Genomic DNA, 144,179 nt, shown 5'->3' on the forward strand with positions numbered 1-144,179 from the left:
TGTCCCTCGAGAATATCTGTGTACCGCTCACTGTTCATATTCCCTTCAAATACACAGAGGGGCGTTTCCCCGAACACAGATATGCCCCCACCACCCACACACGTTAAATTTCGGACTGTACTTTGGGCGCTGATACAAAGGTTTTTCAGTTTGTTTGGTCCAGAATTTCAGTGTGTTAGGAAACAGCCACACAGAACTTTCATCTGAGAAAATCACATTGTCCCAGTTTAAATTTCTATGCTGTAAGCACCTTCGCTCCTTTTGTTCAGGTTTCATGATCGGTGATGGAATTGCTCAACTTTTCTGCCAACCCATTGCATGCAGCTCAGTTCTAATTGTCTCCTTACAAACAGCCACAGTTCCTCTATCAATCATATCCAGCCTTAAGTTTTCTAAACTCCTTCGTTTGTTTTTAGAAACAAGAATACCAAGCTGCCTCCTGTCACCGACAGTCAATTTTCTGTGCCTACCTGCGCCTCCCTGGTGCTCAATGCCATATCCATTTGCAATATATTTCAAAACACGATAAACAGTTGACAAAGGGATGCCTGTTCTACTTGAAATCACTTAAGCTGATCTGATGTCCTTGTTATAATACTCTAAAATCAACTTCCTCTTCTCTAAATCATCCATACTGAGGATCACTGAAAATGTCGTCTGCTAGCAAGTAAACAAAGGGGGATAACTCTTCACAAACTAATGAAAAAGGATTAACGGAGTTGTCTCTCTTGAATGAAGCTGGTCAAGGTTGTTTATACTAGAAATCCAATTAAACATATTCCTAAAATTCTCAATAATTTCTGGTCATACTATATCAGTTGCGCTGTACTTACAGACTGTTCATCGTTACCATAACTTGAAACATTTGTCTTTCAGTGGAATAGCATTCCATTTCCGGTAAAACTTAACACTGATGCTGCTTGTTTGTGAGTAACAAAACTCTGTCTTTGAGTATGTATCCTTTAACGCTGCTGCTCAATGTATATGGAGTCCACAAGACTACATGGACATTATTATCATTCATTTCCCACACAATCACACTATTTCTTCTCTTACCTGCTAAGAAGAGGGCTACGATCAGGACAGGCAACATGTCCAGTCTTGGATCCTCTCCCTTGTGGTTGACCCAAAATAACTTACGGTTGATTATGATGCTCTTTTATACCTGTATAATCATGTGAAAAAGACTTCTGTTTGATAAGAAACCATGGGATTGAGTGTGGTTGTTGTCCTTGATTATAATAGAACCGAGTGTCCTTGAATTTTATCTGTACTTTGGATTTCCATGTTTGTTAATGGACATGCACTTTGTAACAGAGGGATGTTTCTAAAATGTTGGCCCCTCTGATTCAATTTTATATTCATTTATTTCAAATCTGTTAAAATCCTGTGAAGTGTGCAATAAATATTCTTACAGTTACAATTTACATAATGGTCTATATTCATATTAAAATATTCATTATTTAATTTATGTATACACGCAGAAACAAGCCCCATATTTTCCATAGCATCAATATGTTGCGAGTAACTATAAAAAAAGAAATGATCCAAACCTCAATTTAACTTAATGTCTGGATAAATTGACCCCCAAGGAATAATCATATCAAGTCAAAACATTGCTTACACAACAGTCTCGTTTCCTGTTGACTGGGTTCCGTCCTATTGCGCAACTTAGTACAATAACCAGTCGAGAAGTTTTAGACTAATTCATTTAACTGGATACATAAATATTAATCAGTAGTATTTGATACATCTAACTAAGCACTTGTATATTGAAACACCACGCGCCATCTAATCCTTGCAAACACGTCGTACACCGAGCTCTGACAAACGGAAATCTGGAAATCATGGTAATCTCAAAACGAGGCTCTGCCGCAAGAAATGTTTGGCGGTCTGGTACGGAATTGATATTATATCAATCACATTGTGTGATACAGAACTACTCTGAATAAGCGCACAAAACACATAACAGGTGTAACCAGTGAGCCAGATGCATTGTGAATCATTTTACGACCTCATCAAACAGGGGCAGTCTGTGACGTCTTAGTTAAGGTCATGCTGCCTACACCTCGCCATAAAATATAGAAATACGATGTTAATAAATACCATTTTCTTATGAAACAAGGAATTGGAATTCAGTGTAACCATAGTTGTTTGTGATGTCTATTTTCTCTTTCACACGAGAAAATTCGGATCGGCTGAAAAGTAGGTCATTGTCTGAATAGGTTAATGAGACTCATATTTCGGTTTGAACGCACAAGACACTGAAGCTTATTCAGAGAACCGAAAATAGCAAAAGAAATGTAGTGCTGATAATTATTGTCGTGTGACGTTAACAAGTGCGATGCAATTTCAAGATTCCAGCATACAATATTCAAGAAATCACGTAAGTATCAACTCCCGAACCCAATGTCAATATCTGGTGTAACCGTCAACGTCAATACCATCTCTGACCCTCTTTAACATTCACTGTATCTGTCGTTGAATGTGACGTTGAGGTATTGCGTTCCATACTTGAAGGAGAAGTTCCTATACATCAATAGTTTCTACTGGAGGATCTCTCTGGCGTATTCTGTAACCCGTACTGTCCCAAACGTGCTCTATAGGGTTAAGATCTGGACATCTGGCGGGCTTCTATTTAAGAAATCGGCACGGCTCGTGCTCGATGTGACCTAGCATTGTCGTCCATGGAGTGTCCTTGTGTTCAGAGGATGGCCATTGAAATGTAGTACAGCAACCCTGTCTGTGATGTTAGTCATATACCGTTGTCCTTTCAGATTTTGTCCGATCGTCACAAGTTCATATTTACCGTCATGTGAAAGCTAGTCGTGCTGGTTTGTGCTCCATGGATAATAACGGACGTCTGAGATCTGGCCGAATTTAGGACAAACACCGACGTGTGTAGCGACCAGAACTAGGAAAACTACCACGGAGAATGATACGTGGACGTGCACGCCACTCCACTTGATATGAAATGATGAAGCCTTGTGATTGTACTAATCCACGGAGTTGCCACTCGTGACCGATCTGAACGATGACTTTATTTAATGTCATTAGTTTGCTGATGTTTTCTGACCAATCGGCTTATCAATACCGGACTAAATTGATTTACATACTTATGGAGATGTAAGTTGTCTAAATCTTGATAATGGCTTAATGACGGGTAGACTATTGCACGCGATGCTCGCCTTTGATCGTAGCACGTTCATAGCTTAAGTCGATTCACGGTGCGCCCGAATTGTCAAAATATCATACACACGAACATGATTTTTATATGAATATATATGGCTATATGGGGTTACAAATCACAGGTATTGCAATACTTTCTAGAAGGCTGGTTGAGTTAAATAACATGTACTTTAGAGGTCACATACCCGTCAATCGTTGTTTTGACATGATGGAACTAAGAGATTATCAGTGTTTTGTAACATTACAGTCAGTTGTATGTGTTTTAATAATACGCTGTTCAATAACTGTTCGTACCCTAAATATTGCAGTGACACCATGTGACAAAAGGAATTTACACTATCACTCGCTTAAAACAATGTTGTTTCGAATTCATGATATTGCACTTCTCTAAATACTAATTTACAGCTATGTCTATTGCGGGCTATATTCATTGAGATCCATGTGCTATTCACGCTCACTGTAAAAAAACAGTTGGTAATTGTTGACTGATAAAACGCATTGTTTGACAGTGAGATGATAGTTGTCGAGTGTTCAAGTAAACCCGATATGACAACATCTAAGAAATCGCATGTGATATCTCATTTTGTATGTACACAAAAACATTTAGGTAAAAGTGATCATCTTTTATGTGTTAAAAAGACCATTGACGTCTCCTTGAATTCTATATCACGAATTGATTTCCATATTGTACGATCGACAGATGAAACTTATGGAGGAGGTTTCATGTTTTTCGGGTTCAAGTTAAGGCTAATGTTTTCTGCATTGCTTCGCCAATTCTGTTTTCAAATCTTTTGGGTGGAACTGTCTTGAACTGTTTCATCCTATTTGCAGCTGTGAGAGGTTAGATCGAGGTGAGTGTACTGCCGATTCTCACTGTGATCGGAGGCCATCTTACAAAACGACATCTTACGGCAGCAGCACGTGGTGTTTGGCTCGTCAGCGAAACACAACAGCGAAACTGCAGATCAAAAATATCTGATTCACGGGTCTCCTCTGTGAATAAATTGCAGCTTCCTCCCGAAAGAAATTGTTACTCAACTGAACTGAACGAGGTTGTTTTCTTTGTGTTCCTGACAGAAGCTTTTAAGCTGTCCTATGATTGGCATCAAACAACACATGTTATGGCTGGACGTTAACGCTTGGATTGGTTTGGTCCTTGTTTAACGCCGCACTCAGCAATATTCCATCTTTGGCGGCGGTCTGTAAATAGTCGCGAGTCTGGACCATACAATCCAGTGATCAACATCATGAGCATCGATCGACGCAATTTGGATACTATGACATGTGTCAACCAAGTCAGAGAGCCTGACCGCACGATCCCGTTAGTCGCCTCAAACGGTAATCGCTTGGAAGGAAGATGACAATTAGGAAAATATTAAGGAAAATTGTAGGGAAATTGCTCTGATTATTATCCTTTTTGTAGAAATTGAGTTGACGTGAATTTCGGCTTATGTAATAATTAATTGAATTATAATATGAATCACTGTTAAACGACGACCGTGTTCAGCTTGCCTTGGTGGTCAAACACAGGCAACGTAAAATATCTGTCCCCAATCCTATCAGTTGTTAATGTGGGAAAAGAGTTGAAGGTGAAAGTAAATGCCATCTGGCCCATGGTGCGTCTAAAATAGGTCTCTACGCACAGCGTACAGATATGCCGCTGTTTTTAAGGTGAAGGACTTTCCGCCACCTCAACATTATTAAAATGTCATGTTAATGCTTGAAAATAGTCCCTTGTAATTACCTTGTTTTCAAAAAACATTTCGCTTTCACTCCCTTCATTGCCAATCTGTACATATTAAAACGAACAATTCGTGTGAAAAATGAACCCGTTAATTCAACACATTATAAGATTTATTAACCAATGATTTGTCCAGGCCCGAAATTGTCTGTGTGTAAGAATGGGGGAGCCGGAAGTGACGTTTCCCTCCCATATATGGCGCACTTCTTGTAGTCACAGGGACTCTCTCTCCAGGCGTACCTCACACCCACGACCTTGTGGCTACAAGATCGTGTGGACAGAATCACCTCGTTGTCTTGGTGGGACTGGATCGGTGCGGCCACCCATGTATCTTGAGGACCACACTTTGCAGCAGCTGAGCAGCACACCTGTCATTTCACGGGAGTTTGTAACTATAACGAACTTTGCATAACCTTAAAACGTGGATGCATACACGTAGATGGTGTGTTATTGTTTGTATTGCAGCCCTTGACAGTACATGGACTATTTTTTCAATAAGCTTGTTTTCAGTATCTGTTTGTTGTTTTACGCCGCACGCAATGCAGGTATTTGACTAGGTCTGGACCAGACATTCCAGTGATGATGTTGTGAGCACATTGTGAGTTGTGATTCATGATTCATCGATGAACCGGAACACATGTTATAAGTAGGGTGTAAAATGCTCTGATAAATGATACTTCATTCAATTTGTTATTCCGTGGCATTCATTGGCTAAAACATTAGCGCACAATTTGTGTAATTACCGCTACGCTACGCGGATGTAGGCCTACACCGTATGCAGATGCTATTTCCGTTTACACCCTCATAAACCCCAAACAATTTTCGAACCAATTCTTAAATACTGTGAGTTTGAGTGGAGCTGATTGTAGCTTCATGTGTTCATATGGCACTGAGTGTTTACTTGTTAGAGGAGACCATCCCGACTTCTAAGTAGATCAGGTACACATATTATATCTGATCCAAGCACCAAAGGACCAAAGGAGCTCGAGCTATTCTAAAATTACTGTATCCACATTTTAGAGGTCTATGCTGACGCTGTCAATCACTGGATTGTGTACATGAAGCTGGAATATTGTTAAGAGCGGCGTTAAACACAAAACAAACATAACATATAATAATTTAATGTCCCCATCTTATCATATTGCATCATTGTATCATGATGTACTCTCATTTGTGTTAAAGATTATGTTAAAGAGGAGATCTGTGTTGAAGCGCTCAGAACCTACCTCAAATCCACTGTTTGAGTTAACCGTTATGGGGCCGTAGTTGTAGATGATATTCATTGTGTGTTGTGGTCCATTTTCTGTTACAGTTTTGGGAAAAGGACCCTGGTACAACACCCCTTGTTCATTGTAAGCAACTCCTCGAGCAGATTGAACCAGTCGCCTAGCAACATCTTGCTTGTATCGGGGATGGATGCTGACAGAAATAAAACCCTTAAATGGCTGTACAGACAAAGGGAACCAAATGCACAGTATGGTACTTATAATTTTCTAAAACAGAGATGTATCAGTGAATTATATGACTGTGAACATTATACATATTCTACATGTCAAATAGCTGAATGATTTGACTCTATCGTTTTCAATTGTTTTAGCGATATGTTCAAAACAGTCAGGACTCTTGCTCCCTTGGGATTGCATCAACAATGAATAATGAATAATGAATAATACTGTTACATGCTATATGGCGACTTGTAGTCAGGTAGATCCATAGCGACCGCCATGAAGACATTCTTCAGATCCTGATTAGGAACAGTGCCATGGTTCGCTGTTTGGGCCCATCTCAGTCCAGGAAACCCCCCGATCATTGTAGCGCTCTGACGATAGCCTGCCAACTAGAACACAATAACTCATGTCATTCTTCCTTCACATTTGTTTCAATTCAGTCCGTTTTCGACCCAGTTGTAAAACCATATTGAAGTTGTGCAGCTGTGTATCATGAGTGAGTAAGTGAATTTAGTTTTACGCCGCACTCAGCAATATTCCAGCTGTATTGCGGCGGTCTGTAAATAATTGAGTCTGGATCCAGTGACCAACAGCACGAGCATCGTTCTACGCAATTGGGATACGATGACATGTGTCAACCAAGTCAGCGAGCCTGACTACCGTAAGTCGCCTCTTACGACAAGCATGGGTTACTGAAGATCAATTCTCACCCGGATCTGCACGGGTCCTGTGTAGCATGACATTGCTGATTACTGATAGTTCCCAAGCATTCCTCACCTGTGGTTCCTTTACTCAAAATGCACAGAATATCATTCAATTTATCTTACTGAAGGTAACGTGTTGTGGTCACGGAGAATAGATGTGGATTTGGTAGTACATAGATAATGCAGGAAATATAAAATATTCATTGAGATTGAGGGATGTTTTTACTCAAGATTGGTTTACTTCTATTTCTGCTTCATCTAATTTAACAACGTATTGTACATTTAAATCTCAACTGCAACCTGAAAAAAATATTTGATCTCTATTCAACCATCAAAATATAAGAAGGGCTTTAACGAAGTTTAGATGCTCAAATGATTTCAAAATCAGTAGAACTGGATTATCAAATGGGTCTGATTTTATTGACGCTTCTAGGAATTTTGAATGGAAGGTGAAGAAGATAAAAACCATGTACTGCTATGTCCATCTTATAAACAACCTTGTATAAGGTATTTATCTACATATTATTACAACTGCCCATCAATGTATAAGTTTATATTCGTAATTACTACACATAATGATGAATTGTTAATTAAGCTAGCCCTTTCTTGTGAAAAAATGTTTAAGTTTAGAAATGTGTAAACCACTAAGCACTCTGTTAATATACTCTGTTCTGTTCTGAAATTCGAAAGGAATAACATTACTCCTCAAAACAACACACCTGGACGAAACCAAATGGGAAGGTATCGCTCGTTTCTCCCAACGAAGCCTTGTGAAACTTCTGTCGCCAGTCGCTGATCATAGCAGGGAACTGACATGAATATAGATCAGCATAATCACGGTTTCCCTCACCTGGGACGAAAATGTCGACAAGCACACCATACAGTAAAAATAGATAGATCCTAAATTAGAAGAATACATTAGTCATATTATTGTGAAATATGGTTACGGTCTGTAAGATATAGACGGATCTTCAAAATATAATTAACTATTATGGTAGTCATCAAATCAGAAAGGATATATTCAATTGTGTATTGATGTCATGTAGGATAATCTACATGCATTTAGAATTTTTCGACGACTTTCCTTCCAAACTATTTAGACAGCTATTTGATGAATACCTTGGTACCATATAGCTCCATATATGGTAAGGTCTAGAAGAGGATTAATCATTGAGTTCCAGAGAACAGTGGCTGCACGTGGACCTCTGTGAAATATGTTCACACTATTTAGTTTGTCACGTGAATAAATTATAAATAATTTCGAGACACATAGGCATAATCATAACATTTAAAAATTTACGTACCCAGATAGGACTTAGTTATGAAAGGATGCTCACCGCTTTGTGTGATGGGAACATGCCGATAGGGCATCGGGAGAGGACCAGGCTTCGATGGGCGTACCTCCCCAGTCGGACGCGATCAAACCAATAGGATACTTTCTGTCAGGGTAGAGGTACTCGCCGTAGAACCAGCACACAGCAGAGAAAGTGCTGATACCAGCTAAAGAAAATATTTAATACCTTCTGTGGTCGTATATCTAGTAAAGTTGGGTAAATATAACAACTAAATATTCTTATTATATCATAAGATTATAGTAATTCAGAAGAAAACCGTCTAAATAAATGTCAATGGCATTTAGGTCGTATCACAGTCCAATCTTGACTTGATTTCTGGGTACCTTTTGTTGGTGCCTGCCACTTAGCGACGTCATATTGTGCCCCAAGTTCCGTGAGCGGTGTTGTCGACTGGGCGTGACTTACTCGCATGACACGTATGTCCACGTACTTCAGAGATGCTTCTAATTCAGCAGTGCTATTAAAAACCTGTACATAAGAAACACCTATATATACCAACTCCCAACCTCACTCGAACGTTCAGGACAACTGTGATGAGGGCACTATATGTTTTCCAATCAGTTAATTTTCTCAGTCTGTATATTTGAATGTGCATTGAAGAGAATCACATTCTTGACAATCCTTAAGGTATAGCGAGCTAAGTAATTGTCTTCTTATTCACTATCAAGTTTGGAGTACTCAATTATACAACTGATGAACTCTTTTAGGAATCGTCGTTAAGTGAACGAAGTTTGGAGATATTTCCCTTACATGTCCAGCTGGAAACGCCATGTTACTTTGACCACCACAGAGCCAAACATCACCGAAGAGGACATCCTTGATGGTCACCGACCCCTCACTCGAAGTAGCGGACACAGTGAAAGGACCTTTGGACGTCATAGCGGGCAGCTTGACCTTCCACGTCCCATGTCCTGCAGCATCTTTGGTGACAGTACCCGTGACCGAGCCATGGCCAGCGATGGCAACTGTGACAGTGTCCCCTATTTTTGTGGCATGTCCCCAGATGACGGCCCGCTGAGGACCTCTCTGTAGAACCATGTGGTCCTGGTAGTAGGAAGCAAACTGCAGGGCGCCATCGGAACCTACAAACATGAGGTACTGTATACCTTCCCATCATTTTGTAACGTGGGCGTGGTATTAATGTGTGAGGGAGTGGACGTTATTCAGAATGTAGAGCTGTTTCCGTGGGACCGCCAGAAACCTATGATTAATATGTTTTCGAATCCAGGTTGGCTCGGATTATATTTCTGGGTTGGTTAGCACCACATATGGGCAATGGGTTTCACGAAGGTGGTTAATACGGACGCGTTGAAGGGACATGAATAGGAGAATTTAATTTTTATATGTCGGGATACTAAATTGTGCGCACTTTATGTTACGAAATGATGAGACAGGATAAGCGTGCGCATGAAAGGAATATGCAGGATATCGTGCGTGCGGGATGAGTGAGTAAGTGAGTATTGTTTTACGCCGCTCTACGCAATATTCCAGCAATATCACGGCGGGGAACACCAGAAATGGGCTTCACACATTGTACCCACGTGGGGAATCGAACCCGGACGCTTTAACCATTGCACACGGGATGATTCATTCAAGGCATGATACAGGACACCAAAGTGCAACCTGCAAATACCACTGTATTCAAACCTGCAGACACGTATGCCTGATATTATACGTATGCCTGATATAATACGTATGCCTGTCATGCCTGATATAATACGTATGCCTGAACTTGATACGTATGCCTGATATAATACGTATGCCTGTCATGGCTGATATACTACGTATGCCTGTCATGCCTGATATAACATCTCATTTTCATCTCGGTTTTACCTACCCGGAGATTACATCTCTGTTGGCCAAAAGCCAAAAGGCACAAGATAATCATCTCTGAATGGCATTTGAAAAGGTTACTGACATCCTGGATGTATCTGACTTCATAGGGAACCAGTGACAGTTGTCTGGACAGATGCATGGCTATTGCTGATACAGAAGCCAAAAACTAGTAATTCAGGTCACAATGCTTTTCTCAGTACAACGGGACAATCCCGGCATGTAGTAATCTTTATGGATTTTGTCACGTTACAATCATTTCAATATTAGTCAGATGAAAGATACACATTTCCAAGGTGTTATCGTGAAGAGTTTGAATATCATATCACATGTGTTTTCAGGATATGGAGAGAGCAGAACTAGATGAAACGTTTGTCCAGCATGTCTCCTGTGAAATGCCAGTCAGCTTTCATCTCTTCAAACACATACATCCAAAACTGTATATTCTGTCTCCCCAGAATGCCCCACCAACACCATGATCAATTCTTTGATTATGCTGACTTGTTCCCAAAGAAGTAGCTCACGTGACAATCACCTGTAGTTCTACGCGGGAATTTCTGTAAAACGGCAACTGTTCGATTTTCACTCCCGATGTCACAGCACATTCATACAGGAGGTCCATTAGCATCTATGTTAGCCTTTATGTAATAAATGCAATGATCCTTGGGTCACTATTTGTTTTAGCAGCTTCCAGACAGATTATTTTGCGGAAAAATCCATCCATACAGGCATTAATGTACAAACCATAAGGTGTTAGTTTGTCATAGAATCCAAATGCCACATGAAGTTTGGGCAATTTGTTGAATATGTACGTCTCCTGAGTGTCCCTCTCCGACGTACCTCCTCACCTACTGGGTCCACCAGTATTTGCAAGGTTCGCTGTTGCCTGTTTGACAACTAGTCCTGACTGGATGCATTTTGAATGCATCCAGTGATAGCCATGCACCTCTCCAGACAACCGTAACTGGCTCCCAATAGCATCCAGGATGCCGAAATAATCTCAGTTTGTCAGTAACCTATTCAAATGCCGTTCAGAGATGATTATCCTGTGCCTTTTGGCCAAGAAATGTTGTTTGTTTTTTTTATTTTGTTTTGTTTTTTGTTGTTGTTTTTTTTCCTACGCAATAGACTTTTTTTTATTGTGATAACATGTGATGCAATATTCACACAGTTTGATAATACACACAACACATATTTTCAAGCTGCGGGATAAGTGAGAGACGACATGATTTATGGGTGTATGAATAAAGTACAAAGAAAGAGGTATAGGGATGTAGGAAAGTAAGAAAATAAAGGAGAGAAAGGATGGTATTATCAAGCATTGGTTTGCGTCCATCTATATTAGTATAGGGGCCCATTTTTCTGAAAATTTGGTCTTGTGATTTTATATTTTATTAGCGGTAATAATTGGGTAAATATGGGAATAGTCTTATTGTCATGACAATTTTGAATGTAACGTTATAATAAAAGGTGTTTTTCAAGGATACTCAACTTTGAATCGCCAAGAAGGAAATTATTCATATTTAAGTCTAATTTCGAACTGGTTCTACTTTCATACCAAAATTTGAACTCATTTATCATAGTTTGAACTTTTCGACAGGAAAAAAAATAGATGTTCTAGTGTTTCACTTTCTGATTGGCAAAATGTACAAAGGCTATCCTCTATCAGTCCTATTTTGTAAAGAAATTATTTTGATGGTATGATACATTGGATAAGTTTATATTGGAAGATACGTGTCTTGCTGTCCTCAACACAATTTTGTATTGTATTAAAACATTGGTACAGGTAAGTTTCTGATTCATGTGCATCCAACTTTAAGTTCCATTTAGAAGTAAGATCTTGAAGAGAACAAATACCCTCATCATTACGAATCAGTTTATAGATAAATCTACAATCTAGTGAAGAGATAATGTCCCTGAGAATCTGACAATTAATATTTAAATTTGTTCTATTAACCGGGTTATCTTTTGATAATTTAATCCATGTGTTGGGTATGAAACTTATCAGTCTGAAATAAGAAATGAAAATATCCTTTAGTCTGAAGTCGTGTTTAAATACATTGAATTCTTTTAAATGTCCTGAATCACTCATTAGGTCCCGAATATATCTAATTCCACACTGATACCATTTGATGTATAGTTTAAAATCTTTATAAGGAACAAAACTCATGAAGGGGAAGATTTCTGAATTCGTCAATATTCCTAATCTCTGAAATTTGCAACTTGTTATAAATAGTTAAAATATCTTTCCAAAAATCGTTCTTAATGTCTTTAATTAGCTTTTTAATTGATGCTTTGGGAAATTCAGGATATCGATATTTTCTAAGTTTACTATCGAACATCGTGCCAAGTGCTGCCATAAGCCATCTTTTTGTGTCAGGCGTTTTATCCACTTTTTATTATTTTTATTAGTAGTATTAATACGGTATTTATATAGCGCACATATCCACACACTAGTGCATGCTCAAGGCGCTGTTATTTTTCCCCTCGATCATTGGATGTAAATCTCAACGGCTTATCCTATTATCCATCTCAACTCCCTGGGGGAGTATACAACTCTTGCTGCCACCAGGCGCACCGAGTTATTGTGGCTTTCCCATCATAACGGGGTACCCATTCACAGCTGGGTGGACTGGGACACATAGTCACAGTACTTTGTCCAAGTTTACTGCACGTTGCTGTACCCGCAACTAGGTAATTGCACGTATTCATGTGGCCACCATCTGGTCATATACCAACGGATTCGTGGGTCTTTTAAGTGCACAGGGTTGTGTACTGTACACTAGGGGTTGTGACAACACGGAAAGAGTCTGGACACAAAGTTGACTCCAAGGTTTTTACACCCGGTCACAGGAGGGCTCGATCCCGGCACCTCAACCTTCAGTTTCAAGTATTTACAAAAAGCTTCAACATCAACCATGCCAAGACCTCCTTCTGAATGATCATTCGTCAACATTCTTCTTTTAACTTTGTCTCGTTTTCCGTTCCAAATAAACTTAAACAAGATTGAGTTTAGCGATTTAAAGAAGGTTTTATCCGGCAGTGGAAGGGCTGAAAATAGACGTGTAAATAAAGGGATTATTTGTGATTAAATAATCGTTATTTTGCCATTTAATGTTAGCAATCTTTTTGACCAGGAGAAACAGATCTGTCTTGCTTTATTAATTTGTTTATTAAAATTCAAGGAAACCATTAGTTTCAAGTCTGTCGAAAAATTTATCCCTAAAATTTTAAAACGTTCTTTTGACCATTGCAAAAGGCAAATGGGGACAAAGGAAACCATTAGTTTCAAGTCTGTCGAAAAATTTATCCCTAAAATTTTAAAACGTTCTTTTGACCATTGCAAAAGGCAAATGGGGACAAAGGGTTTCATTTGAATTCTTTTTTGAACCAATCCAAATAGCCTTGGTCTTGTCACAATTAATCTTAAACCGGACGCGTTAGCAAAATCTTGTAATGTTCCAATAAGTTCCGAGAGGCCCTCCTGTGATTCTTCTAAGGTGAAATTTGCATTATCAGCATATTGGAAGGTTAGATATTCAACACCAGTAACATCTATACCTTTTATCCAAGTATTATTCTTAATAGCTATAGATAATAATTCTGCACAAATGATGAATAGATAGGGGGAGATAGGATCGCCTTGTCTAAAGCCTCTTTCAAGATTGAAATAATTTGAAATGTGCCCTGTGCTTATTATTGCACTGTTACTATTATTTTGAAACAATTTAATCCAGAGAAGGTCCAAAATTGAATGCTTCCAGTGCTTTATCTAAAAATTGCCACTCTACAGTGTCAAAGGCTTTTTCAAAATCTACTGTTATAAGAAGCCCTGTTTTCTTTTTGTATTTCACAGTAATTCATGATATCATATAATATTCTAGTATTTTCCCCAATGAATCGGTCCTTAAGAAAGCCCGTTTGCGTTTCGCTAATGATATTTGGTAGAACATTCTTGATTGATTCTTGAAAATTTGACAAAGTTCCAATATAGAAAGCATGTGTTATAGATCTAAGGAGAATAATTCTGATATCTTTCCAGAAAAACTTGTAGAATTCTGCTGGAAAACCGTCTGATCCTGGACTCTTTCGATTTTTCATAGATTTTAAAACAGAGGCACATTCATTTAGTGTAATGGGACCCTCACAGCTGTTTCTCTCATTCTGATTTAATTTGACATCAATATTGGTAAACTGGCGAGCATAGTATTCCCAGTTGGTATCGTGCTGGCCACTATATAAGTTTTTGTAATATTTTGAAGTTTCAACAACTATATCACCAATGCTAGTTACACTCTTGTCATTAGTAGCAATTATTTCTTTCATATGCTTATTGATATAATTTCGTTTCTCTAGATTCAGGAGAGATTTTCACCATCTTCATACCATTTTGCCTTACTTCTAAATACAATTCCTTCTATTTTTTTCTGTTCGAATGGTTTCCAATGTTTCTTTATTTTTATTTAATTCATTTGAGGTATCATTTGAAAGGATGTCATAATTTGATTCTAGCTTATTAATCTCATTTTCAAGTGTTTTTTCTTCTTTGTCAAAGGACATTTTTTTGTTTTATTGTATATGCTATTGTTTCACTTCTTATTCTCATTTTTAACATTTCAAATACAAACTGGTCATTCATTTTGAAAGTCATATTGGCAATATCATCAGTAGTTCCCAATGCTTTGACTTCATTCAAAGTATTTTGTATAGTTTCCTTTACCAGTTTTACGTAATCTTTATCATGCAGCAAGTTAGAATTGAATTTCCAATATCCACGGCCTCTTTCAATTGGTTTAAGGTCTAAATCGAGCGTAATATATGAGTGATCAGATTTGTAACTTATTCCTATAGATACAGTTTTTACTAGAGAGAGAATATCCTCAGAAATTAAGAAGTAGTCAAGTCCACTCTGCTTTAAAAGAATGAGTTGACGCCATGTGTATTGCCTAGTGTCAGGATTAAGTATTCTCCAAGGATCGACCAACTCTAATTGCTCTTTGATATCAAGTATTTTGTCATGTGCCTTTTGGTTATTTTTGTGTTTATAATTATACGTATCATTGTAATAATCTTGCACCACGTTCCAGTCTCCACCCCAAACTATTGATCCTGAAAGTTTACTCAGTTCATTAGCAAGATCTTCAAAAAATTCTGGCGAATCGATACGTGGTCCATAAATATCTATAAGCGAAAAATAGTAATGTCAAGAATTATGAAACGGCCATTATCATCTACAATTATTTCATTCATATGATACTCGAAGTTATTATTTATTAGAAACCATAACTCTTGAGCATTTACTTGTACCGTGTGAATAGTGACCCCTATAACCCCATGCTGCCGCCCACATTAGTTCATCATCTACGGTGCTATGAGTTTCTTGAAGGAATATAATTGACACTTTTGTACTACGGACAAAGTTGAAGATATCTCTGCGTTTGGCTGAATCCGTTTTTATGCCCCTGACATTCATAGATATCAATCTCAAATTATTCATTGTTTATATACATCGGCATATATAATGATATGGTAAAAAAAACTAACCTGCTTGTGTGGCCGAAACCAATGTTTGACAAGGAGAGATGTAGAAGAGAACGAGTAGAATAGGGATAGGAAAAACAAAAAAAAGAGAATGGAAAAAATTTGAAATTGGCCAAGAAATGTGTAATCTCCCGGTAGGTAAAACCGAGATGAAAATACAGACGTGTTATATCAGACCTGACATCCTCCATGTCTCCCATACGTGTCCGCAGGTGTGAATACAGTAGTATTTGCAGTGCGCACGTTGGTGTCCTGTATCATGCCTTGAATGAAACATGTGTAAACCTTGGACAGATCAACTCATAAGCTGCATTCCAACTTGACATATTTCTGTGTTGTATTTCTGAAAGATGTTTGCATGCATACTTTGCGGATGTATGCCCATTTTATTAAAACTGCTGTGTAGAAGATTTGAGTCCCCATGTTGGTATTTAAGTAAGTGTCGTCCTACAATGTCCTACTCTGTTGCCCACTCGTTACAACTGTTTAGTTTACCTTCAGCTGTTTGAGGCGCAAAATAACATTCACCCATCCACATTAAATTGAAACTATTTTTGGGGAGGTGTTATTGGTATACAGAAAGAAAGAAACAACATGCAGTATCAACAAAACCTAAATAATAGTACCTTACCTGCCAAGAACAAGGTTAAAATAAATAACTGAAGCATCTCCAGATTTTACTCCAATCCTTTAAACTGGCTACGATGCGTAAAGCTTGAATGTAAACTTATATATATACGACGTCATCCGTGTGAAGAAGCAGCTGTGGAATTTACATTGATAAGCATATCTCAATGTGTGAACTCCACGCCTGTCCGCTATAATGTAATGTGTGTTGTCATTGTGGTCAAACAATCCTCCAGTAGGTCTTTGAATGGCATTTAGAGAATGCATGTAATGTGAGTATGGTTTTACGCCGCTTTTAGCAATATTCCAGCAATATCACGGCGGAAGACACCAGAAATGGGCTTCACACATTGTACCCATGTGGGGAATCGATCCCGAGTCTTCAGTATGACGAGCGAACGCATTAACCATTGGACTACCCCACCACCCCAATGGCATTTAGAAGTGATACACATAAGGATGAGAGTTTTATGTATGTCAACTTCTGTATTAGGAGGAACACAACGTTTCTGGGTATATTCTTACTCCTTTGTCACTCACCTGATGAAGGAGTAAGGATATACCCCGAAACGTTGTGTTCCTCGTGATAAAGAAGTTGACATCCATAAAAACTCTCTTCCTTAATCATCCAATAAGCTGCATGACTACAGTAAACTGTAATGTTGCAATGTTATCTTATGTATGTTGGATAAGGATAGGCTGCTGTGACGTATCAGCTACGTATCTGTCCAAACGTTGCACAGGGACATCTGTTCTTTGTGTCCCGTCATTATTCATCAGTGAAATGTGTCTAAATTGTTTTAGTATTTTAATGTCAAAATCAAAACAATTTGTATAAATTGTGGCCTTGTCTACTAATAGTTTTCACCGACGTTAATGATGATTGGCATTGGTTTGTATCGATGTGCAATGTCGCAGGTGATCCTCCACACAAACTGACTATCGAAACTAGTCTCATGGGGAATTCCAACTGGGTCTTCGCTACATTTCAGTCATCCAATGCCTCACTAAAGCTTTCAAAACGGTTTATGGCTGGCATGTGGAGGACATTTCAAACCTCGATGTATCAGTGACCAAATAATGTCCGATGCAATTCTCTATTTTGACTTGTACCATACGTTTAATTGTTTCAGGTGAACAGTTGACTCGCCTTTGCCTGTGTTTATGACGGGTGCGCTCACCTTTTCGCGAAGGCTTGATATCATCGTTATTTGATAGTGATTCATAAACACATGCCCTGTCGTCGTATCTCATTGTGTCAATCACTGGATTGTCTAGGCCAGACTCGATAGTTTACAGACCGTGTCCTACAGCTGTAACACTGCTGACTGCGGCGTCAAACACATACTCATGATATAGTCAGGATTGTAAATTGACACTGCTTTTAGCAGAGATTCTTACGGATGTGGAAAGGGTGTTGTCGTTTAGAGTGAAGTGGAGAATTTGAAGAAACATGCTTATCTCAGTACTATTGCCGGAGCATATATAGTATGACCAGAAATTATTGAGAATTTTAAGAACTATTTTTAATTGGATTTCTAGTATAAACAACTTTGACCAGCTATCAAGTGCTCGGTTTCATTCCAAAGAGATTTTCGAGGGACATTTACTTCCATCTACTCACGTGTTCTATGGAAATGTTTGGATTTTCCAGCAGGACAACGACCCAAAACATCGTTCAAAGCATTCACAGGCCTGGTTTCGGACCCAAAATATGACATTATTAGATTGGCCAAGCTATAGCCCTGACTTAAATTCAATAGAAATTGTTTGGGGACTTATGAAGGAAAGTGTCAATAAGAAAAATCTGACAAATATTGCTGAAATGAAAGAAGAGGTGGTCCGATATTGGGACAGCATGGACCACGACTTTCTAACTACTTTGATCAGTAGTATGCCCCGCCACATTGAAGCCTGCATTGTTGCCCATGGTGACTTGACAAAATGCTAACTGTTCACCTGTCTTTGAATCTGGAGTTATGTTCTGCTAATATTCACATTTAATACGTGAGTAATGAGTGAAAATTTAAAATAATTTTACAATCTTAAATTCTCAATAATTTCTTGTTGAACTGTATACTTCTGAGCTTTTGAAAGGAAGTTCTAAACGTCAATGCTAAAGGAAAACTAAAACTTTCAGATGAAACAGATTTCATTACAACCAGAAGACGAAATAGTGAAGGTATTGTAACGGACCACTGAACATTGGTGATGCGACCAGATAAGCATGTAAAAGGTAATGTTCCCCAACAAATTCTGTTTCCTAACACCGCACCCAGCATTACTTGATTATCATCCTGCTGATGCATACCTCGGTCTATTTGTATGTGGACCAGACAATCTGATGATCTGTTTCGAAATGAATGATACGTGGCATGGAGGTACGACGGTCAGCAGTCACGAAGCCGTACCACCCTTCCATCAATGTACCTGTCAGGGAGTGAGCGTGTACGAAAAAAGTTAATAAAATAGATTGATAGCATTGCGCATCATGTGTCATAATATTCAAAATTCTCTCAAACATTAAAATGTCTTAAATGACTTTACTTTACTGGTGAAACGCAGTCTTACGACCATTTGTTTGGTCTCCCGATAATCTCACTTTTCAATGCGTGATCGCAGCTCTTACAAATTTGCAAAAAATCGGAAAAGGTGCATGTGTCATCAATGCACTTTAGACAAGACAAGCATTATAAAATTTAACCATTTGTAGATATAGTTTATACTTCACACAAACAGATAGTAGTTTCATGTTGGCTTTGTTTTCGTGTAGATATTTACAGTCATATGGCAGGTATATTGCTGAAAGCGGCGTTAAACAACAAACAAAACCACAACTTGAAACCACCCCCACCCCCCAACCCCCAACAACACAACAGCAACAAAACAAACGCCAAAAACGAATGCTCATAATTTGTATGGAACGGGCTTTGTCGCTATTATTTCATGTGGTTCGTTTGCGTGGGCGATTTCTTTTCTTTCTTTACTTTTGAAAACTGAGTGCATGGGTGCATCCATACTACATGTATATGTTGACAAACATATCGGAGTGTGAATGATACATAGTACTATGATTCGTACGTTAAATGGGTTAAAATACAACAACACAACAATACTACCTCATATTAGGCAAGTTGTTCGCCTGTGTTTCTGGCATACTTTTTAAATGGTAACATTAGATGGGTATCAGTTTGATATTTGCCATGGAACGCTACAGACCTAACAAATATGAGAACAGGGATTCATATGACTGTGGTCCGATGACTTGTGACATGTTGAGAATGAGGCTAAGGGCCCGCTTTGAGCAAATTGATCGTTCAAGTTACTTCAATCTGAGACTTCATAAAGATGTTTTAGGTAGATATAACTAGATATATGTAAAATTCAGGACACATGTGTGATGTTTAAGTTGTTTTTGATGGCCCGGGATAAGTCAGAGACTTAACACTTTTGATAGAGGCTGGATATGTTGGTAATGTAGAGGGAAACGGGCTTCACTTTAACTGACCAGTTATCCATACATGTGGCATTGTGTAACATTGAAAATGATATTTAGGTAAACATAATACTAATCTATGGATCTCTAAACAAAATTCAAGAAACATGTGTGAGATCTATGCTGCTTTTGACGGCCCGGGCCAAACAGAACCGAACAATTGTCACAGTGTGGGGAAAAGATCGTATCATTTACCTGTGGGCATGCTTTAAATACGATGAACAGTGAACTTCTAAGGTAGAACTTGTAAAAACCTTTCCGGGCCGACAGAATTGACTGAAGTATATATACGTTTTGAATCCTGTTTCGTTTAACGACTTCTCTTTTAGACGTAACCTTGCTCAGTCACTTTCACAGGCCACTCGTCTTCCTAAGTTTTAAGCGATTTACTCGTAATAAGGTTATTATGACACACGTGTGTGGCTCCTTGCCAATATTGTCACGGGTGTAAGCTGGATTAATTAATTGTAGACGTGGTTTTCAATAATCAATGTAGTAGCCAATTATATACTTGGCCCTCCTTGACCCGGCTCGAGTTTGAGGACACCCCCTTCTCGTTGTTTCGAGTATTTATCTCGTTCCTTCAACTTTCTGTCAGAAACTTGAAGTAACGAGAAAATACTCGAAGCAACGAGTAAATACCTGAAATTTCAAGTTTTGGAAAGAAACTTGAAGTAACGAGAAAATATTTGAACTTTCAAGTTTTTGAAATATATTTGAAGCAACGAGAAATTAATCGAAGCAGCGAAAAAATAATTGAAATAACGAGAAAATGTTCGAAGCAACGAGTCTATATTCGAAATTTCAAGTTTTTGAGAGAAACTTGAAGCAACGAGAAAATATTCGAAGCAACGAGAAATGAATCGAAGCAGCTAAAAAATAATTGAAATAACGAGAAAATGTTCGAAGCAACGAGTCTATATTCGAAATTTCCAAGTTTTTGACAGAAACTTGAAGTAACGAGAAAATACTTGAAATTTCAAGTTTTTGATAGAAATTTGAAGTAACGAGAAAAGAACTCGAAGTAACGAGAAAATTATTGAAGTAACTAGTAAATATTCGCAGCAACGAGAATTGTAGCAGAAAAAATAATATTTATGCTACAAAAGTGGCAGCATTAGGCTTTCGTAATTTTTAGCCACAGTTAAATTACGATGGAAATATTTCTTGTCATTTATTAGTATTTCAAAATATGATATTGTACTTAGTACAAATGATACTCAGGCTGCAAATAATTACATGGAGCCTTGTCGTGTGTTTATTTATCGTGATATCACAGTTATATGGGACATCTTTGAAACATTTGCCGTTTGTCAAGGGGAATTATGTGCAATAGTATAATATGCGGATTAATGTTCTCTGGTCGTCGTCGTTACAGGACCCTGTAGGTATGAAGAATACCACCAACACCGTTGGAAATGTGTTGCCGAGCCTCCTTGCTTTCCAGCTTCCAGATCCCGCGACATTCCAGACTGGCTAGATTCACACGAAATATTTCACTTTGGAAATTGTAGTCATATGCGTTCATCATAACACGCCCACCTGGGAACATACACGTTGAAATGAGTTGTAATCAATAATTAGACAATTTGACTCTTTTTCCAATCATACAATTCTCACAAATACCACCCATTCAACAGTTTTCACTGCAGCTGGATCTTGTCGTACGTTACCTCACACAGTAGCGAAATACATATGCATACACACCGCACACCACACACGTCCACACACAAGTACACAAGAAAACATACACGTACAACTAACCATAAACGTATACATACACAACACACATATACACATCAACCTCATATACACATATCGAGCACCTCGCACACTGACTAGCCACACAGCACATACAGACTGAGGCACATCACACACTAACTAGCCACACAGCACATACAGACTGAGGCACATCACACACTAACTAGCCACACAACACATACAGACTGAGGCACATCACACACTAACTAGCCACACAACACATACAGACTATGGCACATCACACACTAACTAGCGGCACAACACATACAGACTGAGGCACATCATACACTAACTAGCCACACAGCACATACAGACTGAGGCACATCATACACACTAACTAGCCACACAGCACATACAGACTGAGGCACATCACACACTGACTAGCCACACAGCACATACAGACTGAGGCACATCACACACTAACTAGCAGCACAACACATACAGACTGAGGCACATCACACACTAACTAGCAGCACAACACATACAGACTGAGGCACATCACACAGTAACTAGCCACACATCACACACAGCTGTCATCCAGGCTTAATTGCTCCCCTTTCTACGTTTACCTAATGTGGCCTCACCATACTTTTCACATACACAAGACACTCATTGCTATAGAGAGACTATGGTCTGTAACCACTTTCTTTGTACCTGGTTGTGTCACTCTCGCCATCTCCTCCAGGGCCCTGACTGGCAGCTTCTTCATCACCTCCCGACTCAAACCTGACATCGTTACAACTGTGTAGGTGTCTGTGAAAATACATCAGCATATTTTAAATCAACTGGAGTAAGATATATCTGCATCTCACCGTCAGCATCAGTTATATCTCACCAGCTGCTTTATCTCAACATCAAATACACACACACACACACACACACACACACACACACACACACACACACACACACACACACACACACACACACACATACATCATCATCATCATCTATCTCTCCCAGTAACGGTTAGTTATATCTCACTATCAAGATTATCTTTACACATCAACAGCATCTATATCTCACCGTCAGCTCGATCTTTACACATAACCGTCACCTGTATCCTACCGTCATCTATATCTCACCATTAGTTCTATATCACAGTCAGCTCTGTCTCACCATCAGCTACATCTCACCATAAGGTATATCTGACTATCAGCTATATCTTACCGTCATCTATACCTCATCATTAATTTTATGTCACCGTCAGTTATATCTCATTGCCATCAGTCTCACCGTCAGCTATGTCCAGTGTGTTTTCCCCAAGCATGTCCAAGATGTATTGCTCATACAAGTTGTTTCTCTTGGCCTCGAGAAGCATTCCCTCGGACGGCTCTAAACCATCGATGTGCACGAAGCCATGCTTCCTCAACTTCAACACACAAACAAAATGTTCACAATGAATCACAGACATATTCAACTCTTCGCCGTAGGGTTTCCTGTACCCCGCTTGTAGTAAGGCTACTGACACCATCACCAGGTGATGAGGCTAGATATATATGGATGATCACCACATAACATCACAAGTAGTAACGGTATGCTACATGCATGTATAGCCACTGGATATGCTTCGTGGGTCTGTCAAGTAGCGTGGCAGTATGGTAGCCTAGTGGTTAAAGAGTTCGCTCGTTACGCCGAAGACCCGATTTTCCACAATGGAAGATTTGATTCCCTACATGGGTACAATGTGTCAAGGCTCATTTCTAGTTCCCTCGCAGTGACATGTAGCATACCTCAACAGATACCAACCCGGTACCGGCAGCGACATCCAGGATCCTGATATCCCCTCGGTTGCTAGGATACTGGGCTGCCACGCTCTCAGCCATCCATTCAGGGCCAGTCCAGTTGATAATAACTTGCACCTTAAATCATAACGACGTGTAAAATAACGAGGTCCCCTCCAACTCCTACAACATCGGAAAACTGCATCAATTTGAAATATCTGCCTTTCCATGAGAATATTGCTCATGCAATATCAAATAATCGTAGCATTGTTTCATATTGTAACATACAGATGAGCAAGAACTAAACACCACCAGAATCGAAGGTCAATTTTAAATGTTTTGGTCCAAACGGGCGATCATACCCTAGCATAGTGGAATGTCACAGTGGAATGTAAAGCACGTGCTTGACACAAAATCTCAAAAATCTATGGGTCGCATACTTGGGATATACATTTCATAATTGCAGTATGTGCACTCCTTTTTTCTTATCTGATCTAAAAGACGAGAGTGAACAAATGAATGATCAGACGTCCCTTCTTCACAGATAGGCACAGACAGGAACATCTGACGTGGTGGAGGCACTTGAGGACATGGCAAATGTGTTATGGAAGTCGCTATTGTCTTTACGTTACCGAAGACCGTTGCAGCGTTTGGAGACGTCGTAAGACATAATGCCGGGAGATGACTCATGCACCTGGACCCTTTTGTGGTGGATCAGTGATTGTGTGTGGCTGTGTGTCGTGTGACTGCAAGCTGGACCACCCCCCCCCAACCCCCCCCCATTACAGTACCTGTGACACTTCGTCAACGTTATCAGCAGTACTCGATGCCACAGCCGTGCCACATTTTGATAAGCATCCTCTTGCCAGTCTCCGAAATTCCCGGATGATAACGCTAGACCTCGCTAGACTTGTCGAGGCTAACCCGCATTTACAGAACAACATTATCGAAACATCACCCTGGCCCGGAATGAGCCCCGATATGAATCCCATCTAACATCTTTGGGACTATCTTGGATGCCACGTTGGAACTAGCAATCCTCTTCTTCAAAACAGGCAGTAATTGACGCAGACTCTCCGTGGTAGAGTGAGTGAGTGAGTTTAGTTTTACGCCGCACTCAGCAATATTCCAGATCTATGGCGGCGGTCTGTAAATAATCGAGTCTGGACCAGACAATCCAGTGATCAACAGCATGATCATCGATCTACGAAATTGGGAACCAATGACATGTGACAACCATGTCATCGAGCCTGATCACCCGATCCCGTTAGTCACCTCTTCCGACAAGCATGGGTTACTGAAGATCAATATTCTAACCCGGACCTTCACGGGACGATGAATGGTAGAGGATTCAGATGCAGATAATTCGACTCTTCATTGCCAGTATCAGGACCAGCAATCATCACTTGTGAGTGAGCGAGTTTAGTTTTACTGTAAATAATCGATTCTGGACCAGACAATCCAGGGATCAACATCATGAGCATCGATCTACTCAATTGCGAGTCAGCAAGCCTGACCATCCCATCCAGTTAGTCGCCTCTTACAATACGCATGTATTACTGAAGATCAATTCTAAGCCGGGATCTTCACGGGTCCATTACTTGAGAACAGTGTGACAATCACGATTGGTAGCGTCATTGTGATGACTGGTTTCGTTGATATTCACGTGTTTGAGTATTTCTCTCTGACTGCTTGGAGACTTTTACAAATTTCAATTCTAGTTAATTGCATGCAGTGTTTTCGTACTACAAATAGTTGCTGGCCCATGATTAATGCTAATGTACATATTGTAAAATGTAAACCGTAATATTATGAAATGAATGAATGATAGCACTGTTTCCTTAAGTTCCTAAATACCTCAAATATCTGCAAAACAACCCCGCAGAACGTATGTGGGTATGTGGTATGTGGTATGTATTTGAGAATTACCTCATTATATTCCTCACTTATTTTGTCGAATCTCTGGATAATAGTTTCGTTATCTAAGCCCCTCTCTAAACTGAAGGTCAAGACACGATCGATTGCTTCCTTTTTCTTCTTGCGTATAGCTGTTTTCCGCCATGTCCAAAAAAATGTATTGCTGCTTAGATTCTGGAAACAAATTGAACGAATTTGTTAGCAAATATTCTGTAGGCCTTCTGGCGCGGTGGGTCACTGTGGAAGTTAATGCGTTCACTCGTCACGTAGGATAGATCCTGTTTTCTACATCTAGTATTCCTTGTCTGTTACATATCGCTATTGGTGTTATTCATTTTATGGTGTTGTAATTGAGCTGCACATCATTGTTTTCGTGAAACTTCAGTAGAGGCTAATGGTATACCAGCTCCTAGACTGAGAAACAAGAGTAATCCTATTTGTATTTATTTGAAAACCTAGTTACTTTTAAGAATACAATTGTTAAGTGTTATTTTGTTGTTTTCACGCAGAGTTCATTTGTTGTTTCAGCTTTGAAATCGACGCAAAACTATGTTTGAAGTATACAAAAATAATTCTATGTGTTATACTATAGACACACAATAGTGTATAATATAGGTATCCTGCAAATACTTACGTAAAACGTAAGTATATGGTACTGACATACAAAATATGATCATTATATGCTTACCTCACAGCTCAGTGTAGGGGACAGATACCATGGTATGTAAACTACAGACACAAAGCAACATGATACATACAACGGACACAATAGGGCCCGTAAGTAGGTCACGGCACTTCGCGAGACCTAAGTACTTCCGGTGACAAACAACGTTTCATACCTTTTCGAATGGTCTCGTGGTTCTCCGATCAGTTGACAGTAAGGAACCGTACCCGATCAGACCATCCCCAAATTAGCCAGCTATTACGAGCAACATTACGACTGTCAACAGCTGTGACATGGCGGTCGCGCAAAGCATGGTTGAATACACTTGGAAATTTGCGGTGGGCCCCGTCTAGTAAAGTCATATATGGCGGTAGCGCCGCGCAATTAGGCTAAACCAGAACTGGATTCAATTGAATACGGACTGAGCGTTTGTCACTGGAAATTTGGTACCGGAAGTAAGCTGGGCCCCGTTCTCGCACGACAGGTGTCAAAGGAAGTCAGCGCTGATCAAAAGGGATCGATGAATTGCAATTCATTCGGAAACCAATAAACATTCGAACGTTGATCATAATTTGTCATGTTTCTGTGAGAGTTTTAGAATTTTGTCATTAAGTTATTTTACAGTTCACTATTTGAATATTGGACACGAGGGAGGAGTGCAGAGAAAGGGACAGCCAGGTGTCTGAGAAGCACGCTCACGGACAAAGTTATTTATTCATTAACCTGTGCTGTGCCGTCTCCATCCGTTCTCGAACACCTGGCTGCCCCTTTCTCTGCATTCCTCCCTCGTAACAAATAGTGAACTGTGTCAATATTTTAATGATAGTTTGTTAAACAACTTTTTTAATTTTTGGACAAATATTCTGCAAAAACCTCACAGAGTGGGTACGATGTTTTGATTATGATCAGCGTTTCATTGAGTATTTTATGTTTATTTATTTTTTTCGAGTTAGATTGCAATTCATCGGTCCGCTTTTGAGCCATACGGACTATAGACAGTTATACTGAGTGGTGAAAGTAGCTAAAACAGAAAGGGGAAGCCTAGGTGAAGCTGGGGGAATCAGAGGTATTCACGACTGAACTCAGTTAGAGCTTTCACCACCCTGCTACACAAACATAACAAGCGTCTTGCCGATACAAAGAGTGCAGACTTAAATTAGGAATGGAGGGCAAGAGTTCCAATACAATATGATGTGCCTGCCATAGGTATACACTATACATATGTAGGACCAATGCATACCTCCTACTTCACCACAGCAATATGATGTGCCTGCCATAGGTATACACTATACATATGTAGGACCAATGCATACCTCCTACTTCACCACAGCAATATGATGTGCCTGCCATAGGTATACACCATAGGGTATAGCAATATGATGTGCCTGCCATAGGTATACACTATATGTAGGACCAATGCATACCTCCTACTTCACCACAGCAATATGATGTGCCTGCCATAGGTATACACTATACATATGTAGGACCAATGCATACCTCCTACTTCACCACAGCAATATGATGTGCCTGCCATAGGTATACACTATACATATGTAGGACCAATGCATACCTCCTACTTCACCACAGCAATATGATGTGCCTGCCATAGGTATACACTATACATATGTAGGACCAATGCATACCTCCTACTTCACCACAGCACAATGCACAGAACAACCACTGACCTGGCACCGTACGCTTTGCTGCACGCTGTATTCAGATTTGTATACACCGACAGAGAAAGATTTGTCCTTGCATCTCCGGTTTGCGATGTTTGTCGTGTTGAATCACCCTACTCTTATCTTTATAAATAGTTCATGTGATGCAGATTTGTATACACCCTTTCCCCACTGGCTACATCTTTATAAATAGTTCATGTGATGCACTCCTTTCCCACTGGCTACATGGCATGAGCTAAATTCAGGGCGATGACTTCACCTCCTATATGGACGCTCACATGTGTACATAGTCATGCGAAACTATGTGTATGCACGTTGGTCGTAGAAGTTCCTATGGAGAGACACGACGTAACTACTTAAGACATTTGAAGGATGATGGAAGTATGATTTTGCATATCCACCGAGTAGACTACAGAACGTCCGTTAACAATCGCAATAGCTGAAACATGTATGTAAATTACACAAATGATAAACACAACGATCAGGGTATGCACAGTTAGTGCCACATTAAAGTAGTCTTTGAAATTAAACGAAACCGACTTCATTCTGTTTCTTCCAAGGATAGTTCATTCATTTTTTAATGTTCAGTTCAATATAAAGAATACGTCATGCAATGCCTGTATAACCGTATGTAATTGCAGCTATTTGCATGCAAAACCCGGTGACGAGTTATGTTTACAGACGAATAATGTCTGACTGCAACTATGCTCGTGCAATACTTAGATTTTGTTTTTCTTTGGCAAATGCAGATGTCTTAGGGATATTTTCATTCTTCAATGTACTTTTATATAGGCTCAGAAAATACCAAAATTTACTTACTTATCCCCAGAACAATGAAGCGCTGTGATTCAATATCATTGTGATATGCTGACAATGTGGTTTATATATTTCTTTATATTTCAGTTTGTTTGGACTGTGTCAGAATACTACAGACACAATATATACAACAGACATGTTACAGGAGATATATACTAAAGACAATGCAAAGGATATATACAACAGACATGTTACAGGAGATATATACTAAAGACAATGCAAAGGATATACTACATGTTACAGACACAATATATACAACAGATATACAGGAGATATATACTATATAGACAAAGGATATCTACTACAGACACATATATATACACACACACATGTTACAGGAGATATATACTAAAGACAAAGGATATCTCTACAGACACACATGTTACAGGAGATATATACTAAAGACAAAGGATATCTACTACAGACACAATATATACAACACACATGTTACAGGAGATATATACTAAAGACAAAGGATATCTACTACAGACACAATATATACAACACACATGTTACAGGAGATATATACTAAAGACAAAGGATATCTACTACAGACACAATATATACAACAGACATGTTACAGGAGATATATACTAAAGACAAAGGATATCTACTACAGACACAATATATACAACAGACATGTTACAGGAGATATATACTAAAGACAAAGGATATCTACTACAGACACAATACAAAACAAACATACAGGACTAATACATATCTCCAACTGCACCAGAGTAACTGAGCCGAGTGAACACCGACCTGGTAGTCAGAATTGTATACAACAACAGAACAAGCAAAAAGCGTGCTGTTGCTGGAACATTGCTCAGCAATAATAGAAAGATGACGATTGGAAAGATGAAGTCATCCCCTTTGTCATACATCATAGCGTTTCTGAAGGATAGCTTCAATACATATAACACTGATATGATCTGAAGAGCCTTTGAAAGGTACAATCTAAGGCTGGGATATATTCATATATTATGCCATTAAGATTACAGTTGATGACTGAATCATTATCTACCTGGCTTTGACAGGAAAGTTCAGCTTTACACGACACAGAAAGTGAAGTGAGAGGCATCAGTATATTCTTATTCAACTCTTCCGCCTCCCCCTTCACCTGTAGATAGTGATATGATTTCGGGATGCAGTTGGAGATACCACGGCCTTCTCTTATTCCTCTGATTGCAGGTTCATTGGTATGCGGCGTCGGGCAACAAGCACTTCGTTTTTAAGCCAGTTTTGTAAGTGGTGTGTACTAGCAGAAGGGCACGGACAGGCTAACGTTATTGGGGAACACACGAGGTCATTAATGATGTTCAGGGATCCGTTCATGAAACCTTCACTGCTATTTTGCCTTTACAATCATTCCGGTCTATAAGTTTTGATCGGCATTCTAGATGTTGGTGAGTCAATAATTATATAGGTATTTATATAGCGCTATAGTCCATCCCATCTACATGCATGCTCAAAGCGCCCCTCGATCATTGGATGTCAATCTCAACGGCATATCGTATTTTCAATCTCAACTCCCTGGTGGTTCATACAACTCGTGCACCCACTAGGCGCACCCAGTTCATGTGGCTTTCTCATCCTTACGAGGTACCCTTTCTGGGACCAGTACTTTGTCCAAGTTTTACTGCACGTTGCTGTACCCGCAACTAGGTGTTTGCACGCATTCATGTGGCCACCACCTGGTCATTTACCAACGGATTCGTTGGTTCTTTAAAGTGCACAGGGTTGTGTACTGTACACTAGGGGTTGTGACAACACTGAAAGAGTCTGCACACAAAGGTGACGACAAGGTTTTTACACCCGGTCACAGGAGGGCTCGATCCCGGCACCTCCAAGCTCGCTGGATCACTAGCCTGGCGCCTTAGACAGCTCGCCCACCACGCCCACCACGCCCACCACGCCCCTATATTAATAAAGCATACAACTTCATGGATAACAACTTCTTGTTTATTGCAAGGAGTGACGTGTCGGTGTAGATGCTTCAGGACCTATTTTATTTTTGTTCTTACTACCCAGCTAGCCTCATCCAGTTGTGTGCCACTTACTATTCAATTACACGTTGTTGTTAATGTTAATCTTGGCCCGGTTGTTCAAAACTCGGTTATCTTAACCGCCGGTTAACTCCTAACGGTCGGTTAAATCCTAGCTAACCGAACGTTAAATATGCGCTGTTCAAAACATGGTTAGCCATGCCGTTAGCTGACGTCACCGTCAAAGTTAACAGTGGGGTTAACGTCCCTGGTTAGCGTCCATATATCCCACAATTCCGTGTTCTGTTTACTTCCGGTTTGTCAAAAATGGAAACGCAAAATGTCGCCTGCAACCCAAGGAAAAAGAGAAGTCGAACTTTCTCTGCTGACGAGGAGAATGTAATCCAGTCAATGGTTGAGGCCAACTGGTCTTTGCTATCGGATAAACATTCCACCGAAGTTACAAAGAAACGTAAAACACCTTATGGTCAGATATTGTAAAAGAGGTGAATGTTAAGGGGGTAGCTCCGAGGTCTTTGATTGAGGTGAGGGAGAAATGGACAAACATGAATCGGAAGGCAAAGAAACAGTACACTGAACACAGAATTCAGTCAAGGAAGACCGGCGGAGGACCACCACCGCCTGAGCTGAGTCAGGCAACCAGCCGCATCATCGACATGATGCGTGACTCGGCAAGTTTTGACGGCGTCCCAGACGGCCTCGAGACAGAGTGTAGGTTTCAATAAATCACAAAACTATAAATGATCAATTAGTTTACGTCGACAACAATGAAGTTATATGCCCTGTTAAATAATTTTAGTAAATGAGTAAATACGTAAAATAAAGTGGAGCTGGTACATCATAATTGCACCTACGTACCGATGTTCATAATCTATTTAACAAAGGCCATTGGCAATTACGAAAAGTGACATGTAGGCCTATATACAAATGGGACATAAAAATCATTTTCACACTCAGGTATCTCAGGTAGAAATGGTACAACAAACTACGTGGTAATGTTTATAATCTAGATCTATTTTTACTGTCGACCTTAAACTTGACACCATATATGGCATAATCTGGATCTAGGTTTCGGTTTTGAAACAAAACATTTTCATCAAAGTTACGTGACGTACGACCTAGGTCTGCAGAAATCACTCAAAACAAAAATAGATATATACATGTACATTGATGTTTGGTTTATTTTCCTACACATCAGTTGCCAGAGCCATGTTTATGCTAATACGGTTTTCGTCAATTTATACAGTATATAGGCATTTCAAAAGATGCTTTTGTGTTTAATTTGCCTCAATAACAATCGAAGAATGATAAGGAAATTAAGATCTATTGCTGTCATGATTAGTAAGAATATAATTAAAATCCATCCATGGGAAGGGGAGCTCGAAGAATTCAAACGTCAATATTGCCGATAAATCGTCCCGTTTAGATCTTCAATACTGCTCTATCATAGTATTCTGTAGACAGCTCACGAAAATACATACACGTGTTGAAATAAATATTACTGACCTTGATCATGGGACGGCTCTCACCGAAAAATACTGTAAAGTATCCATTTACATAGTTTTACTGTACCATGTTCCTATGGCGTTGAGTAACGACCCCATAGAGAGTACATTACAAGCGGGATAACTCTTATACAGATTACTCTTTCACATATGCCATACGGAGTGCTGTCCCTTGTACACAAGATTTAACGCTTTTCAGGTATGTCTTATGTACCCGTTCAAAGTTAAAATTTAATTGGAAACAAAGTATATTTCAAGAGAATTACTTCGTATTTACATATAGGAATATGTATATCATACCAAGTTATATGTTGAACTAACATAGATATCAAGGTATATTATATACTACCCATCAAAAGTTTAGACTCACTTAAAGCACTCACTATATGTTATGTATATGTATGTGGTTACATCGAAGATGAATTTCTCCACCAACTTAGGGGAACCAACTGAAAACCTTATGCAGATGAATTGCACAAGGATGATGCTTCAAATTGCGAAAGGCATGAGCAAATGTCGTGCATGTGAACAGATGCGTTTTGGTGTAAAGTTTTGTTAAGAATTCGCCAATTTTCACAGATTTTAATCATTTACTGAACTCATGACAATAATCTTTTCAATGTTACGAATATGTTTTACAATACACCAGTTCATAACTAAACAGTACCTTTAAACAGTATGGAATATTTTGCAAAAAGCTAGTTTAGAACAGTGGACAAGTAAGTGGCTACATTTACACTAGTGAGTCTAAACTTTTGATGGGTAGTATATATTAATGTTATAATATACACTTAAATCAAGATCACTTTATGTTTAGATATTGATGAAAAATGTATCGTATTTTATAAACATCATCAGGTGATGACGAGTGTTAAGCGACCCTCCCTACTGACACAGCTGCTGAGACGGCCACGTCCGAGTCTGCCATCGTGATGACGCCTAACCAGACTCCAGATGTAGCCTCCACCAGCCAGACCTCAGCTGTAACCTCCACCAGCCAGACCCCAGATGTAGCCTCCACCAGCCAGACCTCAGCTGTAGCCTCCACCAGCAAGACTCCAGCTACATCATCCACTTCTCAGACCACAACAATATGGAAAGCCAGTCCACGATACATCCTATCCTTTCTTTACTGAACTGGCATCATGAGAGCAGCGTTAGCCATGAACGCCATTTTGCGAGTTAACCACACTGTTAAAAAGTTAGCGGCGGTCCTTAGGTATTAACTTAATGTCACGTTAACATCCTGTTAAAAGTTAACAGAGTTTTGAACAACAAGATAACCCTCTGTTATTAGTTAACAGTCGGTTAAATGTACTTTACGGCTGGTTAAAAGATAACCGAGTTTTGAACAACCGGCCCTGATGTTTATCACAACATACTATGTATATATACTTCTCAGTACTTGGTTGTAGTCACCGGGCCCTGATGTTTATCACAACATACTATGTATATATACTTCTCAATACTTGGTTGTAGTCACCGGGCCCTGATGTTTATCACAACATACTATGCATATATACTTCTCAGTACTTGGTTGTAGTCACCGGGCCCTGATGTTTATCACAACATACTATGCATATATACTTCTCAGTACTTGGTTGTAGTCACCATTAGCTGGAAAAAACGGTATAAGAATCTACACCGAAACGTCGTTCTATGTTTTAAACAAGAAGTTGTTATCCAGCTTTATTTCGGCCTGTAGCCGTGACTAGTTATTCTCTGACATTGCCGTTTCATATTTCCGAAACTCGTTAACTCAACGCTCATAAACTCTTTGTGATTGTCCTTTGCATCTCATTACACGTGAACATATCCTCATTACTTCTCTATATGTTTCTGTATGTACTCTGCAATGTCTGTAAATGTGTCACCCTTATCCAATAGAGGACGCCAATCTACAGAGACGCGCGAATAAGTACCAGTAATTTGTCTGTCTCGGGTCCTGGAACCACTTTTGTCCCTTCCACCTAAGGGACCGTTCATAATTTACGGTCAGGGTGTGTGTGTGGGGGGGTGATGATGATTTTTATGGAGAAGCATGCACAATGTGAATGCCCCCCCCCCCCTCAATTTATAAAAAATAATATATGTACAAATTAAGCGACCCCCTGCATGTCATGTACAAAATCAATGACCCCCCTCTCCCTTCCAATACTTTTTAAGCATAATTTTAAAATATTTTTAGGTACAAATTTGCTGACAAACCCCCACCCCCTTAGAATAATGTTTAGAAAATTGATGACCCTCCCAACCTCCCCAGAACAAAATGGGTGACCCCCCCTTAAAATCATCATCACACCCCTAGCCACAAATTATGAACGGTCTCTAAATCTTAACGCAATGCAATACACCTAAGTGAAGTCGAGATGTTCCCTAGGTTCAGGTCATCGCATCTCGCTTGGGCTCCTTTTCAATTTAAATGAAGTAAAATCATATATAATTGTGTTTTTACAAAATCGTCTATGTTCAGCTAGTTAGTGTTGGTATATGCCAGTATTATACAACACTGTATATTAGTATCGGAGAGTACAAGAGCAGTCAGCGAGGAAGGGTATGTCATCTCTTGCTACCACTCGATACCCATTTATGTCATTGTATCTTTGCACATCAGACTAACGACACTACATGGCAGCGTTGCGAGGCAGATTGCGAATAAAATTATCATTAGACGACCCTTCTTACGATGTCACTGAATGTACCGTTGCGTAGCAAGAGTGTGTTTGTGCTGTTTACTCCATCGTTGTCACCGTACCTATTGAAGTATGTAACTTTCAATAACATAATTTCTTATACCTTAATAATGTCTTGAAGTGGTTATATATATTCTGGTAAATATACATATTATAAATTTGAAACTACTTTACTAATATAATACAGTACATATCAACAAAGACAAACAACAAAAACCCACGCTACATTCAAGTGTAACGTTTATTCACCAACAATGTCACTGCCTATTTTTCCAGTATATTTAATTTACTTACATCTCTTACATCATGTAATTCAGGTTACGAATAGGTAATTACATTTCGACGGGTTTCCGTGAATAAATAGGAAATAAAAAATGGGAATTGTATGGTATTGTAAAGGTAAGCATTGCGGCACACGTAAATATATGCAAATGTTCTATACTTTATAAGCAAAATGTCCCCTAGGTTAACACATTAATTGGATGAGCGATACGATTCCTTATTGAAAGAAATATAAATCCGCGTCATGGGTATTATACTATATATACTGAACAAAGATGGCGGAATACAAGAAGCATGTGCACAAGTGAGTGAGTGAGCGATCAGCTGGTTTTACTCTAGTTATATCATGGCCTCTTATATTACGAAGCGATGCAAGTCTCAGACGTTTTACACCGGAGCTGACAAACCCGGAAACATAATCGTAACTAACCGGGATTCGACTCACGACCACATGTGTCTTGAATACTAAAGGGAGTAATCTCAAACACTATTTTAAGTTTATGAAATTACAAGGTATCAATGACCAACATGCAGATGAGGACCTTCACCAGCAGTTGCACGTGATACTACTGAATCCGATTTGTATATAAACGAAATTTCGCTTCATCCGTCTTTGTTATATCCGAAGCTCCATAGATACGAAGTATATTTATATTTATGTGCATACCTCAAGGCTCGAAATGAAAAACGAAAGAAGTTCGGAAGTATTATAGAAACGACTGTTGCGGATATACCAGTGTTTAGTTTGTGAAACAACAGAACTCTCCTCAGGGGGTAAAGTGTCAGGAAACCAATATATTACACAATTTACAAATATGTATACAACTAACAGAGTTAGCCCTTCATAGCTAATCATATACTCCACTCATTCCACTCATCACGTAGGTAACATTGATATACATTTCAACAAACCATCGCTTTCCATCAAGGAAATTGTCATTTAAGGCAACAATCAATAATTGTTCATATTTAAATACGATCCTGTAGCACAATCAACAATCCTTTAAATTAGCACGAAATATTATCTACATCGTATGGCTTTCTTCGGTAACAGAACATATATCTGAAAATAGAAATAAGTAAGATTTGACTTGGGATTTGTTGCATGTTTGAGATGCTGTGGGTGGGTTGGATGTGGGTTGCTGCGTGTGGTTTGGTGGATGTGGTGGGGTGTATGGTGATGTGTGCAGATTGTGGGATGTGGGGTTTTGGAAGTAGTGTGTTGATTTTTGGGTGTTGGGAATAGGGTGTAGAGTATATAGTGTAGGGCGTCGGGTGTGGCTTGTGGGGTGTAGGGTTTAGGTTGGTGGTCTTCGGGCTGTGGGGTGTATGGTTACAAGTGTGGGATGTAGGGTGTGTGTTGAGGGGTGGTCGGTGGGTTGGAATATTCTAGTGGAAGGAGGAAAGCTGTGGGTAGTGTTAGCTGCATAACTGTGTTTTCTAGTTGCAGGTTTTCAGAAAAAGAAACAAAGCGTTTTAAACCAACAAGAAAACAATAAATATGAAAAATACATTCACTTGTTTAATAAGGTCGTATCAAAACGTTTCCCATAAGTACTGATTATCATATCATCACTGTCAAGTGCACAATTTACGTGTTATATCCTTTGTGAGAAACCGCTATAGATGGTTATGAAAAGATGTTTATATTAATTTCAGTGATGATACAAAATGTTTAAATCATAAAACGAATTGACTGACTGGACATGAGAAGGTTCAGTTTGGAAAATATCAGATGTCAAGCGATTGTCTAACATGTTTTAGGAAAACTGCTTGGGTCAAAAGAATAAAACAAATGGTCACATGAAATTCTATACAATCATTTGTACAACTGTTAAACTGACCAGTGTAATAGGTGTCATATACATCATCTGATAGCTTGACTCTCATAACGATTTCTGAAGGTTTTGATGATTTTCCAAATATCATTAATGAATGAAGGAAGGAAGCAAGAAAGGAAGGAATTCCGACATCTAAATTCTTACAGAGCTCAAACATTTACGGATTCTTCATAAGTCAACACCATAACAAACCATAAGGTTGAGAAAATATTCCTCAGTATATATAACTCATGCCAATAATGGTTGTCACCCCTTCAATTGTTTTAATTGGAGAGGGGTGTGGGGTGGGTGTGTGAGGTGGGTGTGGGGTTGGGGTGGAGGGGGTGACAACCATTATTTGCATGAGTATACTACCCAAACAAAACATTCACAACAGTATTATGAAATAATCGGGTTTCTTATGCTATTTTGAGTAGTATAAAATCCAAAAAATGTTGTCACGTTATATACAACACCCTTTCTAAAATAATTACTGAGTGAAATAAATATATGTCAAAGTACATACACCTAGGAATAATATATCTGACTAACAATCTTCGGTACACTCTTGATAGTCTCGGTATTGCGAAAACAACGTTATGATAAACAAAAACAAGAAGCGGACGTAAAATGGTAGTTTCTTCAGCACAATGTGACTGGTACTCTGATTTCATGTAACATGTGCATGTGTCCGTTGGCTCCTCTATTGTGTGAAATCAATTGTAACAGCAGTGAATCAAATGAAGCGGGCATAAAATGTTAGGACGTAACGCTTTTAGAGCGGTCACTAATCTGACAGTAACACCGGGTGACGGAAAATGAAGAACGGGACATCTGCGACAATGAGTGAGTGAGTTGGTTTTTAGCAATATTCCAGCAATATCACGGCGGGGGACACCAGAAATGGACTTCACACATTGTACCCATGTGGGGAATCGAACCCGGGTCTTCAGCGTGACGAGCGGACGCTTTAACCACTAGGCTACCCCACCGCCCCTCTGCGACAATGATACCACAACATATTATTAAACTCAGGGTTATATGACTTTTACCTTATTCTTTATCCTTGAATCTACGGTATATAGTCACGGTATAATCTACGGTACGAATATATACCGTAGATTCCAGGAAAAAGACATGATGAATGACACTTATATTTTGCGAAATATGGAAGTATGTAAAATACTAGTATATACTAATTAATTAACACTTGGACATATATAGACAGCTGTGTTGTGTATAGTAGGTCCTCTTGTCTGGAATGTTTGCAGATATACTTGTCCGCACTAGTTCACATTTACAAAACACCAGTATGTTTGTTATGTTTCCCTTCACAATGATAGAAATGTCTTTTTCACATCTTGCATTAATTTATTAACGGAAATACGTTTAATGAGCAAAACGTAAGGCAACAAATGTGCTTAACCGAATATACCTGCACGAAGAAAGCAAAGTATCAAAACAAAACATATGTAAGGTGTACATATTTGTACACAAAATATGGCACATTAAGGCTAAAAAGTATTTCCTCAACTTTCGTGTTAAAATTGACATATATGTACATGTATGCATTGAACTAAAGCCCTGGTCCTCATTGGCCAATCCCTTTACTACTAGCACCAATCAGAAGCAGCGTGACATCTCAGCGTCTGGTGAACTTGAACCTGACTGGCCGAGTCGGGGAGACAAAGGTGAAGTATTCAACTTCCATGTCCTCGTGATCGGGCTCCAACTCAATTTTGAATTTCTGAATCAACTGTAACAAAGACAAAAAGATGGAACAAAATCTTTAAAAAACTTGTTTGATACACTTTCAGGCTCATACGAAAGCTCATCTACAAATCGACACACTATGATCCGCCATTAAAGATGGTTCGATTTGAATGGCGACCTCAAACTAAACTGCTGGGCAAACGAAGTGTTCGACAATGTTTGATAGTGGCAAACAAAATAATGAAAAGGACAAAAATCCATGACAAAAATAAACACAAAACAAAATAAACTAAAGAAAAAAGCACAACAAGATCAAAACAAAACGACAAATATTCCTTGGTGATATATTTGAGTTGGGTATCACAGTTGTGTAATGTCGACAGTTTTCAGGACAGACGTTTTTGCTTATATTCAGTTTCAATAGTATGCTTTCCTTTAACCGTGGTATTATAAAGGTTTTCAGGGGTTGCAAAGCTTGTTAGACGAAGCCCACTGTCTAGAAGTTGTAGGCATGCACTATTCCCCTTCACAGCCGCAACAGAGATACAGCGAAACAAACATCCCATATATACAGAGCCTTTCAGGTTTCGTTCATGTAGTCACGCGCACTGGATAAGGTCACACACGTTTATTTTCTGCTTACTGACATTTCGCAAACCATTCGGGTAGTGCACTATTGGTTGTTTTATCTGGAGTCAGGTTTTGGGGTCGATAGGTACAACGAGGGTATGTGTGTGCCAGTGTGAATGTGTGTGTTTGTATGTGTGATTGTGAGTTTGAGTGAGGGAGCGTGAGTATGTGCGGATACGTGAATGCGTGCGTGCGTACGCGTATGTGCGCCTTGTGTGCAGAGCGTGGTGATGTATATTACCTCCCTTCGTGGAAGGTCTGCGGCAGGATAGGACCCGTGTCACCCGTGTCACGTAAGGGCGGACTAAAGGGAGGACGTCATCATCATAGTGATGAAGATGTGTGACATGTCTGAACGAGACATGTACGAGAAGACGAAGTGCAACTCTTAAACTTTTAAACACACTTTTAAACAGTTGTTTATGTGTGAAGTTATTACTTTGCCAATCAATGGTTTGCTTAGGAACAAGTTTTGATGATATATATATCCATCCCCAAAATATAAGATTAAAATATACAGGTATGCGACCACACAGGACTTGAATTTCTTTATACGGGTCACAGCCATGCAGACATGTGCACGATATGGACGAGTGCTTGAAACACTTGCTTTGCTGGACAGTGACAGAAGCGTCACGCATCATTATCAGAGATAAAACTGAGCTTTTAACAGGGTCTGTTCAGCGTTGTAAATGTCTTTAATGTGATCAGCAGGGAATGGAATCAATGCACATTGTTTTGACCCGCTACCTAATAGCATGCAGGTGAACGGCAGCTTTTAACCACAAAGCGGAAAGACGGAAAGATTCCAGCAAGTTGCAAGCACTTCACTTTCAGAAATGACCTGTGACGTTGACATCTCTACTAGGGCCATGCATCCCAGTCTGGTATCCATCAAAGAAGGGCATGTATTCTCCCCACTGTCCAGACAGTACTTGCAGTCACGTTTGGATTGGGATCTGTCAGACAGACAGACCAGGACTAGGTTGTGACCAGCTCATCCCTTTCGAACATATATGGAACGACATGCAAATTGCCCCTCATGGTTCAATGTTCTTCCAGCAACTCTCCACGACCGTAGTGAGAGGTAGAACCTTGCCACCCGTCCGGACACATATCGGGAGGGTGAGGTGACGGTGCAGGCTATCACTATTAGGCAACACCAGGCTACTGACAGCTGGGTTTTTTTAGAAGAAAATGAACTTATTTTCATGACTTTTTGACGTTTCAGTTTTCGTCAGATACTCTCATTTTGACAAGTGATATGGCTGATTTTTGGTCACCTGTTGTTTTGGCATTGTTGAGAAATGACTTTTGTTAATTCTGTAATTACCGAAATAAAGTCCTTCTATATTTCAAACGATGGACCGATTTGGACATATTGCCTTTGAAGCCGTGATCCTTAACAAACTTTGAGTAGTATATATACTAGCAGGGGAAGGAATCTGAGGTGACAGACGAATTATTTTATTAGAAATAAATATGCTACGCACATATACCTAAGAGCAGATGCGATGAAGCGTAACATAAGGACTACCATGTTCAGCATTATCTCTTGATTTGCATCTAGAGTGAAATCTGTCAAATCCGGACTTTATCGGTATAAAATCCGGTAAATATATATTACACCTGGTATATCAAAATGTCAAGTTCGTGTATTCGTTTATGACCTTATGATCATATGATCCACTCCCATGCATAGTTATGTTGTGGTTGAGTTGTAACAAGGAAAAATGAGATTGCGAGACGATGACCTCTGGCAGTTACAGTACATGTGTACCCGTGCATCGGAAGGATCAATAGCCTGATTGACCTACATCGGGCAGTACGTCTCAATTTCAAGGACACATACACTGGCATTTGTGGTCACGCTATGTGTACTCCGAGAACAAAGTATGCATGGTATATATCTGGCTGGCTGGTGATGGTATTCCGACAACGTTGTATGCACATGAAATATGAGCTTACAATGCACTGGTTTGTGTCGGTATTATGCTGATAACGACGTACTCGTCAGACCTGAAGGGAGTGAGTGAATATTAATTAAGGCCGTATTAACTGTACTTCATTTATGTAGTTTGCATACCGAAATGACCAGCCGACTGGTAAACACGTAACCAGATTGTCGAATAATTAAAGGAGAGAGCTTTACCAGGCGAATTTCGTTGACTCAATACATGGAGTCTCTGAGCCCCCAAATCAGTAATAAAGACGTATAAACCGAGGCGCCTGTAAATAGAAATATCCTACAGCTTCCGTTCTCATTTTCACGTTTACTAAATTCGAAGCTTTTCAGAACTATTTTTTCTTTGTCCTTCATAAGACACATTCATTGCTTTCATCCAAAAGAAGTTAAACTGCTTTCAAGCTTCTGACTGTTGGGATAGGTTCTTCTGGTAAATCAAAGCACATATATCTAGAATGAAATCACGGAATAACATATGACTGATGCATATTAATTGCATCTGACATACTATTTCATCATAAAATGTGTCTTCAGCAACCCATTGGAACGGACGGGATCAGGTGGAAATGCTCGCTGTTTTGGTTGATACTTATCGACGTATCCCAGTTACAAAACATTGTGTAACATTCAAGGGTTCATGATGTGAACGATGACATTCTGCTGGATTCAACAGGTGATCAAACTTTGATCAAACGATGTAAAACATGTCTTGCCATAAACTGGTTCAGAAACCGTTCTTGTAAATGCATGTTGTCTTTGTACTGTAGTACTGGTTGTAGATTGGTAACGTCATGACACAACGTTGTCACAACGCTAGCTTTACGTAATTTTATAACGTCATTTAACAACGTAATAACAACGTTGCAAATTTAGGTTGAGGAAACGTTATGCTTTGGGCATCAAATAACTTAACCTTGTGGCGACGTAAAAATGACGTATCACATGTCGACGTCAGGCCACAACGTTGTGACCACGTAAATGAAAGTTCACAGAATAACGTTGTAACAACGTTTGGCAACGTGAAATTGTTAGCTGGGAAGCAACCTCTACTCATAACAGTTCCTAAACTTAGTCGTTCGTATGTTTCTATAAGACCAAACTTTATTGTAACCTTGACCTTCATGAATGACGTTTGCGAATAGATGGTATGTTATTCAATATGGCGTTTCTATTCAGGCTAAACCGGATTTGTTCTTATTAACCTGGCATACTTACGAACACGACACGAGTACCCCAGTGCCAGCGACCTTTTTAACTGCATTTAAAACTAAATAGATGTACTGATTTAAACTCGTCAAAAAGAGTGAATGACCGCTACGCCAGAAAACATACTAACCTTAACGTTCGATAAAAGGTTAGACATAGATACGTGTATTTTGATCAGCTGGGTGAACTCTAGGTTTCGAGCTAACAACCTTTTGTTGTGTAGAATTTGTAATCCTATTTCCAACACGCTAGACAGAAATGGATAATGTCATATGTGAAAATATACGCGGCCTTGTAGCGAGGAGAGAAACCTAACACTCTAACCCTACCTATTCTAATCAGTTTGGGTTTCTCAAATCAATAGTCGTTAGTAAATGATTTAAAGTTTACTGTGCCAAGTAATATTGCTGACTCGTGAAATTTGTTTTAAATGTTTACCATAGCCTAAAGGATAAAGGGTGATTGTCTTTTGTAAGTCGATATTTACTCACACAACTAGCACATACCTTACTGACCTTACAGCAGATGCAGAGCTAGGTACAGAGTTTAACCTTGTAAGATCACAAGAATCAAACCACAGGGTCTGTGATCATGCAATGAGCGCAATACAATGAACTATCAGGTCATATCTCATGGCCGACTGGCTCTCTGCCACAACCATTTACAGTGAAGGATATAGGGCATAACGTGCTTTGGGGTTACCCTTGCTGTTACACTGCTGAACGAGTGTACATCATATCTCCACCTGGACACTTGCCAATAACGAAATAAAAATGTATATATTCTAGTATGCTGTTCTGAAAGTAGTAACATGAAAATTTATTGAAAGTACAGTCGAGCAACGTTGTCATGGGATATTCATGGGACAAAGAAAAAGTATCGAGTTATCCGAACGAGACATCCGACCAGGGCATATCATCACATATCACTATGAAAGAAAACAAAACGCTTCTCAGTATGTTTTGATTCGAAACTATAATCCGTTATCAGTAGTGTTTAGTCGTAGCAGTATATATATCATGTCATTTCGGATAAACCTTCCTACTTACTTTTTGATAGTTTTCGTGAGGCACAAATGTGACCCAGGTCTATGTTCTACTACTGAACGACTAACGGGATCGGGGGGTCAGGCTCGCTGACTTGGTTCACACATGTCATCGGTTCCCAATTGCGCAGATCGATGCTCATGTTGTTGATCACTGGACTGTCTGGTCCAGACTCGATTATTTACAGACCGCCGCCATATTGCTTGAATATTGCTGAGTGTGGCGTAATACTAAACTCACTCACTCACTCTTCTACTGAAATGCTACGTCCCTGATATGAGTTTAACCATGTCTATCCCGGCAATATCAGAGTGCCTGTAGGAATGTGTATAATAGACACAATATACAATAGGCAGACTGTTAAAATAAGATCAAATTGTTGAAATGAATATCAACGAATATGCAATCAGTATGTAACAAGATTATCACTGCACAACAACATGATGAAATAAATGAAGCAGAGATGTGTCTGTGTGATAGAAAATATAGTCAGTATACAAGAACACGGTGAAATGTATGAAGGAGTGATGTGTATATGTGGTAGAAGAAGATAGTCAGTATACAAGAACATGGTGAAATGTATGAAGGGAGTGTGATGTGTCTGTGTGGTAGAAGAAGATAGTCAGTATACAAGAACATGGTGAAATGTATGAAGGAGTGATGTGTCTGTGTGGTAGAAGAAGAAGATAGTCAGTATACAAGAACATGGTGAAATGTATGAAGGAGTGGTGTATGTGTGGTAGAAGAAGATAGTCAGTATACAAGAACATGGTGAAATGTATGAAGGAGAGTTGTGTCTGTGTGGTAGAAGAAGATAGTCAGTATACAAGAACATGGTGAACTGTATGAAGGTGTATGAAGGTAGAAGTGATGTCTGTGTGGTAGAAGAAGGAGTAGTCAGTCAGTATACAAGAACATGGTGAAATGTATGAAGGAGTGATGAAGATAGTGTATGGTAGAAGAAGATAGTCAGATATACAAGAACATGGTGAACTGTATGAAGGAGTGATGTGTCTGTGTGGTAGAAAGAAGATAGTCAGTATACAAGAACATGGTGAAATGTATGGAAGGTGTGGTGTCTGTGTGGTAGAAGAAGATAGTCAGTATACAAGAACATGGTGAAATGTATGAAGGAGTGATGTGTCTGTGTGGTAGAAGAAGAAGTCAGATAGTCAGTAACTGTAGAAACATGTGGTAGAAGAGATAGTCAGTATACATGAAGGAGTATGAAGGAGGTGTGTCTGTGTGGTAGAAGAAGATAGTCAGTATACAAGAACATGGTGAAATGTGTATGGAAGGAGTGGTGTCTGTGTGGTAGAAGAAGATAGTCAGTATACAAGAACATGGTGAACTGTATGAAGGAGTGATGTGTCTGTGTGGTAGAAGAAGAAGAGTCAGTCAGAACATACAAGAACATAGAAGGTGAACATGGTGTATGAAGGAGTGTGTGTGTCTGTGTGGTAGAAGAAGAGATAGTCAGTATACAAGAACATGGTGAAATGTATGAAGAAGAGTGGTGTCTGTGTGGTAGAAGAAGAGAGTCAGTATACAAGAACATGGTGAAATGTATGAAGGAGTGATGTGTCTGTGTGGTAGAAGAAGATAGTCAGTATACAAGAACATGGTGAACTGTATGAAGGAGTGATGTGTATATGTGGTAGAAGAAAATAGTCAGTATACAAGAACATGGTGAACTGTATGAAGGAGTGGTGTGTCTGTGTGGTAGAAGAAGATAGTCAGTATACAAGAACATGGTGAAATGTATAGAAGAGTGAGTATACAAGTGTGAATGTGTGTCTGTGTAGAAGAAGATAGTCAGTATACAAGAACATGGTGAAATGTATGAAGGAGTGGTGTGTCTGTGTGGTAGAAGAAGATAGTCAGTATACAAGAACATGGTGAAATGTATGAAGGAGTGATGTGTCTGTGTGGTAGAAGAAGATAGTCAGTATACAAGAACATGGTGAAATGTATGAAGGAGTGATGTGTCTGTGTGGTAGAAGAAGATAGTCAGTATACAAGAACATGGTGAAATGTATGAAGGAGTGATGTGTCTGTGTGATAGAAGAAGATAGTCAGTATACAAGAACATGGTGAAATGTATGAAGGAGTGATGTGTCTGTGTGGTAGAAGAAGATAGTCAGTATACAAGAACATGGTGAAATGTATGAAGGAGTGATGTGTCTGTGTGGTAGAAGAAGATAGTCAGTATACAAGAACATGGTGAAATGTATGAAGGAGTGGTGTCTGTGTGGTAGAAGAAGATAGTCAGTATACAAGAACATGGTGAAATGTATGAAGGAGTGGTGTGTCTGTGTGGTAGAAGAAGATAGTCAGTATACAAGAACATGGTGAAATGTATGAAGGAGTGATGTGTCTGTGTGGTAGAAGAAGATAGTCAGTATACAAGAACATGGTGAAATGTATGAAGGAGTGATGTGTCTGTGTGTGGTAGAAGAAGATAGTCAGTATACAAGAACATGGTGAAATGTATGAAGGAGTGATGTGTCTGTGTGGTAGAAGAAGATAGTCAGTATACAAGAACATGGTGAAATGTATGGAAGGAGTGTCTGTGTGTGTCAGTATGTGTGGTAGAAGAAGAGAGATAGTCAGTATACAAGAACATGGTGAAATGTATGAAGGGGTGATGTGTCTGTGTGGTAGAAGAAGATAGTCAGTATACAAGAACATGGTGAACTGTATGAAGGAGTGATGTGTGTGTGAAGAAGATAGTGGTAGAAGAAGATAGTCAGTATACAAGAACATGGTGAAATGTATGAAGAACAGTGTGATGTGTCTGTGTGGTAGAAGAAGATAGTCAGTATACAAGAAACATGGTGAAATGTATGAAGGAGTGATGTGTCTGTGTGATAGAAAGAAGAAGATAGTCAGTATACAAGAACATGAAATGTGAAGGAATGTGTAGAAGAAGATAGTCAGTATGAACATGGAGAAGGATGTGTCTGTGAAGGATAGGTGAAATGAAGGATAGTCAGTATAGAAGAACATGGTACAAGAACATGGTGAAATGTATGAAGGAGTGGTGTGTCTGTGTGGTAGAAGAGGAGTCAGTATACAAGAACATGGTGAAATGTATGAAGGAGTCAGTATACAAGAACACATGGTGTCTGTCTGTGTGGTAGAAGAAGAGAGTCAGTATACAAGAACATGGTGAAATGTATGAAGGAGGTGTGTGTCTGTGTGGTAGAAGAAGAAGATAGTCAGTATACAAGAACATGGTGAAATGTATGAAGGAGTGGTGTGTCTGTGTGGTAGAAGAAGATAGTCAGTATACAAGAACATGGTGAAATGTATGAAAGGGAAGTGGTGTGTCTGTGTGGTAGAAGAAGATAGTCAGTATACAAGAACATGGTGAAATGTATGAAGGAGTGATGTGTCTGTGTGGTAGAAGAAGATAGTCAGTATACAAGAACATGGTGAAATGTATGAAGGAGTTGTGTCTGTGTGGTAGAAGAAGATAGTCAGTATACAAGAACATGGTGAAATGTATGAAGGAGTGGTGTCTGTGTGGTAGAAGAAGATAGTCAGTATACAAGAACATGGTGAAATGTATGAAGGAGTGAGTGGTGTCTGTGCGATAGAAGATGATAGTCAGTATATACAGAAAATGTGAAAACAAAACATGTGAGAAACCGGATTAACTGATTCAGAAATGAGTATTCTAATGTGGCACATACTGACACAAGGACTCAGTTTGTTTCTGATTACGGCGAAGACACAGACGACTAAGAAAAACTACCGGGATAAATATATTCCCCGAAACCACAATTACATGTGAAGAAGATGGCATTACGTTACTAAGCAGGTGAAATATGTGAAGCAATACATTTTTCTATTCTGACTAATAAAGACATTAATGAAGCTGTAAAATGAGGGGAGAAATACAACGTAAACTTAATGGAGACGCATCGTGACATTTACGATAGCATATGATACATCACGTACAATACACACAGAGGCGTCATGTGGACTGTTCGTGCTGGTTGAGGCTGTCCTTTATTTTGGCGCTCTCAATGGCGACCACTTTCCACGTCCTTATAATCAGTGTTGGGACATCCGTGTTGATATCTTACCATGACCGTATACATCTACATGTTTTGTAGTTGAGTCTGACCAACCGGGTACAACGAAATTAGGTGAGGAATTTACATCTACATATACCTCCCGAAATGTTGTATATAAAAAGCCGGAAATTGAATGATTTCAATGACGAATCTAAAGGACATTTACACATTGTTATTTACAGTCACGATAGCTGGAAAACCAATCATGATATATTATCCCGTTATTAACGTGACCTAACGTTGCCTATTGATCTGTCTTATTTTCTGTATATGAACACCGGATAACGTCATTTCATATTGTCGTTATGACGTCATACTTTCATGTATGTACATGCAACTTCTGTGTTGATTTCGGGAAGGTTTCTAAATCTTTTCTTCTTTTCAGGAAGCACGTAGCTGTACAATTGCAATGACCTTGAGCGTGACGTCCATTTAACCTCACTTATACCACGTTTGGAAACTTTACCCCCAGAATCATCATGAGTGACATCGATGGGGAACTTCATGGTCACAAATCCTATAAGGATTAAATGAACGTTCAGACATCCGAAATCCTAGCCGGTAACGACTTGCTCAACCAGGCGGTTCCCTGTGCTATTTGGAGCCGTGAAGGTATCGAATTTTATAGGTTAATCGTTTCTTTTGTGCGTTGTGTAATGGATAGGGAATTCGGGACACAACGTAATTAATATTCCCAAGCCGTATGTTTTTACAAAAATCAGATTTCTATCTTGGCTAAGCGAATTTTTAGTGCTCGGATAGTATATCAGTTATGGCATGGGTGTGCTGTCACTCGTGGTTTGGTGATACTATTCAACCTATACGCACACATTCTGTGTGTGATTCCGATTTGTGGAACAATTATTTTAGGGTATATCACAGTGTGCATGCTGAATTAGACTGAATGAAATATGTATAAAAGATTTGTTGATATGTTTCGCTTCTCTATCAAACAAGAGTGTCATCTGTGTTCTATTCCCCGGCCGCGTCATACCACGTCAGCCACGGCTAATCCTTTTTACACGAATACTGTGCTTGAGTGGTGTATCCATATTAGCCTGGGGCATGGTAGCTCTAGGGTCTACCATTATAAACATTCCAAATTGGTAAATAACCCACATGCATTTGCATATTGTTCGCTTTATGATTAGAATCATGTTGAAAGCGATGCTTAACTCCATCTATCAAACTAAATGGGGTCTTGTCAATCGTATATTCTCCACTTGTTAGCGAACACCTGTTCAGCTGATTGGGGAAACTTTTTGACCCTAGTTTCTCTCACAGTCCCTGAACCACATTATTTTCTTAATGCCCAGTCCTCTCTGCAATGCTAAAGCCCAAAATGAAGCAAGTCTAGATTTCCTCAGGTTCCCAACTCACTGGGGCTCCTTTTCAATTTAAATGGGTTTATTTGTTACTATCAATATTCTATATATTCAGGGACTAAGCGTTAGTCTATTTCAACCCATACCTCGGTTAAAACCTGTGTTTCGGTTGCCACACAGAAAACCAACAAATCTCTACAGTCGGGAGACACATAATGCAGTGCTTTTACTGAACCCGAGCACAACTTGTCAACAATTTTACACAACGTATGTCACCACGACCGTGTGTGCAGGCTTAGCAAAGTTTCAGTTACATGACGGATAATGCTAATATGGAATGTACGCCAAGTTTATGGCAATGAACTTTTACTTTGGTGTAAACAGCGAAACACTTTCTGCAACATTAATTGGGAGGAATCTGAAATTCAGCCTGACAACTAAGCTCTTCATGGTTTGATGTAACCCTCCGTACTACTAGTATCTTAGGCAACATGTAAATAAATAAAACAAGAATGGGCAAAGCAAGTCTCACTAATTTTTTATACAGAAAATCATTTCACACACCTTTACAGCCGCCAGATATATCTCCTGCTCAGCAAACCGCCTCCCCAGACAGTTTCTGGGTCCGAATCCAAAGGGCAGCAGAGTCATGGGTGGGATCATGCGTTGTCTGTTGCCATGTTCATCTCGGAGCCAGCGTTCAGGGATAAACTCATCAGGACGATCAAAATATTTCTTGTTTCTCACTGTCCGCTGGTTACTCATCACAATCAGCGTCTGCAGCAGAGAAGGGGGTTCACTATACATGCATACTGCATACTGCAGACTGTTCCAGATGCTGCAGAATGCAGACTATTCCGGATACTGCAGAATGCAGACTGTTCCGGATACTGCAGAATGCAGACTATTCCGGATACTGCAGGATGCAGACTGTTCCGGGTACTGCAGAATGCTTGCTGTGGAAGCCTGTGCTGGAAAATCTATGAACTGGTAAGCCAGGTACTCACTAAAGTCTGTCGAATGGGTTTGGTACAGTATTTTAGTTTAATCATGGTGTGTCAGTTAAAGCCTGAAGTGATGCAGGTCTGGTTGAACGTTTACCATTTTGGTGAACACGAACAGGATATAACGTTGTCAATCCAAGCAACGCAATCAGGCAACAATCAGCAATGACCAAGCCCTAGTCCCAGTGGTGATGGATGACTTTGTTTGTGTTAAACAATTCCGGTTACAGACCTGGTGCTAGTGGTGTGTGTGCGTGCGTGTGTAGGTTTGCTTTACTTTGCGGTCACCAAGCAACATTTTTATTGTTTGTTGTTTAAACCTGCACTCTGCAATATTCCAGCTACATAGCGAAGTCAATTAAAACTTAGTTCCTGACCAGACAATCCAGTGATCGATACCATGAGCAACGTCCCACGTTGTTGGAGTACGACACCCCAAAAGCCAAGTAATCGAGCCCAACCTAATGACCTCTAGTGGCATGGCTATGTTGCTGCGACTATTCTAACCTGGCTAATTCCCGAAGATTTTACCAACTTACCCCGGCCGGGACATTGTAGCCACCCAACACCAAGTCTTTCGGGATGAATCGACCAGTGCCAGACGCGGTAGGATACACGAACCTGCAACAATCATGTACAAGCACACAGGTTTTAGTTTGACGATCACGTCTATCTCACAGGGATAGAGAGAGTGACACACACACACAGAGACATAGAGATATACAGATACATTACACACACACACACACACACACACACACACACACACACACACACACACACACACACACACACACACACACACACACACACACACATAAACAGAGAGAAACAGAGAGAGAGAGAGAGAGAGAGAGAGAGAGAAGAGAGAGAGAGAGAGAGAGTGAGAGAAGGTGGGGTGGTACGGACGAATATATTCTACTCAACTCTAAAACTTACTCTCAACTGATATAATCAAACAGTTTTATGGTGCTTTTGGGTCAAGTTGAGAACGTTTGAAGCACCAAGTACGATCCTTTCGTTCCTTTATGTTTCATTTTACATAGGTCATCTATTGAACTTATACCTACCTGAAGGACTCCTTGAGACAGGCCTTCAGGTAGCCAAGCTTCCCCAAATGGTCTTCTGTAAGAGGGCCTGAGTCTCCCATTACAGAGTGTATCTCTTCAAAGAGTTTTTGTTGTTCCTCGGGGTGCCGGGCAATGTTGTACAGAAACACCTGGAGGTTCTTTGCGGTCTGAGGAATCAATACATGAGTATTCACTTAGAGGAAGCCATATGACATGTTCAGTCTGTAAGGACATGGCCGATTAACGTCTGTAATGTGGCATTATGTGAGTGTGATGTTCTTTAACGTTTTTGTGTAGTATGTACAATAATTGACATTTGTAGTGTCAGAAGTTTTTCAAGTGGTGGAAGCTGAATTTGTTAATTAATTTGGTGGACCATTCGGGTGATGCTGAGAGACTCAAGCCCATCATCCGTTTTATCTATTTATTCATACCGAAAATATGTTGATACAGATCAATATGCTCAAGGTATTGTTAAGAGAATATGCTACCTTGAAAGTGCGAATTAACATCTGTTTTGCTGAAGTATTGTTACGAAATTACCCAACGATAAACTATAAATAGGTAATAAAAAAATGAATGTATTTTCTATTGAAGTGAGTTTTAGAGATATTGCAGAAATATCTCGGCACCAAAATGGGTTTCACACATTTTTACAACCCAGTGTGATCACAGGCTCTCGTGTCTTTGCGATTAAAGATTTAAAAAAATATTGTTTTTGTGATGACCCCCGACTCAAAATGTATCTCAGTACAATACATCATGATATATTGTACTGGGAAGCATTTTGAGTAAAAAAATATTTAATCCTCGCAAAGACACGAGGGCCTGTGGGTGTGATGAGTGAACGTTTTATCCACTAGGCTAAACCACAGTCTACTGAAGTTTTGAACAACTCACTGAATCTGTTCCGGCTATAAACAGGTCCAGGACGATCATCTCAATCTCCGCCATGCCGAATGTCCCATGGCCAAGCAGCGACAATAGGAAGTTGGGTTCTTCTTCATTCAGCAGACCCATCTTCTCCTTCTGTTTCAAATCCTCAATTGCCTCACAAAGTAAAACACCGACCCGTCTGAAAACGACAAATGATTTCAATATACCTAAATCGGCAACATACATACCAATATCTGTTACTGATCTCGCTATGTCTTCATTCCACCGACACAATCTTGTACACACATGTTACAGGTGATACTAAGTGAATTATACAAGTAAACCACGGTTATAACGAACTCAAAGGACCACTAATTTTAGTTCACTACAACCATAGTTCGTTATATATGCATTTCGACCAAAATATATTGCAAGTGTCAAGGAAAGAAGTAAGATTGTCCGCAAGTTGAATTTTTTGGTAAATCTATAAAAATAAACTAGGAAAAAAAATTTTGTAACTATTCAACGGTTACACTGGTCATGCTGACCATAATACAAATGTTCGACGCAACCATTGTCATGACAATACAACCTCGAAACCCTGTCAGACTTTCCAGGAATGCCATATACAATTTGGATTAAGGCGGTGCCTTCGTCGTGATAAAGTCAGAATGTACTAATTATAATGTTGTTTGTCTGTTTGCAACACAATCCAGTGATTGACAGCATATGGATACAAAGACCCAAGCATGGCCGCCCGATCCATGTAATCACTTAATACTACAAGCACACAAGCAGACTGCTAGGAACCAATATACCTACACGATTAATTGGATTTGAATAATATGTGGAGTATTGGCACTGTGTATATATGTGAACAAGTTCCAATGTCCTCAAAGAGTGAGTGAGTGAGTGAGTGAGTTTAGTTTTGCGCCTCTTTTAGCAATATTCCAGCAATATCACGGCGGGGGATACCAGAAATGGGCTTCACACATTGTACCCATGTGGGGAATCGAACTCGGGTCTTCGCCGTGACGAGCGAACGCTTTAACCACAAGTCTACCCCACCGCCCCTGTCCTCAAAGAAGGGCTTCCTAACTGATGCGGGTCATTGTACTGATGGAAATGGCGGACAACGGTGAAGTACCTACTCTCTGATGTAATCCACAACCTTTGAATACTGCTTGTACAGGGGGGTCTCGAACAGTCCAAAATACAAAGGAGGTGCATGGAAACCTTTCATAAACAAGTCGAAAAAAAGTCCAATGTTATTGAAGAATTCATCGACTTGTTTGTCCATGTCTGAATCCAAAAGGCCCTGTCGCTTGTTGAATGCAACAACGCAAATACCTGAAACGGTAATAAAACAATGGTTAGCGTATGTGAAAACACCACATCCTACTTTATATAGTCTGTCTCACAGTCCCTGAACACCATTACTTATTTCCCCTTCTACATAGCCCTTTCTGCAATGCCGAAGGCCGTAATGAAGCAAGTCTTGATTTCCGCTGAATCACCCTTCTCAATTTGAAAGGAACTGTTTGTTTACATCAGAATTAGAGCTATTCAGAGACTAAGCGTTAGGCTAATTTCGTTACTGGATTATGTTTAGCACGTTTGCTTAACAGAAAGTTAAGAACAAGGCATCTTCATCCAAGGAATATGTAATCCCTAAGCATCAGTCAGCACATGTGATACATGTGGTTAGGCAAGTGAGTTTGCCTCTATTAACCCATCAGAAAATGGGTACCCGGTGGGATCAGTCATGTGACTATAACCTCATAGGCAGCTTGGGTTATCCCGGGTGATAATGAACTATCTGCACTATGAGCATGCTGTCGGTGTGGAGTATAAATGTACTAATGTATTATTATCTGACAAATGGTCACTGTGCAAAAGAACTGCCATGTGTACATCGAAAATTCGACTTATACACTCCATGTATTACCTACTTTCGGACGCATACTTGGAGAAGACAGTTTGCAACTCGTCTGGAGTAAAGTTGTGATGAGTCAGTTTCCGTACAAGATCATCAGCGACTTCGTTCTGCGCATCCAGGTAACGAAGCGCAGAGTTTGGCTTCATTAACTTGGCATTCACAGCCTTTCTGAGGGTGTACCACTCTTCATTTTGCCTAAATTGTTTAGAAAGTGTGAGGTTAACATGTACTGGAATTACATCACAGTGAAACCTCATTACATCTAGGTCCTTGATATCATGTGTTATCCATATTTCCATCCCTCCATACGTTAACGTTACTATACCCTGGACGTTAATGGTTTCTACACCACAAACGTTACTATATCCTGAACGTTCAAACCTTACTATATCCTGAACGCTAATGGTTTGTACTCCACAAACCTTATTATACTCTGAACGTTAATGGTTTGTACACCACAAACCTTACTATACCCTGAACGTTAATGGTTTGTACACCACAAACCTTACTATACCTTGAACGTTAATGGTTTGTATACCACAAACCTTACTATACCCTGAACGTTAATGGTTTGTACACCACAAACCTTACTATACCCTGGACGTTAATGGTTTGTATACCACAAACCTTACTATACCCTGAACGTTAATGGTTTGTACACCACAAACTTTACTATACCCTGGACGTTAATGGTTTGTACACCACAAACGTTGCTATACCCTGGACGTTAATGGTTTGTACACCACAAACGTTACTATACCCTGGACGTTAATGGTTTGTACACCACAAACGTTGCTATACCCTGATAGTTAATGGTTTGAACACCACAAACCTTACTATACCCTGATAGTTAATGGTTTGTATACCACAAACCTTACTATATCCTGAACGCTATTGGTTTGTACACCACAAACGTTACTATACCCTGATAGTTAATGGTTTGTATACCACAAACGTTACTATACCCTGAACGCTAATTGTTTGTACACCACAAACCTTACTATACCCTGAACGCTAATTGTTTGTACACCACAAACGTTACTATACCCTGATAGTTAATGGTTTGTATACCACAAACGTTACTATACCCTGAACGCTAATTGTTTGTACACCACAAACCTATACCCTGAACGCTAATTGTTTGTACACCACAAACGTTACTATACTGATAGTTAATACCCTGAACGCTAATTGTTTGTACACCACAAACCTTACTATACCCTGGACGCTAATTGTTTGTACACCACAAACGTTACTATACCCTGGACGTTAATGGTTTGTATACCACAAACCTTACTATACCCTGGACGTTAATGGTTTGTACACCACAAACCTTACTATACCCTGGACGTTAATGGTTTGTACACCACAAACGTTACTATACCCTGGACGTTAATGGTTTGTATACCACAAACGTTACTATACCCTGGACGTTAATGGTTTGTATACCACAAACCTTACTATACCCTGGACGCTAATTGTTTGTACACCACAAACGTTACTATACCCTGATAGTTAATGGTTTGTACACTACAAACGTTACTATACCCTGGACGTTAATGGTTTGTATACCACAAACGTTACTATACCCTGGACGTTAATGGTTTGTACACCACAAACGTTACTATACCCTGATAGTTAATGGTTTGTATACCACAGACGTCACTATGCAAATGAAAAATGTAAGGTCCAAAACACCACTATGGTACTCGTATGAAACACATGGCCATTCCATCAGCATTTCTTTTTTCATTCCTTCGAGCTTCAGATATCAGTATATGCTTTCTTTCCCCGGATGTGTATTGTAGACTAGAGACCCGAAGAGGATTCTGGCGTTGAAGCATACATCGTTTTAATGATATTCGAGTTATCACGTGTCAGTTTATGAATGTCATGTCGGGTACTCAGTACCTTCTGGTTTATACCTAAGCATTTCGAACTTCGATTTTCAGTGCAACTCATGCAAAAGAGATTCGGAAACCCAAAACGTTTTACCATGTATCTACGTATTGGTTTAAACATTATAAATGTACAAACATGAGTTATGCTGAATATATTTATGTACAAAATACTACAACAGATTATTTGTAACTTACATTGACGCCAAGCCTGGTATTATCCCTCTGGTTTTGCTGTAGTGCACATGCAGATGCGGAAGTGGTCGTATGGGCATGCGTCCCTCGTTTCTAAAGACAGTTTCTATATCTGCGGGATCCTCTATATAAACTGTCCATTTACCCATTCGAGCTTTGACCACGGGACCGTACTTGTCGTGGAGGTGATCAAACAACAAGTGGATTGTAGAAGGCTCGAAATTTGCTGTAAGACACATCATTCTGATTTTAAATATGTACACCTTTAGGCAGCTTTACTTCAGCAAAGTGGGGCATTTCATGGCGTACATAAGACAAGATGTGGGGGCAATGCAAACACGGTGGATTTTGGAGGATTGGAATTTGGAAGTGGGTGGATGGAGATCGTGTGTGCTGTGCAGGAGGCAGAAGTAAGTAAGTAAGTGTGTGTGTGTGTGTGTGTGTGTGTGTGTGTGTGTGTGTGTGTGTGTGTGTGTGTGTGTGTGTGTGTGTGTGTGTGTGTGTTGTGTTGTGTTGTGCCTCGGGGGCATGTTGGGGGTGAACTTAAGTGTGTATACTGGGGGCATGACGGAAGGAGATGGCGGGGTGGGGTGGTCTCTGTTGACGTCGTGATCTGGTCACGCAATGTATTTTTGTAATATCGGAGACTTAAGTAACAAGCAGTACTTAGATGTTGGGGATCGACAACTGTCTTACTACTTCTGATTTGAAACACTACTCTGAATCTGTTACTGAGTCTTGCCTTGAGACCTGATATTAACCCTTACGAGACACTTACTGTTAGATTCCTGAGACACTATGCAAGCAAACAATAGTGTCTGACACATATTCGGTCAATTTATGCTTGTTTCCTTTTCTTCTGACTAAGGGGCGGTGGGGTAGCCTGGTGGTTAAAGCGTTCGCTCGTCACGCCTAAGACCGGGTTCAAATCCCCACCTGAGTACAATACATGAAGGCCATTTGTGGTGTCTCCCGCCGTGATATTGTTGGAATATTGCTAAAAGCCGCATTTAACTAAACTCAATCAATCAATCAATACGTCTGTCTAAACTTAGAAAATAGGTTTCGCTATAACCATGCACTCTGTTTGAATGTCGAAGGTGTGTATTAAATATTGGCTACCTACTGAATGGTTTGAAATACAGCATCGCGCCAAATCGGGTCCAGTTGCATATTCCTTTTGGCCCAGGTATGGTCTCGTAGGGCTTGACGTCTTTGGTAACGACATCGGTTGGCGCGACGGCTGCGGCTGCTGTGGCTTGTGTTTTGACCAGGATGTCATGGTATGAGTGGCGAAACTGGGCGACAAGGCGTCGTAGTGCCTTCATCAGGCTCAAAGGCGGTGGTCTGGCTACTGAATAGAATGGCTTCAACTGATGAATGACATTTAACAATATCAGTGTTTTAATTTGACTCAGAGGCCGAGGTCCAGGGTCCCGTTTCACAAAACGCTCGTAGCGCTAAGACTATCGTAAGTCAATGTTACAGTATAGGAGGTAGGAATGTTACGAGGAAAGTTACGAGATCTTAGTGAGCTTTGTGAAACGGGGCCCAAGTCCTGAGCAAGATAATTTGAACAGATGGATACATATAAATATGTTGGAATATACACACATATGTTATTCACGTTCAGCACATATTTAATATCGTCAATCATATCACTCCTGCTTAAGGTTACACTACACCAAATAAGAATCCGTATTTTAACAAGCACTTATCCTCCCGAACCTTCAGTGCAGACTGAATCATCTGACAGTTGTTATTGGCTGATAAATTGTACATCCAACCAGTAATCAAAACTGATATTATTTTATAATATTTAGTGCATTTCTACTGATGACTTTTACTGAATATGACCACAGGTATTTATTAAGTAGTTGACATTTTGTGCGGAACTGGGGTAGGTCTGTTGCTTCTTCTTTTCGGAAAAGGCACCGCCTGAGGTCTTCATGTTATATATTTGCATTGCTTTTCAAGGCCAGACTATGCACACATGTACATGTAATAGATGTTGATATCTTAGTTAATTTTTTGAAAATATATACTCATAGAAACGAATAAGGAAACACCTGAAAGTACAAGTGATCCTTTATTTATTTCCAGAATCTCACAGTGCAATGCATACCTTGTGAAGAAACCTGGAAAAGAATAAAGGAACACTTGTACTTTCATGTGTTCCCTTATTTGTTTCCATGAGTATATATAACGTTACTATAGAAGTCAATCGGGAAATATTTGGTTTCGTGCAACCTTAAAGGGTTCAGTGTGAGATCTCCACCCTCTTCCAGGATATTGCTCCCGGTTAGAATATTGGCCTTGGGTAATCCATGCTTGTCGTAAGAGGCGACTAACGGGATCGGGTGGTCAGGCTCGCTGACTTGGTTGACACATGTCATCGGTTCCAAATTGCGCAGATCGATGCTCATCGATGATCACTGGAGTGTCTGGTCCAAACTCGATTATTTACAGACCGCCGCCATATAGCTGGAATATTGCTGAGTGCGGCGTAAAACTAAACTCACTCACTCACTCACTCACAAAGTCTAGAGTAATGATTGCTATGATTTATGATCAGTGATCTAAGATACTTCACCAGTGTCATGGACCAACGTTAACTGACACTATAACAAGCAGTTAGGCAAGTGGAATTTTGGCAACATTTCAGTGAAAACTCACATTGTTCCAGTTTAACCCAAGGTCGTTGACGCTACGACATTAGAGAAACCAACGCACACGTGATGTTTGGGATTCGAACCAAGGACGTTTAAGTAATACATTATCTCCTTGTGACGCTGTATTTGCAGGTAGCTCGTATGAAACTAATCATCGTGATAAAATGTCGGTGATTGTTTATAGTTTTTAAGGTATAATTTATGTGCTATAAATTACCAGGAGGAGGTCTCTCAGGGTGATAAATTTGTAATTAATGTCGCATTTTATGTGATTTAGGAGTAGACTGAATCTTTTACAAGATATTTTATATGAGAGTGGCTCGAGGGCACTAGGGCACTGAGCCATAATGCATTCCATGCACACGTGCCTATCATCGCGAGATATATATCTGACTCATGTCATATATATCTGACTCATGTCATAAATATCTCAAAAAGCAATCCATCAGTGAATTTAAATGTTCATTTTATACACATCTCTAACAAAACTATGAAATGTAATAAAATAAAAACTAGACCAGAAATGTAATAAAGGTATAAAAACTAGATATATAGATATATATATATATATATATATATATATATATATATATATATATATATATATATATATATATATAATATATATAATTAGTTGCCTAGCATCCAGTGACAAAGGTACATCGACTACAAGGAAAGAGAAAACTGTTAACCTTCCGATGTCTGATCAATAAAGCCAGCTGTCATCACTATCACCCTATCATCATCTACAGGCATGCTATCTTAATACGTTTATCGCAATACCACCGTACAGTCGAGAGAAACATCCCATTTCAAAACCCTTAAAACTTTCGTTTCGGATACGACTGAATCCTGATGGATAAATAATTATGCAACCCCATTGCTGATAAAATGTCAACATTTCGATGTGGAGGGAAGCCTGAATGACCTGGATGACCCGGTGCAGTGTGACCCAGCCTCTATTCATGTCAGCAGTCATCACTTCATGTCCCAGGTAATGATAAGCTATAAATAGCTGGAAATCGGTCTAGCCACATGCTACACATGCATTGCAGCCTCCAGCCGTTATCTAGCTAGACGGAGCCTCGTCGATAGATCGATACAAGCTGAGACTATAGCGGAACGAGGAAGTGATCAATACCTCACAAACTGGCAGGGCACTATCATTATTCTGTCTACAACATTATTTGTAACACATCCGCAGAAAGCAGGTTATCATTGCATATATACACACACTTATATCTATATATACACACATATACCTACTCATACATATGCATGTATAGACACACATATACACATGATGTAGACACATACATATATCACACACATATACATACATACATACATACATACATACATACATACATACATACATACATACATACATACATACATACATACATACATACATACATACATACATACATACACGCATATACGCACAACCATATATATTCTCACATACATATACACACACCATACATATACACATACATATGCACAAAATATACACACACATACATGTACAAACAATCATACATATACACACATACATGTACACACAACCATATATATATATGTATATACATGCATGTACACACAACCATATATATATACACACATGCATGCGCACACAACCATATATATGCACACATACATCTACACACAAACATATATATGCACACATATATGTACACACAACCATATATATATATATATATATATATATGTATATTTGTGTATTTCATCGAAACACTGAGTGACAAATTGCGTAAAGTTTGTTGACATCTTGGGATTTCCTGACTGCACCAAACTATGTAGTGACTATGTACTCGATTAGCTCTCAGTCAGACATTCACGGTTCCTCCTTAAGCCATTAACAAGCCGATCTCTGAACTCGGAGCTACTCAGGTGGGATGAGGTGAGGGGGCATTTAGTAAAATCGGGTTTAAGTAAGATGGTTTAACTCGTATGTCGACGTTCAAGTGCGTGCATAAACCACCCCTGCCTTACGTCCTTTACTGGTTTACATTTTACAAAATGTCGCAGTTTAACACATATTCCCCACTCCGATATAGCACTGTGACTCAGCCCCGACCATTCTGTATGTCCATCAATAGTCAGATTAACACAAAGTACTAGACTATAAAGCTATTCGGATTTGAACATTTGCTTGGAGTTTCAAATTATATGTATATTATTAGAATACATATTTGATAATTTCACTGGCATAAGGACATCTGGTCGCTTAGAAATACAAGGAGTGGGTTTTACTCTAGATGTTATTACAAGAATGCAAAGTTGAAAATATGTCATAACACTGAATTGTTACATATCACACCTGAATATACTGACACCTGTATAAACTGATGTTATGTGCCTGCATATACTCCACTATGATTCTGACGTCAAACAAGCGGTAAATCGAACCCTGTCTGTAACAGATGTATGTTTCAGAAGACATTTAGGTTTAAAGAGAATGTTTGACTACTGAGTGTTCAGTATAGCAGGTTGATACAGGGCAATTCGTACAGCAATAAACACTTTTTAAAGAAATATTGCTAAATTATAGCAAAAGTTACGATAGTCAAGAGCATAATCTACATATGGCGTCGACTATTCAAGTATTTATATGTGTGTGTTATTGTGAAAAATTAAAAATAACATATGCATGGAAATGCACTAGTTATCAACAAGTATGCATTACAGTGCAACATAATGCTACTGCAGATTATGCATATATAACTCCTACATTCATGAATATATTGAAATATGATACGGTCTGGAGGAAGCTGACAAGAATGCTTGTGTGTAAACACAGTGGACGGTATGATTGTACATTATGGGTCTATATGCTCCATTTTTAAAATAGCCGCGATAAGATTATATTTATCGGCATAGTTTTACGAAATAGGAGTGCTAATACTTGCATATCTAACGGTGTATACAACGAACACAGACTCATTCAACAAAAGTTTCTCGTTACATGCGTTTATGCTTAACTCATATACTTGAAAGAAGCTGTTGACATGCCTCTCAATGTCAGACCGGGACACGCGGCTGATAAAGGAGAATTAATTCGCACTTTAAAACCCATTTACTTGGGTTTTCTTTAAAATACATGTGTATGGTTGGAGGTGAACAATACGCTTAATCTATGCAGCAATACAAGAAACAATAGAGACACTGTTTACCTCACTGTGGTGTATCTTCATCGCGTAAACCCCGTCTCACAATGTGCGCTGTTTCCATAACACTTTCTTTGGTTAAGATGCGACACACAAAGTTCAGAAAATCTCCAAGGCTTTGTTACACGCAAATAATTTGTATCATCAACTGTATTAAAATATCACTCATTTGCAACACCGTCATTCTGCAATGAGATCCAGCAATGTGTATATAAATATAAAATACACCTACCATACGAGCTATCAGCTGATCCAACAAACAGTACAGTGTATATAAATATATATATCGCGGTTGACCCACATTCGGTCTCATTTCTGCTTCGCCGTTCGTCTATTGATTTTTGGGCTGCTCAAGATCGAACTGTCGTTCAATGACCTTTATGGGTTCTCCTTATCAGGTGTGAGGATTACATAATAATTATCGATAAGTGCTGTTCAAACATGTTATTTTAAAGAGCGATAATTCAATTCATGATCGATGTCTCGATGCTTTACGTGTACTATTTCATAATGTATGAGAGGTAAAGATGGAAAATAAAACTCAAAATGTGGGTTCTTACTTAAATATCAAAAGGCCATTAATCATCATGACTTCTGAACTTGGACGTAACACATGAAATATTTTGTATTACGTTCTTGAATGAATTTATTTTGTTTTGACTACAGTTGACATAATGAAATGAAAAACAAAGGTTGATTAATGAAGTAAACGCGGAAACAAATCTTGGTAATGGTAGCAGAATAGGGTTGACGCGTGTTACTCAATGAATGCTGCAATTTACATGGGAATTATAGTTTTGTATTATCACATGTCTCCTTTAAACCTGAGCTTATACCTTCCAGCAACAGCTGACATTAGTAGAATGATTTGATATATTCCAGCAACACCTGGCATTAATCTAGCTCGGAGTATGATTAATTTCAAGACTTTCCTGGTTGTACACAACACTAACACTGGTGTATATTAAATGGTCATACTTCTGGGGCATACATACAAATCATAACATTCTGAAACGGTTTCTATGCAATCATTTTAGAGTGACGTGTCTGGAATTCTGACAGTTAAAAGAGCATTCTTAGATGTCATTCATATCAATATCTAGATGGATCGTATCACTCTTTGAACAAACTGAAATCATGTTCTACATCTTAAAATAATTCATTTTGGGCCAAAACGTTATAACTGATCATGAGTAAGATATATATATCTATATCTGTATCTATCTATCTATATATATATATACGCACAAACTGTCCAAAATAGTACAGGTGTTCAGTCATAAATATCACATAGATAAATAAAAACAGAATGCCTTTTTCTTCAAAAACATTTTCTCCATTAAAAATTATTTTAAGATGTAGAACATGATTTCAGTTTGTTCAAAGAGTGATACGATAAATCTAGATATTGATATTGTTGAAGATTGAAGAACACATATTAAATATGAACGACATCTAAGAATGCTCTTTTAACTGTCAAAATTCTAGACACGTCACTCTAGAATGATTGCATAGAAACCGCTCCAGAATGTTATGATTTCTTTTTTATTACATATATATATATATATGTATGTATGTAAATTCTTTGGAGTTTGAAGCAAATCTGTTAAATTTGGAAATGGAATAGATATCTTTGTCCACGCGTACAATGCGTGAACGCACGTACTTTTGTTATGAGAAAGACCATAGCACGAGCGAAAACTCAACCCTATGCAGATAAACGTGACGAGCTGAGTAGGCACTATGATATAATATTCTCGACAAATAAACATAATACACAATGTTAAGGTAACCAGGTAACAGACTGACTCTTGTACTCACACGCTGTCTGAAAATGTACATGTCACTGCGTTTACATAGTGCCAACATGCATTTTACTGCAATGAACATAGCTGTACACGCACTTCAATGTTCCCGTGTAGAGCAGTATTAATCACAGGTGACACGAGGTAATTTGGCGTCGTTGTGTAAATGTATGCCTTTAGTCAAGACAGGGGTCAGCGTTTCCACGTTCATAGCGTGTGTCTCATTTGTTAATCTAAAACATTAGGCTAGAAAATAGATTACTATTATACCATCCTTGTATTGCAACAGAAATTTCGGAGATGGTCAGGGGGCAGTTAGGTTTTAGTATCCCAAGGTATTTCAAAGGAGAATAAGTTGCCAGTCTTGTCTTCATATAGGGATTTCAGAGAAGAACAATTTCAGTTTACCATACTTGTCTTCATATAGAGATTTCAAAGAAGAATAAGTTGCCAGTTTACCATAATTGTCTTCACATAGTGATTTCAAAGAAGAACAATTTCACAATTTGCCATACATGCCTTAATATAGGAATTCTGGAAAAGAATAGCGAAATCCTGAGAGGAATGATTACATTCTCTTGTACGTATCAGCGTGCTATTACATGTAAGTTATGTAGTGTATTGATTACATTTTGTGGGGTGTTCGAGGGCAGCATAACATAGGTCATACCGTAAAATATAGAACTGAACAATGTGAAGCACCATTATATTGTCAAATATTTCAAACTCTGCAATCTCTTTTGGTAATCTCTACACGTGACATGATTTTGGTTTTGATACATTTCTAAGATGCAAACTGTATCCTACAAACAATATTAGCACTACGTTACTCCAGAGTGTGTATGATATCATAAGATAAGAAATCATATTGGTTATCAAATATCAGTACATGACTTGTTTTGGTTAAAAATGCTAATCTAAATGAAATATATAATTATTAAGTATATTTTAGATGAATAATTAACCAGAAATGAATTGTCCATTATACAAATGATACGTTAACGTATATGAACATTTGATAATATATAAATAAAACATAGTTATATAATTTTATGGCTGCTTTTCTTTCATCATTATTTCACTATTTGAACATTTCCGGGCGTCTTACGTGTAATGAAGAACCTCCTCACACGAAGTCTCTGTTTCAAAGCAAGCCTTTGGCATAAAAGTGGTCTGGTTTAGTGTAGCATGCATTGGTCTTAACATGCCTGAACATTTGTTCATGGTTCATGTCAATGAAGAACTAATGGAATTATTGCATGATAATGAACCGAAATCTGTTTGATGCCAGGATGTATTTCATTTTGTTCATGTAAAACAACATGTATTAGGTATGTTAAAATGCCATTTTGGACTGCTTTGTTACGGGAAAGTTGTAAATGTGCTTGTGTTGTAAAGACAATAGGCTGGCAAAGGGTGTGCTCAACATTGTGCATGCAGAAAGGTAGCAAGATTTTTATTCAATACAAACTGCAAAACTAAACAATAGATTTTACAAATGTGTTATATTAGCAGCGAGGATGGAACGTTGATAACTATCAGTGCACTGTTAGATGAAGGTTATGCGACAGATCGCGTCAGCAAATATGTTCTCTTAAGTGTTCTTAGAAAACAGTATTTAATGAAAGAGAACAGGGAACATTGTTGATGCGATGATATCACGCTCTGAGGTAACCTAGCTTTTGTGTGACAAAACGTTTTTTTCATATTTTAAAATGTTTGGGAAACACGTACGACGGAGCGGTCTAAATGAATTCAATGTGTCCATGGCGGTCACAATCCGTTGCAATTCGTCCGAATTCGAAATTCTACCGGAATATTATCTTTGACTTATAATCACTAAAACATTGCTTATGGTAATATTCAAGAAACTATGCAAATTGTCTTCAGTGACGTCACATTTTTGTGTTTCAATGACATCCCATTGTGGTCCCAATGACGTGCTTTTGACAATATATAATGTTTTATGCACACAAAAAGCAAAATTTCACTTCTGTTTATCGCTGATAGTGTAATAAAATACGGCTGATAGCAAAGCTAACAATGAGTGAGTAAGTGACTTTAGTTTTACGCCGCACTCAGCAATATTCTCGCTACATAGCGGCGGTCTGTAAATAATCGAGTCTGGACCAGACAATTCAGTGATCAACAGCATGAGCATCGATCTACGCAAATGGGATGCGATGACATGCGTCAACCAAGTCAGAGGGCCTGACCACCCGATCCTGTTAGTTGCCTCTTACGACAAGCATCGGTTACTGAAGATCAGTTCTAACCCGGGTGTTCACGGGCCCTAACAATAACAGATAATGTAAGATAATAACAGTCGTTATGCATGAAACTGTGAGCTGGATGTGGATCATGCAGCTGAACGATACTGATGTGAGATTCCCACTCTTATTCTGTATTCACAGTAGAAACAAAGCAAATGCATCCTGTATCCCCAACATTTGTGTCGTGATTAGCATGCCGTCGAGTCAAAACGTGAACATGCATAATAATTACACATGTACATCTGTTTTGCAAGACCTATATACCCATTTTGCACTGACGGGCCCAGTTGTTGTTTCCTGTCCAATTTGAAAAACATGTCTGTTCTTTTTTACATGAAAAGGCATGAGAAGGTCCCATTTTCTATCACGAGATATGTACAATTCAAGAATTTAGCAAAACCTGTAAAAATAAAGCGTTACATCAGACGTGGTCATAATAAACAATATTTTAGACCTGTTCATTTCAAAACTTGCGATATTTAGACATCAGTTAAAATATGTTCGGTATAACAACTGCTCCTAATATTTACAGATTGGCAAATCTTTGACCAAACAGATTTTATTGAGTGACAAAGTCGCTCATCGCTCAAACGTAGACACGGATAACATATTTATTATAATGTATTTGTTCATTTCAACTCGTCATTTCAAGTGTCAGAAATAGCACTTCCGTCCGCATCCTCGACTTAAATAGTTCTGATCACTTCGCATGTTCATGACAATGTCCCAAAGTTATTCGTAACTCACAATTTGACATTTCTAGTCCGAACTTATACTATTCCGTCCTTTGTCAAACGTGTGTGACGCAATACTCGTAATAAGGTTCACAATGACAAAGGTTCCCCCTAACAATACCCGGTAAACAAAGGCGTTCCTTTAGTTGAAATGTATCACCTTACCTGGGGTATGGCATGTATACACCTGCATGTACATGCATGTGGGTCAATGTGATAATTACAAGCTGTACTATGCAACCCTTTCCATATTCATAAGAAAGCTCTGTTAACATCAGAATCGTGTGTACATCCTGGCTATATTGTGAGCATGTGTTTATGAATCACTACGAACCAGATGTCCAGGAAAAGGTGAGTGTACCTTGCCCCATTGGTGGAACCCGTCAAAATCACATGCAAAGACAAATATGCTCTAAATGAAATAGCATTATTTTCAGAGAGTCGCTGTTTGTACTGTGCGAAGTATAGTATAACTTCCGTGATATCGAGTTATCCGTTGATCGCGATAAGCGGGTTTACAATTATAAGACGTTATTGTAGGAGTCCTAAGGAACTGGAACGTAACATGGTTTCAAATGTATATCGAGTTATCCGTTGATCGAGATAAGCGTATATACAATATATGACGTTACTGTAGTAGGAGTTCTAATGGACGGTAAAGATGATATTACACCTGGTGAATGGTTTTCTTATTTTAAAGAACTGCAAAATCCTGCGTTGGAACGAGAAGAAACAGAATTTGATCATACGGTTAGACAGTTTATACAAAGCCATTCTTGTGACACTTGTACCTCTGCTTCCTGGACGAATGATCTGCTCAGTAAAAATATCACTGAGGAAGAAATAAAGGAAGAAATTAAAAATCTTAAGAAAGGAAAGTCCCCTGGAGAAGACGGCATACCTGCAGAATTATACAAGATTTCACCAGAAACCCTTTCTCCATATTTAACCCTACTTTTTAATAAAATATTTGATAGTGGTGTATTCCCCGAAGCATGGAATCAGGCTATTATTCTTCCCTTATATAAGAATGGATCAAGAAGCAACCCATCAAATTACAGAGGTATTTCACTACTGGACAGTATTGGGAAACCTTTTACATCGATTCTAGAACGGCGGTTAAGGACATGGATAGATATAAATAATTTACTATCAGAAGCACAAGCTGGATTCCGACCGAATTATGCTACAGTTGATAATATTTTTATTTTGCAGACTTTATGTACCAAATATTTGTCTAAACCGAAAAGTCGTTTTTACTGTGCTTTTGTAGATTTCAAGAAAGCATTTGATTATGTGGACAGGAAAAAGTTATTGTACTTGTTATTAAGTAAAGATTGCCATGGCAAAATGTTCCGGTTTTGGAAAATATGTATACATCTGTTAAAGCTTCTGTCAAGATTGTAACTTGCCAAACACAGTCATTTCCTACCTCCAGTGGTGTTCGTCAAGGCTGTATCCTCAGTCCCATTCTTTTCATTTTCTTTATAAATGAATTAGTACATGAACTGTATGCAAAATGGTAAATTTGCAAAGGCAATTAAATGTCCTGCATTCATTTTGTTTAAAATGGGGACTTCAATTAAATTTGGATAAGACAAATGTAGTCGTATTCAGAAACAAGGGAATAGTTGCCAAAAAATGAACAATGGACATTTGGTAGTGTAAAATTAAAAATTGTATCGTATTATAAATATTTAGGCATCATTTTCTCATCCAGGCTGATTTGGTCAACAGCGTGTCGTACTCTTGCATTGCAGGCTTCTAAAGCTCTTTTCCCTGTATACAGACTGTTCCATAACAACAAGTTCTTGTCTTTTTCGACAGCATGTAATATATTCGATGGTAAAATTGCAACTATTTTGTTGTATGCATCAGAAATATGGGGCCTTAAATATCATGACTGTATTGAAAAGGTGCAAACATCCTATTTCAAACGTTTCTTGTGTGTTGGGAAATTCGCATCGAATAAGGCAATATTAGGCGAAATTGGTCGTATCAATATGTTTGTTTTAAGTAGACACAGAGCTGTTAAATATTGGATTAAATTGTTTAGAATGGGTGTAAACAGATATCCACATCAATGTTATAACATTTTGAAGGAACTGGATGACAGAGGTAAAAGGAACTGGGTTTCAGATATCCGTCTCTTACTGTTTGCCTGTGGGTATTCACACGTATGGTTACACCAAAATGTCGGGGATGAAAAATTGTTCTTGTATGTGTTCAAGCAAAGATTAGTTGATATTTATGTCCAAAATTAGCAAGGAAATGTACAAGCTTCACATTTTTTGAGAAATTATAGTCTTGTAAAATTAGGATTTTACCCTGAAGCGTATATTACATACCTGTTTCATGATAAGACGTTACTGAAGGTATTTTGTAAATTCCGAATTTCTCTACATAATTTGAATGTAAATGCAACCAGACGAAATAAGGATGCTGAAAGACAGCACACTTTATGTAACCATTGTAACAGCGGACAAGTCCAGGATGAATTTCATATTTTACTACAATGTCCAGAATTTAATGATTTGAGAATAAACTATTTAAGATTTCTCGATGGCAAATATGTATGTAAATCCCAAATGATAAATTTATTTAATTCACAAAATAGACATACCGTTAAAGCAATAGCAACATTTCTGAAATGTGTATTCTCCAATAATGTTTGAAACAGTGTTTAAATATAGCTTTTCTATTTTCTTACGACGTGACAACAAAAGTGTTGTCAACAACAACAATTGTAACATGGGCCAGTTGGCCAATATTACTGAATGAAAATCTGTCTGTCTGTCTGTTATGTGTGTAGGTAGCTACACAGACAGATGTACAGACACACACAAAGACAGGCATGTTAAGTGTGTAATAGCTCCACAGATAGACAGACAGACAGACAGACAGATAGGTTATGTGTGCAGGTAGCTACACAGACAGATATATATATACACACACGCACATACACAGACAGGCAGACAGACACGCACACACGCAGACAGACAGATAGGTTATGTGTGAGGGTAGCTACACAGACATATATATATATTCACACACACACATACAATTACAATATGACTACATGTAGCCGGTAGCTGTATGTACATTGCGGTGGAAGGGTGTACTCACCTGTGTGTGTGACAACTATATCCTACTAGTGGCATCAGTGACATACACCCCAGAAGCATTCTACCTGGAACCACGTGAGAGACCCTATTGTCAGCTGTGTAGAATATCAGCTGAGCTTACAGCTACCACGTTGTCATATTCAACAGTACACTGTTCACAGTTCGCCGGGTACGTTAAGTTTCATAAGCAGTTTCAAAAGATGCCTTATGTACAAAAGCCCTGTGTCAGCGTATATTCAACACTGAAGTTAGAATAACGGACAGTGTAATAATGCAGATGTGCAAGACAGGAGATAAGCGCTCCACCCAGGTTTTATGATACACCCCAGTTGTTCTGATGCAAATTGTATCCTATCAGGGTTTCAAGGAGCTAAGTCCCGCGGTCATTCATCTCTCCTACATTACGCCCTCAACGGGCGAGAGGACATATACCCCGTTCTGCTATCTACACTAAACGTTGTTCGTCCCTTGACATTATAAACAGCTAAACTCCGTTAATCCGAACACTAGCGATTCCAGTGAAATCGTCCGGATAATCAAATGTCCGGACAAATGAGGTTTGTGTCAACGAACCGAAATTCTACACGTTTCCTCCGACATTCGGAACAACGTTAAACGTAATAAAGCAGAAATATCTTCGTGATATAGTTACATACACCGCACATGTAGAAAATCTCACCCGAGTGTCTTTTGATATAAAATATATCACCACAAGTTTAGCAAAGTGAAAAAAATGGTTTCACTTATATCAACGAGTGGAGATATCTTTCACATTTGAAGACACGAGAGTGAGATTCTATTTATTATCAAAAGTCACTCTTCATTAGTTTTCATTGAAAAATGTACATCTCTGCCCATAGACTGGTGGCGTCATCAAGTCTATGGCGTCATAGCATCGTGAAGTCATCAGTTTTTTTTACGTCACTGCATCTACAAAATCTACTGTCAAAACGATATCTCCTAGGAGATATCGTTTGATCTCACACAAGCAATATCCCAGTGGGAGACAGTTTTGGATGATAAATTCTAATGTACATGTAGGTACGCTATTTCACCCAGGTGATTGTTTTACCCAGCCTTAGTAATAATGAACGACATAATGTTCCCCCAAGATATGACTGTGGTTAAAACAAACGAGCGATGACCTATCACCCTAGAAGATCAATAACAATCATGGTATTTTCATCACTGTTATCTGAGGTCACATGTTCATCTGTAGTACACACATTCACTGCTCCAATATTATTGATGTTTCACTTTCTGGCAGGGTACGGTACAGACTAACTAACAGTCAAACTAAATAACTGTCATGATCCAGAAAAACACGTCACTAGCCTGATCCAGTCAAATACATTCCCACCCTGATCCAGTCAAATACATCCCGAGCCTGATCAAGTCAAACATATCACTAGCCTGATCTAGTCAAATATATCCCAAGCCTGATCTAGTCAAATATATCACCTGCCTGATCTAGTCAAATACATCCCGAGCCTGATCCAGTCAAAAACATCCCCAGCCTGATATAGTCAAATACATCCCCCGCCTGATCTAGTCAAATACATCCCCTGCCTGATCTAGTCAAATATATCACTAGCCTGATCTAGCCAAATACATCCCCAGCCTGATTCAGTTAAATACATCCCAAGCCTGATCCAGTCAAATACATTCCCAGCCAGATGTAGTCAAATATATCCCCAGCCTGATCTAATCAAATACATCCCCAGCCTAATCTAGTCAAAAATATCCCCAGCCTGATCTATTCAAATGCATCCCCATCCTGATCTAGTTAAATACATCCCCAGCCTGGTCCAGTGAAATACATCCCCAGCCTGATAAAGTCAAATACATCCCCAGCCTGATTTAGTCAAATACAATCCCAGCCTGATCTAGTCAAAATATATCCCCAGCCTGATTTAGTCAAATACATCCCAAGCCTGATCTAGTCAAATACATCCCGAGCCTGATCTAGTCAAATATATCACTAGCCTGATCTAGTCAAATATATCACTAGCCTTATCTAGTCAAATACATCCCGAGCCTGATCTAGTCAAATATATCAATAGCCTGAATTAGTCAAATACATCCCCAGCCTGATCTAAACAAATACACACCAAACCTGATATAGTCAAATACATCCCCAGCCTGATCGAGTCAAATACATCCCCAGCCTGATCTAATCAAATACATCCCCACCCTGAACTAGTCAAATACATCCCCAGAATGATCCAGTCAAAAATACACTCCCAGCATGATCCAGTCAAATACACCCCCAGCCTGATCTAGTCAAATACATCACCTGCCTGATATAGTCAAATACATCCCCATCCTGATCTAGTCAAATACATCCCCAGCCTGATCCAGTCAAATACATATATTCAGCCTGATCTAGTCAAATATATCCCCTGCCTGATCTAGTCAAATACATCCCCAGCCTGATCCAGTCAAATACACTCCCAGCCTGATCTAATCAAATACACCCCCAGCCTGATCTAGTCAAATACATCCCCTGCCTGAATTAGTCAAATACATCCCGAACCTGATCTAGTCAAATACATCCCCATCCTGATCTGGTCAAATACATCCCCAGCCTGATCCAGTCAAATACATATATCCAGCCTGATCTAGTCAAATATATCCCCAGCCTGATCCAATCAAATGCATTCCCAGTCTGATCTAGTCACATATATCCCCAGGTTGATCTAGTCAAATACATCCCCAGCTTGATCTAGTCAATAATATCCCCAGCCTGATATAGTCAAATACATCCTCATCCTGATCTAGTCAAATACATCCCCAGCCTGATATAGTCAAATACATTCCCAGACTGATCTAGTCAAATGTATCACTAGCCTGATCCAGTCAGATATATCACTAGCCTGATCTAGTCAAATACATCCCCTGCCTGATCCAGTTAAATACATCCCCAGCCTGATCCAGTCAAATACATTCCCAGCCTGATTCAGTCAAATACATCACTAGGTTGATCCTGACAAATACATCCCCATCCTGATCTAGTGAAATACATCCCCAGGAAGATCTAGTCAAATACATCACTAGGTTGATCCTGACAAATACATCCCCATCCTGATCTAGTGAAATACATCCCCAGGAAGATCTAGTCAAATACATCACTAGGTTGATCCTGACAAATACATCCCCATCCTGATCTAGTGAAATACATCCCCAGGAAGATCTAGTCAAATACATCACTAGGTTGATCCAGACAAATACATCCCCATCCTGATCTAGTGAAATACATCCCCAGGAAGATCTAGTCAAATGCATCACTAGGTTGATCCAGTCAGATATATGAGTAGCCTGATCCTGTACGGGTCATTTGTCCGCTGGGGTGCCATGCGTGAAACACGTGACATGGAAAGGAATATTGCTAAAAGTGGACACAACATCTTTCACTACGTCACACCCGATAGGGTACATTATGCACTCACACCCACACTCACACTACACCCACACCCACACACACACCCACCCACACCCACACCCACACCCACACCCACACCCACACCCACACCCACACCCACACCCATATGACATAACGCCATAAAGATGCTCAGAATTCCCTCTTTCAATAAATGGAAAGATTGAGATGAAAATACTGTTAAATATCCAAATCATTTGTTTCACCAGGTAGGTTCACTTGTACAGGTTCTTACATACAGTTATAGATAGTTTCCCACTACTCATTGCCATCATACAGCCACATTCTGTCAGAAGAGATCAACATGACATTGTGGATGATAAGCTAGCCATGAAACTTGATCACTATGTAACAGACAGAAAGAAAGCTTAATGCAAAAAGCGGGTATTAACCCTTGGAGTTGGCTCTCGACCTTGACCCGGACCTCCTTTCACGTATTGTGTTGTGGGTTTCATATACAACAGACACGTTTCGATACAGACAACTAGATCACTGAGGCTCCACCCATCTATCTGCTTCAGTGGATTGTTCTTAGTGTCAATAATTAGTTGATGACCATATCTCAGTAATATTGATGGCCAACTATCAGCAACAGTGGATTGTCCTTAGTGTCAATAATTAGTTGATGGCCATATCTCAGTAATATTGATGGCCAACTATCAGCAACAGTGGATTGTTCTTAGTGTCAATAATTAGTTGATGGCCATATCTCAGTAATACTGATGGCCAACTATCAGCTATAGTAGATTGTTCTTAGTGTCAATAATTAGTTGATGGCCATATCTCAGTAATACTGATGGCCAACTATCAGCTATAGTAGATTGTTCTTAGTGTCAATAATTAGTTGATGACCATATCTCAGTAATATTGATGGCCAACTATCAGCAACAGTAGATTGTTCTTAGCGTCAATAATTAGTTGATGACCATATCTCAGTAATACTGATGGCCAACTATCAGCTATAGTAGATTGTTCTTAGTGTCAATAATTAGTTGATGACCATATCTCAGTAATATTGATGGCCAACTATCAGCAACAGTAGATTGTTCTTAGTGTCAATAATTAGTTGATGACCATATCTCAGTAATACTGATGGCCAACTATCAGCTATAGTAGATTGTTCTTAGTGTCAATAATTAGTTGATGGCCATATCTCAGTAATACTGATGGCCAACTATCAGCTATAGTAGATTGTTCTTAGCGTCAATAATTAGTTGATGACCATATCTCAGTAATCAGTAATATTGTTCTTAGTGTCAATAATTAGTTGATGGCCAACTCATAATAGCTACATCAGCTATAGTAGATTGTTCTTAGCGTCAATAATTAGTTGATGACCACAGTAGATTGTTCTTAGTGTCAATAAGTAGTTGATGACCATATCTCAGTAGTACTGATGACCATCTATCAGCTATAGTAGATTGTTCTTAGTGTCAATAATTAGTTGATGACCATATCTCAGTAGTACTGATGGCCAAAATCTAAGATTGTTCTTAGTGTAGCAGAATCCTTCTATGATCGTTTCATGAAAACCGGAGACTTATGGAATTAAGACACATTTAAACCATGCCATTCTATGATTTCTTTCTTGCTGTACCCAGCTTCTTGATCGACTGAAAAAGTAAATCCATTTACTGACATCCATGAGCATCGATCTTCGCAAATGGGATACGATGACATACATCAACCACGTTAGGTGACCTGCCACCGAATCCTGTTAGTCGCCTCTTTCGACAAGCACCGGTTGCTGAAGATCAATTGTTACCCGGATCTTCACTGGTTGGAATCTATATGCTGTTTTGATTCTTCCATTGTTTAAAGCTCGACGGGCAATACCCGTTCCATGGTGGCCAACGAGGTAGATCGTAAAATGCAGATCATTATGTATTTAGCTCCGCGTACAAAGATACATACGGATGCACGCAGCGCTCATTCGTGTCACATTCTATGCCGGAGATGTCAATTTCTGTGTCACACGTAGTTGACTTAGATTACGTAAGTATTCCGGACCGTATTTCAGAGTGCACCGACAAGATTGTGACCTAACCTTTTCTCTGTATAGGATTACTACCTAGCTGATTCTGAGTAAACATTATATGTGTCATAAGATCTGTTTTACTCTAACGTTTTGTTATGTAGATTTTCAGGTAGTGTCGAAATGCAATGACACGTTCACGTCTGTGCGAGACATTGTCATCCAGATGCCTAGAACGACTGTGAAAGGGGAATTACATACTACTGTTGACTGAAAGGGGTTTTAGAACCTGTTAACACTTTTTAATCTTTTACTCAGTTACATATCAGAGATATATACCTAAATTGCAGAATGCATCAACATTTGATTTCGTGAGCGCCATTTAATGGAGCAACTGTATATCTTCAAGGGACTTACTTCATTCGGGATTACCCATTGCATGCTTGGAATTTTCGGGTGATGTTAACCTTAACTGTGAATTTTAAAAAATAAAGTGGAACCAAATCTAAAGTTTAGTCATTGAATATATACTACCCATCAAAAGTCTAGACTCACTTAAAGCACTCACTATATGTTATGTATACATATGGTTACATCGAAGATGAATTTCGCCACTAACCTGGGGGAACCAACTGCAACCGTATGCAGATGAATTGCACGAGGATCATGCATCAAATTCATGAAAAGCATGTATAAATATCGTGCATGTGAACAGCTGCGTTTTGGTGTCAAGTTTTGTTAAGAATACACCAATTTTCACTGAGTTTCATCATTTATTGAACTCATGGCAATAATCTTTTCAACGTTACCAATTTCTTTTACAATACATCAGTTCATGTGTAAACAATACCTTTAAACAGTATGGAATATTTTGCCAAATCTGGTTTAGAACAGTTGACTAAAGTAAGTGGCTACATTTACACTAGTGAGTCTAAACTTTTGATAGGTAGTATATATGACACGACTCTGTATAGCATTTTGCATATTCTCTTGACAAGGTGGACGTTCTCGTTACAATACATACAATACATTAAGTATATACTGGATGAAACAGTGAGCCGTTATAGCCTAGTGTCAAGTGCTTGGTCTTCATGCCGTTGACAATGTTTCAATTCCATATATGGTTTCTAAAGTCATTTTGTCACCTGTCGTGGTTTTGTCGACGTCGTAATATGTCTATAAATACTTTGATACCTGTTTACATGGTGATAATCACGTTGAACTATGACTCGAGACTCGATTTCACACTTGGTTGAATGTTGAAAAAGTTCACTTCAATGCAAATATATCGTTGGCAAGACTAACTGACTGACTGAGTTTGGTTTTACGCGGGGGGACACCATCGTTGGCAAGATTAAACCTCAAGATCATAAACTTTGTGGTAGGTCGCCATGGAATACATCAGGTCACCTGGAAGATAGTGTGTTCCCATTATTCAAATATTATACTGGTCAAATTATCCTCAGGTATGGCTTCAGTAACATGTAAACACGAAACGATGTACTTTACGCCGGTGGCCAATCAAGCATTATGGAGGAGATGTATTTCGGTATCTGTACATCCCATGTGTTCATGTTCACCCACAGCGATCGACCGGCGTACGTCTCGATCAATACGCAACATACTGACTTACATATCTATCAGCGTGAACTGCGGACAGATGTAACACAGCGTTCAGTCGATCGTTAAGTACAGGTTACATGCTTTGTGGGTCAACTTTGTAGCCATGGCAAGGTACACGCAATGTTGCATCACCTATTGATTAGATAAACCCTTAACACCACACTTTCGTATTGAGCGACCCAGTGGTCTGTTAGTAAAATTAACGAGGGTCTGCAGAATACGATCGACAGCGACAGTGATTTTAGATCGGTCCGGTCAACGGTAGCAATGTTCATTGCAGGAAGTTAAATATTTCAGTGTAAACTTCCGAAATACTGTAAATGGATTAATATAAACATATCTAATTGTTGGGAATATTTGATAATGAATCTAGCTCCCTTTTGAAAATCTAGAATGTTGTCTATTTTTCGTTCCTCACCTTATCAACCAACCATTCACTCACTCACCTAATGTACCAATCATACACACATTCACCTAATCTACCAGTCATGCACACATTCACCTAATTTACCAGTCATGCACACATTCACCTAATCTACCAGTCATGCACACATTCACCTAATTTACCAGTCATGCACACATTCACCTAATCTACCAGTCATGCACACATTCACCTAATTTACCAGTCATACACACATTCACCTAATCTACCAGTCATGCACACATTCACCTAATCTACCAGCCATACACACATTCACCTAATCTACCAACCATACACACATTCACCTAATCTACCAGTCATGCACACATTCACCTAATCTACCAACCATACATTCATTCACCTAATCTACAACTCATACACACATTCACCTAATCTACCACTCATACACACATTCACCTAATCTACCACTCATACACACATTCACCTAATCTACCAGTCATGCACTCAGTCACCTAATCTACCACTCATACACACATTCACTTTATCTACCACTCATACACACATTCACCTAATCTACCAATCATACACTCACTCACCTAATCTACCAGTCATGCACACATTCACCTAATCTACCAGTCATGCACACATTCACCTAATCTACCAGCCATACACACATTCACCTAATCTACCAACCATACACACATTCACCTAATCTACCAGTCATGCACACATTCACCTAATCTACCAACCATACATTCATTCACCTAATCTACAACTCATACACACATTCACCTAATCTACCACTCATACACACATTCACCTAATCTACCACTCATACACACATTCACCTAATCTACCAGTCATGCACTCAGTCACCTAATCTACCACTCATACACACATTCACTTTATCTACCACTCATACACACATTCACCTAATCTACCAATCATACACTCACTCACCTAATCTACCAGTCATTCACACATTTACCTAATCTACCAATCCTTCACTCACTCACCTAATCTACCAATCCTTCACGCACTCACTCCTTCACTCACCAATCTGATGACCCAATCCTTCACACACTCACCTGATTATCTATTCACCTTGTAGGTCTACCACCCTGTCAAATCAAGCCACACCTTTTTCTCCTCACGTCCACCTATCCACTCACTCACTCAACAACTTATACACTCATCTATTCAATCATTCACTCACTCCACTGATCAAGCACTCATCCAAACCTTACATCACCCGCTGTTCGCGTATCCACTCGCCGCTCACCCAGTAATGTCAGATGATACGTATGTCATCAGTGTTATTGTGTGTTTCACTTCAGAGGCAGCACGTCAAGTCGACCACTTCTATGTCATTGACCCGTATTTGCCAAGGCTGTGCTGTATTCCTAAAGCTGGCCTGTGACCTATACTCACGGAGACCTCCATTGGGCTATATATACCTGCATGTTTAAACCCTCACCGAGTTGACAAGCAACCCCAGATAATAATAGTCATCGTTTCCCTCGGGGATTTATAAACGGGGACATCGTTCGGTCAAGGGATATCTATATTCGCTTCAGGTCATATACACTAGGGCGTGAGTTAATCGAGGTGACTGGTGGAGATTGTTTGTGTAGGAGTTCACAGGAACCCACACAAGGAGAACGTTACAGTTTTCTATGTGTGGTTATGAGTATAAATGCCTAAACAGCGTTGTTATTTTGGTTTGAAGTATTTTTATTCTTATACACTGGCACATTGTATGGTATTTAAAATGAGTATCTATTAGTGATAAGCATCTCATCAGTTCTATTGCTATTCGCTATGTGGGGCGGTGGGGTAGCCTAGTGGTTAAAGCCTTCGCTCGTCACGCTGAAGACCCTGGTTCGATTCCCCACGTGGGTACAATGTGTGATGCACACAAACATCGATCTCCCTCGTTAATACAGCACAACACATCATTCACATCAACACCGATCTCCCTCGTTAATACAGCACAACACACCATTCACATCAACACCGATCTCCCTCGTTAATAACAGCACAACACATCATGCACACAAACACCGATCTCCTTCGTTAATAACAGCACAACACATAATTCACATCAACACCGATCTCCCTCGTTAATAACAGCACAACACATCATTCACACAAACACCGATCTCCCTCGTTAATAACAGCACAACACATCATTCACATCAACACCGATCTCCCTCGTTAATAACAGCACAACACATCATGCATACAAACACCGATCTCCCTCGTTAATAACAGCACAACACATCATGCATACAAACACCGATCTCCTTCGTTAATAACAGCACAACACATAATTCACATCAACACCGACCTCTCGTTAATACATCACGACACATCATGCAAAGCAACACCCACTCTCTCGTTAATACAGCACGACACATCATGCAAAGCAACATCCACTCTCTCGTTAATACAGCACGACACATCATGCAAACCAACACCGATTTCTCTCGTTAATACATCACGACACATCATGCAAAGCAACACCCACTCTCTCGTTAATACAGCACGGCACATCATGCAAACCAACACTGACCTCTCCCGTTAATACATCAGGACACATTAATACAGCACAACACATCATGCACACCAACACCCACCTCTCCCGTTAATACAGCACGACACATGCACACCAACACCGACCTCTCCCGTTAATGCATCCTGCAGTACAACGTCCCCTCAAGTGACATGGTACACATCTAAATAATCTGCCATTTGAGCAATGTAGCCATGTGTATTACAGAATTAGGGTCGTAAGTCAACAATACATTATTAGTTTCGGGTAAGGACGCCTACCGGTAACATATGTTATATTTGGGATTACACTTTCTCAGTAAAGTACAGATTATAGTACTTTTTTGGGTTGAGTCCCATTCGGGATTCGAACCCACACTCTCAGAGTCAGGCACTTAATCGCCAGCACACAAAGTCAGACGCTCAGCCACCGTGGCGATTAAGTGCCTGACTCTGAGAGTGGGGGTTCGAATCCCGGATGGGACTCAACCCAAAAAGTACTAGAATCTGTACTTTACTAAGAAAGTGTAATCCCTAATATAACATATGCTACATTTGACCACTTTCTACAATGGCATTGTGTATTTCGACGCCTACCGGGCTTACATACTTATCAAGACACGACTTTCCTTGCCCTCATATAAATCCTTGACGTCCATGTAGAAGGCTTTAGGTGAATGTAAAATGCTAAAATAGACATACATCGTAATTATATCACTAATGTCTAATCTAAGGCATTAGATTCTTGCTTTAAATGTAAACATAGTAACATCATATTGTGGATGTACCTATAAGCTGATAAGAGTACATCCATATCGTAGCTGAGCGGTACACAACGATATCGTACACTGACGTACCACGTGTCAACGTGACACAATCTCCGTCAGTGGCAGGACATCGTACGTTGTGAATTTCTCATGATGGTGTCGTGAGAAGGGTCATAGAATTGCAGTATTTCTTTTTGGGTAAAAGCGTTTTTCACATAAATCTGTTCATGCTTGAAGCAGCGGCATTGTTGAGAACTGCTCTGGAAGCAGCTCATGCTGGTAGGACTAAGTGTTGCCTGGAAAGGTTCAGTATATAGTATTAACGCGCTTGCATCTTAAGAAGCCTTTGTATTGAGCTCGTCCGTTCTTGTCGGCTCGTCTGCCCATACAATGTTAAAGCCTTGCTGTTATGAGGCAAGCAGATAGGGCAAGGTGACACGGCTCAACACAATGACGAGCTTTCAATTGATTCAAACGCACCAGAATACGTATAACACTGTGTCTGTATGGGTCGCGTTGTGTTGATTTGTCAACGTTCACGCTGTAACGTAGACAGTGGCATACACAAAACCACGTTTATAACGAACACGTTTATAACGAAATGATGGATATAACGAACTGGGCCCCGTTTCACAAAGCTATCATAGCGCTACGACTGTCGTAAGTCTGGTTCAGTATTGGAGGTACGACAGCTGAAGCGCTACGATAGCTTTGTGAAACGGGGCCCTGTTTTTCCTTGTCCTGGTCATGTTTTGTATATTTTACTAAATGCATATAACGAACTACGGTTATAACGAACTACATGTAGTGGTCCCTTTGAATTCGTTATAACCGTACTGTATTTTGTTTTGGCAAGTTACAACATGGTTATATATACACTTCAAACAAAGTAGGAGATCAACAACTGTAAATTCACAAAGACTACACACAAGAACGTTTATGTCTTTGAAACGTAAATATAAAACGTAAAACAAATTTAATCCGATAGTATGCACGTGTCACAAGCAGCAGCGCCACCAACGTTCGTAAGTGTCATTAATGATGATGACACTTTCAAGGAAGGTAGATTCATCTCTGTGTATGTTTTCTCTAAGCTTTTTTATTTGCTCATCATACAGGTGTGCTTTACCTGATTTATTAATTGTTTCTTAATAAACTAGCAATGGCGCATTGCGACGGTCAGAACGTCTACAGACAATCGTATGCGGTTAACTGTGCAAGGTCATCTTTCAGGCTCATACGCTCTGTATTTGGCAGTCTGTCATTAACAGAGCATGGAGCAGGCACCAGTTAACAGGTCAACAACAAGATCAGAAATCTACCAAATCAAGCTCAAATAGCGAATGAAATTGTTGCAAAACCGTCTTGAGTTACGGCTCAGACGATTTGAAATCGTTCAAATGCATCTCATCTCCATCCTAGACGGTTTCGTGTTGTGCCGCCTCTAACAACAGCTAGGCGACCAGGTGCACATTAGATCGAGTTAACAGCCCGCTTCTTCATAAGTGTCTTGAGACAACGAAGTGAATGTCAAGCCATTGTCAACCTGGGACCACATTACAGTTTTGGGGTTGGATCGGTTATGGTTTGGGGTGGCATTACTATGACTGAGCCTGATCCAGACATGCAAGGTCTCATTTCCAAAACATTTTAACTCCTGTGTCTGTTTAATATAAAAATAAATAATTCAAAGTAATCAAATCGCGAGCCAGGCGAGGTTAACCTGCATCTGTCTAGTTTCTTAGATTTTTGGATGACTGACCTTTAACTATCGCGGATTCCATATATATGTTATCGGTCTGAACATAATAAACAATACTGTTATTGTAGAGACACTTTAGTTTTCCATTTGGATGAGAGTGCACGAACTTCCAAACGGAGTGTATTTCTTGGATAAACACCGTGACGTTATTGTAACTTTGGAATAAACGTGTCCATGTTAAATAGTGTGTAGATAAAGGTTAATATATTCGTTAGTAACTTAATAATACCTTAAGAAAAGAATGGCATGAATTTCTAGACAAGGGTGAATATCTACTCGGTGTGCCGGGTTTGTCTCCAACATCTGCCATTCCATCTAGCTAACGTCATTACAACGTAATATAGCCAGAGCGCGGCCGAACATATGCCGGGAACCTGTTAATATGTTGTTTTTATTACCAGCTTATGTTCTTGCACGGCATGATGTTAAAAATATAGGTACAGATAGGGAGTAATGAACGTTCTATATGAAATATCCGGAGTTATATAACATCTCATTTGTAGGCAAACACGCGAACACTTGTTAAAGAAAATGTGGAGCAACTGCACTCGAATGCCCGCCATAAATCACCGAAATACATATCTGCAGCTGGTGATTGACATAAACCTGCGTTATCTGGATCGTATTACGCTTTCCTGATTATCCCGATAGCGCATTAATGGCGGAGAACCGCTCGAGTCTTACATTAGTAGGACTCAGTGCGCATCCAAATGATAGCGAAAGAAAACGTAATTGCCATAATATTATTTGAGTTTAGGGTTGGATTTCATGCATGGTTGATCCTTTAAACGAGTGAAGAATGTTGTAGTAACTACGCCTTAGAGTTCAACATACTCCTTGGATAACTCTTGGGTATATCATGAAATGTCAGGGTGTTCTTTTCTGTATAGGAGGAAGAGGATGAGGATGAATAGGGGGAGAAGAAAAAGCAGAAGTAGGAGAAGAAACAGGAAGTGAGAAGAATAATGAGAAGACGACGGAGGAGGGAAGGAATACGAAAGGAGAAGACTGACTGACTGAGTTTGGTTTTACGCCGATTTTAGCAATATTCCAGCAACATCACGGCGGGGACGGCGGGGGGGGGTGGGGCACCAGAAATGGGCTTCACACATTGTACCCATGTGGGGATTCGAACCCGGGTCTTCGGCGTGACGAGCCAACGCTTTAATCACTTAGCTACCCCGCCGCCCCGAGAGTAGAAGAGAATTGGAAGAAGATGAAGGAGAAATAGAAGAAGGAGTAGTAGTAGGAGAATTAGAAGAGTTAGTGAGTGAGTTAAACTTATTTCAGCCATATCGTGACGAGAATGTGAATCTCAATACTAAATACATAAGGAATAAAAACCTGTCATCGATGGACAGTAGAATAACTAGAATATCACGGTTATAGTTGATAGAAGAATTAGAAGGAAGAGTAGAAACAGAAGGGGAGTAGAAGGATTAGAAGAAGGAGGAGAAAGAAAAGGAGATGAAGGAGGGGAAGAATCAGAGTGGGTTAGTGAGTATAGTTTGACGCTGCTTTTAGCAATATTCGAGCAATATCACGGCGGGTGACACCAGAAATGGGCTTCTAGAAGAGGAAGAAGGAGGAGTGGAAAAAAGAGATGGAGTACAAGAATTAGAAGAAGGGGAGGAGTAGAAGGTGTAGGCAAAGAAGAGGGAGGACAAGAACAATTAAAAGAAGGAGAGGAGAAGAAGAAGGGGAGGAGTAGAAGGGGAGGAGAAGGAGAAGAAGGGGAGGAGTAGAAGGGGACAAGAACAATTAAAGGAAGGGGATGAGTAGAAGGGGAGGAGAAGGAGAAGAATGGGAGGAGTAGAAGGTGGAGGCAAAGAAGAGGGAGAAGAACAATTAAAAGAATGGGAGGAGTAGAAGGGGAGGAGAAGGAGAAGAAGGGGAGGAGTAGAAGGGAGGAGAAGGAGAAGGAGAAGAAGGGAGGAGTAGAAGGGGAGGAGGAGAAGAAGGGGAGGAGTAGAAGGTGGAAGCAAAGAAGAGGGAGGACAAAACAATTAAAAGAAGGAGAGGAGTAGAAGAAGGGGAGGAGTAGAAGGGGAGGAGAAGGAGAAGAAGGGGAGGAGTAGAAGGGGAGGAGAAGGAGAAGAAGGGGAGGAGTAGAAGGTGGAGGCAAAGAAGAGGGAGGACAAGAACAATTAAAAGAAGGAGAGGAGTAGAAGAAGGGGAGGAGTAGAAGGGGAGGAGTAGAAGGGGAGGAGAAGGAGAAGAAGGGAGGAGTAGCAGAGGCAAAGAAGAAGGAGAAGAACAATTAAAAGAAGGGGAGGAGAAGGAGAATTAGGAGGAAGAGAAAAAATAAAAGGAGGAGGTGAAGAAGAAGAAGAAGAAGAAGAAGAAGAAGAAGAAGAAGAAGAAGAAGAAGAAGAAGAAGAAGAAGAAGAAGAAGAAGAAGAAGAAGAAGGAGAAGCAGGAGGAGGAAGAAGAAGAAGGTGGAGGAGAAGGTGGAGGAGGACGGAAAGAAGTCGACGACAAAGAAGAAAAAGAAAGTTTCTTAAAGTGATACCAGTTTTTTTAAAAATATAATACACAAAACGTAAAAATGTTAAATGCTCAGCGTCCGGCCATCAGCATCTTACAGAAAAAAGTTATCACAAATTATTCATCAACATATCATCCGTACGTCCTGCTCAGTGTATCAACAGTTCTTGTGAGGTGAAAATCGCGTCGAAGGAAACGCTGGCCCAGCCCTCTCTGTATTGCAAAAACCTAAATGAGTCAACATATTCCCTTGTTTATGAATCTCCGACCTCACTAGGGTTCATTTTCACTTTAAATGAGTTATTTGTTCTATGAAAAACATATGTTCACAGCCTTCCACTAGAAATATCTCAATGCATTTGAAGAACTGCCACCTGGAATGTGATCACATTATTAATGAGAATGTGAAACACCTCCACACCAGAATTCGTACTGCAGTATGTGTGGATCCAACATTCCTGCTTTGCTTCCCATGATGCTAGTATTTAGCACGCGTGTGAAGGAATAGGACCCTGTCACTGTGTGATGGTACAGCTTGTACGTTCATGGTCAGTGGAAACTGGATCACATGGTGATGATGCAAATGAAATTGGCTAAATATACATGTCGGTACTTAATGAAACATCCGTTGAATATCATGAAGGCTTAAACTTGCACAACATGTGTGTTGTTTCATGTGATGGATATGTGTGTTGTTTCATGTGATTGGTATGTGTGTTGTTTCATGTGATTGGTATGTGTGTTGTTTCATGTGATGGGCATGTGTGTTGTTTCATGTGATGGGTATGTGTGTTGTTTCATGTGATTGGTATGTGTGTTGTTTCATGTGATGGGTATGTATGTTGTTTCATGTGATGGGTATGTGTGTTGTTTCATGTGATGGGTATGTGTGTTGTTTTATGTGATGTGTGTGTGTGTTGTTTCATGTGATGGGTATGTGTGTTGTTTCATGTGATGGGTATGTGTGTTGTTTGACGTGATGGGTATGTGTGTTGTCTGATATGATGGGCATGTGTGTTGTTTGATGTGATGGGTATGTGTGTTGTTTCATGTGATGGGTATGTGTGTTGTTTCATGTGATGGGTATGTGTGTTGTTTGATGTGATGGGTATGTGTGTTGTTTCATGTGATGGTATGTGTGTTGTTTCATGATGGGTATGTGTGTTGTTTCATGTGATGGGTGTTGTGTGTTGTGTGTTTCATGTGATGGGTATGTGTGTTGTTTCATGTGATGGGTATGTGTGTTGTTTCATGTGATGGGTATGTGTGTTGTTTGATGTGTTGTTGTGTATGATGGTGTTGCATGTGATGGGTATGTGTGTTGTTTGATGTGATGGGTATGTGTGTTGTTTGATGTGATGGGTATGTGTGTTGTTTGATATGATGGGATGGGTGTGTGTGTTGTTTGATGTGATGGGTATGTGTGTTGTTTCATGTGATGGGTATGTGTGTTGTTTGACGTGATGGGTTGTTTGTTTGATGGGTATGTGTGTTGTTTCATGTGATGGGTATGTGTGTTTTTCATGTGATTGGTATGTGTGTTGTTTTATGTGATGTGTGTGTGTGTTGTTTCATGTGATGGGTATGTGTGTTGTTTCATGTGATGGGTATGTGTGTTGTTTGACGTGATGGGTATGTGTGTTGTTTGATATGATGGGCATGTGTGTTGTTTGATGTGATGGGTATGTGTGTTGTTTCATGTGATGGGTATGTGTGTTGTTTGACGTGATGGATATGTGTGTTGTTTGACGTGATGGGTATGTGTGTTGTTTCATGTGATGGGTATGTGTGTTGTTTCATGTGATGGGTATGTGTGATGGGTAAGTATCAACTTTGGATGTAAATGGAAACATGTGGTGTTCATTTCAATGTAAATTTAAGCGCTGAGATGGCAAAACATGACAAAACAAAATGGCCGCCATAGTGGCGTCATTTGCTTTTTTTTCTCAAACAAAACTATGTCAAATAATTTCTACATCCTTTAACAACACTCAAAAGTAAAAAATAAATGTGATCAGATTGATAGTAGTAAAATTATCCATGATTAACAATCTGAGAGTGTTACAGGCCTGTCCGTGAAACCATGAGACATTATACTAACTGAAAATAGTGTCAAACAAAATCAGGGGAGGCTACGAAATTTTAATTCTAGGCCCCTTTTGAGATTCTTCTCCTGGACTGTTGCGCCCCTGGATGAAAGGGTGGATGAAAACATCACTTTAATGCGCCCCTGGATGAACGGATGAATTAAAGATCGCCAAATGTACCCCTAGATGAAAGGGTGGATCCAAACATCGCTTAATGCGCCCCTAGGTGAAAGGGTGGATTACATATCACTTAATGCGAATCTAGTTTTAATAATGGATCAAACATCACTTAATGCGCCCTTTTATGAAAGTGTGAATAAAACATCACTTAGTGCGCCCCTAGTTGAAAGGGTGGATAGAACCATACTTAATGCGACCCTAGGAGAATATCACCTTTCATAAGAGAAATATCACTTATTGAGCCCATAGAGAAAGGATTGGACGAACTTCCATTCAGGCAAAAAGCCATTCGTTCAAGCTTTTACGGAAGGAACGATGGAACTTTCATCAGCACACAAAATACGTCGAGGGAAGAGGGTGAAAGACTATACCCATCACTCACGATAACTGCCCCGAAGAAAAATGTGAAGAGATTTCACTTAGTTAAAACACCCCTTATAGAAGAAGCAAGGAAGTGAGTTCACCAAGCAGATCAACAGATAACTATTTCTTAATTTAGTGCTGGTGCATGTTCCTGCTGAGCGGCGAGCACATGTCGATAGAGCAGGGCCGATCGTTTATGCTAGTTTTACCACAACGATGTACATCTTCGTTCATAGGATCCTAGGATGAGGTTCACCATGCTTATGGTAGTCACAGTTCTTCGTTGTTGAATATGACAGTAATACCCAATTAAACTGATCGTTCAACCCCAACACTCTCTTCGTAGCAGTATAAAACCCATTATAAATTCACGGTTGGCTACTCCAAAACCATTTCAAGACACGAACACCTCGTAAGCATGAGGAGAGGAGTTAACGTTTTTAACCGCAATGTTACTTAATTAACACCCTGAGTGCGTGAGTGAGTATGATTTTACGCCTCTTTTAAAAATATTCCAGTAATGTTGGCGGGGGATACCAGAAATGGGCTTCGCACACTCTACCCATGTCGGGAATCGAACCCTGATCTTTGGCGTGATGGGCGAACGCTTTGACCACTAGGCTACCCAACCACCCCGTACAATACGCTGAAGAGTTGCGAATAGCAATGACGTTCAGAAAGCAATGGTACTGAAAGGTGCAGTTCTCGGGGGTAGTTTTAATGTAATAATTGTTCGAGGAATCTGTCCAAGGAAAACGTGCGTGGATGTTTTGGTAGGGTTGGCAGGAGACGTACCCACTGTTTGCCTGATACTTGAACCTAAATACTAGCAGAAGGTGGTATACAGATGGTGCAGTATCTTGTTCGTTTGACATGAATTTAGTTAAACGTGAATCACTATCTCCTATGTGTTGTTTCAGCTTTGGTTGTATTGTTATGTTGTACCAAACCATCCACCCTGTCTATGCTTATATTGCACCAAACCATCCACCTTGTCTATGCTTATATTGTACCAAACCATCCACTTTGTCTATGCTTATATTGTACCAAACCATCCACCCTGTCTAAGCTTATATTGTACCAAACCATCCACCCTGTCTATGCTTATATTGCACCAAACCATCCACCCTGTCTATGCTTATATTGCACCAAACCATCCACCCTGTCTATGCTTATATTGCACCAAACCATCCACCTTGTCTATGCTTATATTGCACCAAACCATCTACCCTGTCTATGCTTATATTGCACCAAACCATCCACCCTGTCTATGCTTATATTGCACCAAACCATCCACCTTGTCTATGCTTATATTGTACCAAACCATCCACTTTGTCTATGCTTATATTGTACCAAACCATCCACCTTGTCTATGCTTATATTGTACCAAACCATCCACCCTGTCTATGCTTATATTGTACCAAACCATCCACTTTGTCTATGCTTATATTGCACCAAACCATCCACCTTGTCTATGCTTATATTGCACCAAACCATCCACCCTGTCTATGCTTATATTGTACCATCAAACCATCCACCTTGTCTATGCTTATATTGTTATAAACCATCCACTTTGTTTGTCTATGCTTATATTGTACCAAACCATCCACCTTGTCTATGCTTATATTGTACCAAACCATCCACCCTGTCTATGCTTATATTGTACCAAACCATCCACCCTGTCTATGCTTTATATTGTATCCACCTTGTCTATGCCAAACCATCCACCCTGTCTATGCTTATATTGTACCAAACCATCCACTTTGTCTATGCTTATATTGTACCAAACCATCCACTGTCTATGCTTATATTGTACCAAACCATATGCTATGCTTATATTGTACCAAACCATCCACCTTGTCTGTGCTTATATTGTACCAAACCATCCACCCTGTCTATGCTTATATTGCACCAAACCATCCACCTTGTCTATGCTTATATTGTACCAAACCATCCACCTTGTCTATGCTTTTATATTGTACCAAACCATCCACCTTGTCTAAACCATCCACCTTGTCTATGCTTATATTGCACCAAACCATCCACCCTGTCTATGCTTATATTGTACCAAACCATCCACCTTGTCTATGCTTATATTGTACCATCCATCCACTTTGTCTATGCTTATATTGTACCAAACCATCCACCTTGTCTATGCTTATATTGTATTCAAACCATCCACCCTGTCTATGCTTATATTGTACCAAACCATCCACCTTGTCTATGCTATGCTTATATTGTACCAAACCATCCACCCCTGTCTATGCTTATATTGTACTAAACCATCCACCCCCTTATATTGTCTATGCTTATATTGTATTGTACCAAACCACCCACCTTGTCTATGCTTATATTGTACCAAACCAACCACCTTGTCTATGCTTATATTGTACCAAAACCATCCACCCTGTCTATGCTTATATTGTACTAAACCACCCACCCCGTCTATGCTTATATTGTACCAAACCATCCACCCTGTCTAAGCTTATATTGTACCAAACCATCCACCCTGCCTATGCTTATTTTGTACCAAACCATCCACCCTGTCTATGCTTATATTGTACCAAACCATCCACCTTGTCTATGCTTATATTGTACCAAACCACCCACCCTGTCTATGCTTATATTGTACCAAACCATCCACCTTGTCTATGCTTATATTGTACCAAACCAACCACCTTGTCTATGCTTATATTGTACCAAAACCATCCACCCTGTCTATGCTTATATTGTACTAAACCACCCACCCCGTCTATGCTTATATTGTACCAAACCATCCACCCTGTCTAAGCTTATATTGTACCAAACCATCCACCCTGCCTATGCTTATATTGTACCAAACCATCCACCTTGTCTATGCTTATATTGTACCAAACCATCCACCTTGTCTATGCTTATATTGTACCAAACCACCCACCCTGTCTATGCTTATATTGTACCAAACCATCCACCTTGTCTATGCTTATATTGTACCAAACCATCCACCCTGTCTATGCTTATATTGTACCAAACCATCCACCTTGTCTATGCTTATATTGTACCAAACCATCCACCCTGTCTATGCTTATATTGTACCAAACCAACCACCTTGTCTATGCTTATATTGTACCAAACCATCCACCTTGTCTATGCTTATATTGTACCAAACCATCCACCTTGTCTATGCTTATATTGTACCAAACCATCCACCCTGTCTATGCTTATATTGTACCAAACCATCCACCTTGTCTGTACTGAGAATGTAAATTGAATTGATTAATTGGTTCTTTACTCAAAGACTCCACACGACTATTGTCCAGACAGATGTTTCGATAAGAGGAATCAATTCCCTTGAAACAAATAGACACGTAGAAGGTCACCCAGCTGAGATAACACATCGATTTTTCCATTACACATGTACTGTTATACGTGTCCTTACAATACACGATGTTTCAACATCTGGTTGATTATTCCGTGCAAGGTGATCTTGTTCAGATAGTAATATTTCATACTACTCCATGACGATACTCAGACAATACCTCTAGCCAGGTCTGCCGACAGTATATACCTTTTGACAAACATATGTACAGTAATCTACCTTGCGTGATACCGTCATATAGCTGGAATAATGCTGAGTGCGGCGTTAAAAACCAACCAACACATCCTTGCGTGAACCACCATATTGCTGGAATATTGAGCGCGGCGTTAAAAGTGCAACCAATCAATCCTTGCGTGAAACACCACTGATCGTCTTTTCTGATCATTACAAAATTTAAAAAAGGAATTTGAAGTGTCAACGCGACCTACATAAATTTAATCCTGTGATATACTTCCCAGAAGTGTGTCACCTGAGCGAACCATGTAAAAACAATCTCTGTAATTCATTGTCCAACAGGTCATTCACCGGCCGTATTTGAGAGTCTATTCCTCTATATAGCTTGCTGGCGGTCCGCATCAATCAGGGTGGCCGCGGTCGTAGGCACACAAAGGATAATGAACCTCTCAGTAGGATCAATGACATGTACAGACAGTGACCAGTCATACATTATCCCTCCACAGAAGGAAATAAAGGTACACGTCGTCCTAAAGGTCTCCATTGCGATGCTTACACGCTATTTAGTCATTGACCTGGAATCTAGGTTTCAAATGGCAGGATATGCTTCCCTCGTTTGTAACCCTTTCACACGTGGGCTAGAATTAAATACGTAGCCTGCCTTGATAGATAGTAGATTATATGATAAGGACATAAAGCCAGTTATGTATATATTACGTACGGATGGACGCAGCAATAGGTCAAATGTACACACATTCATAACGACAACGCTAACCACATGGAACCCACTGAAATACGTTTACTGCTCGCAAACTGACCATGGCAATGTGGGCATGGGATGTATGATAACTGTCACTGACGAAGGGCAACCAATTGGGCAACCGAGAACATAGGTGGTAAACGCATGAAACCAGCCAGATAGTACGGTTTTAAATCGCTTTTAGCAAAATATCAACGTTATCTGGCGGTTGACACAAGCAAATGATTTTCTTTCATTGTACCAGGTAGTGAGCGAGGATTTCAGGCTAGCGAGCGAACGCTTCCACTACAGTACTACCCAGCAGCCCTGCAGGGCCTAGAGTTTCGAAGTTCTCTTAGCGCTCAGATAGTCGTAAGTTATGGTTAATGTATGGCACTTACGACTATCTCAACTCTTAGAGAGGTTCGAAAATCTTGGCCCTGGATCCTGTGTCAGAGTTCAGGGCCAAGATTTTCGAAGCTGTCTTTGCTCTAAGATTAACATTAACTTATGACTATCCTAGCGCTAAGAGAGCTTCGAAAATCTAGGCCCAGGACAGTGGCTGTGTCGATATGGGCTGCGTGTCCGGAATCGAACCCGGGTTTAGGCGTAGCGAGCGGACACTTTCACCACAAGACTACCCCCAGCCCTGGGCTCCGTTTCACAAAGCTATCGTAGCGCTACGACTGTCGTAAGTCTATAGATATGTTACAGTATAGGAAGTACGACTGCTACGAAAAAGGTTACGAGATCTTAGGCTTACGAAGGCTTTCTGAAACGGGGCCCAGGGCCTAGAGTTTCGAAGTTCTCTTAGCGCTAAGATAGTCGTAAGTTATTGTTAATGTATGGCACTTACGACTATCTCAACTCTAAGAGAACTTCGAAAATCTTGGTCCTGGATCCTGTGTCAGAGTTCAGGACAGTGGCTGTGTCGATATAGGCTACGTGTCCGGAATCGAACCCGGGTTTAGGCGTAGCGAGCGAACACTTTCACCAAATGACTACCCCCCAGCCCTGGACCCTATGTCAGTGGCTGTGTCGACATAGGCTGCTATAGGACCGGAATACTGTTCAAAGCGCGTTGATCACAATGCTCTCAAATTGCCGCCATCGCACCACAGGAGCAGCGCCAGTTGACAAGCGCAATGGAAATGCTACTGTACACGTCAACCCACTTTCTAAATGTGATGTAGTTGACGTATGGGTACATGTCACGATGTCAGCGACAGACTCGCGACCATTAGATTTGTCTGTCATGGCAGAAGACTGGTGACGCTAATGTCTGACATGGAGGACCAGCACCACTTATCTGTTACGTAGATGGTGGTTAATATCTACATACAGCAGGATGGGAGAAGTTCACACCCCACGGTCGTCGTGTTATAATTTCACGATTGTTGCCAACAAGGACAGAGCTTGTTCGAACACTGGGATAAAGACGTCTTTGAATGGGAATATGATGTGAATATTCAGGGAGAATCCTGGGTATTTGTCCTCTACCCCCTTGTCCCCCATTCCCATGCCTTGTCCCATTCCCATTCCCATCCGTTGCCCCTATCCCCACCTAGAATCTAATAATAAAATATTACGTGGTTATGAACGCGTATGAATTCCCCATTAAAAAAACACCATCCTAGATTATAATTATAACATCGTATAGAGTGAGTGACTGAGTTTAGTTTTACGCCGCACGCAGCAATAGTCAATCTATATGGCGGCGGTCTGTAAATAATCGAGTATGGACCAGACAACCCAGTGATCAACAGCATGAGCATCGATCTGCGCAATTGGGAAACGATGACATGTGTCAACCAAGTCAGCGAGCCTGACCACCCGATCCCGTTAGTCGCCTCTTACAACAAGCATGGGTTATTGAAGGCCAATATTCTAACCCGGACCTTCACGGGTCAACTTCGTATAGAAGCGTACAAGTGGTTTATATACATTTGTCAATGTAGATGATTGTTTTACGTAGATATTTGTAGTATCTTCCACTTGGATCTGAGCATCATCTATATACATGTTGTCTCTACTTGGGTGTAGATATTTGTAGTATCTTCCACTTGGATCTGAGCATCATCTATATAGATGTTGTCTCTACTTGGGTGAAGATATCTGTAGTATCTTCCACTTGGATCTGAGCATCATCTATATAGATGTTGTCTCTACTCTGTGTAGATATTTGTAGTATCTTCCACTTGAATCTGATATCATCTATATAGATGTTATCTTCTTGGCTGTAGATATCTGTAGTATCTTCCACTTGATCTGAGCATCATCTATATAGATGTTGTCTCTACTACTGGGGTGTAGATATTTGTAGTATCTTCCACTGGGATCTGAGCATCATCTATATAGATGTTGTCTCTACTTGGGTGTAGATATTTGTAGTATCTTCCACTGGGATCTGAGCATCATCTATATAGATGTTGAATCTACTTGGGTGTAGATATTTGTAGTATCTTCCACTGGGATCTGAGCATCATCTATATATCTTCCACTGTAGGATCTGAGCATCATCTATATAGATGTTGTCTCTACTTGGGTGTAGCATCTTCCACTTGGATATGAGCATCATCTATATACATGTTGTCTCTACTTGGGTATAGATATCTGTAGTATCTTCCACTGGGATCTGAGCATCATCTATATAGATGTTGTCTCTACTTGGGTGTAGATATTCGTATTGTCTTCCACTTGGATCTGAGCATCATGTATAGAGATGTTGTCTCTACTTGGGTGAAGATATTTGTCCTATCTTCCACTTGGATCTGAGCATCATCTATATAGATGTTGTCTATACTTGGGTGTAGATATTTGTAGTATCTTCCACTTGGATCTGAGCATCATCTATATAGATGTTGTCTCTACTTGGGTGTAGATATTTGTAGTATCTTCCACTGGGATCTGAGCATCATCTATATAGATGTTGTCTCTACTTGGGTGTAGATATTTGTAGTATCTTCCACTGGGATCTGAGCATCATCTATATAGATGTTGTCTCTACTAGAGTGTAGATATTTGTAGTATCTTCCACTTGGATCTGAGCATCATCTATATAGATGTTGTCTCTACTAGAGTGTAGATATTTGTAGTATCTTCCACTGGGATCTGAGCATCATCTATATAGATGTTGTCTCTACTAGAGTGTAGATATTTGTAGTATCTTCCACTTGGATCTGAGCATCATCTATATAGATGTTGTCTCTACTAGAGTGTAGATATTTGTAGTATCTTCCACTTGGATCTGAGCATCATCTATATAGATGTTGTCTCTACTTGGGTGTAGATATATTTGTAGTATCTTCCACTTGGATCTGAGCATCATCTATATAGATGTTGTCTCTACTTGGGTGTAGATATTTGTAGTATCTTCCACTTGGATCTGAGCATCATCTATATAGATGTTGTCTCTACTTGGGTGTAGATATTTGTAGTATCTTCCACTTGGATCTGAGCATCATCTATATAGATGTTGTCTCTACTTGGGTGTAGATACTTGTAGTATCTTCCACTTGGATGAGCTGAGCATCATCTATATAGATGTTGTCTCTACTTTGGGTGTAGATATCTGTAGTATCTTCCACTTGGATCTGAGCATCATCTATATAGATGTTGTCTCTATTTGGGTGTAGATATCTGTAGTATCTTCCACTTGGATCTGAGCATCATCTATATAGATGTTGTCTCTATTTTGGATCTGGGGTGTAGATATCTGTAGTATCTTCCACTTGGATCTGAGCATCATCTATATAGATGTTGTCTCTAGATGTCTGTAGTATCTTCCACTTGGATCTGAGCATCAACTATATAGATGTTGTCTCTACTTGGGTGTTAGTATCCAGAACCATAAAGAAAATATCGAGGGGAAAAGTAAAGAATATAGCACTACTACATTTGTATGAGTGGTATAACCTCAACCCCCACACAACCCCCTTCCAAGGCCTGTTTGTCTGTGCTACACACAACGGAGTCAAGGCCTACCCGCGTGTTTACTGAGATGTGCTTTGTTGTAACATATGGAGGAGTCATCTTCTCAATCAGGAAACCATCTGAAGGAGCTGCGCCATGGGGACATAGCGTGAAATAGTCGGCGTGGTGTAAAGAAACAGGTTTGTTTAGTGTTGTTTAAGAGGCACAGGGTGGCCCCACTGCGTAGTGTAGGGCTGGGACGGGTAAGAAAAAATGGAATCGAGTACCCGCATGTACGTACCCGAATCGGAATCGAGTACCCGGAAATGTAAGGAATAAAACGCTTCTGTCAACTTTTTGAATATTCAATCACGAGTTGACGGAGATTTTTATACAAACCTTGAAAGGATGGCAATAAGACACAGAAACTGAACGTAGGCTATTTAATTTACGTCTAGTTAACAAATATAGAGAGTAGCACCATTAAATGCATTCCTAGTTACAACACAGGACTTTTCGTTACCGCTGTTACTGTTACTTGACTCCTCACTGCTCATGCTCAGATATATGCAGACGTTAATAATGACCTCCATTAATCGGACAATACCAATGATGCAAGTGTGTGTTACGTCAATGATGAAAAAGACAAGTTATTATGTGCCCTTCTCCTTTTCCGCGTACTCGATTCCTAGAAATAGTACTCGATTCAAGCTATACCCGACTCGGATTCGAGTACCCGAGTACCCGTCCCAGCCCTAGCGTAGTGTAGAGTTGCGTCCCTTGCATGAGAGAACCCTGTGGATGTTGGTTCGAATCTCGGTTTCGAGGTCTGTCAGCACCATACCCATGGTCGTGGGTGTTCTAAGTGGTAAAGACAAGCAGTGTTTCGGCTATTCCATACCACACACAGCTGTTGCACCTTGATATGACTGCTTAAAGGGGCGTTGACCATTCATGTTTTAACCTCGGTATGATTGAATTGGTTTACCTCCAAACGACATCGGTGCCACAAAAAAATAAGGGTATTGATGTCAAATGGAAATGTCCTTTGATTTTTCCATAAGAAATCTGGCTCGACACGACCATTAGCCCTTTAGTGCGATACAAGTGAAAATCCAGAAGTACATGTCCTTTCTACCCGAATCTAGCTCGAAATGTGCTGTGTAAGAGTCGGTTTTGACTAGTGGTGTTAAAATTAAATCTGTTTCATCACATCGTTAATTAATCAAGAGAATATGAAACAACCAAATAAATGACAAGAAACATATTTCTATTCCCCCATCGGACTTGTGTCGCGATCTAACAACATCCATGTTTTGTATCATAACAAACATGGCTATTTGCACTCATTTCCACAGCAAACCCATGTTCTGAAGACTCCAATAACTCAAGCCACAGAATCTCAGTCCCCTGATGCGATATGAAGAATATAACCGAATGTTCCATGTTTATATGGGCGGATAATAAATAAAAAAAATCATTTTGTGCTTTCTTGTGTGCGGTTAAAAGTCATCTCAATCACTGCTGACGTTCCGTCTTCACTCCATATAATAGTACAAGATCAATAGATGACTTTAAAGTGTATTCACCGAGTTGCACTGGATTTTGTGTGTTCGTCCTGACATGCTGACTTATTGGCAGCCTGGTAGCAGGACAAAGTGAATTCCATCTCGTGGATTCTGCTCGAACAGATCTCCCCCCAAAAAAACCCCCAAAAAACAAAACTGTTTTGACTGGAACAGTGATAGGTCTCACTGTTCTGCTGTATTCTTAATTTCCGATTTAAACATTTGGAATAACGATAAATGTCAACGAAATGACCTTGATGGCTGTGGAAGATATGAGATACTCTTGCTGATTGTATACCTTATTCCTCCTGATGACCGAAGACAATCAATCATATCATACGAAGCAAAGCACAATTATAGCATACCGGGTACGAAAAGGTGAGATAACTAAATTCGGTTCTGTGTTCTAATATGAGTACGTAAATGTCGTCTTGTTAACGGAACCAACTTTATTTCTCTGAACGAAAACACAGGATATGATTTTATTTTTTTTAAATGAAAGAAAACGCATATGGAATAACGTACTTTGGACTAACAATTTTAGGTAAAAATATTTCAGTCACGCAATTGAAATTACTGTTTGAAAATAATCGTAGAAGGATGTATATGTCATCATCCTCGAAGTATTGTTGTTGTTTTGTAATCTTTACATCGGTGCTCTGTTGTTCTGTTGCTCTGTTGGTTGCTTCCGGACCTATACTGACGAACAAAAGAAAGTACACGCCCGTTTTGGGGTCGTTTGTTCAAATCCACATAAATATTTTAAAAATTGTTACGTCACACACATGGTGTACGTATTGCCAGGTGTGAACTTTCTTTTGTACGTCAGTGTAATTGCAGTAAATTACGGTTATAACGAACTCAACGAGACCGCTGATGTTAGTTCGTTATAAACGTATCTCCTTATACAAAGTTATACGCATAACAGGTGGCCATGAACAAACAGTTCGTCCTATCCGTCAGTTCGTTGTTAAGGGTGTTCGTTATAAACGTATCTCGTTATACGCGGGGCGGTGGGGGTAGCCTGGTGGCGCTCGTCACGCCAAAGACCCGGGTTCGAATCCCCACATGGGTACAATGTGTGAAGCCAATTCCGGTGTCCCCCTCCGTGATATTACTGGAATATTGCTAAAAGCGGCGTAAAACAAAACTCACTCACTCATTCGTTATACGCTTTTGACTAAACTATATAGTAGGTGGCCAGGAACAACCAGTTCGTCCTATCCGTCAGTTCGTGATAAGCGTGTTCGTTTATAAACGTAGTTTACTGAGGTACACCCAACCTAACAATATATGCTGGTATTGTCTGGTATTACATAGAATGACCTGACTGTGAAAGAATAAACATTTCGCTCTTCATACCAGTTACTCATTCGTAATACGTTTACGGCGAAAACTATAACCTGCATATTGACTGCATCTGGGTAGTTCGATTTTATTTGCATCAGATTCACAGCTACCACGCTTTGTGACATTTTTTGAGTCACCGGAAGTGACGCGGATAGGTTTAGGTCAGAATTGTAATTAGCGCTGGAGAGCCTATCACTCCGCTTGCGTTAACGAAATAAAAAGGGGTTCTGTGCTGCACTGCCACCTGTGTTACACGTGGAGGTATAACCCCCTTCTATGACGTACTCCGCGGTAACGCTAGCTCCAGAGTCGGCAACTGAAGATCTCCCTGTAACTACGCTGCATTCTTCAACACATACACGCCTGGTTTTTGCTGCACTTCTCTCTGTCAGTAACTTACTGAATGACGCTTTGCTTTTTTATATGTCTTTAATGGATTCCACAGAAATGTTGTTGAAAGTCATCGACCTTGGAAGCAGCGACCGCATTGTATTCAATACTACTCAAAACAAGTGAAGGAACGCACGGGATCCCTGGGGCGTAGCGGGAGGGTGTGTGGAGGTGTGTGGATGCGTGTGTGGATGCGCGCGCGGGTGGGGTGGGGGATGGGGCGCATCCCCCACCCCCCTTCTACCCCGAAAAAACATCCCCGAGGAGCATTTCCCCCTAACCTTTGGACTGATTGATTTATGAAAATAAATTCCGAGGAGAGTATGGCTGTTCGGTTAGACTACATCATCCTACAATCAGCCGACAACCATACTCACCCCTCGTTGATTGTGATCGATGGATGGATGGATGGATCGATGGATTGATGGATTGATGGATTGATGGATTGATTGATTGATTGATTGATTTATTAACATAACTAACCAGAGATGATGTTGCGGTATTGACTGAAATGTGAAATTCACCACAGTCCCTCTTAAATTTGATACTTTGCTCCGAATATAATTCCATGTAATGTAACAATTATTCAAATGATTCTTCGTCAACTATTACCATGTAACAATCTGTAGTACATATTAATACCGTTATGATTTTCATAAAAGACACACCACAACAAGGTTTACGCTTGTTCATCCTGTCGATTCATAATAATTGTATCACTGATGGAGGTGTTACACGTTCGAAACTCAAGTCACGCAAGTGGTACAGACAAACCACAGATCATAAGGGATCTGGGATTCGAACCCACGAACACAGGATCCTGGCACACATAAAGGACTGTATTCTGTATAGTTATATGTCGTTGCTCAGACAGATGCGTCACAGAGGAGTATACGAGACTTGGGAATATAAACAAACCTTATGGATATAAGATATCTCACCATGCGCGAGATAAAAACACGAGAACCGCGTGAGATATTATTTGGTTTGTGATATGTAATGAAGCCAAATAAGCTAATGTCCTTGTGAGTTATCATTTAGCAGCTTCTAAATTGTTGGGGGAAAATATATCCACAAAATAAAAATATATTTCAAAAAAATTTACAAACGTCGTCAAAGCTTGACTAGGTTGAAAACGGCCGCCGAAATGCAGCAAACTCTAGTCCAGAGCACGAGTGTGATGATCGTGTCAGATATATCACCATGAAATATGTACCTTTTGTTTGCTTGACTTTTACCAAAAAAACAAGGGTACATGCGTTGTGTGTATCCCGGCAGATTAGTTATTCTCGACACACCCGTGAAGATCCGGGTTAGAATTGATCTTCAGTAACCCATGCTTGTCGTGAGAAGCGACTAACGGGATCGGGTGGTCAGGCTCGCGGACTTAGTTGACGCATGTCATCGGTTCCCAATTGCGCAGATCGATGCTCATGATGTTGATCACTGGATTGTCTGAACTCTGGTCCAGACTCGATTATTTACAGACCGCCGCCATATAGCTGGAATATTGCTGCGTGCGGCGTAAAACTAAACTCACTCACTATTCTCAACATCAGGTGTCGCAAAGATACGGAATAATCAGAAAGTATAAAAAAAACCACGTTGACACCATCACTTGTGATAGGTAGTGCTGGGTGATATTCGTTGTACATGAATTTAACATAGGTCAACGACCTTTCTTATCCTTACTTATTTGCTACGAGTTGAAGGCCCAGTCAAACCTTGTTAGTGTATTGAGCGGCGGGTTCGTTGCTCTACTGATTACTCCGTTTAACAGGTGCCCGATGTCACCGCACTATAACTACATAGGTCAAACCCTTGGTAACTGCACTGGCGCAGTCTGTTATCTGGGTTATTGTATGCACTGCACTGTATACATGCATACGCTATCTAACAAGATTATTTCAAGGCTAATGAACTCGGATGAATCACAAATCCCCGTGCCTAGGTACAGCTGAGTGAGTGAGTGAGTGAGTTTAGTTTTACGCCGCTTTCAGCAATATTCCAGTAATATACGGCGGGGGGACACCAGAAATGCTTCACACACTGTACTCTTGGGAATCGAACCCGGGTCTTCGGAGTGACGAGCGAACGCTTTAACCACTAGGCTATATCACCGCCCCGTACAACATCCTGAAGAGTTACGAATAGCAAAGTAATCAGAACCTAGGTACCCAACCCATTGGCCTAAAGGTAAAATCCATAGTAAGTGAGTTAGTTCATATTTTACGTCGCATCGGCATTTTTATTTCAGCCACAACGATATCCGGCATGTTGATGTCCATTTCACTGGTTTGCCAGGAATACCCGCATCATCGCTGGTGCGGCATTAAACAACTTTACTCATTCTTATTGTTCCCTACATCATTTGAGTTCTGGTCATGGAGATCCATGTTAGAATCAGTCTTAATCCATGTTTGTCGAAGGAGACGACTAACGGGATCTGGTAGTTAGACTCTCTGACTTGGTTGACGCATGTCCTGGTATCGCGAATACGGTGATGAACGACCATGATGTCCCTGGAATATTGCTGAGTGCGGCGTTAAACAAACAAATGTTGACGTAATATAGGAAAATGGGGAATGGTTGGTTGTGGTGCTTTGTTTATGCCATCTGTTTACAGATCATCCTAACAGAGTTGGCTTTTTAATGATTGGCGTAAAATATAATCGAGTCACCGTTCCCGCTAGTCGGTCTAACGGTATACAAATGACAACCGAACAGGATCAAAGCGGACGCAGTTTTGCTCAACGTCGAAAGGTACCCTGAATAACGGTACCCTTAGTCGTGGTGCGGTCTCAGGCGCATTGAACAAAGAACACCCGTTCTGACTTTCTGTACAACGTGAAACTGTTCATGATAAAAGTTGTGCATATTCACCTTGATATACCCTTGATACTGAGTATACAAATAAGCTCTTCGTACCTAACTTGATATTATCAGGTTGCAGCTTAATTACAGCTGAACTAATCCTGAGGTTAATTCTACCTGAAATGTATGTGGTAACTACTTTCGGTTGGGTGTTCAGTTTATACAAGTAAACTTCTCAATTTCTTTTTCTATTTTTGTTTGTTAAAACAAATAAATAAGTATAATAATTCAGTCTATGATGTAAGCATGTGCCAAAATTGCCTCTTTTTATGAATAACTTATATAACCACATTCCTGATGGATATGTGCTGAACAAACGTTCCTCACAAGGTAACTACCACCTGCCACGTCTGTGACAAATTCAGATATCTCTCACAATATAACACAGTAGAAACATGGACATTGAGAAAACAAAAACGATGTTTTAATGATCAGAACAATATTTAATCCTGTTGTATTAGAGTAGCTCAATCATTTTACCCTTTTAAATTTAATTTCAAACGTCTTTATTTATTCGATCGTAATTATACAAATTTGAGTCTCTTAATTCCTTTAGGACATCAACACAAAAGGTGATAATAAACCTCTTGTGTTTTGACAAGCCATCTCTCCCCGACTGTCTAACAACTGGGGTATCTGACCTGTCATTGCATGCAATCTAACGGTGCTTTGTCTTATTGTAGCGGGTCTAACGGTATCTCATCCCAATGTAGATGACCTAATGATTCACATTCTTCCTTTCATGGATAGGCCGTCATGTTGAATTCCAGAAATTTGTAGTACATTATCATCAAATTACAATCCAAAATACGATATTGGCTTTAGTCAAAGGATTATATTATATACATAGTGCCTGAATAGTAAAATATTATATATAGTGCCTGAATACATCCAAACCGACATCTCTTTCAGTTCATAGTTGGGTTTTAAACTCGGTCAATCATCCAGTGCAAGAATAGTATTAGTATCATTAAATATTCAGATGTATCATTTGAGCATTCCTAAACCTTTAGAAAACATGCATACTTCGTTTATAACGAGCTGACTCATATGACGAAATGTTGATCTGTTCCCGTATATTTTAGGTGATACTTCTAGTTTAACGAACAACTGTTGTAACGAATTAAAATGAGTAGTCTCTTTGACTTCGATATAACCGTAGAACACTGTATCTGAATGAAAAGCAAAGCCTGATTGAACCGGATCTCGTTTCATCCGGGTACCAAGTACACCCGGATGATGAATTAGACTGCAACACCGTATAAGGCAACCATGAATCCGGGTGGTAGAGGTGTCGGCGGAGTCCATTTCTGAACAACTAGTTCGCAAAAAGTACAAGCGACGTGTCGAAGCCGACAGATAAGACGGGCGACATGACGTAGGCGCTTTGTTTTATTGGTGCTCGGAGACGACCGCAGTACAAAAATCGATATACAACGCTGTGGGTTTAATATCGCCATATAGGACATATTGTCATGAAGCAATTGTAGTCATACTATTGTGACGTCGGTAGTATTTACATAATGTATGTTTACATTACATAGTACCTGTTTTACATACTATTAGATTCATGCATAACTTGCTATCAGTAATGTTCGTTTATGTTTAAATGCTATCTCATAAAATAATGTGGAGCATGTAATAAGTCAATATGTATGTCAACGCGAAACGAACAGATGTTGCATTGAAGCGAATGGATCACGTGATTAAACATGACATGAACGGTGATGAAGCTTCAGCATGAACAACGACGTCGTGTTCACATGCATATACATGTATATGTAACCTACACATGCATAGAATGCATAGGCGCACATGTTGACGCGCACGCACACACACACACACACACACACACACACACACTCTCTCTCTCTCTCTCTCTCCGTCTCTCTCTCGTCCACACACGTAATAGGGCATTTATAAGTGCACACGCAGTCGCAATCGTACAAACAGACACATACACACAAAAGTACTCTCTCACACACACACACGCGGTCACATCCGCACCCTACCTATATCCACACCCATATGCACACCAACGCCAACCTCAACTGTACCCGCATCTACAACCACACAAATCTCTCTACCCCGATATATGCTTTAGCATATAACATTTATCCGGACAAAACAATTCACCAAGACGAAGGTTGTGTTAACCTATCAAAGAGGTAAGGTGTATTGAACTACACTGATATTATAGCAAGTAGCTTTTAACAAAGTACACTTGTAACTGATACGGGTTATGCATTCGAGACTAACCCGCCTGTTGGACAGATAAATACAAACCATTAATACAAGCCTAGACATGGTTGTTAATTACTGAAGACTGCGACATTCCGATACAATCATGTAGACATTGTGTTATTTGAACACTCCTATTAAACATTAAAATTGTGCAGTTGATAGACGTGGAAGAATTTATTTCTTTTGCGCTTTTTCAGAAAAATCGAAGCACGGTATTGAATGATCACAATATCATATAGTCGTGTCAAATGTTCACAAACACTTAATCAGTAGTTAAAACAATATCTAACACATACCACCGACTGGAATGATTAAGAAATCAGAGTATATATGCGAGGTTTATAGATAAACAAAAATAATAAATAAATAAATAAAAATTCAATAAGTGCCTGAACAAACACTAAAATCTTTTATTACATCGACTTTTGCCAATTCAGTCAACTTCAGAGTTGGAACAAGTATATCATAAATGTTATTAAGTGGTAAAATGTTTCTTCATAAACACATATGTAAGAACGCACTTTGATTTAAATCTAAATTGCAATAATACAATAAAGGTGTTCAATATAGAGTTCGAATTGACTTAAAACAAATTTACACCTACCTGATTATATGAGGAAGCTCGTTGTATTCACCGACTTCTCCGGTGTGAGTTTGTATTTATAGCGGGGTCTCTATGACCCTGCCCAGTGTCACATAACAACATTCAATTTATCGGGGGATTCCGGAATTCCTATAAGATGTAGTCCGTTCATCAGTGACGAAAATCGTAACAACAAACACACTCCACGTCATGTTGTTCATGTATTGACTTTGGCACAATGTGTAGATTCTGTTAAGCCGTTTACCTGGCATTGTCCTAATTAGTTAAGATTATATCAACAAACCTGTTTACCGACCATAACAATGTCCTTCCGCCGTGATCCGCCAGGTTGCGTATGATTGTGTGATATTGGAGCGAGCGGGTTCAACGACCGATGTGGCGATATCCCGTGCCACCCTGTTAGTAAATAGTCCAATGAACTTAACTTCATAGCTTTCATAGAATATCTTTTTTCTAAAGATTCTTAAACCAAAAAACGTAATGGTAGAGAATTACACAACGTTTAAGTCTTGAAAAGCGCAGGGAGAGAGTATAGTAAATCTATTTATATTCGAGCATTAACATTTAAGACGCAGTACTCGATAGGCAGGGCGGGCAGCGTTTGTGGGAAAAATCTCACACGCCTTCGACCAGTTAGCTTGAAATCGGGTCAAGTTTACTCTATGCCAGGTGTCCAAAGAGGGAATTCATAGCTCTATTGAGGTTATTCACACACTGGGTTCAATAGCGTGCAACAGGTCTGCCTCATTTGGATGTAGAGGATTCTAAATACTATAACTATTATCCTGTGTAAGTGCTATGTGTATTTGATCAGGTTTAGAGTACGTTCTACAAGTACACCGACATACGTTAGGGAGAGACAGGTCATACACACTTTACTGAGTTGAAAGAAGTATTTGTTTGTGAGTAAAGAAGTACATGCATGTGGTAATTGTTCACGTCGTACACAAATATCGTGTTCAGTTAGTCGTATCACGCCACAGAAATATTATGTTCATTAGATTTAAACGCGAAATAAGGTAAGCTCGTTCAGCATGAAGGACATGCATCAATCGTGCCCAAAATAGAGCCTGAATTGCAATTGCACTTGTGAGAAATGCTTGCTGCTACGTTTGAGAATATGGGACAAGTCGCAAATTGTCTTGCTTCAAATGCGACACAGAAGGACAACAGTAACGAGAAACATGCAAGTCATGCATATATTTTTAATAAAGTAAAGGAAGTTATTGAAATTGAATTCTGATGTGATATTTTAGATTACCTGGTTAAGGGACAAGAGGTACATGTTGGTACATTTACCATATTTGCTTGGAAGAATTATCAATTTCGACGCAGTTTTATGTGGGAGACAACCCCGAAGTGAAGCAGATTTTAGTTTATCATTAATTGTCTATGGTTACATCCAAGAGCGCACATGTTGCTGACAAAACCATCGGTAATACTCAGAGTATTAGCATTCGAGCCCAACACCATTTAATCGGGGCACCCTTGAAGGAGCTTAAGCCGTAAAAGCGTGACAAGTGAGCCCCAAAGTTTATAAAAATGTCTTATGAACCATTTTGCTTCACAGATATTTCACTTAGTCTAGGTAAAAAACAAATAGAGCGTTGTCACCAGTACAAAGGGATCTTGATATTACTGGTTCGTTGATTCACCGACTGACTGAAGCATGCACGTGTGGCTTATATCTGAAGATGCACTGTGTTAAGCATACACTTTAAAATTAGCCATACTTAGACGCACAAAAAACATCACTTGGGTGAATTGTGAACTAGATGGTTGCCAGTCCACGGACCACCAGTTCAGAGTTAGATAGAGATCCCAGGATATCTGGGCCTTTGTAATGCCTCCTCGAAGGTTCATCGACCCACACAATCGTTATACAAGTTCATGCTCTGAAAAGTGTTTGTTTAAAGGTTGGTATAGTTATACAGTGCGAACGTCCTCTGACGACATGCTATGTCACATGTAGGAGACTCAGGTGATTCACCATGTGCGTCAGGTCATTATAACAATGTCAAGTTAACTTGGTATTGTGTGATAATGATTTGCGATTGAAGAAAAGAATCTACAAACTGCGGAATTTGTCTTCCTGACAGTTGCTGTGGTCCCCGGAGAAGACATGCTTAAATACTAAGTATCCCAAGAAGTCGAACCCGCAAAATAGTTCCAAATGTTCAAAGTAGTTGCTGCCATGTTTGATAGTATAGGACAAGAGTTGTGTGCTAAACATGGCAGGTTTCAGTTACCCGAGGCGAGGACAGTCAGAGTAACTGAGGCATAAATATGTTTTCATCGCAGAAGCAAAAGAAGTAACTGAAACTGAATTGTGAAGAGATTCTTCAGAAAACCGGGTTAAAGGCAAAATGGAACATATTACTACAGACGGGTTTCGCGACATCTTGCTTGCTTGTGGGGGTGAGCTAGCGGGTTGGGTGTCAATATCAGATTGAATTGTATTTCATTTTCATTGCAGTTCAATGTGGGAGTAAATCGCGAAGTGACGCAGGTCTAGGACAAGTTGGGTGAAAGTATTGTGGTGCTCAATATTGTGATAGATGATAACTTAAGATAAATGTTGAAAAGACTAAAATGTAATATACATTGGAAATTAGAAAGAATATGAAAATACTTTATTTTACAAAACAAAATATCTCGAGGTGATATTCCATAAAAATATATTTTCACATCTTAAACAATTAGTGTGAAAAAGACCTTTATACCATCACAAACTAGATCGTATTTCATAATTAAAGCTATTTGGTGCCATCGTAACAGCTTTGTTAACACAGTTCCGAAATTTGGGGCTGTAAACACTTGACTGAATGATTGAAAATGTCCACTTGACCTTCATAAGGTAATTACTTCGAGTAAAGCAAGGTACAACCCCATAAAGATATTGTATGATCAAAATTGAAGAAAACCTCTAAATATGATGTGTACTACAAAGTGATCACCGACTGGTGAACAAAGCTGTCTTGTCTCATGTACGAAGTTCTATAAGCGAGGTAATTTTGTGGAACGTTTTAATGATAAACCATGAAATACACGTCTAAATTCAACGTATTCTCTTCCAGACACGTAATAAGTATAGTTGGACTTTCCATGTAAATAGAAAACAACAAATTACCTGAAATTGAAAATTATAAAACTATCTTGAAGACCAATACATCTAAAAGTGGAGATCTGGCATAGGCTTCTCATCTGAGGGGAACTTCTGTAAGATAACAAAGGGAGAGGAACACTTTTTTAGAGATAGGCAGATTCTTTATCGCAACAGATGCGACGTTTCGGTGTGGATCCTAAAACCGTTATCAAGCAAATGATAGACCATACGAAGCTGTCTATCCATAAAAATAGTGTTCCTCGTCATCATACCTACTTCCAAATGCCACTTAAAGAAGATAATCAATGGTAATAATATATGTAATAAATGTACTTCAATTCGGAATTTTCAAACCAACAATTAACTACAAGTTGAGTTTGGTCGGTGGCACCATATATCTGGTAAGGACGTTTCTTATGACAGTCAAACAATACTGGTATCACTATCACTATTTAGTTATTTGCAGGTACATTTGTATTTTGTACATATAAGAAAGAAATTACCGCCATTATACTGCCTGTAGAGCCCTTCTACGTTGAATATGATAAATGCATTTAATAGTAGAAATACCATTATATCAAAGACACGATCTAGATTTTGTCGTCAATTAAATAACAAGTTAAAGAAATATTTTTACAATTTGCCGCCATATACCTGTATATTGATCTCTCATAACTACCTCAAAATGCAATGTTATGTAGCATTGAGTAAATAAAGTTCTTTTTTTATCAAACAAAATCTGCTCTACAAAAAAAGAAACGTATAAATGTTATCTGCTAACTTTAAAGTGAGATAAGTATTAAAGATCAAAGTCTGTTGAGGTGTATAGCTGATAAAAAAGTTCAAAAAGTGAACCCGTCCGTTCCCAGTTAGTCGTAGTCTTTACTATCTGTTGTGGCCACCACGTGCCCCCAAAACACTTCCGAACGTAAGCGTCCATTAAGGTTTCCGAAGATGCGTTTTTGCGCTAAGCATTCGTTCCGTGTACACAAACCAGCATTATATTGGCGAAATTAGTATACATATAGAGAATCTCTCCCTCGTGTCTACTGATATCAATTACATCAACACGAGTTGATAAAGTTACAAATATCTTGACGTGCCGAAGATATTTGTACTTCTATAAGTGAGTGTTGATATAATTGATGCCAGCAGACACGAAGGTGAGATTCTATTTATCACTGGAAAATGTACATCTCTGAACACAGTAGTGCCATTAGACGTGCAGTGCAGCAATGTCATAGCATTGTAACGTCATCAAGTTCACGACGTCATAGCATTGTCAGGGCATTGTACAAAATCTACTGTATGATCTCGCACAAGCATATCTCCTGTGGAACACAGTTTTGGATGATAAATAGAATTCATAGACCTATAATTCCGTAACTTAAGAAAATAGAGCATTTTCTGAATGATGTATTAACATTTTGCATCCTACTGAAAAGCATCATTTTTGTATGAAGATATTCAGTGCACGCGAAATGCGATACCCCTACACATTGTTGTAATCAAGTGCTTACAGAGTTGGGCGCAAACCCTCCATCATTTCAAGACTATTGAACAAACACCTGTACAGGGCACCAATGATGTTAAAGATCATCCAAGATCTGGCAGATTCCGTAAGGCAATAATAATGGGGATAAAGCATTGTTGAGACTTGTTAGGCGCCGTTCATGGGACTCAAGCACATCGCTAAGGCAACAGCGGTTACCAGGGAGAGTCATATCTTGCAGGACCGTCAGGAAACAACTGAAAGTAGCAGGGTATTGGGCCAGAAAACCCACGAAGCATATAAAACTGTCTGCAGCTCACAAAGCAGGACGACGTGCCTGGTGTAATCAACGTGTTCGATGGAACATTGCATCATGGCAGAGGGTTCACTTTTCCGACGAGCGTCGTTTCTTTTTGCATATGGTGGATGGTCGTACACGTGTCTGGAGACAAAGGAACATGGCAATGGATTCCCCGCAATATCCAGGAGACAGTTGACCCGGAGGTTCAACCATGGTGTGGGGATGAATTTCCTTGGGTTGACAGATGGAGCTCATTACCATTCGTGGTAATCTGAAGTTAATGGGCCTCGTTATCAACAGGAGATTTTAAATAGGGCTGTTGTCCCACATTTTGATAACCAACCTGTAGCCACAAGACCAGTTTTTATGGATGACAATGCCATTCCTCATCCATTCTGTTGAGACCATCCTATGGCCAACCATGAGTCCAGATCTCAATTACACTGAACAGCTGTAGGACATTTTAGGTCGTCGCGTTCGACAGAGAGACCAACGTTTCCAAACGCTCAATGTTGGCTGCTGCTTTGCGTGAGGAATGACGTGGGATTCCTGAGAATCAAATCCGGAGATTGATCCAATGGATGGAGAGTCGTCTTAAATCAGTTTTATCGTGTCAAGAGAGGTTACACAAGATACTGATGGACTGTTTGTTTTTGGACTTGCAACACATTTTCTTCAATTCCGTGAATAAGATGTGTACATGGTACTGGCAGTAAAGTCTGAGCAAGAAAAGTGAAATCCGTGATGTTTGTGCATGAAATGACGTCATTTTTCAAATCTGTACTATCTTCAAATAAACCACACTATGCCATGGTAATCTTGGCTATGTTTCTCCTCAACTCTTTCGTTTCACTACAACATTCATATGGTATAGAAATCATGACACATGTTATGCACCAGCTCGTTACATTTGCTTAGTTTGAGAAGATACGGTTTCTGTTTTATTAATTTCCATATGTATATATGTATAGTTTGAAGATGTTAGTGAGGCGTTATTGGTTGCTAGTATCATACACGTATTGGGGACAACAGTGTTACTTTGTATTTGAACATGTCGACAGCGTTAAGGATAAACTTAGCTATACTTAGATGCACAAAAACATCACTGGGGTGCATTGTGAACTGGATAGTTGCCAGTCCTAGGACCCGAAGTTCAGACTTGGATAGAGATCCTAGGTTATCGAGGTCTTTGTGATACTCCCTTCGAAGGTTCATCGACCCACATATACGATATACAAATTCATGCTGTAAAAACTGTTTGCTTAAACGTAGGTACATTTATACAGTGTGAACGTCCTCTGATGAAATGACATGTCACACATAGGAGATACGGGTGATTCATCATGTGCGTCATTATAAATATGTAAGGATGCATTCTGTGACATTGATGTTCCCATGGTGCACACAATTCAAAGCAATAGTGGATATTATACGAGTGTCCATGTCATACTTTGTTTACGACATATGTCTAAATGTTGATATTTCCCGAGCGAGAGCGAGGGAAATACCGATATTTAGGCACGAGTGTCGTAAACATAGAATGATATGGGCACGAATATAATATTCTGTTTATTACCGAAGTCGTCAAATTGAGGAAAATAGACCCAAATCTACTTTGAAACATAGGTATGTTACCCGCCATCGCCGCAGATAGAACGCAACGTCACAGAAGAAACGTGACATCATAGAATTGTTCATGACGTCACGTCACCATGACGAAGTGATATTTTTCCCTAGGGCATCGTATGAAAAATATGAACCCCGATATGTTTGCCCTCGTAGGTAATAAGTGTATTTCTGACCGTGTGTTGTTGCTGAGAGTTGGTATTATCACAATAGTAATGTTTCAGTGGACATCATATCAATGTATACAGCTTTCAGTATATACAGCGTATAAACTTTGGCAGAGGTATGCACTGTACCATTTATAACAGGGATATTATGGTCAATATACACATCATATGTGACATGTACTGGCCATTGGAGAGTACAATATATAAGCATGTATACAGAGTTCTGTAACGGAATGGCATTTAACAGGGGACCGATAGGGTCAATATAGCCATGAAGCATATATTTGTAGTGTCTCAAGATGACATACTGTATAGCCGTTACGATCAATATAGATTATATACAACATGAAATAACATGCAACCCAGATATTACAGCCACTATGGATCTTAGACGTATATGTATAAAGTGCACACGTAACATACAACAGATATATTAAACATTGTATAATATTATTGTAAGGTGTAAACATCACATGCAATCCAGATATCATGGTCAGTATAGACGTTTGGTTGGTATGAATGGTTTAACTAAGACACACAGTTATAGATGTCGAACAAAGTAATAGTTTTTTTAAATATTCGGTTCTCAAAGCGAGGAAAGCTGGACATATACAAAGAAAATGACATCCGTCTTCCATTAGGTTTCAATTACAAAATTTACAGATTCTGTTTCCCATTGTGAAGCCTTATATCAGCCTGTTTCTATGAAGAAATCATTAGATGCGGAATCTCACATTTAAAGATGACAGGATTTCTCTGTATATAGATAGTTTACATATTTTGCAAGAAACACCGTTATTTTTCAGAGATATGTGAACGATAGAGTTTTGAGTGTACATTTCAGTTAACAGAAAGTGGGTTTGACTCTATACGCAGCTTATACCATATATTACCAAATCCAAGAGAGAATAGTAAATATTTTACACCTGTTAACCTGTACACACTCAATACTGAACCACACTTCAAAATCTGCTGTTGTCTCACACTCATTACTGACCCATATTTCAAAATCAGCTGTTCTCTCACACACTCATTTACTGACTAATACTTCAATATCTGCTGTTGTCACACACTCATTACTGACCCATACTTCAAAATCTGCTGTAGTTTCTCACTCATTACTGACCCATACTTCAATATCTGCTGTACTCTCACATACTCATTACTGACCCATTCTTCAAAATCTGCTGTAGTCTCACACTCTCATTACTAACCCATACTTCAAAATCTGGTGTAGTTTCACACACTCATTACTGACCCATACTTCAATATCTGCTGTACTCTCACACACTCATTACTGACCCAAACTTCAAAATCTACTGTTGTCTCACACTCATTACTGAACCATACTTCAAAATCTTCTGTTCTCTCACACACACTCATTACTGACCCATACTTCAATATATGCTGTTGTCTCACACTCAATACTGAGCCATACTTCAATATCTACTGTAGTCTCACACACTCATTACTGATCCATACTTCAATATCTGCTGTTGTCTCACACTCAATACTGACCCATACGTCAATATCTGCTGTAGTCTCACACTCATTACTGACCCATACTTCAATACTGTTGTTCAATATCATGCTGTTGTCTCACACACTCAATACTGACCCATACTTCAATATCTGCTGTTGTCTCACACTCATTACTGACCCATACTTCAATATCTGCTGTTGTCTCACACTCATTACTGACCCATACTTTAATATCTGCTGTTGTCTCACACTCATTACTGACCCATACTTTAATATCTGCTGTAGTCTCACACACTCATTACTGACCCATACTTTAATATCTGCTGTAGTCTCACACAAACTCATTACTGACCCATACTTTAATATATGCTGTAGTCTCACACACTCATTACTGACCCACTACTTCAATACTGACCCATTATACTTTAATATCTGCTGTAGTCTCACACACACTCATTACTGACCCATACTTTAATATCTGCTGTAGTCTCACACACTCATTACTGACCCATACTTCAATATCTGCTGTAGTCTCATTACTGTAGTCTCCATACTCTACTGTAGTCTCACACACACTCATTATACTTTAATATCTGCTGTAGTCTCACACACTCATTACTGACCCATACTTTAATATCTGCTGTAGTCTCACACACTCATTACTGACCCATACTTTAATATCTACTGTAGTCTCACACACTCATTACTGACCCATACTTTAATATCTGCTGTAGTCTCACACACTCATTACTGACCCATACTTTAATATGTAGTCTCACACAGTCTCATTACTGACTCATACTTTAATATCTGCTGTAGTCTCCACACACTCATTATGACCCATACTTTAATATCTGCTGTAGTCTCACACAGTCTCATTACTGACCCATACTTTAATATCTGCTGTAGTCTCACACACTCATTACTGACCCATACTTTAATATCTGCTGTAGTCTCACACATACTCATTACTCATTACTGACCCATACTTTAATATCTGCTGTAGTCTCACACACTCATTACACATACTTTAATATATTATAATATGCTGAGTCTCACATAATTGCTGTAGTCTCACACACTCATATTTAATATCTGCTGTAGTCTCACACACTCATTACTGACCCATACTTCATTACTGACCCATAATATCTGCTGTAGTCTCACTCACACTCATTACTGACCCATACTTTAATATCTGCTGTAGTCTCACACTCATTACTGACCCATACTTTAATATCTGCTGTGATTACTTGACCCATACTTTAATATCTGCTGTAGTCTCACACACTCATTACTGTAGTCTCACACTCATTACCCATAGTCTTTAATATCTGCTGTAGTCTCACACACTCATTACTGACCCATACTTTAATATCTGCTGTAGTCTCACACTCATTACTGACCCATACTTTAATATCTGCTGTAGTCTCATCACTCATTACTGACCCATACTTTAATATCTGCTGTAGTCTCCACACTCATTACTGACCCATACTTTAATATCTGCTGTCAGTCTCTGACACTCACTTTAATATTACTGTCTCACACATTACTGACCCATACTTTAATATCTGCCATTCTCACATATCTGCTGTAGTCTCACACACTCATTACTGACCCATACTTTAATATCTGCTGTAGTCTCACACACTCATTACTGACCCATACTTTAATATCTGCTGTTGTCTCACACACTCAATACTGACCCATACTTCAATATCTGCTGTAGTCTCACAAACTCATTACTGACCCATACTTTAATATCTACTATTGTCTCACACTCAATACTGACCCATACTTTAATATCTGGTGTAGTCTCACACACTCATTACTGACCCATACTTTAATATCTGCTGTTGTCTCTCACTCATTACTAACCCATACTTTAATATCTGCTGTAGTCTCACACACTCATTACTGACCCATACTTTAATATCTGCTGTTGTCTCACACTCATTACTGACCCATACTTTAATATCTGCTGTAGTCTCACACACTCATTACTGACCCATACTTTAATATCTGCTGTAGTCTCACACACTCATTACTGACCCATACTTTAATATCTGCTGTAGTCTCACACACTCATTACTGACCCATACTTCAATATCTGCTGTAGTCTCACACACTCATTACTGACCCATACTTTAATATCTGCTGTAGTCTCACACACTCATTACTGACCCATACTTCAATATCTGCTGTAGTCTCACACACTCATTACTGACCCATACTTTAATATCTGCTGTAGTCTCACACACTCATTACTGACCCATACTTCAATATCTGCTGTTGTCTCACACTCATTACTGACCCATACTTTAATATCTGCTGTAGTCTCACACACTCATTACTGACCCATACTTCAAAATTTTCTGTTCTCTCACACACTCATTACTGACCCATACTTCAATATCAGCTGTAGTCTCACACACTCATTACTGACCCATACTTTAATATCTGCTGTAGTCTCACACACTCATTACTGACCCATACTTCAATATATACTGTTGTCTCATGCATTCATTATAGATCCATTTAGATCTGTGTAATATTTTTGTGCCTTATAAGATATTTCCATTTCTTGTGCACTTTATGTTATTTGTTGGATATACTCTGTATATAGATATACATCTATATCTATATATATCTACTACAATTATGATATCGATATATATCGATATATATCTACTACAATTATGATATCGTTATATATGTTATAGTCTTTGGATGTTGATATAATTGAGATATACTCTTAAAATATATTTGGGCAAAACACGAATAATACATGTATACGAAGTTTAACATACTAGATGTTGATATGGAAGTATGAACATATGCAAGTGGCTATTGAACATGTTTAAACATGGGATTGTTCGTTCACCGTGACACGACCCTTCCAATAGGTGCATCAGTAGCGTGTGCTCACGGTATGGGGAACGGGGTTATCAGTCTGAGTCATAAACATCATCATACAGGGATTCCCAAATATCTCGGGAATGGGCGTATCTTGTCTCATCCTACTTATGGGAGTATAATTACCTAAGTGTGGTATACATTATAGCATCTTCTGTGACGAATACAGCTTTGATGTTGTCTTGCTCTGTTGTATTGTGAATGCATGAGATTTCACATGTAGCTTGAAACCGAAGGCTTTACGAGAACTTTAGGAGAACAAATGAGATGTTCTGACATGCTCTTGCTCTGGTGTTAATGGTTAAGAATTGTGCACTTCTTGACTCATATGTCAAATAGTTAAGTTTCGTCTTTTGTTATTTTGTAAGCACATAAAAGTAACTATGCTAATGAAAATGAGATTTGATCATAGTACAGTGTACCCATATGCTTTGTAAACATATCTTATCACACCTGCAGTACAGCCTGAGTTCAATGATCTAGGTACTTACTGCAATGGGTCACAGTGACCTGTTGGTGGGTCAATTTAAAGCGGTGAAGTGGGTTTAGTGTTTGATAGCCAACTGCCATTAATGAATATCTTATCACACCTGCAGTACAGCCTGAGTTCAATGATCTAGGTACTTACTGCAATGGGTCACAGTGACCTGTTGGTGGGTCAATTTAAAGCGGTGAAGTGGGTTTAATGTTTGATAGCCAACTGCCTTTAATGCTATGCAAACAGACAGTACATATTTATATCCATGCATTTGACAAGCAAGGGTTTGCTTACCCACAATGAACTTATACAACTGCCCCCCACTGTGTTAAAATCTATATTTCTTAAACGTTTTTTCTTTATTATTAAGTAGTAGAATCTCTGCAGTTGTGCACAGCAGACGCTATTCACAATTTGAAAGGGGTTTTCAATCTACAAACTTAGTAAAGGCGTTATCGTGTTACTCCAGTGATCACTTGGTTGTCTGTTTGGTGTATATGTATATGTCACAATCGCATGGAGCACTAAAGTGTAGCTTCAGGAAAGTGAACACTTTTGACTGTGCTAATAGTAGGGCATGATATGTTCACCTGTTCAGCAAACACCAAGTGTCATCGCTGATTTCCACTGGTCCAAACCAACCATTTCACTCCTGGTTTTGCTCTCCACGTCAAATGGCTCAAGAATATTCTTTTACGTTCACGTATAATAGTTGCTATGCTCCTGTTTTATATCTGGCAACTTAGAAACACCCATGTCTCGAACTAGGTTTGACAGCTATTTTGTTTACTCACAATGGGAAATGGGGTTGTGGGAAGGTGGAGTTCCTTTAATTTGTCTTTGATTTTGAATCCTAACATTTTTGTTTGTCTGAATATTGATTATTTTAATTGCAACTAGTTACAGATGATTATTGGATGTTTTATCTGCTCGTTAATCTTCCGATCAGAAAGGGTTCAAGTGTGGTCTCACATCTAATCGGACCAGCAGTTTATCAGATATTAAAATTTGTCTGTTCTTTAACTCGCAGCTTAGCAATATTCCGGTCAAATGACTGCGTGTCAGGTTTAGACAGACAACCCAAGCAAACATTAATAATACGAACAACTTTCCTATTTTTCTTTAAGTGTCATTTAGAAGCTAGTATGCTGATGAACACATTTTATGGATAGACAGCTTCTTTATTGCAATAGTGTTTTCTTACTAGATAACAGTGTCAGCATCTACACCGATGTTAGCATCTACACCGAAACGTCGCATCTATTGCTATATAGAAGTTGTCAATCCATAACATTTCTTCCTCTCAACATTCCACTTCATCCGCGAAAGAAAACATGCAATGAGACAGATGGCTGAGCCTGACCATGCTATCCACTGATCAGTTACCCCTCAGGAAAAGCACGGTTTGCTGGGGATCTATTCTAACCCTGACACCTTATGCAGCAATAAGTTAACGAAGTCCCCAAAATAATTCCTGCAGAAATTTAGTCCCCCAAACGAATCTTTCTTGGGGTGGATGAGGAGGGCAAATATAAGGAAATTGTTGAGGCCTCACGTACAGGTGAGAATAATATTATTATCACAAATATACCTCAGACTTTGATCTTCTTCTAAGCCATAACTAACTTGACGTAAGTAGAGATGGACTGTGAGACGTTATAGTGAAGGCAGGGTCGTGTTGTTCTGGATTAATGCCTTCACCGTAAGGCAAGGTAAACCTTGTTTAATCATATATCATTATAATCTGTAATGGGGACGAAGGTAGTTGTTTACATTTTAAAGTTGTTGTAAATAAAGATGTTTCTATACATTTCTGCCAAACACGATGCGGTTAAAATTGACCTAAATCTGCATGCAAAATCACAATATTAATGGTGAATATTGATGACCAGTTCTGTGTACACTTTTGACAAGGGTCGGGAAGCAAGAAAGTCGCTGCATTCTGACGGTAAGGTAGAGATGTGGGATTACTTTTTACGTTTTCAAAACCAGTATTATTTTCCAAAACTAGCATTATCATTACTTTGGCCATCTTCATGGTTATCTGATTTTCAGCACGTAACCACCTTCTGTTTTAAAGGCTGATGTATTTTTTTCCCAAAAGACATCTAACGGAACTGTGTCTTTCTAATACAAACAGATTCAGAGTTCACAAGCTCGGTATGGAAAGTAATCTTTTATCACCTTCATTCGTCTGAGAGAGATATACAGAGACATTTGATGACGAAACTGGAAAACAGTTGGTTGTTGTATACAGAGTTCAATCTGTCTCACTGTCCTCACAAACGTGATTACTTTTTACAACAGTGTATGTGTAATGCAGTACAATTAAGCTTTAAACATAGCATAATATTGTTCGTGATCAACTACTATTTGTCGTAAGTGAGGTGAGTATGGTCCCTCACCTGCATCCAAGCAGTACCTTTTGGCATCCCTGCTGTTTTAGAAAGGGTGGTGATCCATGGAAATGCCACTTTAACGGGGTTTATTGTAATTGAAAATCCACCAGGAATTCCTTTAAGGTCTGGGCTTTGTAAATGCTGTTCTTTGTATCCGCTCTTCTTGTGAAAGTAACCTTACAATGGTTATAACGTCAATAAAGCAAGTATTCAGTATTTATGTACCCCTTGTGGTTTACGTCAAGGGTCATACTTTGTACTACATCTATCATGCCTCATTGTAATTGATACACAAAATTGAGACTTTGCTCTAAAGCACAATGCAATACATACATTTTGACTAACATGCCTTTCATTGTACCTATTGGTTGCTTTACATGCTGCGAACAACGAAAACAAATGACAATAGTGACTGCACTAGCCAAGGTTAACGTGACCTGAACTCAATATTATGGTTACATGTCAACACTACCTGATACACTCAATCAGGTTTGACAAGCAGGGTGCTGAGATCATGCATATAGTTGGGTTCGCATGGCTACATTTAATACAGGGTTTATGTGTCATAAACTAGACATTGTTGTGCATACAGCTATTTCATCAGATCCTGGTTCATTGTGACCTCGACACTGTGCAGCGTCAATAACCGGCCGACACAAAAAGGTCACAGTGACCTAATGAAAGTCACCACTCAAAAACATTTCTGCCATTGGTCCTGGCATGTGTAAACTTATTAAATTGAGCATATCTTTGCACGTTACAGTCATCAGTAAAGACATCAATACATCTTAATACAATGTCCTTGATATAATCGAAACCTACGTAGTTTATAGACCCAATTACAGAGTTTAGTCATGGAAATGGAAATAGCACAGCCAACCTGACAAAGATAACCCGACTCTTATATCACACAAAACCTGGTACGTAAGTACGATAAGGCATATCTTTCAAAAGTAAAAATTATTTAAAAAATAAGACAAGTGACATCATGTCCATGGTTGAAGCTCTAAAAACCATCAGTCAACAAACTCCTTGAGACAAACTATGATACCAACTCCTGTGTCACATGAGCCTTCAGTCAGCACACCTGGTCACCTTCGTGATTACTCGAGATACCCACACGTGATACACCTACTTGTAATACACCTACGTGTAATACACCCTGACATGCTGATATGTTATCAAAGTGCAGCAGCACATGACAAGGCTACGAGTCTAGTGTCAATATTTATCCAGCATGTAGGCCAGAAAACCATGAGCTCAAAACATATCATACCGGTTTGTCATTATTAATGCGATATGATGTATTGTTTATAATAACCACTGGCAAAACATATACTACCCGGTAGGGGCCCGGCGGGGGCGCGGTGGGCGAGCTGTCTAAGGCGCCAGGCTAGTAATCGGTTATCTCCCATTTGACAGACACCCATTTGACAGACACCCAATTGACAGACACTGAACTAGAAGGTTAGGTAGGGTAACACCTACGGGTATAATGGAACAGTCCCCTTTCTAGTGAGTAGAGCATGGTGAGCCTGAAACAGGTTCGTTAATGAGAAGTTTGATTTGGGGTAAATAGAACTTTGTTGTGATTAAATGATAAATGATTTCTTTTCTCAAAATTGATTTTACTATCAATTACTATCGAATATAAAAACAGGTTTGTCACTTAGAGGTTTGATTGTGTTTATTGATAGAAAAGACCCCTCCCAATGATAGCATGTGTACAACAGAAGTTAACTGAGAAAACGTTTTGTTGGAGAGATATAGATATGTACATATTTGAAAACATTCTGATTTGCAGTAAATGAGACACCCGCATTGCCATGTAAGATACGATTAATACCTATCAGTGTTCTAATTTCAACAATACTTTCTAAAGATTGTAACAGTTTATGTCTTTGAGTAGTATACAATGGACATTCAAGGAAGTAATGAAAAACATTCTCACATCCATGGCCACATTGATGTGATGCGTCATATTTTAAATATTTATTCTAAATAAATCGTAATTAAGTGCACTCGTCATATATCTTGATATTGTGTGCAAAACATATAACTTCTTTATTCCATATGAATAATATTTAGTTTCACATTTGTGTTTATTTGATTTATATATGATACAACAGTGTCGCTATTTCTAATAGCTAAGCTAATGTTTTCAATATGATGATGCCGACATCTAGGCTGGAAGGTTAAACCGAAATGTCTATGAAAATAAACTGTTTTTATATTGCAGCAATAAAAATTCAAATTACTATCTTTTCGTCCATCTTTCAAAATAAATAATATAGCTTCAGTTGGTTCCTGTGTTTTTATTTGGACTATTCCATTATAATGTGTAGGTAATAGGTAGTAGATAATCTGTTCACTGAACCGTAAATGTTGTTGTTTTAAGGTGTCTGCGAACTGGCTGTCTGCGTAATGGGAGGACACCTAGTAATCCAGCGAGCTTGGAGGTGCCGGGATCGAGCCCACCTGTGACCGGGTGTAAAAAACCTTGGAGTCAACTTTGTGTGCAGACTCTTTCAGTGCAAACACCTAGTTGCGGGTACAGCAACGTGCAGTAAAACTTGGACAAAGTACTGTGACTATGCGTCCCAGTCCACCCAGCTGTGAATGGGTACCACGCAAGAATGGAAAAAACACATTAACTCGGTGCGCCTAGTAGGCAGCAAATGTTGTATGATCCCCAGGGAGTTGAGATTGACAAATACGATGTCCAGTTGTGATCGATATCCAATGATCGAGGGGAAAAAAAGCGCCTTTGAGCAGTTGTACTGGATATCGGCGCTATACAAATGTTTGTATGTATGTATGTATGTATGTATGTATGTATGTATGTATGTATGTATGTATGTATGTATGTATGTATGTATGTATGTATGTATGTATGTATGTATGTATGTATGTATGTATGTATGTATGTATGTATGTATGTATGTATGTATCCATCAAAAGTTTAGACTCACTTAAAGCACTCACTATATGTTATGCATATATGTGTGGTTACATCGAAGATGAATTTCTCCACTAACTTTGGGGAACAAACTGCAAACTTTATGCAGATGAATTGCACGAGGATCATGCATTAAATTGCTAAAAATGTGCAAATATCGTGCATGTGAACAGCTGTGTTGTGGTGGAAATGTTTTTAAAATTTCGCCAATTTTCACTCAGTTTCATCATTTTTTTAACCTATGACAATAATCTTTTCAGCGTTACAAATTTGTTTTAAAATACATCAGTTCATGTGTAAACAGTACCTTAAAACAGTATGGAAACTTTTGCAAAATCTAAGAGTTGGTTTAAGTAAGTGGCTGCATTTACACTAGTGAGTCTAAACTTTTGATGGGGAGTATACATTAATAATGAACTACTACACATACTTGGTCATAATGATTATCTTACACTTTCAAATGTTTACAATGGTATAGGTCGACATGGCTGGAGAATATTTAAACCTTCAGATCAACACACTGAGTGTTAAGTGCATATTTCATGTGTATGCAGATGCTACACAATAATACTAATGATACAAAACAGTAACATCATCTGTAATTTTATGAATATATGATCCTGATACATGATATGTTGATGAACATGTAATAGAAAACCTGATTTGTAAGTTGCATGCCATGTCACTTTGGCTGTAATATACACAAAGAACTTAATTAAGCACGAGGTACCCATTCACAGCTGGGTGGACTGGGACACATAGTCACAATGAATTTATTGGTGAATGTGAACATTCAAAATGTTATTTTGCGTGTCTTACACGATTCAAGGTCAATACGGAGTGCAACCTCCATGTGAATGTATGACAGCCAGCACTCTCCTCCTCATACCCCTCCTCAGCCTCCTGATCCTCTGTAGGGACAGTCTACCCCATCCCTCGTGTAAAGCAGCTTCCAATTTGGCCAGGTTCTGTACAGGAGGACCCCTTTGTTGCACACGACGACTAATCATGCCCCAGATATGCTCCGAACGGTTATGATCGGGACTCATTCAATCGTGAGATATGTCAGGGGTGCTTAACTAAGTTGATTGTGTATATAAAGGCAGAAAAGCATGTTAATACAGGTCCATGGATATCTGTTCTCTTTAACATGCGAATTTAACTAATGCGAGATGAATGCCTTTGTATTTCACATTGATGTCTTCCAAGCTAGCATAATAGAGTTTCGTTACTTACGTCACATCCAACTCACAACATGTTTCCAGAATATGTTAGATGATTTCTATGCCGTGTATCTGAACCATTGTAACACATGCTATATTTGGGATTACACTTTCTCAGTAAAGTACAGATTTTGGTACTTTTGTTGGATTGAGTCCCATCCGGGATTCGAACCCACACCCTCAGAGTCAGCCACCTAACCCTTCTCAGCCACCTCTTTCACCTCATTAACACATCATTGGAAACCAATTACCTCAGTGTTATCATTGCCCACTGACCATATTTATTACATTTGGCAAACCCTTGAAGGACTGGGTTAAAACTGGTCTTCAGTAATCCATTATTGTCGAAAGAGGCAGCTAATGGGATGGGGTGGTCAGGCTCGCTGACTTGGTTGACACATGTCATCGTATCCCAGTTGCGTAGATCGGTGCTCCTGCTGTTGGACCCGTGAAGGTCCGGGTTAGAATGAGCCATCAGTAACCCATGCTTGTCGTAAGAGGCGACTAACGGGATCGGGTGGTCAGGCTCGCTGACTTGGTTGACACATGTCATCTGTTCCCAATTGCGCAGATCGATGCTCATGCTGTTGTTCGCTGGATTGTCTGGCCCCGATTCGATTATTTACAGACCGCCGCCATATAGCTGGAATACTGCTGAGTGCAACGTAAAACTAAACTCACTCACTCACTCATGCTGTTGATCACTGGATTGTCTGGATACAGACCGCTGCCATACAGCGGGAATACAACAAACAAAATGTTACAGTTGGCACTGTGGCAATGTCACGAACCAAATCACCAGTAAAATGAAGGCTTTTATTAATGCATCAACATTCAATCTCTGCACTCAAAAAAATAAATGATAATGTTTTGCTGATCATACAACCTCGCTTGTTTCTAACTGCACACCTCAAGAGTATATGTATCCACATACGTGTTCTACACATGTGATCTGTTCTTGAACATGATGACAGCTGTTCTCTTGTCTGACGTCTAGATCAGATGCCTGGGCAGTTACGAAGACATCTTCGGAGATTAAGATGGTTTCACAAAGAGCTTACATCCCAATCGCTTCTTATCAGTAGGAATTATAATACCTACTTAAACTTCATTCCTTCATGCATGCATTATACATGTAGATGTAAACATTAATGTTATCTTTTGTATGGAAATATGGGTTTCCTCGGAGTGAATGTATGAAGACTTCTGTCTGTAGATATGACTACACTTGTCTTTGATTATAGGTATGTAGTTTTCTATCTGTATGACTTCTTCTATCTGGCCATGGGGAGTGGGACTTTTGTTTGTAGACATGCGTTGACTTCTTCTCTCTTCAGGCATGTGGTTTTCTGTCTGCATTTAAGTGGTCTTTGTCAGAGGACATGATTGTATCTCATGTGGATGGATGACGTATTGTACCTGTAGGTCGTCTGTATATAGACTGAAGAGGTTTATGTGGATGTTAATGATGCCAAGGATCCATATCGTTTGTGTACATATAATCAGAGAAAAACATATAATGAAATGTGTTGTTCCTGAGATCACAAGGTCTCGTATTTTACCAGCGCTTGGAGAGCATTAGTAGACTTATGTCTTCTCTATTGAGATGAGCATTAGGAATATCCTTTTCACAATAATAGGCAATATTGTATATCAGTACACACGACACCTATCTTCTATACATGTACAAACCAGAGATCTAAGCAATCTGTAGTAATGGGCCGTAATTACTTTTAATGATGTGATGCCACATATCTGCAAGCGTAGAGTCATCTCCACGTCAATTATGTCAATAGGTATGGGGTCTTCCCATTATTGGTGTTGTATGTATGGTGTCTTCTGTTCATATAATTGCGTCTTCTGTGTGCAGAGGGTCTTTCGTATGACGTCTGTACATGTATGGTGTCTTCTGTCTATCGATATGAGGTTCTCTGTCTATAGAAATAGGGCCTTCTGTCTATCGATATGGTTTCTCTGTCTATAGAAATAGGGGCCTTCTGTCTACAGATATGAGATTTTGTGTCTATAGAAATATGGCCTTCTGTCTATCGATATGAGGTTATCTGTCTATAGAAATATGGCCTTCTGTCTATCGATATGAGTTTCTCTGTCTATAGAAATAGGGCCTTCTGTCTATCGATATGAGTTTCTCTGTCTATAGAAATAGGGCCTTCTGTCTATCGATATGAGTTTCTCTGTCTATAGAAATAGGGCCTTCTGTCTATCGATATGAGTTTCTCTGTCTATAGAAATAGGGCCTTCTGTCTATCGATATGGTTTCTCTGTCTATAGAAATAGGGGCCTTCTGTCTACAGATATGAGATTTTGTGTCTGTAGAAATGTGGCCTTCTGTCTATCGATATGAGTTTCTCTGTCTATAGAAATAGGGCCTTCTGTCTATCGATATGAGTTTCTCTGTCTATAAAAATAGGACCTTCTGTCTATCGATATGAGGTTTCTCTGTCTATAGAAATAGGGCCTTCTGTCTATCGATATGGGTTTCTCTGTCTATAGAAATAGGGCCTTCTGTCTATCGATATGAGTTTCTCTGTCTATAAAAATAGGACCTTCTGTCTATCGATATGGGTTTCTCTGTCTATAGAAATAGGGCCTTCTGTCTATCGATATGGTTTCTCTGGTCTATAGAAATAGGGCCTTCTGTCTAGGGCCTTCTAGTGGGGGGATCTGTTTTCTCCAGATATGGGCTTTTCCCTCTGTTGATATGGAAGCCTTTAGGTATGAGGTATTTTTTCAACAGCTATGACGTCTCCAGTCTGCGGATATGGGGACTTCTTCTGACTCTCCTGTCTACAGATGTATGGTCTTCTATTTAGATGAATGGAGTCGTCTATCTGCAGTTATGGGATTTTCTGAAGATATCGGGTCTTTTCTCCCAGGTGTTTTCTGTGTGCAGGAATTGGACCATTTCTCAGCACGTTTGAGTCTTCTGTCTGTAAATGGGTTTTTTTGATCTGTGCGAAAGTACAGAATCTCCTGACTAAAGCAGTTCGTTTTTTTGTCTGTACATATAGGTCGTCTGTAGGTGTGGATCAAAGTAACATATAAGCTTTAACGTTCGTTAATTTCATTTTAGCGTGGGTCGTTCACCTTTCCGGAAGTTCATTCACCTCTACGTCTGACCTGTAGCGATGTTAGTTTACAATGAAACCCTGTTGATCCGAAATATACCTTTCACAATGTATCCGTCTAGCCGATACCTACACTGGAAAAGAACTGTTCTTAAAGACTGATCACTGAGGCGTATTAAATCGTATGTTACAGTGTGACCTGGGTTCACCTTGGTGAATAGATTATTCCCAGCTCGACCGCGTTGTTCCTGTCCCGTGTGGTTTATCGGGGTTGGTGTCTTGCAAGGAATCTTTCATCGTCTATCGTTATAAAAGTCCTTGTTAAACATTTTCTATTTTGAGTATTTGTGGTACTTTAGAATGACTGCAGACGAAAACAATAACGCCACATGTAAAATGTTCGGAAATATTAAACTATGTATATTCATGTGTGTCCATGCACGAGTAAACGTAGTGTTAGGCAGGCAAGGTCACGGTGTTGTTGGTATTCAATTGCAGCACTCATCTGGCTTCTTGTTTCTATCTATACGTATGTTCCCCAGGGAGTTGAGATTGATAATAAGATGTGCCGTTGAGATTAACATCCATTGATGGAAGGGAAAAATACTAACGCCTTGGGAATCCATGTTCCAGTTGGGTGGATATGTGCGATATATAAATATCCTATAATAATAATAAACATAATAATACGTATGCACGGGATAAGTGCATGTGCACTAAGTCACAGAGTGCACACGCAGGCAGTAGGACGACCTCAGACTGTCCTCAGGTACAAGCTGCTGCTGTTGCACTAGCCAGCCTGATGACAAGGACGATAGAGGCAGACCTACTTTGACGATTCGTTCAGCATGCGTGTTATCGTAGTCAGGTGACTAACAGTTGAAAGACAGCAGGAGTTGTCTCCACTTCTTGGCGCATTGAGTCGTGGCTTTCAGTGAGAGGTCCATTTTCTTGTACAACCGTGTGACACGTTATTAAAACCCAGTGGAGAATCATTGGCGATTCAGTGTCACAGGACACATCGTCATGATTGTTCAAATAAAGATGGGTTTTACGCCACTTTTAGCAATATTCCAGCAATATCAAGGCGGGGGACACCAGAAATGGGCTTCACACATTGTACCCATGTGGGGAATCGAACCCGGGTCGTCGGCGTGACGAGCGAACGCTTTAACCACTAGGCTATCTCACCGCTGCCAAATAAAGATGACCACAACCAAATGCATGTGAATGTATGAAACTGCAAATATCACAAGTCGTCGATCGAACATATTGTTTATGACATTCACGAATTTTGTAGCATTAAATAACTGTGAGGTCATATGGGACTCAACAAAAACGTGTGCATTTAAACTGTTGTGCCAACCCCTACGTGTTTTATATGTCTAGTTATGTGACTGTTGTAGATCGTGGAACGTGCCAGACATTCAGAATTTGCTGCTAAAAGTAAACAGGCGCCTGCTATGTGAGGGAGACAACTCCTGTAGGTATCGCCGTGAAGCGTCACCTATTTGATCGAACATCTCTCAATAGTATTAACTGTATCTGTGTGTGAAGTGTTGATATATCGGAAACATGTAATTGTGCACAAATAGTTCAAAGAAAACGCTGAAGAAAGCCTGACTGAACACCTGTTTGAACGCCTGAGTGAACACTATCCCTGTCGGTGTCATGTCCAGATGAACTTCACAAGACCCACGGTCTGAAGACTTGATTTAAACACGCACCGAGAAATCGCGCTTGAAACCATACGACGCCCCAAAAGGTGTTTTGATGGTGACGTACAAGTTAGAAAAATATCGTACCCAGTCGCGACATTGCCAACGCCTCACGATCCTAGACAGACGTGGACGATTTAGTCAATGCATTCCATATATTCCATATACACTGTATATGTACCTACAGATCTACTCCACGAACATGCGTCTACAAATCTATCCCATACATATGTATCCAGAGATAAATTCCATATGTATGCAGCTATAAATATATTCCATGCGGATGGATCTACAGATCTATTTCATATGTAACTATAGCTCTATTCCATATGTATGTACCAATAGATGTATTCCATACATGTGTATCCAGAGATAAATTCCATATGTATGCAACCATAGATATATTCCATGCGGATGGATCTACAGATCTATTCCTTATGCATGCACCTTTAGATCTATTCCATATATATGCATCAACAGATCTATTCCATATGCATGCATCTACAGATCTATTCCATATATCTCTTTCTACAGATAAATTCCTTGAGTAAGCACCTACAGATATATTCCATGTGTATGCACCTACAGTTCTATTCCATATATACGTGTGTCTACAGATAAATTCCATATATATGCACCTATATATCTATTCCATATGTATGCACCTATGGATATATTCCATATATATATGCATCTACAGATCTTTTCCATATATGGGTATCTACAGATACATTCAATGTGGATGCACCTATAGCTTAATTCAATGTGTATGCACCTGTATATATCTTCCATATCTACATCTACAAATCTATTCGATATATGTGTATTTACAGATAAATTCCACATGTATGCAGCTATAGATCTATTACATGTATATGCGCCTACAGATCTATCCCATATATACAACGACAGACTTATTCCATAGGTAACAACAAAACAACAACAGCTCTGTATATTTTGAACAAGCATGGTTAACATCTTAATGTTAGATACCTTTCTTGGCTATTATTTCAGTACTAGGTTTCAACAATTACTCCTGTAATCAATGAATTTAAGAAGTAGGTAAAACGCTTACACTATTATATTTGAAGGATTTCTGATATGTTCACATAAATGAAAACATACTTATGTTCACAGCTACATGTTTTGGACTCACCGTAATGCTACATGCATTATTTAACGAAATGATTTTTATAAAAAAAACTGCTGTTATATGTTTTGGGAAACTATTTTTCGATTATTTCTACACGAGCAACTCTTTGACTCTAGCAGAGTTTCATAGTAAATGCAACTAAAACACTAAAAGCATTGGTAACATATCATCTTGGCCATGGCTGGCATACTTTGTTTCGGAGTTAAAAGACGCGTAGTTTTCCACTCGTGGGTCTCACCAAAGTGGTAAATGTCTGAGACCCTCAGGTTACTTCGGGTTTAACTCCCTCATTAAGCTTAACATTGTGACATTACTGACATGATTCTGAAGATGGCGTTAATGCTAACGTACACAATCGCTTGTTGGAACAGTTTTATCGTTTCACCTTTTTGTGACATTAACATTATCAAATGAACAATAGAGACAAAGCCCTTTCCACATAGACTGAACAATTCTGACTTTCCAAGATATTTTTAATGGATTAAGCTTCTTTATTATTTCCCACACAGATCCCTTCATCCGGTTAACTCTGATGTTTCAGGATCATTACAGATCCCTTCATCAGGTTAACTCTGATGTTTCAGGACCATTACAGATCCCTTCATCAGGTTAACTCTGATGTTTCAGGATCATTACAGACCCCTTCATCAGGTTAACTCTGATGTTTCAGGACCATTACAGATCCCTTCATCAGGTTAACTCTGATGTTTCAGGATCATTACAGATCCCTTCATCAGGTTAACTCTGATGTTTCAGGATCATTACAGATCCCTTCATCAGGTTAACTCTGATCATTTTCAGGATCATTACAGATCCCTTCATCAGGTTACTCTGACTCATTGACCCTTCATGTAACTCTGATGTTTCAGGATCATTACAGACCCCTTCATCAGGTTAACTCTGATGTTTCAGGATCATTACAGACCCCTTCATCAGGGTAACTCTGATGTTTCAGGATCATTACAGACCCCTTCATCAGGTTAACTCTGATGTTTCAGGATCATTACAGACCCCTTCATCAGGTTTAACTCTGATGTTTCAGGATCATTACAGTCCCCTTCATCAGGTTAACTCTGATGTTTCAGGATCATTACAGATCCCTTCATCAGGTTAACTCTGATGTTTCAGGATCATTACAGATCCCTTCATGTAACTCTGATGTTTCAGGATCATTACAGACCCCTTCATCAGGTTAACTCTGATGTTTCAGGATCATTACAGATCCCTTCATCAGGTTAACTCAGGATCATTACAGATCCCTTCATCAGGTTAACTCTGATGTTTCAGGATCATTACAGATCCCTTCATCAGGTTAACTCTGATGTTTCAGGATCATTACAGACTCCCTTCATCAGGTTAACTCTGATGTTTCAGGATCATTACAGATCCCTTCATCAGGTTAACTCTGATGTTTCAGGACTGATGTTTCAGGATCATTACAGACCCCTTCATCAGGTTAACTCTGATGTTTCAGGATCATTACAGATCCCTTCATCAGGTTAACTCTGATGTTTCAGGATCATTACAGATCCCTTCATCAGGTTAACTCTGATGTTTCAGGATCATTACAGACCCCTTCATCAGGTTAACTCTGATGTTTCAGGACCATTACAGATCCCTTCATCAGGTTAACTCTGATGTTTCAGGACCATTACAGATACCTTCATCAGGTTAACTCTGATGTTTCAAGACCATTACAGATACCTTCATCAGGTTAACTCTGATGTTTCAGGATTATTACACATCCCTTCATCAGGTTAACTCTGATGTTTCGGGATCATTAGAGATCCCTTCATCAGGTTAACTCTCATGTTTCAGGATCATTACAGATCCCTTCATCAGTTTAACTCTGATTTTTCAGGACCATTACAGACCCCTTCATCAGGTTAACTCTGATGAAGGGATCTGTAATGGTCCCGAAACGTTGTGTGGGAAATAGTAAAAACGCTTAATCCATATAAAATATCTTGGACGTTTATATACAACTTCTAAATGCCGCTAAATGACATAATTCTGACTTTTTCGTGAACACATTATAGGAAATATTATCAAAATAGTGATGATACCATGTTTTCGCTGAAAGGGGAGAGTGTCCTGTCCAACTCTATACAAAAGTTGGTCAAATGTTCATCACATTGCCACTTTGAGTAAGTACTTTATTAACATTGAATTTAAGATTTGTATATTTCCCAAATGTTTGTGTTTTCTTATAAGCACTGTAATCTCTGTACTTCTACACAACACAGCATTCACAACACAGCAATTCAAAATCATCTAACCGGATTTTCCGGTTCATCGATCACTTGATAGTCTGGTTTGTTCACAGGCCACCATTGCAAGGCAGGGACAAATGACTTCCATTTGTTGGGCAGGACAAGCTTGCCCTTTGTCGCCAACACCCGGTGTCATCACTGATCCATTCATATAATTGTCACAGCAAACACAATTTGTTTCCGCGGATAATTAAGACTGGTTGTTCTTTTTACAAAACCTTTTTTATATTATATTTTTTGTGCTGTGAATTATTTGTTTGGGTTCGGGCAATTGAGTCATCTGTGTGTCCAATCTTAGACTAAATATAAGTGAATTATATATACAACAATTGATGTTGATGATCAAATACAGTGTGACTGGATATTTTTCAAAGCTAACTCACTTTATGAAATGTAATAACGCGGAGTGCAGTGGTACTTCACACTCGTCAGTCACTATATGTAGCGCCCATTATCAGATTGTTTTTGTGAAAACACAGTTGCCAAGGCAACGCCGGTCCTGGAATAAAGAAATCATATGATTTTGACAAGGAACCAGATGAGATTTGGTTTACATTTTGATTTGTGTTTATTGATTTTCCACATCGCTATACAGGGAATGAAACCTATGAAGGGACATTATCGTGTTGTCGGCCTTGCAAACAAAGCAACAACAAAATCACAAGATTTACCACAGCGTGAAACGTGATATTTTGATTAAGTCTTCCTTCCATTTCAAAAACATGACAAGATGAAATATATGTCCCTTTTGGGATTCCATACTTTTTCTTTTTGTATAATCATGAAAAGAGTGTTTTCCGACAGTAAGTTTTATCTATTTGTTCCCTTGATGAGGGTTGTCGCAAACCAAGGACGTTAATTTCCCGCTATTGACTGGATTCAAATCATCCATACTTTGTGGTGATATTCTCTGTGACAGAAGACATAACGGTTACTTGAAATATGTGAAATGTGTGTGCGTACGTGCGTGCGTGCGTGCGTGCGAGTGTATGTCTGTATGTGTGTGTGTGTGTGTGAGAGAGAGAGGTGCTGATATAGCATGAACATTCACTTCTCTACACTAACACTGCATCAGAGAGAGTGGTTACCTCGATGTTTTAGGGTCCAGCAGAGAGAGTGGTTACCTCGCTGTCTTAGGTTCCAGCAGAGAGAGTGGTTAGCTCAATGTCTTAGGATCCAGCAGAGGCAGTGGTTAGCTCGCTCCTTTGGGGTCCAGCAGAGGCAGTGGTTGGCTCACTGTCTTAGGGTCCAGCAAAGAGAGTGGTAAGCCCGATGTCTTAGGGCCCAGCAGAGAGAGAGAGTAGTTAGCTCGCTGTCTTAGGGTCCAGCAGAGAGAGAGAGAGAGAGAGAGAGAGAGAGAGAGAGAGAGAGAGAGAGAGAGAGAGAGAGAGAGAGAGAGAGAGAGTGAGAGGTTAGCTCAATGTCTTAGGGTCCAGCAGAGGGAGTGGTTAGCTCGCTGTCTTAGGGTCCAAAACAGAAAGATTTCAGGCCGCTGTCTTAGGGTCCAGCAGAGCGAGTGGTTAGCTCAATGTCTTAGGATCCAGCAGAGAGAGTGTTTAGCTCGATGTCTTAGGGTCCAGCAGAGGCAGTGGTTAGCTCAATGTCTTAGGGTCCAGCAGAGGCATTGGTTAGCTCGCTCCCTTGGGGTCCAGCAGAGAGAGTGTTTACCTCGATGTCTTTGGGTCCACCAGGGAGAGTGGTTAGCTCGATCTCTTAGGGTCCAGCAGAGAGAGAGAGTGGTCAGCTCGCTGTCTTAGGGTCCAGGAGAGAGTGGTGAGCTCGATGTCTTAGGGTCCAGCAGAGAGAGTGGTTAGCTCGATGTCTTAGGGTCCAGCAGAGGCAGTGGTTAGCTCGCTCCCTTGGGGTCCAACAGAGAGAGTGTTTACCTCGATGTCTTAGGGTCCAGGAAAGAGAGTGGTTAGCTCGCTGTCTTAGAGTCCAGCAAAGAGAGTGGTTAGCTCGATGTCTTAGGGTCCTGCAGAGAGTGGTTAGCTCGCTCCCTTGGGGTCCAGCAGAGAGCGGTAATCTCGATGTCTTAGGGTCCAGCACAGAGAGTGTTTACCTCGATGTCTTAGTGTCCAGCAGAGGCAATGGTTAGCTCGCTGTCTTTGGGTCCAGCACAGAGAGTGGTTAGCTCAATGTCTTCGGGTCCAGCAGAAACAGGGTTTACTTCGCTGTCTTAGGGTCCAGCAGAGGTAGTGGTTAGCTCGCGCCCCTTGGGGTCCAGCAGAGAGCGGTAAGCTCGATGTCTTAGGGTCCAGCAAAGAGGGTGGTAAGCTCGATGTCTTAGTGTCCAGCAGAGACAGTGGTTAGCTCGATGTCTTAGGGTCCAGCAGAGAGTGGTTAGCTCGCTCCCTTGGGGTCCAGCACAGAGAGCGGTAAACTCGATGTCTTAGGGTCCAGCACAGAGAGTGTTTACCTCGATGTCTTAGGGATCAGCAGAGGGAGTGGTTAGCTCGATGTCTTAGTGTCCAGCAGAGGCAATGGTTAGCTCGCTCGCTTAGGGTCCAGCACAGAGAGTGTTTACCTCGATGTCTTAGGGTCCAGCAGAGACAATGGTTAGCTAGCTCCCTTGGGGTCCAACAGAGAGAGTGTTTACCTCGATGTCTTAGGGTCCAGCAAAGAGGGTGGTTAGCTCGCTGTCTTTAGGTCCAGCACAGAGAGTGGTTAGCTCAATGTCTTCGGGTCCAGCAGAAACAGGGTTTACTTCGCTGTCTTAGGGTCCAGCAGAGGCAGTGGTTAGCTCGCTCCCTTGGGGTCCAGCAGAGAGAGCGGTAAGCTCGATGTCTTAGGGTCCAGCAAAGAGAGTGGTAAGCTCGATGTCTTAGGGTCCAGCACAGAGAGTGGTTAGCTCGATGTCTTAGAGTCCAACACTGAGAGTGGTTACCTCGATGTCTTAGAGTCCAGCAAAGAGAGTGGTTAGCTCGATGTTTTAGGGTCCATCAAAGAGAGTGGTAAGCTCGATGTCTTATGGTCCAACAAAGAGAATGGTAAGCTCAACGTTTTAGGGTCCAGCAGACAGAGAGTGGTTAGTTCGATGTCTTAGGGTCCAGCAGAGAGAGTGGTTAGGATGTCTTAGGGTCCAGCAGAGAGTGGTTAGTTCGATGTCTTAGGGTCCAGCAGAGGAGTGGTTAGCTCGCTGTCTTAGGGTCCAGCAGAGAGAGTGGTTAGCTCGCTGTCTTAGGGTCCAGCAGAGAGAGTGGTTAGTTCGATGTCTTAGGGTCCAGCAGAGGCAGTGGTTAGCTCGCTGTCTTAGGGTCCAGCAGAGAGAGTGGTTAGCTCGCTGTCTTAGGGTCCAGCAGAGAGAGTGGTTAGTTCGATGTATTAGGGTCCAGCAGAGTGACTGGTCAGCTCGCTGTCTTAGGGTCCAGCAGAGAGTGTGGTTTGCTCGATGTATTAGGGTCCAGCAGAGAGAGTGGTTAGTTCAATGTATTAGGGTCCAGCAGAGAGAGTGGTTAGCTCGATGTATTAGGGTCCAGCAGAGAGAGTGGTTAGCTTGCTGTCTTAGGGTCCAGCAGAGAGAGTGGTAAGCTCAACGTCGTAGGGTCCAGCAGATAGAGAGATAGTGGTTAGTTCGATGTCTTAGGGTCCAGCAGAGAGAGTAGTTAGCTCGCTGTCTTAGGGTCCAGCAGAGAGAGTAGTTAGCTCGATGTCTTAGGGTCCAGCAAAGAGAGTGGTAAGCTCGATGTCTTAGGGTCCAGCACAGAGAGTGGTTAGCTCGCTGTCTTTGGGTCCAGCAGAAACAGGGTTTACCTCGATGTCTTAGTGTCCAGCAGAGACAATGGTTAGCTAGCTCCCTTGGGGTCCAACAGAGAGAGTGTTTACCTCGATGTCTTAGGGTCCAGCAAAGAGAGTGGTTATCTCGATGTCTTAGGGTCCAGCACAGAGAGTGGTTAGCTCGATGTCTTAGAGTCCAACACTGAGAGTGGTTACCTCGATGTCTTAGAGTCCAGCAAAGAGAGTGGTTAGCTCGATGTTTTAGGGTCCATCAAAGAGAGTGGTAAGCTCGATGTCTTATGGTCCAACAAAGAGAATGGTAAGCTCAACGTTTTAGGGTCCAGCAGACAGAGAGTGGTTAGTTCGATGTCTTAGGGTCCAGCAGAGAGAGTGGTTAGTTCGATGTCTTAGGGTCCAGCAGAGAGAGTGGTTAGTTCGATGTCTTAGAGTCCAGCAGAGATAGTGGTTAGTTCGATGTCTTAGGGTCCAGCAGAGGCAGTGGTTAGCTCGCTGTCTTAGGGTCCAGCAGAGAGAGTGGTTAGCTCGCTGTCTTAGGGTCCAGCAGAGAGAGTGGTTAGTTCGATGTATTAGGGTCCAGCAGAGAGTGTGGTTTGCTCGATGTATTAGGGTCCAGCAGAGAGAGTGGTTAGTTCAATGTATTAGGGTCCAGCAGAGAGAGTGGTTAGCTCGATGTATTAGGGTCCAGCAGAGAGAGTGGTTAGCTTGCTGTCTTAGGGTCCAGCAGAGAGAGTGGTAAGCTCAACGTCGTAGGGTCCAGCAGATAGAGAGATAGTGGTTAGTTCGATGTCTTAGGGTCCAGCAGAGAGAGTAGTTAGCTCGCTGTCTTAGGGTCCAGCAGAGAGAGTAGTTAGCTCGATGTCTTAGGGTCCAGCAAATAGAGTGGTAAGCTCGATGTCTTAGGGTCCAGCACAGAGAGTGGTTAGCTCCCTGTCTTAGAGTCCAAGACTGAGAGTGGTTAGCTCGATGTCTTAGAGTCCAGCAAAGAGAGTGGTTAGCTCGCTGTCTTTGGGTCCAGCAGAAACAGGGTTTACCTCGATGTCTTAGTGTCCAGCAGAGACAATGGTTAGCTAGCTCCCTTGGGGTCCAACAGAGAGAGTGTTTACCTCGATGTCTTAGGGTCCAGCAAAGAGAGTGGTTATCTCGATGTCTTAGGGTCCAGCAGAGAGAGTGGTTAGTTCAATGTATTAGGGTCCAGCAGAGAGAGTGGTTAGCTCGATGTATTAGGGTCCAGCAGAGAGAGTGGTTAGCTTGCTGTCTTAGGGTCCAGCAGAGAGAGTGGTAAGCTCAACGTCGTAGGGTGCAGCAGATAGAGAGATAGTTGTTAGTTCGATGTCTTAGGGTCCAGCAGAGAGAGTAGTTAGCTCGCTGTCTTAGGGTCCAGCAGAGAGAGTAGTTAGCGCGATGTCTTAGGGTCCAGCAAAGAGAGTGGTAAGCTCGATGTCTTAGGGTCCAGCACAGAGAGTGGTTAGCTCGCTGTCTTTGGGTCCAGCAGAAACAGGGTTTACCTCGATGTCTTAGTGTTCAGCAGAGGCAGTGGTTAGCTCAATGTCTTAGGGTCCAGCAGAGGCATTGGTTAGCTCGCTCCCTTGGGGTCCAGCAGAGAGAGTGTTTACCTCGATGTCTTTGGGTCCACCAGGGAGAGTGGTTAGCTCGATCTCTTAGGGTCCAGCAGAGAGAGAGAGTGGTCAGCTCGCTGTCTTAGGGTCCAGGAGAGAGCGGTGAGCTCGATGTCTTAGGGTCCAGCACAGAGAGTGGTTAGCTCGCTCCCTTGGGGTCCAACAGAGAGAGTGTTTACCTCGATGTCTTAGGGTCCAGGAAAGAGAGTGGTTAGCTCGCTGTCTTAGAGTCCAGCAAAGAGAGTGGTTAGCTCGATGTCTTAGGGTCCTGCAGAGAGTGGTTAGCTCGCTCCCTTGGGGTCCAGCAGAGAGAGCGGTAATCTCGATGTCCTAGGGTCCAGCACAGAGAGTGTTTACCTCGATGTCTTAGTGTCCAGCAGAGGCAATGGTTAGCTCGCTGTCTTTGGGTCCAGCACAGAGAGTGGTTAGCTCAATGTCTTCGGGTCCAGCAGAAACAGGGTTTACTTCGCTGTCTTAGGGTCCAGCAGAGGTAGTGGTTAGCTCGCTCCCTTGGGGTCCAGCAGAGAGAGCGGTAAGCTCGATGTCTTAGGGTCCAGCAAAGAGGGTGGTAAGCTCGATGTCTTAGTGTCCAGCAGAGACAGTGGTTAGCTCGATGTCTTAGGGTCCAGCAGAGAGTGGTTAGCTCGCTCCCTTGGGGTCCAGCACAGAGAGCGGTAAACTCGATGTCTTAGGGTCCAGCACAGAGAGTGTTTACCTCGATGTCTTAGGGATCAGCAGAGGGAGTGGTTAGCTCGATGTCTTAGTGTCCAGCAGAGGCAATGGTTAGCTCGCTCGCTTAGGGTCCAGCACAGAGAGTGTTTACCTCGATGTCTTAGGGTCCAGCAGAGACAATGGTTAGCTAGCTCCCTTGGGGTCCAACAGAGAGAGTGTTTACCTCGATGTCTTAGGGTCCAGCAAAGAGGGTGGTTAGCTCGCTGTCTTTAGGTCCAGCACAGAGAGTGGTTAGCTCAATGTCTTCGGGTCCAGCAGAAACAGGGTTTACTTCGCTGTCTTAGGGTCCAGCAGAGGCAGTGGTTAGCTCGCTCCCTTGGGGTCCAGCAGAGAGAGCGGTAAGCTCGATGTCTTAGGGTCCAGCAAAGAGAGTGGTAAGCTCGATGTCTTAGGGTCCAGCACAGAGAGTGGTTAGCTCGATGTCTTAGAGTCCAACACTGAGAGTGGTTACCTCGATGTCTTAGAGTCCAGCAAAGAGAGTGGTTAGCTCGATGTTTTAGGGTCCATCAAAGAGAGTGGTAAGCTCGATGTCTTATGGTCCAACAAAGAGAATGGTAAGCTCAACGTTTTAGGGTCCAGCAGACAGAGAGTGGTTAGTTCGATGTCTTAGGGTCCAGCAGAGAGAGTGGTTAGTTCGATGTCTTAGGGTCCAGCAGAGAGAGTGGTTAGTTCGATGTCTTAGAGTCCAGCAGAGATAGTGGTTAGTTCGATGTCTTAGGGTCCAGCAGAGGCAGTGGTTAGCTCGCTGTCTTAGGGTCCAGCAGAGAGAGTGGTTAGCTCGCTGTCTTAGGGTCCAGCAGAGAGAGTGGTTAGTTCGATGTATTAGGGTCCAGCAGAGAGACTGGTCAGCTCGCTGTCTTAGGGTCCAGCAGAGAGTGTGGTTTGCTCGATGTATTAGGGTCCAGCAGAGAGAGTGGTTAGTTCAATGTATTAGGGTCCAGCAGAGAGTGGTTAGCTCGATGTATTAGGGTCCAGCAGCAGAGAGTGGTTAGCTTGCTGTCTTAGGGTCCAGCAGAGAGTGGTAAGCTCAACGTCGTAGGGTCCAGCAGATAGAGAGATAGTGGTTAGTCTCGATGTCTTAGGGTCCAGCAGAGAGAGTAGTTAGCTCGCTGTCTTAGGGTCCAGCAGAGAGAGTAGTTAGCTCGATGTCTTAGGGTCCAGCAAAGAGAGTGGTAAGCTCGATGTCTTAGGGTCCAGCACAGAGAGTGGTTAGCTCGCTGTCTTTGGGTCCAGCAGAAACAGGGTTTACCTCGATGTCTTAGTGTCCAGCAGAGACAATGGTTAGCTAGCTCCCTTGGGGTCCAACAGAGAGAGTGTTTACCTCGATGTCTTAGGGTCCAGCAAAGAGAGTGGTTATCTCGATGTCTTAGGGTCCAGCACAGAGAGTGGTTAGCTCGATGTCTTAGGGTCCATCAAAGAGAGTGGTAAGCTCGATGTCTTATGGTCCAACAAAGAGAATGGTAAGCTCAACGTTTTAGGGTCCAGCAGACAGAGAGAGAGTGGTTCGTTCGATGTCTTAGGGTCCAGCAGAGAGAGTGGTTAGTTCGATGTCTTAGGGTCCAGCAGAGAGAGTGGTTAGTTCGATGTCTTAGAGTCCAGCAGAGATAGCGGTTAGTTCGATGTCTTAGGGTCCAGCAGCAGAGAGTGGTTAGCTCGCTGTCTTAGGGTCCAGCAGAGAGAGTGGTTAGTTCGATGTATTAGGGTCCAGCAGAGAGACTGGTCAGCTCGCTGTCTTAGGGTCCAGCAGAGAGTGTGGTTTGCTCGATGTATTAGGGTCCAGCAGAGAGAGTGGTTAGTTCGATGTATTAGGGTCCATCAGAGAGAGTGGTTAGCTCGATGTATTAGGGTCCAGCAGAGAGAGTGGTTAGCTTGCTGTCTTAGGGTCCATCAGAGAGAGTGGTAAGCTCAACGTCGTAGGGTCCAGCAGATAGAGAGAGAGTGGTTAGTTCTATGTCTTAGAGTCCAGCAGAGAGCTGACCTATTTGGAAGCTGCACTATTGTCTAACATCACGGGAGTCCTTTGATGAGTGGTACCCGCCTCGTCCATCCACAACATGACCTTTTCCACCAATCACTCATTCTCTGACATTCAGGGTATATTTAGTTCAACAGTGGTTTGTTTACCTAACATCAGTATTAGCTTAACTCTACACATGTAATACCATTCAAAGCCAGAAGTCTGTTAAAGCTAATAGTATGTATCTTTAATGCGGGAAAATAGTTTAACAGTGTAACATAGACATCTGGATGAGATTTGCATTTGTGGTTAAACGTCAGATGACCATAGATTTTGTTCGGTGATTTCTCTGTTAGGTGTTGCTGTTTGAAGCTCATCTCCAATTTGAAAGGCACTTTAACCTATCGTATCACAGTCGTTCTCATGAAACCGCCTCATGCATACAATGCTTTATATTGTTCCAGCTTTCCACATACCGTTCAAGACATGACAGACACTGCATGTTAAAAACGTTTAATTCACTAAAGCTCAATATCAGAATCCCCTTCAGTTTGGATTTCATCACAGTAATGTACTACAACACACTGATACGTTTCACTGTAAATTTCGAATTTCCACCGACCAAGTTCACTTGCACATCATGAACAACACCTGCACGAAATTGGCGTGTTTGCGCTAAATTCATAAAATGTTGTGAAAGGAAAAATCATTTTCTCGATACAATCTTTCTAGTTGGTTCCCAAATAATATCACCCCAAATGGAATATCCCTCCTGTTATGTTTATAGTAAACATTTCCAAATAAAAAGAAAGTCACCGAACAAAAGGTCCGCCACAGCTGACGGACGATGGAGGGCTGTCATGCAGACAGGAGACTTCTGCAAGGATATATAACCTTACCGATAGAATCTGTAGATAATCCAAAAAGAATAGAACAACACATAGCATCACGGATGAAGAGGCTGCATTTAACCCCCGACGACGGAGGTCATCTATTTACAAGTAGCAACGTCAAAGAACATAATGAATAATGACGTCATAACATGAAACGTGACGCCAATGACGTCAACTGTAGAACAGATACCAGCGCGACATAAATGAAAAGCCGGCTGCTATCACGTTACACCTGCTAGCAGATTGCTGATAGCACGCAGCAGTTCTTATTATCATTCGATCCACGATAGCTGTAAACACCAATAATACCACAGATCTGAAAACGCACGTGGTGTTCTACAACTGAGACGATACGGAAGAGTTGCAACGCAGATCTTACTATACACGCTGTTCACTGATGTTATGTGTCTGGCTTAAACCCATCAGTCGTAACTAATGAGTAAACCAGGTGGAATAATGGCAGATAACACGCTAGACTAACGCTTAGTCCCTGATTATGTATAATTTTGATAGTAACAAATAGACTTATTTGAATTGAAAAGGACTCTCAGTGGGTTTAGGGCTTTAGCATTTCAAGGAGGACTAGGCAGTAGGGAAAATATTCGGGTTCTTGGACTGTGAGACAGACTAAAAACACGCATACTGACCGAGTTACTGGCTCAGATCAAGGGCATATCTTAGCTCGAATGAGTGTATTTCATGCACGGTTGCACCCCTGGTTTGCCGTTTCGCTTACCTGGACAGGATTGGGACGCTTGTCAGAGCGTCAACTTGTTTTGGCTGTAAACGTGATGAAGGTAATTCCTTGCTGTGCAGTGGGAAAACATGTTGGTGTGACGTCATCGTGAACAAGGGATACTATCACAGGGGTATAGGAATGTGAAATGTGAACCTAGGGATAGATGGGGAGAGCATTGTGAGAGAGACATATAGGGGTTCATGTTGGAAAAAGAATGTGAACGAGGGACATACAGGTAGATGAGCAGGACATTGTAAGAGAGGATAATGCGGGTAGATGGTGAAGAAGGTGTGAGAGAGGAACATAGCGGTAAATGTTTGAGGACGTTGTGAGAGAGGCACAATTGATGTTGGGGGACATTGTGAACGGGCACATAGGGGTAGATGTTGGAGGACATTGTGGGAGAGGGACATAAGGGTAGATGTTTTAGGACATTGTAGGAGAGGCACATAAGGGTAGATGTTTTAGGACATTGTGGGAGAGGCACATAAGGGTAGATGTTGGAGGACATTGTGGGAGAGGCACATAAGGGTAGATGTTGGAGGACATTGTGGGAGAGGCACATAAGGGTAGATGTTGGAGGACATTGTGGGAGAGGCACATAGGGGTAGATGTTGGAGGACATTGTGGGAGAGAAACATAGGGGTAGATGTTGGAGGGCACTGTGAGAGAGGCACATAGGGGTAGATGTTGGAGGACATTGTGGGAGAGGAACATTGGGGTAGATGTTGGAGGACATTGTGGGAAAGGGACATAGGGGTAGATGTTTTAGGACGTTGTGAGAGAGGGTCATAGGGGTAGATGTTGGAGGACATTGTGGGAGAGGGACATGGGTTAGATGTTGAAGGCCACATAGGGGTAGATGTTGGAAGGGATTGTGGAAGAGGGACATAGGGGTAGATGTTGAAGGGCACTGTGAGAAAGGCACAATGGGGTAGATGTTGGAGGGCATTGTAGGAGAGGCAGAAAAAGGTAGATGTTGGAGGGCATTGTGGGAGAGGGACATAGGGGTAGATGTTGGAGGACATTGTGGGAGAGGAACAAAGGGGTAGATGTTGGAGGATATTGTGGGAGAGGGACATAGGGGTAGATGTTAGAGGACATTGTGGGAGAGGAACATTGGGGTAGATGTTGGAGGACATTGTGGGAAAGGGACATAGGGGTAGATGTTTTAGGACGTTGTGAGAGAGGGTCATAGGGGTAGATGTTGGAGGACATTGTGGGAGAGGGACATGGGGTAGATGTTGAAGGCCACATAGGGGTAGATGTTGGAGGGGATTGTGGAAGAGGGACATAGGGGTAGATGTTGAAGGGCACTGTGAGAGAGGCACAAAGGGGTAGATGTTGGAGGGCATTGTGGGAGAGGCAGAAAAAGGTAGATGTTGGAGGGCATTGTGGGAGAGGGACATAGGGGTAGATGTTGGAGGACATTGTGGGAGAGGAACAAAGGGGTAGATGTTGGAGGATATTGTGGGAGAGGGACATAGGGGTAGATGTTAGAGGACATTGTGGGAGAGGGACATAGGGGTAGATGTTGGAGGATATTGTGGGAGAGGGACATAGGGGTAGATGTTAGAGGACATTGTGCGAGAGGGACATAGGGGTAGATGCTCGGCAATGGCATGTAGTGTAGACCACCTGACTATGTCTTGGTGACCGACTTGAAATGTTTGATCATAAAGCGTGAAGGGCAGTGTGAGAGAGTCATATAGGGGTAGATGTTGGAGGACATTGTGGGAGAGGGACATTGGGGTAGATGTTGGAGGACATTGTGGGAAAGGGACAGAGGGGTAGATGTTGTAGGACATTGTGCGAGAGGGTCATAGGGGTAGATGCTGAAGGGCACTGTGAGAGAGTCATATAGGGGATGATGTTGGAGGACATTGTGTGAGAGGCACATAGGGGTAGATGCTGGAGGACATTGTGGGAGATCTGGGTGGGCTGTCTGTGAAATAGAAACATCAGGGTGGACTTTGAAGGTCATTGCGAGAATCATCGCACTGGATTGTGGAGGTGCTTTTGAAATGGAAGGATGAAACAATATACTCAACAAAATTAGAAGCTAGACACTGATCTTATTGGTAACAATTGCATTTGTGTGGTTGGCAGGTAAGTATTGTTGTGCCATACACTCGGCAATGGCATGTAGTGTAGACCACCTGACTATGTCTTGGTGACCGACTTGAAATGTTTGATCATAAAGCGTGAATCATGCTTGAAACACAGTAATCACTTGCAGCTATTCACATTATCACCATAGAGATCACACTTGCATAAGCACATACGCAAGCACACATATATAGCTAAACATAAAAATCGCAAGCTTAATTTAACAAAGACGAGCCTTAGAAATTAGCAACGCGAGTGAGTTTGGTTTAACGTGGCTTTTAGCAATATTCCAGCATTATCACGGCGGAATCAGAAATGTTATCAACGTGAGCATGACATGGGAGGGAGTAATACTGAACACTCAGGTGAGTGAGTGAGTTTAGTTTTACGCCGCACTCAGCAATATTGCAGCTACATGGCGGCGGTCTGTAAATAATCGAGTCTTGACCAAACAATCCGGTGATCAACAGCATGAGCATCGATCTGCGCAATTACGAACCGATGACATGTGTCGACCAAGTCAGCGAGCCTGACCACCCGATCCCGTTAGTCGCCTCTTACGTCAAGCATGGGTTACGGAAGGCATATCCTTCACGGGTAGAACACTCAGGTGCAGTGGGTGCAGTAGCAAGCACCCTGGGCGTCTAGTCGTCAAAAAATACACAGTCTGGGGTTCCGTGTGCAGCGTACTGGCAACGTTTCAGATCGCCACAGGGCCGGGGCTCCACGTTTGACGTCACACCAAGATGACTTACAATACGGACTTCATCTCGAAAAAAGATGTGACTGCAACCTCCACCAGATTTAACCAGAGGCAATGGAAAAAAATTGTCCTCTGTGACGAGTCACACTTTGTCGATGGCAGGGTACCGGTGCGAGGCAGGAGGAGGGGAACACCACGTGTATTGATGTGTTCGAGAGATTGACCTATTTGGAGGGGACAGCGTAATGATTCGGTGAGCAGTTTGTGCCAACGGTCGATTTAGTACTCTTACTGTATCGGGACCAAGTTTGGCTCCCAGTCCTTCTGCCATTTATGCAGCTACATGACCCGGCACTGAGTTTTCAATACGACTATACTATATAGTATAACAACAGTTCTATTAGTGGGAAGTTCGGGGTCATGGAACATCATGAAGCAGTCCCATCTCATGTGGATGATAGCAGTATGATGCACATCTAATTTCATAAAAATGAACTTACTATACTGATGTACAAAAGAAAGTACACACCTGGTGTTATGAGACTATTAAAACAACTTAAATATTTTGCTAGCAATGTTCCAATTGGGTACGATATCTATGGTGTTATCGCAACACGTACACAATGTTTTTTACTCATGAGTCGCAATCAAAACACTTTTCTGAATATTACGCTGTTTTCAGGAAAACATTTTACCAAAGCACCAGGTGTGTACTTTCTTTTGTACGTCAGTTTATTCCCATCTTTCCTTTCAAGTTAACAGGTGTCAAGGTTTTAATTTGGCTGAGTATATGTGGAAGGTCGGAGGTCATTAAGAGAGTATCAATGCGTTAGATTGTTCAAGGCCATTGTGAGATATTGGTTGAGTGAGTATAATACTTTGGCCTATATTAACCCTTATCTCCAGAGTGAAACTGGTGTCG

General features: G+C 40.2%; 3 protein-coding genes across 3 annotated transcripts; all 3 read right to left on the reverse strand.

The window, feature by feature from the left end:
* Window positions 1–5,025: 5,025 nt before the first annotated feature.
* LOC124282700 (sialate O-acetylesterase-like) lies at window positions 5,026–16,543 on the reverse strand. The gene is made up of 9 exons (XM_046718724.1): window positions 16,443–16,543; window positions 9,188–9,519; window positions 8,761–8,905; window positions 8,420–8,582; window positions 8,202–8,287; window positions 7,802–7,932; window positions 6,610–6,767; window positions 6,157–6,349; window positions 5,026–5,298 (listed from the first exon to the last, which is right to left on the reverse strand). The coding sequence occupies exons 1-9, from the start codon at window positions 16,477–16,479 to the stop codon at window positions 5,047–5,049; spliced, it is 1,497 nt and encodes a 498-aa protein (XP_046574680.1). The 5' UTR covers window positions 16,480–16,543; the 3' UTR covers window positions 5,026–5,046.
* Window positions 16,544–21,109: 4,566 nt separating this feature from the next.
* LOC124282659 (methyltransferase-like protein 27) lies at window positions 21,110–23,553 on the reverse strand. Its single transcript, XM_046718685.1, has 4 exons — window positions 23,429–23,553; window positions 22,932–23,067; window positions 22,350–22,448; window positions 21,110–21,476 (listed from the first exon to the last, which is right to left on the reverse strand). The coding sequence occupies exons 1-4, from the start codon at window positions 23,519–23,521 to the stop codon at window positions 21,307–21,309; spliced, it is 498 nt and encodes a 165-aa protein (XP_046574641.1). The 5' UTR covers window positions 23,522–23,553; the 3' UTR covers window positions 21,110–21,306.
* An 11,369-nt stretch (window positions 23,554–34,922) lies between these two features.
* LOC124282693 (probable cytochrome P450 CYP44) lies at window positions 34,923–61,872 on the reverse strand. Its single transcript, XM_046718716.1, has 11 exons — window positions 61,850–61,872; window positions 56,881–57,108; window positions 55,758–55,980; window positions 53,675–53,856; window positions 52,874–53,072; window positions 51,747–51,921; window positions 50,847–51,013; window positions 50,316–50,397; window positions 49,337–49,549; window positions 37,174–38,557; window positions 34,923–37,049 (listed from the first exon to the last, which is right to left on the reverse strand). The coding sequence occupies exons 2-10, from the start codon at window positions 57,080–57,082 to the stop codon at window positions 38,444–38,446; spliced, it is 1,557 nt and encodes a 518-aa protein (XP_046574672.1). The 5' UTR covers window positions 57,083–57,108; window positions 61,850–61,872; the 3' UTR covers window positions 34,923–37,049; window positions 37,174–38,443.
* Between the last annotated feature and the right edge of the window lie 82,307 nt (window positions 61,873–144,179).

The sequence above is a fragment of the Haliotis rubra genome, unplaced genomic scaffold, assembly GCF_003918875.1.
Source record: "Haliotis rubra isolate DU_JTF1 unplaced genomic scaffold, ASM391887v1 Scf300, whole genome shotgun sequence".
In the NCBI taxonomy this organism is placed as follows: Eukaryota; Metazoa; Mollusca; class Gastropoda; order Lepetellida; family Haliotidae; genus Haliotis; species Haliotis rubra.

Coding starts and splice junctions, on each gene's coding strand:
- LOC124282700 (XM_046718724.1), bottom strand. CDS start 16,479: ATGCTTCAGTTATTTATTTTAACCTTGTTCTTGGCAG. Junction 8,906..9,187: donor TGGCGTTTCCAGCTGGACAT/GTAAGGGAAATA, acceptor TCTTATGTACAG/GTTTTTAATAGCACTGCTGA. Junction 5,299..6,156: donor ACTCAAACAGTGGATTTGAG/GTAGGTTCTGAG, acceptor GTGAAATGACAG/GTGTGCTGCTCAGCTGCTGC.
- LOC124282659 (XM_046718685.1), bottom strand. CDS start 23,521: ATGGCTGAGAGCGTGGCAGCCCAGTATCCTAGCAACCGAGGGGATATC. Junction 23,068..23,428: donor CCGGGTTGGTATCTGTTGAG/GTATGCTACATG, acceptor TGTGTGTTGAAG/TTGAGGAAGCATGGCTTCGT. Junction 21,477..22,349: donor GGCGAGAGTGACACAACCAG/GTACAAAGAAAG, acceptor GTATGTTCCCAG/GTGGGCGTGTTATGATGAAC.
- LOC124282693 (XM_046718716.1), bottom strand. CDS start 57,082: ATGAAGGCACTACGACGCCTTGTCGCCCAGTTTCGCCACTCATACCAT. Junction 50,398..50,846: donor TGTCTCAAGGAGTCCTTCAG/GTAGGTATAAGT, acceptor TGATTGTTGCAG/GTTCGTGTATCCTACCGCGT. Junction 38,558..49,336: donor TATATCTGGCGGCTGTAAAG/GTGTGTGAAATG, acceptor TCTTTGTTACAG/TTGATTCAGAAATTCAAAAT.